This window comes from Paramormyrops kingsleyae, chromosome 11 (assembly GCF_048594095.1).
Source record: "Paramormyrops kingsleyae isolate MSU_618 chromosome 11, PKINGS_0.4, whole genome shotgun sequence".
NCBI classification, from domain to species: domain Eukaryota; kingdom Metazoa; phylum Chordata; class Actinopteri; order Osteoglossiformes; family Mormyridae; genus Paramormyrops; species Paramormyrops kingsleyae.
The window spans coordinates 4112144-4256322 of record NC_132807.1 but is presented as its reverse complement, the minus strand read 5'-3'; the positions used below and the strand labels follow the sequence as shown (position 1 = coordinate 4256322).

At 43.6% G+C, this 144179-nt stretch overlaps 1 protein-coding gene and 2 long non-coding RNA genes across 4 annotated transcripts; 2 read left to right on the top strand and 1 right to left on the bottom strand.

The window, feature by feature from the left end:
- Nucleotides 1-73458: 73458 nt before the first annotated feature.
- Nucleotides 73459-79283, bottom strand: LOC111844988 (COUP transcription factor 2). The gene is made up of 3 exons (XM_023813995.2): nucleotides 78290-79283; nucleotides 76761-77288; nucleotides 73459-74952 (listed from the first exon to the last, which is right to left on the bottom strand). Exons 1-3 carry the CDS (start codon nucleotides 78753-78755, stop codon nucleotides 74678-74680), a joined length of 1269 nt encoding a protein of 422 aa, XP_023669763.1. The 5' UTR covers nucleotides 78756-79283; the 3' UTR covers nucleotides 73459-74677.
- LOC111844990 (uncharacterized) lies at nucleotides 77282-79848 on the top strand. Its single transcript, XR_002838519.2, has 2 exons — nucleotides 77282-78269; nucleotides 79283-79848. It is a non-coding gene; the product is annotated as an uncharacterized lncRNA (long non-coding RNA).
- Nucleotides 79849-81291: 1443 nt separating this feature from the next.
- Nucleotides 81292-112169, top strand: LOC111844991 (uncharacterized). Of its 2 annotated transcripts, XR_011993743.1 has the most exons (4): nucleotides 81292-88442; nucleotides 95183-95321; nucleotides 97167-97304; nucleotides 111704-112169. It is a non-coding gene; the product is annotated as an uncharacterized lncRNA (long non-coding RNA). The 2 variants fall into 2 exon arrangements; XR_011993744.1 differs by lacking the exon at nucleotides 95183-95321.
- The last annotated feature ends 32010 nt before the right edge of the window (nucleotides 112170-144179 follow it).

Genomic DNA, 144179 nt, shown 5'->3' with positions numbered 1-144179 from the left:
CCCACGCGACCGGCGCCGCGCTGTGATCAAAGATATCATCGGTGCACATTACTCCCTCCTCTGCCCTCCCCCAGCGGGCCTGTGAGCATGTGGATTTCAGGTGTCACAGACATTATGGTATGTGTCTCAGAGTGGGCATGCAGGCCTGGAGCTCGTATCTTGCATTTCGCCTGGATAATGTCAGATGCGGCCATGTCACACCCTAAGAACACCTCAATCCTCAAGAAGACGAAGCCGACATTTCAGAAGAGACCGGCAAAGCGGCATCGCTAAGGAGAAGCCCGGACCCACCTCGCATCACATGACCACACAAGGCCACCCAGTGTCCCTTACAAAGGCTTCCTAGCTGTGCTCGATATTCCTGTCATGCAAAGGTGTGTGGCGCAAACTGGGTTGTGACCATCCAGGACACCATAGAGTGACTGTGATTTTCAGGGTTTTACCCTTTGACCTTTTTTGGTAAGTACTTGTAACCATGTGTTAGATATTTGGACGTTTGTGAAAAGTAAATAAGAAACGGTCACGAGTTCGTTTAAGGATATTTCCCTGAGCAAACTTTGTTAAGATCTTCCATCCAGACTTAAGGAAATATAAAGTCACAAGATAAGAGAACAAAAACATTATAATTATTAAAAACACCAGAAATACTTTTTAAATGAGGAAAACACAACTGCAGACCATTCGCATCCAGGCGAGCCAATCAGATTTCGCTCGTTGTTTGCACAGCTGCATAGATGGAACAATTGGATGGAGAGCGTCTCACTGTCCGCCGGGGGGCCCGTCTACGGATGGGTCCTGTTCAAGGCCCATTCACTGTCAATGGTTCTGGTTAATTTATACTTTAATTATGATGATCCTCTGGCAATGTGAATCCTAGAGTGACCCCATGGCTGGTTTGAAAAGGGACTAACAGCTACACATACATACGACGCTGCTTTCGGTATTAGCATCGTCATTATTATCGCTATTGCGGTGGGGGCGGGGCTCCCTGACATGCTGCCTAGCTCCCTGGCTGTCTGGCGGGTCCAGCTTGAATCCGTTTGGCAGGCGCGCCCTTCATCTGGTCAGCATGTTAACCGAAGGCATTCTCGAGCCAGTCCGTGCATCCTGCAGCGACTCGGAGACCACGTTCCCCTTCCCATCGCGCCGCGCTCCAGAGCGAATGGCTCCTCCGCATTGTTGCCGCTCACAGAACCCTCTGCTCATACTTGTGTCCATAGTTTTCTCCGGTTTCTCAGGAAGTGAACATGACGGGCAAGCGTTTCGTATTCCACCCTGGCGACACCAATGGGGACTAGCAATCTGCCGCACTTGTCATCTGACTTGGTGCTGATCTACCGAGGGTAAGTTCAACTCAGGATGCGCTCCTTGGTCTGTCTGACATGCCACAAGCCACACCCCCCCGCCCCCCGGCATGGAATTGGAGCAAGATGAATGGTAACTGTTTCAGTTCAGAGAATTGCTGAAAGCCCCATCCCACTTAAATAATGTCAAACTTGTGCTTTATTTGCGGTCTTCTTTAGGAGTGACAGATTAAGGTTTATAGATTAAAATACGAGCTGTTCACAAGCTCACTTTCGGGGCAATAACACAATTTTCTCCATTTCAGTTCAGAAAACCCCCTTTATATTAAACTGTTAGAGTTGAGTGTGGTTCCGCCTGATGTTAACCGCCAGATTGTGTCCATGCTGGATTCCTGCCATGGATAAGAACTCTGCAGGGCGCAGTGTGCGACGCAGCCTCTAGGGGTGCCGAGCCAGGGATGAAGCATTAACTCAGAATCCCTGTTTTGATTTGGCGCTTTTTGTTCACTATCTGTTCTGAAACACATTTACCGGGGTACACAAAAAATTATATTAAGCACCAATTAAAAAAAAATAAAGATTCTGCCATTTATAAAAAATATTGGAATGTCTCACTTGAGAGTGACAGATAGGTGGCGCTCTTATGTTTAGCTTACATAATAAAGCACTCAGGAGAATGACACATTCATAAAAGAGGGAGCGCCCTGGTTTGGTAGACAAAGTTTCAAAAAGGCAGAATGTGTACCTTGTAACTGCAAAACGAGAGACCACGCTGTATTTCTGTGGTGCTGTATTGCCGTTCTGGACGAGCCTCACTACGACACGTACGTCAGCAGTCACTCATTCTCCACTGGCAGCGTAGTTAATATTAACGTCCCTGGCAGTAGTGAGACTGGGGAGGTGGTGCAATTCTGCACCCGGCTGGACGTGTTAATCGAAGGGCCCGGTCAGGCTGAAAGGCTGAGGTCACATCCACATGGACGCCGGCAGCCCGAGGTCAAAGTCACCCCCAGGCCACACAGTAATGGCTGATCACTGGGAGCAACTTGACGTGTTGCGGCTCCCAAGGGTCTCGCAGGGGTCTCGGGGTCTGGGCTACAACCTCTCTGACCTTGACCCGATACAACATCTCCCAGTAAAAACACTGACACCACTTATTAACTTATCCTCTGTGTAATGGGCGATAATTTAGCTTTCTAACACAGTTGACCATGAAATAAGGGTGTAGCTTTCGGCTAGGCTATTGCCACCAGTCTGATTTCTCTAGCAAAAGTACCCTTGGTGACCTCAGATATAGAGTCTAAATTTAGAGTTCATGTTCCTCTGTAAACAATGCCATGTACAGTATGTCAAACACAAGCACTAATATGTCGCACACGACCACTGATCAGAACCGCAGCTCTGCTGTCACCTTCTGTGTCTGTCACCATGCACTGGGAACTTTCATGAAGTAACTGACCAGCCCCTGAAAACTCGGGGCTCAAATTAACTGCTTGAACCAGCTTCATGTATCAGCCACTAGGAGCTGCTGTAACACAGCGGGCCTTAAACCCCACAGAGATGCACCTGAGAGGCTCCTGCTAGATTATTTACCTCTGGCGGATCATTTAGAGACGGTGGACAATGATGTTCAGGGAGCCTTTCAGCCCTGAGTCTCTGTTTATCTGCTATAACTGCCTTTCCCTTACTGACCTAACCAGGCAAAAATGAGTTTGTACTGCACAGGGACTATTTACGAATAACTGTGGATCAACCATCCCCTCCCCATTACACAGTAATAAAACTGAAAGAACTGAAATCACAGGAAAAATGAGATACTGAGCAGTGTGTTGGGCCCAGTTACTCTGCGTTTTAGCGAACCGCTAAGCGGTGAAACAGGAGCTTGGTGTTACGTTAAAAAACTCGCGGTAAAATGGGAACGGCGTCTAAGCCGGTCCAGACACTGGAGAATAATGTCCGCCTGGACGTTTGCTCCAAGATTAGAAAGCTCTGAAGGTTCGAGGGGGACGGGGACAGGGTCAGCCTGTTTGCGGGAGGCTAATGATATGCGATCCCCTTAAGTCTGGAGTAGTCAGACCCCAAGGTCGTCCATTAGCGCCCGTGCCCAGCGTTTCGGAGAGGCTTGCCGTAAATTTACCGCTCACCTCTGACCCGTATTAATACGCGCTGACCCGACTAAACAGCGGGGAAGCTTACGACCATTATTAACAAGGCGCAGGCAATAGGAGTCATCTATTTACATCAGTATCACCGCTGACACAGGAGAGGAGCTCCAGTCTCTGTGAGGCCGTGTATATATCTCAGCCTGGTTAATTGTATTACCATTGCGGTGACGAGGGCAGAGACGCTGTTTTGGGGAATTTCATACGCATGCATTAAGATTTTATTACAAGATCGTCAGATGCAGCTGAACGATAAAGTGCCATTTGCGTCTATTAGATTTAAATTTCTAAATTGCATTTTATGTTTTTTTCAAAAGAGGTTTGAAATAAAAAAAAACATTTTTGGAAAATATCTATTTAATATTAATAGAAGGATCGCTAGTAAATACACCTTTGAAAAAGAGTACAAATTAACACAAATGTGTGTTTAACAGGCATGGATTGTGAACATTAATCAGGCACTTTATTATTTGCCGTTTGGAGATGTATGACTTTAAGGGGTTCTTTAAGCAAAGGGAGGGTGCAAGGCTGTACAGGACTAAATGTCATGTAATCTCAGGTGCCTGTTAAACAAGGCTTTCCCATAATCCCTCAGTCACCCTTTCCCTGGTGGCAGTGCTGTGTGTCATAAGTAGGAATGACGATGACAGCGTGTTGACAGCAGTGAAGGCATTCCCGATGACATCATGTCCTATGAAAGTGACACTCTAATGAATCTCGTAACACCTGAACTTTTCTGGGAGGTGGACCTTTGACTGGGCCCGGCTTCTGCGTGTCACTAATGACGGACCCTGGAGACTCGATGGTGGCCTCACCTCTGCCGGGCCTAACGACCTGCTGCTGGTGGGCTTTACGTTCCCGCTCCCGATTAGGCGTCAGGCCCCTGAAAAAACCCCATTTATCTGTCATCTCCCTCTTTTGTTTGAAGCCCGGTGATATCATACAGGCCCGAAACCGCTCAGTGTGCCGTAAACGGGGGAGCGGGCCTTGTTTTGTTCGTACGTTTGTGAGCACACGCCAGGGCTGTTTCACAGACAAAGAACATTCTTTCTGCACTACAGAAGTAATTAGTTCAGGTTAGACTGACCTACATGCAGATACCAGCTCATTCACGGTGGCTACTTTTAAGCAAGGTAATACGTTCTGAGCTGAGCCAGAACTGATCACTAAAAGGGTGCGTGCATCTTTTACTAGATTCAGGTCTTTTTTTTTTTAGAAATTTGTGAAGCTTATCAAACTCCCGGGCTTTGTAAAAGATAGTCTTGCATTGAGGTCCCTTCTGTATTTTTTGCCGAATCTGGACTGTACTACCCGCCCGGCGAATCACGAAGGCTGCAGGTGGAAGGATACCGGTCTGCACGGCCGTGCCACGGCCCCGAGATCGTGGCCCCAATGAGGCCCGGCCGGCCCCGCCTTTGTGAGGCCTGATCCCAGCTGGCTCAGCCTATTCTGATCCCTGCACAATCAGGCTGCCTTTCACAAAAGCGATTCAACAAAAATAATCAAAGTTCGCACCTCTAGGTAGACCCCTCCCCTCCCTCCACTCCTCCTGGAATTAGAAGAAAAGGTGGGGAGTTAAAATGCCTTCACAAGTAAAAATATAAGGAAGAAAGCCAGGTAATTACAACTTAAAAAAAGAATATCTTATAGAGGGCTGTAATCTTTCAACATACAGAAATAGGTGTGCTTCTGATGCAGTTTCTGTTTTCCTAATTAAGCTAATGGGAGCATAATTTGTGAATTACATTTCATGTGATGAAGAAGGCTTCACCTACTTTGGAATTTGCGCGTTTTGTTTTTCCTCGGGAAGCCTGATGACCTGGGGGGGGGGGGGTCGCGGCATCCTGACGGCTGTGTCCCGCCGCGAGAGAGTAGCAGCGGACCCTGGACTGCGGGTCAGGGGAGACTCAGAGGCGGGTGTCAGAGTCGGCGCTCTAGGGACATGCAGACAGATCCGCGGGCGATCTCCCAAGGCCTGGCGGACAGAGGAACCCGACGACTCACAGCAATGAACACAGAGACAGAGAGAGCGCTTTTATCCCCGGAGAGTTCCGGAAAGAGAGAAGTCTGGAAGGAAGCCAAGATGCCTAGAGGGAAAAAAAAACAAATTGAGTCTGAAGCTTACAGTGCCACTGGCCACTTTAATCTATTGTGCTGAAGACAATGCTGGACAGACACTGGGGTCTGTGACGCAGAAAATAATCGCTTTATTTTTCCTGGCAATGGGGGTTTAAATGAAGTTTTATTTAAAGATGGACAAAACATACAAGCACTTGTACCGAGGTGTAATAGGGATGGTAATACGCTGTGTTGTGCCAGGTTCCCGCCACGGCGCCTCAGCCAGCCCACAGGGGGTGCTATGTCCTCCAGCTGACCAGCACACTCCATTATGGCCGTGGGCTCCACCAATCAGGTGCCTCAGTTTGTGCTGAAAGCCTCTGCTCTTGCGTGGGGTCTCACTGAGCCAGAGGCCGCTGCCCATCTGAAAGGTTAGCGTTAGCGCTAAAGGCGCGCTCGGTGTCACATGTATCCATTTACCCCGACTGCGGGTGATCTGGTGTAACGTGCTTTTACAAAGTTAGCCATCCGATTGGATGACGTATGGCGGCAGACAAAGGCGACCTTTCGTCTTCTCCGTGCACATCCACGTGAGCAGAGGGACCTTCTTAAGGCATTGTACCAGCAAGCGAATTGGGGGGGCAACGATTCTAAAACACAAAATATCTAATATTTTAATATTACTATTAAAAATATACATCATTATTAATTAAGAAAATATATAGAAATATATGTAAAAAATAAATATATAAATTATATTAAAAAGTAAAACCCTAATGATATATATCATTTTAATAGATCCCCGCAAACCCTTTTTTGTGGTGCGTGATAAAGAGGCTGCCTGCCACACCACAGAATTGTTAATACAGCATTAATACTCTGGAGAGTATTGTACGCTGCGAGCAGGTGCCACCGCGCTCCTTAAAGGTACAGTATTATTAAGGGACACAAAGCCAGCGTCTCAGGGAGATTTTATCTTCTCCCTGCTTTTCAGACAGTGCCCCCCCTTCCCCCCCCCCCCCAGTGTAATTTTGTCAGAAGTTGAAAATGTCTTGATTGAGTTGCGGAGCTGCCGAGAGCGGCTCCTCCCCGCTGCGCTAATGTGAACGGGGCCCCCCACTGGGCCGGCGGAGAATAGCACCTCGCAATGGCCGTGATGCGGCTGCCTTTTATTTACGGCGTTGCCCGCGTGAATGGGCATTAGTGTCCAAACATCTCAGCGCTCCGCTGGGGCCGCACACAGAAGACAGCTGAGATTCTGAGAAGGAGGACACTGCTGAGATGCCTCTTATCTGTGCAGGAGGAGCAGCGGTGTCTAACAGAGAGGGATACGGGGGGGGGGGGGGGGTGGCACCCTGAAACAGTCACGTATGTTCAGACTGCAGTATATTCCCAGTCTTTACTGATTCTGAGTTACTCGCAATTTCAAAAAGATACCGAAGGAGAGAAAGATGGTGGCTGGTCTTCCCAGCTCGTATCAGGCTGCCCCCCCCCCCCTGCAGAACCCTCAGTCCGGCGTGGACACCCCCTCACTGACGCCCCAAATGCTTTGAGATCTCCCTCCTTCGAGTAAAACCTCCACATACATTCTGACCCTTCGCTATAGTTAGCAAGCATTCTCGGACCCATTTTCTGCAAGCAGCGGGACTCTCTGTGATCCACCTGGGAGCCTCTGTGAACCCCCCTCCCCCCCCCCCACGGACGGGCTGTGGGAGGGTCGAGCAACTCGACTTAATGGGTCAGCCGGCTGTTCCATCCCTGCTCTGGAGGGGTGGCATAGAGCCTGTGGACCCCTCCATTACAGCCTGACCTCTGCTCTGCGTCGGTCAGCTCCAGTGCCAGCCCCATCTCTGCATCACCATTACCCAGGATTACTGATCTATTGTGTCCACTCTGGGAATGGACACCGTGGAGAAAGGAGCACGTTTAAGTGCTAAAGACCCCCATCCTGCCAAAGATACTCTATATAAATGCATGAAAGCCACTCCTGGCCACCAGTACTGCATGTGACATGAAAGCTTTGGGTCTTTTTGGTACTTGAAGGGATTCCTTCAGTCCTAAAAGCCAAAGAGGGAATTTAAAGCAACCCTCTGTTTCGTCACTACAAGCCAAACGTGTGCTGGGGCCGGTCGCCGACACGCTGATGGTCTACCGCCTGCCACCCGGAACTAGCGGTGCTGAAGTATACGGGCTGTCGGGAACTTTGAGAGCGTGGCAGGAAGAGGCCATTAGCTTAGCCCTGCAAGTGGAATTAATTGGCTACACAGACCTTTCCCATATAATGGCTCTGGTCATCGTTCAGGGTATGTGGCACCAGTGGGATATTATACATATTTTATGAACACTATTCTCCTTCACTTGGTGGAGGATAGCGGTTGCTGTATGGTCTCCCGGGATTATAAATTCCATCTTGGTAACCTACTGGCCATTACTCTTCATCTGGACCTTGTCTTGGGATTGATGCTTACCATTACTGCAGTTTACATAGAGTCTATGTTCGATTACTCCTGGTAGAGGAGTAGTGTTAACATTGTGTTGTCCTCTTACAGCCTGGCACAAATACATCCTCCTGTTAAGCTGTGACTACCAGAACGATCTCAGGCCTATAGAAGTGGCAGCCTTCTGATTTCAATCCATCCATGCAGTTGTGATCGATAAACTCTGAAGTAGCACATGAGCTAAAAGTGAGAGAGAGTGTACTGAACGTCAGCTTGTGATGACCATGCTTTCCATCGACGTTTGGAGATGTCCTTCAGATGGGAGATCCAGGGCTTCCGGCAACAACAGCTAAACTAGTGTTACTGTACTGGCATAGAGAGAACCGGAATATCTCATCAATGAAACTATAGTTGTAATTGCCTTTTTTGAACAATTCAGCAGCCGCCTGGGACCGTGTCATGTATATGGTCATATTAAACTCACATCACGGCTGAATTTGTTAGCCGAGTTCCAGCATTAGACTCATTGGACCCCAGCGACCAGAGTTGCACCCGCCGTCGTTCCCAGCACGGCGACGTGGGTGAGCGGGCGAGGGGTCACCCCACGGGAGTGGGACTCCAGCCAGCGGAGAAGAGGCACGATCCCTCACGTGTGACACCCATTCTGCACATCTATCATATAAAATAATAACACTATAGTGTTATCAAGATCTGGAGCGATGTTACATGTGTAACTACAAGCGAGAGTGACACATGTCGACACGCGTGTAATAAGCGCCATATTCACACTGGTGACGCCCCTCTGGCGCTGTAATTGGCGGGTGTCACGGCATCCGCCCGCGCTTTCCGCTGCGTGCCTTTTGTCTGCGCTTCTTAGTCTGCGGATATCGCTGTGGCATCCGCCAGCAACAGGCCATCTTCTCTTCTCATTTATATCAATTAGCAGGGGACGATAATGCAGGCCGGGAGGCTCGCCGTGGCACGGCGTTATGGCGACGGCGCGGCCCGCCGTCCAAAAGCCACCGTGCTTTTTTCTAGCCGAGGACGGGACAGAGCCAGCCAGCGCTCTGATAATTAGTTATTGATTGAGAACAATGAGGCGACGTGGATGGCTGTATTAGCTCGACGCCGGCGGGTCGCGTCTCCAGGGACCCCCCCTGTGAGCTGTTGGGCCGCATCCCGGCCTCCCGCACATTCCCCCCTCCCCCATCCCCCCCAGTTCCACTTCCATTGGTTTCTCCACCTTCAGGAATTTAACAACGAGGAAAGACTGAGTCTCTGCATCCATCTTACAGTCGCTAACAACATCTAGCTGGAAGAAAGACTTGCCAGAGATTTAACCCTTTGCTAAGCTCACCAGAGTCACCCGGCTGTAAAAACATCCACCCTTCCAGAACCATTTATCCAGGCCAGGATCCATGACAGGCTGAAGCCTATCCCAGGAAGCACTGGGCATCAGAGGGGGGCGCCCTGGACAGGATGGCAGTCCATCACAGGGCACACACACACACGCATGCACAAACACGCACACACGCATGCACAAACACGCACACACAATTGTAGAAATTCAGACACCAATTCACCCAACTCCATGCGACATGCTAACTTGCTGAGCCGGGGGTGGAAACTGAGCTCTGGAGATGTGAGGCCACAGTGTGACCCCCTCAGATACCACACTTCCCGTGTCAGAAATATGTATTTCTTCCTCGTACCTACAAACATACAAAGCTGAGAGGTTTAGGGTGAGAGGCAAAAGCAGTTTGTCCATAAAGTGAGTGGGAGATGCTCACACACACATATATAAGGAGAGAGATCACTGGAGTTATGTGAAGTGAAGGAGACGCCTGTCTTCTCTCTGATCACGACGCATCATGGCAGATGAACCTGCAAATGGTTAATAGCCCAGTGAGGGACGAGCAGTGAATACCAATTAGTCCGTGTGGGTTTGGAGGGAAGACAGAACAGCAGGTGCATGTGTGTTTTTTTGTGTTTTTTCTTGCTTTAGGCAGGTGAGCGCACGGTAGAGTGACAGCTCAGGTGACGTGGCGTCCTGCCGTAACTGAGACAGTGCCCCCCCCCCCCCCCCACGCACCTGGATAACCATCTTGGAACAATCAAGCTCCGCAGAAGCTGGGTTTGAAAGTACAGAACTGGGATTGCGATAGACCTGCCACTAGCCATCTGAAACAAGCTGATGGTCCCTGCTTACAGAATATTACGAACTTGGGGTTTGTAAATGTACATGTATGTCACATGTGCGTGTTTCACAGCTAAGGTGGAAGACAGGGGCCTCGTGAACTACGTCCTTGCAGAAATCCCCCAGAATTCATTGATTCGCTCCGACGTTCCATTTGCTCAAGTCCGCAATGCAGTTTTGTTATTTGATTGTTAAACCTGTTTGTTCTGTGGGTGTACTATCCACACTGCCAGTCTCATTCCAGCAGGTTTCCCTCTCCGCCCTCCACGGCCTGGCGTGATCCATGCAGTACCGCGCTGCCTCCTGTCCTGGTACCCAGAGCAGGACTTGGGCTTGCCAACACAGCCAAAACACCTGGAGCAGCCCAGTGATCGTAACCGACTCGTTTGATCCTACGGGGCTTGGCTCCATCTGTGTTACAGTCATGAGTTTCCAGCAGAGCAGTCAGCCTGTGACGGTGACCTCAACACAGCTGCAGCTGCTGTCTCCAGGAGCAACAGGGGAGACCAGGATGTCCAGCATCTCTCTCCTCATTTCGATGGGAAGCCAGTGGCCTTCTGGACTTCTACTTTAGGTCTGATGTTTCAAACCGCCAGAAAGGGTATCATTGTCATACCCTTGAGCAAGAGAGCTCAACCGGATCTGCTCCATTGAAGCTGCTGGCTGGAAATCTCCAACCTACTTTAGAAGAACTATCAACAACACCACCACCATCATCACCATCACTACCATCATCATCACCATCATCATCATCATGGCAAGTGTCCTGCTACATGCCACATGTCAGATCAAGCTCAACCCATCTCATCCTGACATTTGTGGCTTATAGTCATTAAGTGATCAATTGATCGCATCTTGAACACCAGCACAAAATTAGATCAAGGACTTCGCATTCGTATGGAAATAACACCTGAGAAAAGTAGAGTTAAATGTGTTTCGCGTGACAATTACTGGTTTCTCAGCGATTCTCAGAGGCACCTAATGTTCAATATACTCATTTACTATATGTGTGCCCATGAATCCCAATTACCGTGTGTTCAGGCTATTCTTGGCTGAGGGCCATTATGTGCCTGTCAATGCTGTCCCACCAAAGCAGATGAAGCTGTCAAACTATTCATATATGTACTCTGCCCCCCCCACACGCACACACCGACCAACCACCCGCACAAATGCCTACGTTCAGCATCCCATGGAAAATACGTCCAGCTTCAAAGCAGTGGGGTAAAAGGTTGGACGGCAGGTCAAGGGTCATGCAAATTTTGAAAGGGAGTTCCGTCGTCTTGAAACCCGTTTCCATTGGTCCCCCCCGGCCCCCCTCAGGCCCCCCTGGGCTTCCATTCAGCAGAGACTTAGGCTGAATTGGCAGAACCTTTCAGAAAGCCTGGCAGGCCAGCTATCCCGGGTAGCCATCTGCTGACATCTCTCTCAGCCTCGCTCCACAAGGGTCATGGTGGGACCCCGGATCCCAGGCCAGGCACGGCCACACGGACCGGCGGGACGGCCAACACCACAATTCCATGCTGAAGATGTTTTCTTCTGCTGACAATTCATAGCGGGCCGTTCGCCCCCCTTTTGTTTGGCAGGAGATTACCTTCCAGTGATCGGGACTGGGCGACAGAGAGGGGGGGGGGCCCAAGCAGCAGCGAGAGAGAGCTGCCTGTCAGCTGCGGCCTGAAATCAATTTGCCGCTGCCTCTCTGGGCGTCCGTGCTCCGCCGCCTCGCCCCCCCCCCCCCTTTATGGATCACTTATTTACTCCTGCGTTATAAGCACTTCCCATGTAATTCATTCCGATTTCAAATTACGCCCTCGGCTGGGACTGGTGACATGAGACGATCACACATTTTTACATAACGTTCAAATCAGAAAAAGATGGCTTTTTAAAAGCCATCACAATTTGGTTTACAATCCAAGTACAAAATTTACAACATCTAACAATCTTTTGTTGATGATTAGATATTTTTAAATATGTATAGGCACATATTTCATTGATTGTAGCGTTTTTAGAACTGAATTATCAGATATGGCTCCCAACAGTAACCGCCTTTGCTTGTTATGAAAAGCTATGCGGCAAATTTATCACGCCATCCCATATTAACCTCTATTTACATCTCATAAGCCACTTTGACGTCAGACAGGACTTTACCGGCCACATTAATTACTTGTGACAGGGATTTCCCTATAAATAAATCACATGGGCAATGAGATGGAGATGTGAGGACTTGATGTGAAGTGTGATATCAAGAGTAAAATCTCAGATATCCCGGCTAAATATTAACAGTCCTTAACTGTGCCACAACTTTGGGCTTTGGGTCAAATGTCAGTCCTACTCAGTAAGCTTAATTTTTTTTATTCAGGAATTTCTTCCTTCTCAAATGTGTTTCATCTCTTTAAATTTGTCAGATTTTGAGAACAGAACAAGAATGAGTCGATTTAATTTTAAGTGAGAGAAACTTTGCCATAAGCAGGAGCTGGTCTGAAGTACCCCCCCAAACACCAAACCCACACCGTACTGGATCTTCAAATCTTCAGACACACAAAACATGAAATAACATCAATAAGCAGCAGGCAAACTGACAGGCCGGTGGACAAGCTGAAATAGCAAAGGTTAGGGTTAGGGGGAGGTGCAGGTGTCGAAAAGCGTCTTCGGACTTAATAAACCTGGGGAAGATGGGACAAAGCCTGAGGGTATCTCTCCCGGCTCCTCCACAGCCCAGGGCCAGGGCAGGCAGCCAGAATACGTGACCGCAAACATAAACATGTGTACAGGGCATGGCCGTCACCATGGAATGAGAAGCCTGACAGATTTAACGGTTTTTTATTACATCGTGACGAAGCAGGAAGACTCCATGAATTACGATTTTTAAAAGATGTTAACACCTGAAACTCAGCATGTAAAGAAAAAAACGAGTGACGAAATGTGCCCCCTGTCTGTCTCCCATCATCATCATCATCATCATCATGACCACCATCACCATCTTCCTCATAATCATCATTATCATCATCATCTCCAGTTGAAGGCTTTGGTGCTGTGTCCTTCAGTAGGCAGCATACACCTTGTGGGCGCCTTTAATGTCTTATGCAAATGAAGGCTACCAAAGTAGTCCACGTCTCCCCAAAGCAGGTGACCCAGTCACCCTGCAGTGTGATTCAGGGAGCCGCGCCCACAGGGGCGGCAGGCAGCTGCCTGAGCGACAGCGTGCCCACAGACAAGCCACGTCTAGATCCTTTCATTAAAGGCAGAATGACAGCTAACATCCTCATGTTAAGATCTGCGGAGAAAGGCGACGGCACTCAGTCTAAATAGCAAGGTGTGAAAAATAAGTGTTATTTTTTTCTCTAGATCTTTATTTGGAGTCAGATATGAATTATGTTGCTAATAATGTCTGTCCCTCATGTCCTTCATATTGATAAATCGAGTCACTTCACAGTGTGAATTTCTCATCTTTCACTTCGTCTGTATCACTGCTGTTCTGTTCGGCATCCCAGTTACAATCATTCCCCTTTTCCTCCCTCCTCACAGCTGCTGGGTTCGGTTCCTCCCCAAAAGGGCAGACTGGTCACCACCGGAGTGGGGCCACCACTAGGGGGCAGAGGAGACGCCGACAAGAGGCTAACGAGGTACCCGCAGACAAAAGCGGGTCGCGGTGCCCAAGACAAGCAGCAAACCTTCGATGGCACGTCATCCGAAAAGGTGTCACCGCCAACCCCCATGCATCACGTGACATTTTCCGGAAGCATTCGGGGGCCGAGCGTGCGGCAGGCCCCAGCATTCGCCGTCGTCTCTCTCCTGTGTCCACCGTCCCGTCTTAGTTCAGCTCAGTCCATTATTTTCTCCATATTTCATCGTTTCAAATTTCAAGCCCCTTTCGTTTATGGTTACCATGTCATTATTATCTTGCCCGTTTTTTCCCACAGATATGCGATGGGTTCTCAGCTCCAATTATGGAATTAGGTTTCTGTCTCCCTACTTCCATAATGCTGAGGAGAGCCATATGACGTGAGGAGAGGCAGATTAGCCGTTAAAAGTTTCTCCGAGTTACCAACTTGGGATAAGGAATGGAGCTGTTCATCACATAACAGCGCTACAATCTTCACACGGTACCTACTCCGTGTTAATTGCATAAGAATCCGTATTCCCACAGACTGTGGCTATCAATTAAGGCAGCGTCTGAAAGTGTGCGACCAGAGAGGGACCCGCAGCCTCGCACACGCACTGCCCGTTAATGGGAGTCGGTGAGCGACGCCCACGAGCCTTCGCTTTCACACCTTGAGTCAACTCGTTATCGGTGTTAATTAGGCGAGCCGCGCAGCTACGCGGAGTGCTGAGTAGCCCAGATTCCAGCCGTAATGATGGCTGCTGTCTGATGGACAGAAGATGAGTAGTACAATGGAGTATAAAATGATTATCCAGAATCCCCGAGGTGACCCTGAGGGTAAATGTAATAAGACGAGGCCGGCAGCCAATCAGGTCGACTTGGGCGTGCATGGCCCGCCTCCTCCCATGATGCCCCCACCGCATATTACATTGGCTTATTTAATAATGCATTGGGTTCATTTATTAATTTAGTCTGAAATTGCAGAGCATCTACCCTCATAGTGCATCATCCTCGCAAAACCAACAGGAACAAGCAAAAAAACTATGAAATATAATTGAAAGATCAGTTACGAATAAACTTTGGAGGCATTTACAAGGAAAAGGTACACATGTACTGTGCAGAGAAATGTTCTACAAGCCTGTTTGTGTAATTATTGATGATAACTGTGACTGCCATCGACAGCATAATAACGATTACGGTGCTGCTGATTTTTCAGGTTATTCCCACCATATGCTTTTCTAAATTATTGGTTTTGCCAGATAATACCAGATAAATGTGGCCTTTGCTGTTTCAACTCCACCCTATGCTGATATTATTTTCAAATAAGGTTCTTTCTCAATGATTCCATGACAACTACTTGGGTGCGGCCAAGTCCGTATCCATCTTTACAACCCAAATTTTGTCCAGTACCGAACTATTGCATATTGGTAATCGGGAGTGAATTAGTTATGAAAGGCATCTTATTTACGAAAATCCCACATTTTTCAGTGTCTGTAATTGATCAATCATTTTACACTAGCTGGATATGTAAATATTGACAAACACACACAGACTTCAGAGTTTTTGAACATGCGTTTAATAAGTTTAAACATATTTTGTGAACTTCACTATATACATTCTGAAGTTCTTCTGTGTGAGCTTGAATTAACTGAAGCTTCACATTGACAACTCAGCGACATAAAAGGGCTGTTAAATGTCATATGTACCTGTGGAGATATTTACTCCTACAGGGTTTAAAACACAGTCAGATGAAACTATTTCTTTCCTGAATACCATAAATGCTTCCTGCATGAGATCAGAGTTGACTTTGACAGGATGAGCGCTCTGATACTTACACATAGCAATTATGACATTCTTTCGAGACAACCTAAGCCCTGGATAATTTATATAAATGCTTAATATCATTTTAAAAATATATTATTATTTTGTCATTAATTTTACTTAATGTAAGTAAAATTAATTCACTTAATGACCTCAGGTTCCCTGAATAAATGAAATAAAAGCCCTTTGTTGCCTTTGCGACTGGTTAATATAACTCAGAGAGTTCACAGAAGTTTGCCGTTTAATCCGTTACCATGATAACCAGAACCATGAGGCCTATCTGAGAAATGACTGTGGGAAATTACAGGAAATAAAAAACTTAGAAAGATGTGATATGAACACGGCAGACATGCACCCCTGGTATTAGGGGAGGCAGCTCCGTTAGCGATCAGGGATGAGGAGACTCTGCTGGCTGGCTGGGAGCTCCTGGAAGCTTCCGGAAGGCTCCTCCTGATCGGAGCCGCGCCTCTGTGCCCACTTCCTGTCACATGACTCCTCCCCTTCTTCATCTGGTCGTCGGTGTGGCCCGTTACCCCGTTTAACAAAATACGCTAATTAAGACAGCTTCCAAACCTTATTAAAAGAAAGCGTTTGACTCAGTACTAAATGTATTCATCTACACTTGAGTCCCAAGACAGGCGTGCATATTATCTCTGGCCTTAATATCTAAATAAATAAATAATCCTCCTGAGAGCAATTCTGAAAACAGTCAATTAAAACTCTTTTATAAGTTCTGTGAATAGCCAAAACCTGAGCGTGTTTATGTCTGGTGCTTAAGCAGCGATAAACTGACAGCCCAATGAACCAAAAAGTCCTTCAGACTGCATTTCATAAATCCTAATATGGATGTTTTTAGTACTTAAACCATGAATGGAAATTTCTTCAAACTGCTTACGGCTGCAGAACATCTCCAGCGTAACTGCCCAGATTATCTCAAAGCTGAACCGTGCGAGTCTTGGAGCAGCCTGATAAATGATTCTCCTTGTAGCATATTCACATACTTACTGGTCAATAGCATGACAACAAGCACATATTAGACCTGATTACTCTGTGCAGCCTTTTCCACCCTCATGAGTGTTTATGAAGGGTCCAATGGCTAATAGGAACTCAAAACCCATTTTCTAATCCAAAACTTGCTTCTCAGGGCAGAAATGGCTATTTTCTAACACTGGGAGGGTCGCTTATTGTTCAGCTACGAAGAATAGAGCATTTTACCCTCAGTGATGGATTTTTAAATCACATAACGTAGCAGGTTATTAAAATGAGTTTGAGCTGCTTTGGTCTTGTGTGCTGTGAGTGACGTTTTGGCCTGGCTGGAGAGCCAGCAGCCCCACTCAGTGTCACCCGGGCGTGCGGGCATGTCCAGCTGGGCACGTCCTCTCTCCACGGCCCCAGAGGCACAGCGGCGTCCTAATGAGGAGCCTCTCTAACTGCCCATCAGGAGTGGCAGGGCCAGCACTGGAATTTTGGGAATATGACCCCTACTCCATGACCCTCCCCGGCTGTCAAAACGGAGCCGTCATTCAGGCGAACCGTCATCCTCATTCACATTCTTGGCCTCTGTGGCACTTCTCTGGCCTCGTGTCTGTCCCAGCATTCCTCGGTTTAAAGGGGACATTTCGTTAAGTCAGAGAGTGGCTTTGTATAATTTGTAATGTTAGTTGTTTAATATATTTCTGATAAATTATGCTATCAAATTGTTTGTGTTTTTATTTAGTACAATATATAATGTATTTGTGTGTTCTGTATTGGTTTCTGGACCAAATGTTATTTTGAGGGGATTGAATGAGAGAGAGAGAAAGAGAGAGAGAGAGAGAGAGAGAGAGAGAGGTGAGTGGGGAGTTCGAGTGAAAGCCAGCAGGGTACAGCTAAGTGTCCGTAGCCAGGTTTTGGTTGAAACCTACACAAAGGGTAACGTTGTTTGCTACAACTGTAGCACAGCATCTTTATTCACGTCCTAGAGCCCTGGGGGAGGGGGGGGGGGGGCATTATTTGATAACAAAACGTAGGGTTACAGAACGTATGCCTCATAGGGAGTCTCAGCATTTTTACTGCAGACTGAAGTACCTGTCTCCTAAGGAGTCACAGTATTTCACTACAGATTGAATTACTCATGTCTCCTAAGGAGTCACAGTATTTTTACTGCAGTCTGTGGCACCCATGACTCAGAAAGATTCACAGTATTTTCACTGTGGACTGAACCAGTCTTATTGGGAGTCACAGCATTTTTTTTTATTGCGGATTGAAGTTCCCGTGCCTTAAACAGAGTCATGGCACTTTTACTGCGTCAGTAGAACCAGCTGACCAAGCCTGAGGTCAGTCGGTGGTGTGGGTCAGAGCTGCTGATCGGATGTCAGGTCCATCGCAGATACTTGCCCAGAGAGACTGGACAGGCCTAAGTGAGACATTCATCCACTCTAATTTGTATTTACTCAGCTGATGACTACCTCTTCCCACCGTGCGAATGGCTAGAATTACGGTGTCCGTATCTCAGGACTTGCGGAATCAGAAATGAATGCTCCCATACAGACAAGGACCGCTGAGATGTCACAGCACGATGTTTCGCAAACCTTCAGAAACTTCCAGCATAGATGGCGATAACGAAAAACCAGTGTTAGAAAACGTGTCATTTAGAAATACATAACATCTTATATTGCTAACTTAAATGCTATACATTTTCCATAAAAATAAAATTTGTAAAATTATTAAAAACAAACACTAAATTAATATTAATGATACATTGTAAAGTTAAATATTATATTTCATTATAGGGTCTAATTATGAAATGAAAAACTACGCACATTCAGTCATAATTTTCATGAATGAAAACACTAACAGAACAACAGCTTATACAAACATATAAATGACATTATAAAAGAGATCAAACAAAAACCAGAAGATCGGATCGCTTCAGTAAAGCGTCCCTCTGGGCAGCCATTACTACACCACTTCTCATGATTACCACCCAGAGACCCCCTCAAATACAGAAACTGTCCTGCAATGCATTCTGGGTCATCTAATGGTGGCTAGTATCATTTTGATTGTCTGCGGCGCCACCGATGCGCCGTCCCAAGCGTGCTGTAGCTCTCCATGCGGATGTGACGGCTCTCAGAGCGCCCGGGGCTGACCTGAGAGAGGCCTGTCACACACACTGCAATGGGTCAGAACCAGAGCGTGAGAAAAAGTGACACGAAACAACACATTAATAACATTACACATTTTCAGTTAATACTCACTAAGATAATAATAATGATTAATAGCCATGTCTTATAATACTGTTTGTTGTCTTATTAGTGCACTATACTAGTACAGATATATACAGGCATTGTTTTTTGTTTTAAAAAAAATAAATAAATAAAAATATTATCCCAGCTTGTTCGACTTTATTTTGTAATAACCTACATTACAATAACCTCCCAGATTCTGAGAGTTAATATTGTTATTTTGCGAGTTGTGTGTGAGTGTGTTATAGTAAGTGAATTACCTCTTCAAACAGCAAAAAGTCAGTCACCTGACGCTGATGCTTGCTGCTGGGTCTCTCTATATTAGCCCAATGAACCCAAGAAGACAGAAAATAAAACAAACGAAACGAAAAGACGATGAGCTCCTGGTCCAGATCCCCTGGATCGTACGGCATCCGGAGCCCCAGAACCCAGCTCACTGCTCTCTCGCACACACACACACACACACACACACACACACACAGCTCAGACGCCTGGTGAGGGTTTACCTCCCAAACTGCCGGCTACGTTACGGCACAAAAAGCCAGTGCCGTACATCGACCATTAGTAGAAGCAGGAATAGCTGCCTATTTTGTTATTAATAAAAAAGGTAACCTTTCAAGAAATATGAAACATAAATAACTAAATCTTCACATGCATAGATAAATAAATTAATAAAATAAAGACTAATTAACTTTTTGGAAAGTTGCTAAATATTTAGCTAGACACTGAAAACTTATTTACCAGTTTCAACAATTTACAACTTATACTAATTTTACATACAGGTTGAAACGTTTCTTATATTATTATGAAGTTTTATTATATTATTTTAAAGCAGTGACTGTACCTTCAAAGGCAGCTGAAAGTTTTGCGTCTGTGGTTACAGCCGCAGATCTCCTAGCCGCGTCTCCTAGCCGCAGATCTCCTAGCCGCAGATCTCCTAGCCGCGTCTCCTAGCCGCAGATCTCCTAGCCGCGTCTCCTAGCCGCAGATCTCCTAGCCGCGTCTCCACCCAGCCTGTGTATGAGATCCGGGGGCTTTTCTCCTCTTATTCCCCAAGGTTTCGCTCAGACCCTTTAAGGCTGTTTGGGATTCTGCCCCAAACAGACTCTCACAAGCCTGTCCGCAGGTGCCCTGCGCTCAGAGCATTAACAATGATCTGTACATTATTACAGTTGCTTTAGGGTTATACTATTTATTTGCTAAGCAGAATAATTGTTCTTCTAATCCTAGCAGGTAGATTATCTGACGAACCTTCAGATCTTAAAGCCTGGGATCCACATTTGGTCTCCTGACTTCGAGAAGTTTGTCTTTAACCTTTAACAGAAGGTATGTTTGAAACAGAGAGTGCTTTAATCACACTAATTTCAGAGACTGTTCCCCGCTGTCCACTCCAGGACTGGGTCCCTGTGTCTGCTGTGCTTTGACGTTTTTTGCTCATCCATACGAATTGCGGAGATGGATTACAGGTCTGGGATCTGTCCGTCACCTGAGACAGGTGCCTTTCAGTGGTGCCTTAATGAATTCTGAGCTTTAGGTGGCCCAAACGTCCTTGGTCTTGGACACCCTGTGTGTGTGTGTGTGTGTGTGTGTGTGTGTGTCGGGGGTGGGGGGGGGGGTTCTTAGACAAGAACAGGAAGCAAATTCTGGAAGCGCCTCTCGCTGGCTGAGCACAGGGCCGGTCACGCTCAGGCTCACCCTGGGCGTATGACAGCGCCAACATCCAGGCAGACCAGCTACGTCCTTCAGAAGCAGTCTGCTTTCCTTTGGCAGGCTCCGCCTTCCTTCCGGCACTCTCCTCAGCCATCGGGACTCTTATCTTGCCGAGTGGCGGGGGGACTCCATTAGAATGTGCCCACCGCGGTGATCCCACCTCCCCCACACACCCCCGCCCCGCCAAGTATTATGAAGCAAGTGACAACAACCGGAGTGACAGACTGCCCCCAGGGATGACACCTGTCACCGATGGGAGTTTGCTAATCTACAGACCTCATCTTGTTTGAACGTCTCGTCACCTCGCTGTCAAATCCTCATCTTGCCGCTCTCCACCGTTCTGGCGGTCCCTCTCGCCCCCCCCCCCCCCCCCCCACTTCACAGAAGCACTACCCCCGGCCCCCTCACCCTCTCACCCTACGTCAGCTTCAGCTCCATCGTCTTTTCATTCGTGTTTTTTTTCTGTTTGCGTTTTCTCCCTCCTTACCCTGAGAGCAAATGGAAGTGTGGGGACCGGCAGCATCTCCGTGCGCAGATCGTCACGGGCGACGGCTGGAAATTAATGCGCGGGATAACGAGGCTCAGACAAGGACTGGAGATGACGAGCTCGTTAGCGTTATCATTTTATTATCAGCTACAGTCGTCCTCTAGCTACGCATCAGGGAGAGCGTGCCGGGTGCGTGATTATTGAAGGTAGCGGCTTCCATTAAAATGCACAAAAATGCAAACACAAACACAGACTTGGTGCTCTGTTTGCCGACAGTGTCTGCTGACTTGGCCGCGATGACCTCAGCAAAAACGCCGTTAAGTCATCCCCTGGAGGTCCGGCTGTCATGGCTCTCCAGGACACCATTCCTCCCCCCCCCCAACGTCCCCCCCCCCAGAAATATCTGTTCCATGTCTGTGTGCCAAACCTGTATTGTAATTATAATGTAATTCATTATGTGTAGCCTGCACATGTCACAGTGGATGTGTCTATCCAGGCGTGGCCTGGCGAGTCCCCCCCCCCACATCCCGTGGCGTCCTGCTGCTCCCATTCACACACAAACCTCAACTTTGACACCGATTCTGTTTCCTTTACATTAGCTGATGAAGATATTACTGACGGCTTGACAGCCCCAACCTGCTATCCGTCTCCCGAGCTGCTGCCTCGACCGTTCAGGATTAACGTTGGAAAAAAAAAAACACTAATGCCGGCAAACAGCCACCAAAGCTGTAAAATAGCACAAATAATCACATTATGTTCCATATAACAGTTTAAATTGAGAGTTTAAGGAGAGTTTCTCATTATAACGACTAGGACTGGAAATTAAGCTCACCATTAGAATGTGCCCAGTTGCCTGAGGTAAGTAATTTAGATGCAGAGTGAGTACAAAAAAAGCAGAATAGTAGCCTGCTGGTCAGAAAAACAAACTGCATTAGGCTACATTTTTTACTGAACGAGCCCAGTTGGCTAGTGACAGAAAGTCTTTACTTCCACCTCTGCTAAGGACATTACTTGTACCGATATATTAATTTAAATTGCACAACTGGTAACAGACTAACATTCTCTTACATTTCTTCATGGACTTTTCTGTGCGTCGTTTATCATTAATAGATAATTAGCAATTAACAAAATGACAGTTTTACCTGTGACAGATCTTACAACACAGTTGGAGTCATTTCCCTACTCGTCTACTGGAAAAATAATCTTATACCAGTTGGAGTGGAAACAGCTTGTCAGGATGTAAAGAGCATCCGTGTTACAACTGATCGGTCTCATCTAAAAATCAGTTCTGTCAGGCTCAAAAGGTTTGCCATGATGCTAAAAACAGGTGTAGCACCCCGTAAAGCACACTGAATGTGCACATACACTTTACAAATGGGTCTCATTCAGTGACCCTGGTCCTTTGTAAGGTTTTTCGTGAGACGTGCAGGCTGATCTTGACCGAAAATGGCGCAGTCGCCTTGCTCGTTGGGATGCTCAACGCTGAAGAACTGCCAATTAGCATCTCCAAATTAATGGCTGCAATGTAGCTCCTCCTGGAGCGGTCACGCGGACCAGCGTACCCGTCTCTCCCCGAAGCACCTTGAGTGCAGAATTAAGGAGCGAGTTACACCTGCTGGTGCCGCCACGCAGAAAGCGGCGGCTGACGAGAGTTCAGGGTTAGTGTTTCAGGTACACGGGCCTCTGAAGTAACATCTGCTTTATATGCTCCTGTTCCACCACCTCATACACTTATCACTGAGCCATACAAAGACAGGGTATGTGTCCACCTCTGATGGTTCATCTCACTCCGAGAGATGACACCCATTTGCCTGCGGAGGTGTCCTCTTCTTCACTGGCTCACAGATCTGTTTTATAGCTTTTGCATTACGCTGTGATTATTGAGAGCTTGCTAAAACATTACAGCAATACACCTTTATCTGTTGATTATTATTCATGGTTTCATATAGGCTTGCAAAAAACGGTGTTTTTTGGCAAGATTATGGATTCTAACAATGCACACGCAGCTGATGGTTTCAGATATCCGCACAGGGCTCTGCTCTCCCCATCCACCTCTGGCCAGCAGGGGGTGCTCCACCTGATGCCTGAGCACTCGTTCAGAAAGGAAGCTCTTCACGTGAACACTGAGCAATGAGAGTGGGCCAGTCGTGTATCGAGTGCCATCGTAAAGGTCCATTAAAAAACGACAAGGGACCAGGTGCATAAGCCCTGAAGAGACAAGAGCTCCAGGCCGCCAATACCACAGTAAGTGCGTCTCTGCACACCTGTGCTAGTCCCGTGAAATACGTATCAGGGATCATCACCATTAATGACAAATCAATATATATCATCCTGATATTTATCAGTGTGCCGATTCAGAATGAGAGGAAGCAGCTAAAAAAGAAATATACTCAAAGCCCTCAGTTCTCAAGGGAGTCGCTGGTCTTGTTGCCATGGGTTTGGGGATCTGAGGCACATTCGTAATCATACAGACAAACAAACAAACGAAAATGTTCCTTCAGGCAGCGCACCAAATGTCACAGCTCTGATATACTTAATAACAATATTCCAACTGATTTGTGTTTGGACAACAAATAAATCAAAAACAAGTGGTTGAAATCTCAGACACTGAAAAGCTGATTTACTAGCCGTCCCTTTTTCCATTCCCACCCAACCATCTCGTCTTCCATTCCTACCCAACCATCTCGTCTTCCATTCCCACCCAACCATCTCGTCTTCCATTCCCATCCAATCACCTCGTCTTCCATTCCCACCCAACCATCTCGTCTTCCATTCCCACCCAACCATCTCGTCTTCCATTCCCACCCAACCATCTCGTCTTCCAATCCCACCCAATCACCTCATTTTCCATTTCCCGCCAAATCACCCCGTCTTCCATTCCCATCCAACCATCTCGTCTTCCAGTCTCACTGGTCATCTTATCTTCCAACCCTACCCAACCGTCTCAGCTTCCATTCCCTTCCAATTGTCTTGTCTTCCATTCTCACTGGCCATATCATCATCCAATCCCACTCAACCATCTAATCTTTAATTCCCACCATCCCATCTTGTCTTCCATTTCCGCCACCATGTTATAACTTGACTGCTTACAGTGCAGTCATTCTGTCACCTCAGACTGTATCATGCAAAGCTTCTGCACTGTGAGAGCTTCATCTGAAAGGAGACCCCCCCCCCATCTCTACCCCCACCCCCCATGGGAGGCACCACACACACAGAGTGAAAATTTCACCAAACTAGTGTGTTGCCCCTTTAAAACAAATATCCAATTTACCAAGAAAGACCAACAAGACTGTCCTTGGTGTGTGTGGCAATTAAGCGTAAGACAATGGCACATTTGTCTCTTTTGAAACGCCGAGGTAAGAGACGCGTCTTTTGAAGTAAGGGTCACTCTATAAAACAAAGTCTTCCTTTGAAAGCTGGATAGCTGTGGCCTTGAGCTCTCTGCGCCACTCTGATGTTCAATAATGAAAAGAAATCGCACAAACTCAGCTAATGCTGACGCTAGAGCACTAATTCTGCTCCTTTGATATGAGACCCCATATCAATTAGAAATTAGCTATTAAAGGACTTTAAATGAATATTAATTTAGCCGCTGCTGGCCATCAAAAATACTCGAGTTTGTAAATGAAGCAGCAGACATTATTGCATTAACTCTTTGTGCAATGAGAAGTAAACAGAGATAGGAAAAACTTCACATATTTCATTAAAAAAAGTGTAGGTTAAAAGAGTGTTTGGTTTGCATTTTACACTCTGAGAAAGTTTATTTTTTCTGCCAAAAAGCAGCAGAGGCCTACTGGGACCACTTAAAGTTCCTGCCAAGTACTGGCCAAGAGGCACAAAAGCCTTGAAGCGCGCACACACACAGCGGTCTCTCTCAGAGCCACTCACTGCAGCCTGAGAGAGCTGTTGGTTTACAGGCCCGGCTTTCTGCAGAAGTGAAACGGGATTAGACTCTTTGTGAAGCCCACAATGCTGAGGGGAATTAGCGATGGTTGTAGGCACTTAGAGAGGCTCTCACGTTGAAGCTTATCCCAGATTTTGCACAATAATCATTTGAATATCAACAGTGTTTTGCAACTACAGCGCTAATGTATAAACTTCTTGCTTTTAAAAGGTTCAAAATCCCCACAAATGGTACCAGAGAGCCTCGGCACTCATTTGGAGCCTAAAGTGGGGAAAGATTCAAAATTCTGCTAGTCCTCTATTTTTCAGCTCCAGATATCAGTCGCAAAACAGGGAGACCTCTTAATAAAATATATCTGTCACTGGTAAAACACACAGAAGACCACTCATTCTGAGAGGCAGCAGAGTTAGCGAACTCATCTAGCTTAAGGTTTGCATAACACATTGCATTATTAAAAAGAGATAAATTAGCTTTCTGGTCAGTGTACATGGGTTCAATCCACAAGTGTGATTTTTTTTTTATGTAGTCAATGGTCAGCTACAGTTATCAGGCACACAGTGAATGTAAACAGCGATTCAGCGGGAGTCATTTACACAGCCTTTAGAAGCAAGTGCACCAAAATCTGGATAGTCTGAGCCTACCCCACACAAAAGTATTGTCCTTGGTTACAATACGTTCAGTGAGATCAGCGGATTCCTTAAAGGGTCTGGCCTGAATACGAATGACGAGAAAGGAGCCGGCCGCTTGGACAAGGCTGACGCTCCGGAATGGAGAGCGATGGCAAATTACGGAATCAGGGAGAAATTTACACGTGGGATCAGTGTAATAAAACACAACGATAAAACTGCGGAGATGACAGTGCAAGAGCAAATGCCATTCAAGAAAGGTTTATTTTTTGAAAGCTTTGCAGTGGAGATTTTACTGGGGGGGGGGGGGGGAGGGGAGGTTAGCTAAGGGAGTTGAACGGCACATTCGACATCGGGGGGCAAGATTTAAAAGGAGGTGAATTCAGAAAACCACCGCTTGCTGTTTAATTGAGACATTACGACATGACTGGGCCTGTCCCATCCACTCTAGGCTCACTACTCTCACTACAGTCTCCCATTGAAGCAGACACAATGAAGCACAAGGCGAATAAAGTTACCTCCACGCGTGAATGGGACGCTCTCGGGGGGTGGGGGTCCCACGGGTGTGAAGAGCAGGCCGCTTTGTAGGACACATCTCTAGGGTCAGGCCTCAGCTGCCTGGGCGGCTGAAAGGCACAGTGGCAAAACTCGACAGGCCCCAAGAATAACCAATTGAATCCCATCAAATTAAGACGTCCCGTGTAAGGCCCGCGGTAGGTCCGGTCCACCTTCGCCAATGCGGACATTCTACACACAGGAACTTTGCTCTTTGGATGGTTATTCTGCATCTGAGCCCTTCCGTCTGACTGCGTACACTAACGTTTTCATTTTTATTTTTGTTTTATGAGGTTATACTGCAAATACAACTAGTCTCCTAAGGTAGGACCCTTTTTTGGAGGGGGGTTGGGGGGTAGTATTGGGTAATCATTCCCACTGAAATAACGCCTTTGCACAATAATAATAATCACCATGTAAATTCTCTATACTGTTTCATCTTGGTCTAGGTAAAAAAATAAACATTTATTTACACCCAAATGCTTTTCCTGTTCATGTTTTTAAAAATAATAATAATAAAGATTGACTATATGTTGTAACAGTCTGGTTATTATGAAATGTAAAAAATGTGACATGTCTTTGTTGTTAACTAACTAGTGGTTTCTGGGAGAATTTATATCATGTTTGGCGGCATTACGCTGATCCTGTGAGCTGCTGCATTTCACCTAAAACACACTCTTGCTGAAAGTTTTTATTAATTATTACTTACACCTACAGCTAACTGACATGCATACATATACACATAACCTACATTTTACGGGGTAAAGGGATTTTCCTGCTTTGAACTGAAATATAATATGCTTGGATCTCAATGGGTAAGTTGGACGACACGCCAGCCACATTATGCAGGGATACCCCACTTTTCCTGTCGGCAGTCAGTGACACATCGACCCCTGCAGACAGACTCAGAACAAGCCCCCCCACCACTGTGCAAAGAAAGGCCCCACCAGCAGACATCTGGCCGTCGTGTGAACAGGTACGTCCAACCCGCTCTCCCCAAACATAGGCTATTGGACGGCATGCGATAAACGACAAGCGGCTAATGGTAGCTAAAGCAGGGTCATCGTCAGCGGGCGCTTTGCGCTCCTATGATGTGGCCATAAAAACGACCTGGGAACTTCTCATCACCCCTGACCGTATGACTGCATCCTGCTCAGAGCCAGAACTAGTATTTTTTCAGGCTCATTAGATCATTCTGTCGCATTTTAAAGTCCGTGTTTTAGATGGTGTGGAGTGCGTCTGAGAAGTGACGCTTTAACAGCAGCTAACAGTGGTTTTGTAAGTTAACAACGACATGCTGGGATATTCTGGAGCTTATGGCGATGGTTACTACATTAATACCCAAGATATATTACACGACCAAGGAAATACTGGAACGGTGCCTCTTGGGTGTTACTCAGAGAAGCAACGTGCTATTTTGGTCCATATGTAATTAACTTTTTTTTTCAATTTTCCAAGTGTGTTAAGACCCTAGCCACACTTTTCTAGAAAACACAAGAAACCAGACTGGTGGCATACAGATTTAACACTATATCTTATTATTATTTTATTTAGGTATTTAAAATTTTCACAGTACGAGCTGTTTGTGTTGATGCACCGGCTGCATAGTCCGTTTCACAAATAATACAGCTAAGTTTTAAAACTCAGCTAGAGTTTCTTAGCGCTTGTGTTCAGGCCACTAAACGCATGATGTTAGGGAGGAAGAAGCTGCTTTGATTGAAGCAGTTTGGTAAAAGGGAATAGAGCTTATTTTATCGCACCTTCTGAATTCGGAAAAGCCCCCCCATGCCCTGCACGAGTGCCCCCGTGGAAGACACGCCCATCACATTGACGGCGTCGAGCCGTCCCTGATCCCTTGCGATCTGTAACGGCACCTCGGGCTTCAAACGCCAGTCTGCCGACCTTTGGGGCTCAGGCTGTTTCTCAGTACCAGGCGGTAGATTGAGGCCGTCCACTGCCTTTAAAAGCAAGACTTGCCGTGCCCTCTGAGGTGACGATCTCACACCAGAGACATGCGCAGAAACACTGTTCCTGTCCCTCTTCAGTTCACGCTCCAGCAAGCACAGGAGAGTCTCATTTTAAATACAATTCAGTAAACATCCGACTTTAGAACTGAATGGTTTCACATTGTTAAAAGGTCACTTTCCAATGTTATTAAAAGTAAATCTAGGTTAAAATTTACTTCAGCAGATATTTTTATTATTTCCATTCTGATTAGGAGAATGGACCACAATTTTATCAAACAAGTTCGAAAAACTAGATGGAACAGGAATAAATTAAATTTATGAAAGTGCCTTTAAATAACTAAGTACAGTTCACCTGGCATGCAGAGAAGCATCCTGCAATACATACAAATCTAATCACGTGCTGCCAGAAATGACGAACCTCGCTTATCTTTGATCAAAAAGCTTCTTACACGTGTTAATCGCAAAAAGTCAAAATATGCTGTTTCATTATATATTTTTATACATTTTACTACAAAAAGATTATTTTTGTAAAAAAAAAAAAAAAAAGTATTCCGGCTGTGACATAATATTTAATGATTATGTAAGTATTACATGTAATTATTATATAATGAGAAAAATTTAAACATTCCAAGAATGAAATGTACAGTTAACAACTCAAGCTAAATGAGAAGCAATATGTGATGTTATTACCCTGTATTAATTTTATACGCAGTATACTACTGTTTCTACTGTACACATCGCCACCAAGACTATTGAAGAAACAATTATTGTCATTCTCTCTATACTTATTATTCTTATTAATAGCCGTGTAAATATTGGTTGGAAGCTGCTTGCTGTATTTTCATAAATTAAAAATTAACTCGAAGAATGAAAAAACGGCGGATCGGGAGAATGAAACCGGTAGAGTTGTGTTGAACCAAAAATCTATGCAGCCGTTACACGGTAAAACCCCGTATATAGTTTGAATCTATTTTTAATTACCTATCAGGTCAGTTCTTCTGTAAATATTTCAATAAATTAGATTTATAAATCTCCCATACACTTTTTAAATTCATTTTCTTTTTTGCTAAGTTGAAAAAAAAAACATGTTTCACGCATGGTCATTGTACTCTACAAGTATTCCTACGTACTTTATAGTGTTATTTGGGGTCACCCAGCAGCAGTGTCGGACCGTATAATAATAATAATAATAACAAATAATGAGAAGAAGAAGAAGAAGAAGAAGAAGAAGAAGAAGAAGAAGAAGAAGTTGTTGTTGTTTTGGAGTAATACTGGTCGAAGAAGAAACATCACTACATTGAGTAAGAACATGACATTCTTTTTTGTAGCAGAAATGTCCATTTTAGTGGAAATCTGGATATGGATACTATTTAGAGAAATAAAACTTCAACAAAGAACAATAATTGACATTTATTCGACATTATTATTATCTACACTTTTATACTAAATGTTACCAATACGACGAACGCTGCATATTTTTTAGTTACAGGGAAACAAAATCATTGAAACTTATTGTCAGGTTCAGGTTCAGGTTACTTTATCCGCATAGAAAGCAAACAAACACACGCGCACACAAACAAGTAAATAAATAAAAACACAAGACATAATGGAGTATTATAATTTAATAAGAAGTATCATTATGAATTATTACAGGCTGATCATAGCTTCCATCAGAGTGTTCAGTGATGAATTTTTATGAGCAAACTGGCTGCTGCTTAATGTCTTTTATGAGGTACTTTTTAACTGTGGAACATAAGTTTGGAAAAAAGAAAAAATAAATCTCTACTTCATGTATGCACCTCTGATATTACACGTAAGAGTCCTAATTAAAATGATTTTGTCACAATACAATTATTTGAGTAGGACGCGGCCAATAAGCGACATTTCCAGCACGGCTCTCGGGTCTCCGCCGCCGTGCAAAGAGCAGGGGACACATAAACTCCATGCTGACTTCCGCCAAAACTGACAGGGGGACACACCAGGGTAATGGATCGCTATTTGGGAAGAATAACTTAAAATATAAAAACCTACATATTTATGAGTAAAAACTTTTACAGCGAGTCCTCAAATTATTTTACACAAATGTTTTAATTGCGAACTTATTAGTCGGTATGTATAAAATGTAATAGGCAACAATTTAAAGACTTAAATACCGAAAGGAACCGAGCCCACAGTTTCTGCCTCAGGGAAGCGGCTAGCGGTAATTTCTGCTGCTTTCCTATAATCTTTAAGTATATAAAACAATTTGCGCTGACTAAACACAAAGAATCTGTCCATAAACGACAAAAAAATAAAAGTAAAAAGCACACGTCTACATAACTAATCAATGTCTGTTTGTCTGCATGAAAGCTGTCAGCTTTCTAATTGATCTGCCGGACTAACACTTCACGTTATTCTGGGTCGCTGACCTCGTCCAACCCAAATTATTTTTAACTGCAAATGTAAATTTTATTTTACGCGTTTTACAATCAAAATTCACTAATCAATTCATGGACCTGATTTATCTGATTTAAAAACATTTAATTGGATGTCGGTTATTTCTTTTGCTCAGTACTGTGACTCCATGATTTAAATATTACATGTAAAATAAAATACACGGGAACTACCATTTGGATGGTAAATAATATATATGAAAGTAATATGAAATAAATGAATGTATATCACAAAAACTAAAAGACAAACAGTGTAATAATTAAAAAAAAAACAATTCGTTGTACGGGAGATGAGCAATAAAATTATATACTGTTATAAACAACAGCAGGAACAACAACAACAACAACAACAACAATAATAATAATAATAATAATAATAATAATAACAATTTCAGGTGATTGGAATGATTATTGGTTCCTGTTATTTTACATGTGTTCTTCAGTGTTAGGTTTTCGTGTGTTTGACCTAACAGGATACCTAAGCATTTCTGCGGGTTCCCTTGGAAACAGGAGAAAGGAGATTAACGTGTAATTTGGGACTCCTTGAAAATTAGAGAGAGCATCAATCTGAGTTTTGTCTGTTCTCAATAGTTTGAGACTTTCATAATATATCTGTTATATTATCAAAAGACCCATTTACTTCTGAAATATCTACAACTTTGTTAGTATGGTATTCGGGGGTGTTTCTCTAATCGTGGTCCGCAGTTTTTTTTTTTTTGGACAGTTAAAGTAAAATGTCACGTAACTTATGGAAACGCTATTAAGCCATTAAATAGATGAGAGTTTGCACCTGCTTGTACGTCGGGGTGACTGAGAAGCTCTTATGAACGGGCGATTAAAATGTAAGGGGCGAGCTGCCTTTGCGCATTATGCTGGAGTGAGTGGTGCTCACTCGGCCCGCTCCCGCCGCCGCTCCGGCTATGCGGCACAAGTGCCCTTCACTCCTAGCAGAGAGATCACAGCCCATAGGATTACATTTTATATTTAATATCCCAGTCATTTTGGCACATTTCTATTCCTTCGTTTAAATAACAGATGTGGATACACTATGCTTATATGTATATATTATTTTTTTCCTGGTAAAATTGCGCTCAGAGGAATGTTGTAATGTCAGTAAGAGGGAAAATACCGTTTACGGTACGCTTACCGGCCCGTTCACCTTACACTTTCAAAACGTTTTAGTCTGCGAGCTCTGCAGCTCTTGTAGACATGTTCACATTTCTAAAGATTGGTGCGTTTAGATAAAAAAAAGTCCATTGTGGCACAAGCATTGTGAATACTGCTGTGGTGATCCAAGTGTGAACTGGGAGGCTGCTATAGTAATTTTAGGGAAGAAGGTGGTTTAGCAAAGGTGTGAAATGACCACGTTTTCCTCCCTCAATAAACACCTGGTGCCGGTGAAAGCTGACACACCCCAGACGTGTCTCTTCTGCTCACACGCCTTCACCATAAATCGCCGGTCCGAGCAGCCCTCCGGCTCAGCATCCCCTGAGAGTTCCCCCCTTCCTGACGGAGAAGTTGTCTCCTGGCTTTATCCGCACGTTATAAAAATGTACCACGTTAATTGCTTTTATGTCTGTCTGTGATGTTGCCGTTTCCCCTCTATACTCGTTCGGCTGTAAGATCCTGTGTTCAGCCCCCTGGGAGGAAGCGCACTATTTAGAAATTAGCCGCAGTCAATGGATCTGAACACTGTGAGCGCGCAGACTTGTATTCTATGTTAAAGGTAATGTTATCCCCACGCACTGCCTTAGCACCACACCCCTGAAAATAGATACAGGAGTGCGCTACACTTCCAGCAGTAGATTTATTGACTTCGGATCATATTAGGTTATCTGCTTGAGGAAAACCAGAATATTTATTTATTTGTTTGTTTATTTCAAAAGTGCTTGCGAGTTCCACCAGCGACGACACAAAGGGTGCGCAGTCATGTACAGAACGTTGCAGACATGAGGCTCAAACTTCAGCACTTATAAAAGACGGCAAAGTAAAACACTCAACTGAAGAACTTTCAGGACGTTATCAATGGTAGCAGCTCAAAAGCAGCTTCAAGGGGCTTCAGTGAGAATTAGCATAAATTTGCCATCGGAGGCACACACGGCGTATGCTAAAGATAGATAAGAGCGGCTCCTTCGCAGATTTGCAGGACGCGGCTGACCGAAAGGGACGTGGATTTCGCCGGATTTGATGAGTTGCTCTAAGAGGAAAGTAGGGGCCCTAATTGTGCCATGGGCTCCCTACGATCTGTGTGTAAAGGGAACAGGAGATGGTCTGAGAGAGGATCCACAGCACAGCTTCCAGAACCAACCGCGATGTCTTTCATGGTTTAAAATAAATAACACACTCCAAAAAAGTTTAAACAGAAATTTCAGGTGGCTGACAAACAGCAGCAGACACTGCCGCCCCCCCGTAGACAAAAAGCGTGTTTTTCCACACTTTCTCAGACATCGTGGCAGTTTGCGCTCAGCTCTTTGTATTCCAAACTCTTCTGTCTTTGTTCTAAAATAATTTTCTTTCCTCTTTGCATGCATGTTGCAAAAGAAGACAAGTTTTTGATTTATAACATGACAGTAAAGAAATGTGAATTCGAATGGGAGTTTCTAACTTAATCAGAGATGAAAGCAAACATGGTCTCAATCAAATGTATTTTTTCTATCAGTTCATCTGTTCTTTCACTTTCCATTATGCTTATGCAGTTGAGGGCTGTAGTTGTAGATCACATTTCATTATGTTTACAGACAATATTAATGATAAACACAGAACAAGGCTACAATAAACCATGTTTCTACTGAATAGTCCTTCAGCTGCTTTTCAAGACAAATGTCCATTTGGGAGCTGGGGAATCTTCTCATGGTGTCGGACAGAGTTCCTTGTTTATTTCTGTATGACAGTGCACCACAGAGGTGGTCATTAGGAGAACGAATCGTCCTTAAGGCGTCCCACGTGTCTTAGAGGTTGTGGCTGTTTTTGTGTGACTTGGTGCACGAGTATGGAGGAAGTCATTACTGACTAACGATATTGATTCTTTTCCTTTCGAAAGCATGACCCTCTGAACTTATAGGCATTGTGTGTGTGTGTGTGTGTGTGTGTGCACTCGCACGTGTGAAAGGGAAAAGTCACAGTGGTGCATTTGATCCATCTCCAGACGGAGCCTCCAGACTAAACACAGGTGTCTGCGTGGTCCTGGTAGGAGTTTGCACACATACCTTGTGAACCATGTTCTCTGACCTTTTCTTGCTCATACCCTCCAGCAACATCCTTTTTTTCTCTCAATGCTTCATACTGCTTGTTCTCACAGCCTCCCTGACAGGACAGGATCAGGTTTTGATACATGAAAAGAAAAACAGATCCCTCTCAAGAGATTGAGTACAAATCAGCTCAGATAGTGGAATCTCATAAACCTCATTTGTGATCTTTGACAACATGGGTCTCTTTCACAAAGGATGCTTCACTCCCAAAAGCTCAGTCGCCGCCCCATTTCATGCTCCCAATAAACCCAAGAAAGCCTTTTGTCCCTGGGTTATGGGAACGTTGTTCTGATGGTTTATTTGTTTGAGGCTATTTAACATAACTATTTTTGTAGATCTCTGGTAGGTGATAAGAACCTGAAATGGTCACTGCTTTTGCAAACTGGCAGAAAATCAGTATATCAGTATGAGAAAAACAGTAAATGACTTTCTGTGACACCCAGGACGATCCTCTTTATGGGATAATGTGGTTGATTCTTCAAACTCACGGCTACCTACTGGATGTGAGTATTAAACAGCAAATGGTTCGGCAAAATACACTAAAAATGTTCACTTCTAATGGACAACTTCAACATGCTTTAATGAGTGTGATGACATTTAGCATTCTGCATGAATGGTTGCAGTTTGAAAGGCATCTCCTCATTCCTATTGGTTTATATTTTATAAATGAACATACAGGAGCTCACCCCCCCCCCCCTTACCATTTGTTCTCGTCATTGGCTGTCACTGGCCGCCCCTTCAGCAGCTTCCTCTTCTTCTGTAATATTAAGCACCTCTCCTGCCTGTGCAGAGTGAGTCAGCCGGTTGATATTTTTATTTGGCGCTGGCAGGGTAGGGTTGACCTTTGGTCCCACACGTAACGTTAAGCGCTGCGTTCATGAAAAGCCTTAACGAAGCTGAGCCGGGGGGGGAGGGGGGAGCTGGGGGGGGGGGGGGGTTGGGATGTTGTCATCAAAGATGCGGAGGCCGAAGGGCGGAGCTGTGCCCCCTCCGCCACTCCTCTTGGCCTCTCCATCTCCCAGGGCAATGATTGGCAGATGAGGGGGGGGGGGGCTTTACATCTTGTAGCTTTGTGAGCTACATTTTTCACCGGGGTGGGGGTTGCTGCTTAAAGAGTATGTAATTGTCGAGGAAGAAAGCTTTGGAATGTTCTAGATATAGCCTTCGGTGGTTGCTTCAGATTTTCTGCTCCTTATGGCTGCAACACTGTTGCCCCTTTAAAGACCAATTAAATTTCAGATGTCAAATGCAGGTATTAGGGCACATTTGCCTGACGCGGGATGGCATTAGCTTGAGGCTTCTGTCCTACTCAGGAGGAGCTCAGTGCCGAGGCTGTGCTCATCAGCACCCAGACCCTCTAGTAGATCTTCTGTACTACTGTACTTCCATGCAAGTGTCCTCCTCCTCTGACAGAATGCCATGGAGGAGGCACATATAACAGTGGGAGTGTCACAGGGATCAAAGGAATCTGGCCTGTTGATGTGAGGCTGTGCCACAGAATTGCAGTCTTGGTCTGTGAAATAAAAGCAGGCTGTGCTGTCCCATTGAATTAGGCCTTAAAGTCTTAAGTCTTTGCTCAATTGTGACACATTCTAATAATAAAAGGACAGTATTGCTTATACAAACTTCTGGAACATGGAATTTGGAGTTTTTAAGTATTTTAATGAAGGCCTTTCTAGCCTGTTTTGGAGGCATTGAGTTACAATTTTTAGCCTCCTCAAAACTAGCATTGTGTGTTTTTATTATTGAAATTCCTGTGGTAGGTAACAGCAAAAACAGAAAAACACAGTTTGTGGCGAACTCCCTTGAAAAAAGTTTGATTCAATGGTTGATAGCTCAGAATGTTTTGATGATTCGATACTCCGAAACTTTCGCGGGATTCAATGTTTTGCTTCCAGTTTGTCCATTCTCAGAGCTACAGAAGTATGTCACAAGACTTTGGCAAATAAAAAACACCACTTTCTAATGACACTGTGAACGATGCTAATATATGTTAATTTCATTAATTACAGACACCTATCTTTCATCCGGACAATTTTGCCGAGAAGCAATTAAATAGCAACAGGCCAGCAGTGAGGGGCTCGTTGAAAGGCAAACGTGATCAAAGGCAGTGAGGGGAGGCCCTAATTGTGAACTAGGCATCGCCTACAGCCTGGAGCTCTCATTAAAGTCACAAACACTCCATTGATCACCAATTAACCTGATTAGTTACAACTCGGAGGAAAAGCCTTGCATGGTCATGTTGCCATCTAGCCTTGAATAGTGCGGTTTACTGACAACGGGGGCCTCTGTGTTTGAAAGCCTCGCCAAGGGGCCAATGCTGAGACTCACTTATGGCCTAACTCACTCATTTATTTGACCAAAATGATCCCACTTTTCAAGCCCAGTTCACGCACTACTGAGAATGCATTTGTACCCAATAAACACTTCTTTGTACAAGAGAGCTTTGAACCACAAAGCCCAAACATTTAAACAGGAATCGATGCCCTCCTGTGGTACTTAAATCCGGTGGGTGTTAAGTTTAGCCTTCTGCTGAGATTATTTGGACACGCACACAAAAAAAAAATAAAGAGATCTAGGAGGAATTTGGGTTACAATATGCAAATCAGTTGGATTAATCCTCATAGTAACACTATCAATGGCACAAAACCATTACCTATTACTATAAATTCATATAAAACAATTCCCTTTAATCTTTACTTCATGTTCTTTATTGAACACAGACTCGTATGTGATTTTCACATTGCTAGAGGTTTAACTTGCATGCTTTCTTGTTGTTGTTTTCAGGTGGGAAACACCCACAAGGTAAAGGGTCTATCAGCAGCATCATGTGGGCACTGACCTAAAAATCACCTTTCAGTAGCTAATTTTCAAGCTTGAATCTAGGTCAGACCCCAAACATAATTAAAGCATGCATCTACTCTAACGGAGCTGGCAACGCTATTTTTCACCTTAGAATATGAGTAGCATTTAAGCAGAGTGGAGATTAATTCAATTAGTGATTTATTAATGATTTAATCCCACAAGGTCCAGTTCCTTAATATTAGTGCATTATTTATTCAGAATTTATTTAGTCTAAATTTAAATGAAGTCGCGGAACTGTTAAAAGATACCTTTTTTAATTTGGCTAAAGGAAACCTTTGGATATTGAATCATTACCATCATTTACTAATTTAACTGCAGTGCAGTACTCTGATGCAAACCGAAGTCAGTGTAGTTTACAAATAATATTGTTTCTTCCTATTACTATTTCAAATTTAAAATCCTACTCATGAAAATCAGTTGCCCAACCCCGACCTTCAACAGCTAAAAAGTGATTTGCTTTTCACCCGGCATCAGCTGTTAATTATTTTATAGAAGCAGTTAATTGGCAGTATGTCCTCCGGTATAGTGGTTCGGCTGTCAGTCATCAGCTAATTAATCTGCGCTGGGCCAGGAAACCATGATCTAAATCAGTCTTGGTCTCTGAATTCTTTTCTGCCATTTCCCTCATATATATACAGGGTTAAGCTGGTATGCAAGTGTTCATTCGAACGGCACATGTGATCCACATACTGTTTTGTTAAATCCTTGCACGCCAATGTACCCAAAGCAAATGCTGAAAATCGGAAATCAAAAAACTGCAAAATGATCCTGGATGGGTGAATTGTCATTCAGCAAACTGATTTAAAACACATGCCGTATCCCATAGAGTAGCAGGTGCATTAATTAGATGGCCTGGAGATAATTACATTAGTTTTAAAAAGGCAATTTTCAGTGCAAAAATAATGAAAATGTAGCAGCTATTATAAATGTTTAAGGTGGTGGCTGGGAAAAAGTTAAAATAATATATTATTGACACTTATGTTTGCAGGTACCTGGAGGACTTTGGCAGAAAACTCTCATAGATCAGACTTCCTCCATCTGTCTGCGTTCACTAGAGGCAGAAAATTTTGTGTATAAAAAAGGACAGAGCTGAACATATGACAACATCACACATTAATGCGCGACAGGGAAAGATTAGGCTTCCAACAGGTACAAATCTGTGGACACGACCTGAGGTATAATTCTGTATGATGAATCACACGGCAGGTGTCGTGGTGACACAAACTGTTAGCTGTTAGCGGCTAATGCTTAGCCTGGGCTGATCAGTTCACTGAACCATATTGACGATAATTCAGGACTGCAGGGATTGTCCTCACATTCGTTTGTGACATGAGGCTGATGCTCACTTTTGGAGCCAAAACCTTATTTCAAGTTTGTTCTATAGGACTTCTTACCCTGCCTCTTTTTTCATATTAAAAGGAGGGATTTCACCCAAAAGTCTTCATGCATTTTCCTAATATAGCAAGGAATTTTACTTATTCTTTTTTTCCCACTGTTTTCATGTAGCAGACTAACAGAGCAGGACGTCAATCCCAAAATGCACCATTTGCTTCTTGCAGCAGTGACTACAGAAAGCCTGTTTGTAATGGTCTCAGTGGTAGCTAGTTATATGCACATTTTAAATGCACATTATATTTACAAATAACACATTTAATGTGCTAACCCCAGCTGCTTTCCAAGCATCTGCTCATAAGATCACAGTCATTTTCTGTCATTAGAATGACCTGTCTGTAATATAAATTCCACTACACAGAAATCAAGGCTCTAATTACCCCCTGCTTCAAACGACCCTATATATGAACATATTAAAATATGGAAGAACATTCATAATCAGCATTTTAGCGTGGGAATTAAACAGCTGACCTACATTTTTGAACTACTTCTATTTCTTAGAAACTGCATTATGGGATGGAACCATTATACCAAGACCTTATGTATGAATGAAAGGTTGTTTGGGATCTCTTCAGGTTTGTTCCCTTTAAATTAATTTATAGAATAAATGATTAATTCTTTGCTTCATTCACATAAAATTATTCAGTAAATAACAAAATTCTATGTTTTCAAATGCCTGTCAGTCATTTATGTAGAAGTTAACCTTGGGCTGAAGTTAGGTTTTGCACGATGCCCTTGTGAATTACATGCCCACCGCACAAGTGGCGCTAGATGAATTCATTAGGTAAGTAAAGAAACAGAAATCCAACCTGGAGACCGGATTAGAGCAACAGGTGCTGTTTCATGTCCGGGTACGAGGCCTCCAGGGTGTACATCACTCGCTGGAGTCTGGCCGTCCACACGGATAATGTTCTTTTCAATTCCTCCACTTTGTGAAGTCTGAACCACAGCTTGAAAAGAGACACGCAAGTTCAGCCAGCTCTCTGAGTCTCTGGTTTTGTAGTCCTGACTCTTTGCGATGTACAGGTGTCCCGTTTCATATGGAAGTAACACTTTCAATCACGAATGTCGAAAGAACTTGGCCCAGGCAGAATGAAAGATTACTGTCACAAAAGAAAGAGCCGGGGCATACAAGCGTACCTTATTACTACAGTGTGGTGTTTTCAGGCCCAATCAGCCTGACACACTTGTTCTGCAATGGCTCTGGTTACTGACACGTCTCATGAAAGATGCTTTATGTCATTTCTCTTCCTCTGTTTTCAGCTAAATTCAATAGACGGTCACAATTAAGTCTTTGCAAAATTCTGAGGAATAGAGAGAAGCAGAACAAAATATGGAACACAGACAAATGGTACTTTTCAGAACCCATTCAGCTTCTTTTCGTCTATGGTTGACAAATCTTGGATCGTTCACAAGGGCAGCAGAGGATTAGCGCACAACAGATGCGCCAGAAGCCAGCTCTGTCAGCAGTTACGGCTTCAGGCGAAATGTTCCACTGGTATCTTCTGCAAGACAGGCTACTGCTTCCTGGACAGGATGGAAAACAGATCTGTGTGGCTGGAATGATGGAATGGGACTTTATTCAAGTTTTGAGGTTTAAAAAACAGGGAAATGGGAACTCAGTGGTTAGAACTGCTGTTTCTAACCTCCAGGTGGAGGAGATTGATACCAACTGCACATGGTGCCTGTGTTCTCCTGAGTCACATGGGTCTCCTCCAGGTCTCCAGCATCCTCCGACAGCCCAAAAGCATGCAGTTATGTTGATCGACATCTCTTAATATTGACATGATTAGGTACATGTAGCTAGTACTGGGTAGGACCCACTTTATTAAGAATGCCAAGTTAGTACTGGGTAGGACCCACTTTATTAGGAATGCCTAGTTAGTACTGGGTAGGACCCACTTTATTAGGAATGCCTAGTTAGTACTGGGTAGGACCCACTTTATTAGGAATGCCTAGCTAGTACTGGGTAGGACCCACTTTATTAGGAATGCCTAGCTAGTACTGGGTAGGACCCACTTTATTAGGAATGCCTGGCTAGTACTGGGTAGGACCCACTTTATTAGGAATGCCTGGCTAGTACTGGGTAGGACCCACTTTATTAGGAATGCCTAGTTAGTACTGGGTAGGACCCACTTTATTAGGAATGCCTGGCTAGTACTGGGTAGGACCCACTTTATTAAGAATGCCTAGTTAGTACTGGGTAGGACCCACTTTATTAGGAATGCCTAGTTAGTACTGGGTAGGACCCACTTTATTAGGAATGCCTAGCTAGTACTGGGTAGGACCCACTTTATTAAGAATGCCTAGTTAGTACTGGGTAGGACCCACTTTATTAGGAATGCCTAGTTAGTACTGGGTAGGACCCACTTTATTAGGAATGCCTGGCTAGTACTGGGTAGGACCCACTTTATTAGGAATGCCTAGCTAGTACTGGGTAGGACCCACTTTATTAGGAATGCCTGGCTAGTACTGGGTAGGACCCACTTTATTAAGAATGCCTAGTTAGTACTGGGTAGGACCCACTTTATTAGGAATGCCTAGCTAGTACTGGGTAGGACCCACTTTATTAGGAATGCCTGGCTAGTACTGGGTAGGACCCACTTTATTAGGAATGCCTAGTTAGTACTGGGTAGGACCCACTTTATTAGGAATGCCTGGCTAGTACTGGGTAGGACCCACTTTATTAGGAATGCCTAGTTAGTACTGGGTAGGACCCACTTTATTAGGAATGCCTAGCTAGTACTGGGTAGGACCCACTTTATTAAGAATGCCTAGTTAGTACTGGGTAGGACCCACTTTATTAGGAATGCCTGGCTAGTACTGGGTAGGACCCACTTTATTAGGAATGCCTGGCTAGTACTGGGTAGGACCCACTTTATTAGGAATGCCTAGTTAGTACTGGGTAGGACCCACTTTATTAGGAATGCCTGGCTAGTACTGGGTAGGACCCACTTTATTAGGAATGCCTAGTTAGTACTGGGTAGGACCCACTTTATTAGGAATGCCTGGCTAGTACTGGGTAGGACCCACTTTATTAAGAATGCCTAGTTAGTACTGGGTAGGACCCACTTTATTAGGAATGCCTGGCTAGTACTGGGTAGGACCCACTTAATTAAGAATGCCTAGTTAGTACTGGGTAGGACCCACTTTATTAGGAATGCCTAGTTAGTACTGGGTAGGACCCACTTTATTAGGAATGCCTAGTTAGTACTGGGTAGGACCCACTTTATTAGGAATGCCTGGCTAGTACTGGGTAGGACCCGCTTTATGACACTTAGCTACTGATGAAAAAGATTTTGGAAACACGTTTTCCCTTGCCCGGACGCGGGTCACCGGGGCCCCCCCCTGGAGCCAGGCCTGGGGTTGGGGCTCGATGGCGAGCGCCTGGTGGCCAGGCCTATACCCATGGGGCCTGGTCGGGCACAGCCCGAACAAGGCACGTGGGTCCCCCTTCCAATGGGCTCACCACCCGTAGGAGGGGCCATAGGGGTCGGGTGCATTGTGAGCTGGGCAGTGGCCAAAGGCGGGGACCTTGGCGGTCCGATCCTCGGCTGCAGAAGCTAGCTCTTGGGACATGGAATGTCACCTCTCTGATGGGGAAGGAGCCTGAGCTGGTGCGCGAGGTTGTGAAATTCCGGCTAGATATAGTCGGGCTCACCTCGACGCACGGCTTGGGCTCTGGAACCAGTCTCCTTGAAGGGGGTTGGACCCTTTTCCACTCTGGAGTTGCCTGCGGGGAGAGGCGCCGAGCGGGGGTGGGAATACTTATTGCCCCCTGGCTGGGCGCCTGTACATTGGGGTTTACCGCGGTGGACAAGAGGGTAGCCTCCCTTCGCCTTCGGGTGGGGGGACGGGTTCTGACTGTTGTTTGCGCTTATGCGCCGAGCGGCAGTTCAGAGTACCCACCCTTTTTAGAGTCTCTGGAAGGGGTGTTGGAGAGCATTCCTTCTGGGGACTCTCTTGTTCTGCTAGGGGACTTCAATGCTCACGTGGGCAATGACAGTGAGACCTGGAGTGGCGTGATTGGGAGGAACGGCCCCCCCGATCTGAACCCGAGTGGTGTTCTGTTGTTGGACTTCTGTGCTCGCCACAGATTGTCCATAATGAACACCATGTTCAGGCATAAGGGTGTTCATATGTGCACTTGGCACCAGGACACCCTAGGCCGCAGTTCGATGATCGACTTTGTAGTCGTGTCGTCGGACTTGCGGCCGCATGTCTTGGACACTCGGGTGAAGAGAGGGGCGGAGCTGTCAACTGATCACTACCTGGTGGTGGGTTGGCTCCGCTGGTGGGGGAGGAAGCCGGCCAGGCCTGGCAGGCCCAAGCGTATAGTGAGGGTCTGCTGGGAACGTCTGGCGGAATCCCCTGTCAGGAGGAGTTTCAACTCCTACCTCCGGCAGAACTTTTCCCATGTCCCGGGGGAGGCGGGGGACATTGAGTCCGAATGGGCCATGTTCCGTGCCTCCATTGTGGAGGCGGCTGACCGGAGCTGTGGCCGTAAGGTAGTCGGTGCCTGTCGCGGCGGCAATCCGCGAACCCGCTGGTGGACACCAGTGGTGAGGGATGCCGTCAAGCTGAAGAAGGAGTCCTATCGGGCCTATTTAGCCTGTGGGACTCCAGAGGCAGCTGACGGGTACCGGCAGGCCAAGCGGGATGCGGCTTCGGCGGTCGCTGAGGCAAAAACTCGGGTTTGGGAGGAGTTTGGTGAGGCCATGGAAAACGACTTCCGGACGGCTTCGAGGCGATTCTGGTCCACCATCCGGCGGCTCCGGGTGGGAAAGCGGTGCAACATCAACACTGTTTATGGTGGGGATGGGGTGCTGCTGACCTCAACTCGGGACGTTTTGGGTCGGTGGAAGGAGTACTTCGAAGACCTCCTCAATCCCACCGACACGCCTTCCGATGTGGAAGCAGAGTATGGGGACTTGGGTGTGGACTCCCCTATCTCGGGGGCGGAGGTCGCTGAGGTGGTTAAAAAGCTCCTCGGTGGCCGGGCCCCGGGGGTGGATGAGATCCGCCCAGAGTTCCTGAAGGCTCTGGATGCTGTAGGGCAGTCTTGGTTGACACGCATCTGCAGCATCGCGTGGACATCGGGGGCAGTGCCTCTGGACTGGCAGACCGGGGTGGTGGTCTCCCTCTTCAAGAAAGGGGACCAGAGGGTGTGCTCCAACTATAGGGGGATCACACTCCTCAGCCTCCCTGGTAAGGTCTATTCGGGGGTTCTGGAGAGGAGGGTCCGCCGGATTGTCGAACCTCGGATTCAGGAGGAGCAGTGTGGTTTTCGCCCCGGCCGTGGAACAGTGGACCAGCTCTATACTCTCCGCAGGGTTCTGGAGGGTTCATGGGAGTTTGCCCAACCAGTCTACATGTGTTTTGTGGACTTGGAGAAGGCATTCGACCGTGTCCCTCGGGCAGTCCTGTGGGGGGTGCTCCGGGAGTATGGGGTGCCGGGCTTCCTTTTAAGGGCTGTTCGGTCCCTGTATGACCGGTGCCAGAGTCTGGTCCGCATGAGCGGCAATAAGTCGGACTTGTTTCCGGTGAGGGTTGGACTCCGTCAGGGCTGTCCTTTGTCACCGATTCTGTTCATAACTTTTATGGACAGAATTTCTAGGCGCAGCCAGGGCGTTGAGGGTGTCCGGTTTGGTGACCTCAGGATTAGGTCTCTGCTTTTTGCAGATGATGTGGTCCTGTTGGCCTCATCAGACCGTGACCTTCGGCTCTCGCTGGGACAGTTCGCAGCCGAGTGTGAAGCGGCTGGGATGAGAATCAGCACCTCCAAATCCGAGACCATGGTCCTCAGCCGGAAAAGGGTAGAATGCTCTCTCCGGGTCGGGGATGGGATCCTTCCCCAAGTGGAGGAGTTTAAGTATCTCGGGGTCTTGTTCACGAGTGGGGGGACGATGGAGCGGGAGGTCGACAGGCGGATCGGTGCGGCGTCCGCAGTGATGCGGGCGCTGCATCGGTCTGTCATGGTGAAGAAGGAGCTGAGCCAAAAGGCGAAGCTCTCGATTTACCAGTCGATCTACGTTCCTACCCTCACCTATGGTCACGAGCTGTGGGTAGTGACCGAAAGAACGAGATCGCGAGTGCAAGCGGCCGAAATGAGTTTCCTCCGCAGGGTGGCTGGGCTCTCCCTTAGAGATAGGGTGAGGAGCTCGGTCATTCGGGAGGGACTCAGAGTAGAGCCGCTGCTCCTCCGCATTGAGAGGAGTCAGATGAGGTGGCTCGGGCATCTGATTAGGATGCCTCCTGGGCGCCTCCCTGGTGAGGTGTTCCGGGCATGTCCCACTGGGAGGAGGCCCCGGGGAAGACCCAGGACACGCTGGAGGGACTATGTCTCTCGGCTGGCCTGGGAACGCCTCGGGATTCCCCCAGAGGAGCTGGAGGAAGTGGCCGGGGAGAGGGAAGTCTGGGTTTCCCTGCTGAGACTGCTGCCCCCGCGACCCGACCTCGGATAAGCGGGAGAAAATGGATGGATGGATGGATGACATCCGACACCAACAATCATACCACATTCATGATTGAGTCCCGAATCTTAGCCGTTCTCATGCTTATCTAAACAGTAACTGAGCACAATCTGTATGTTGTATGTATTCAGTTGCAGCCACATAATTGGCTGTTTGGAGGAGCAAGTTTCTAATAAACTGCCCTTTCAGTGCATGTTCTCTTAATTATTTCCCTTAAGTCTCACTTACTTTACTCAAACGTTATTAGTATCTATTTCCTTCATCACTCTCATGGTCACTTTTTATAATAAAACATTCTTTCCACATTTCAAAATTAATTTTCCTGTCTACTACCATAATTGCAAATAGGTAGTACACCTCTCTTGCAATGGAATGTAATTGTTTAGTTATGACTCATGAACATAACTCACAGTCATTGCTGTTTGTTTTTCAGGTCTTTATTGACCTATCGTCTTCAGTTTTTGCCTCGAGTTGCATCTTCAGTTATACTCCTGCTCTACATTACAGGGCTATTGTTTGTGTATCTTTACTTGGTTCATTTTTATTTAATGCAATTCAATGCACACAAGTAACATTTTACATTATCTCTACATCTATTGCTCCGTGATAATCGCTGCTTACTCCACTTTGACAGCACACAAAATCATTAAAATAAAATCTGTCATGAAGGACCTGAAGGATTTAAATAGTTAAGTGGCAAAGTAATTATTTTTATGAAGTCTTTTTAATGAATTTAGAAAATTTAATTACTAGTGACCAGTAGGCATCTGGCAATCAACAGTATTGAAGACTTTTTTTTTTTTATCATTTTAGTCTGTTAGAAAATATAGTTAATGAAGTGGACTAAAATGTGTATATGAAGACACACAAAGACATAATTTTTTATTTTTACCATTAAAGAAATGGTAGGCTGTTTAACTTGATAAATAGTAATACCCACTAATGTTCATTTATACTTATTAAAATGTTTCATTTCATTTTCTTATATAGTGCCTTTTTCTAATTAGGTGTCAAATCACAAGTTTAGAAGTAAACGTGATCAATTAAAATGAGTAACAACATCGAAGACTGATAAATGCAATTAATGTATACTTGATTCAGTCTTACAAATTAGGGTGGGTTCCATGTGTGTGGAGTTTGCATGTTCTCCCCATGTCGTCGTGGGGATTCCTCTGGGTTCTCCGGTTTCCCCCCACAGTCTAAACACATGCTGAGGTTAACTGGAGTTACCAGATTGTCCATAGGTGTGATGGGTTGGCGCCCCATCCTGGGTTGTTCTCTGCCTTGTGCCCGTAGCCTCTAGGATAGGCTCCGGACCCCCTGTGATCCTGAATAGGACGAGTGGCTTCAGAAAATAGATGGAGGGATGGAGTGGGAAAAGCTGGCATGTTATAAAGAGAAGACAAATGTGATTAAAAAGCTCAGTTGCTGATATAGGGGACATCCATTAGATCTCCTATTCAGGCACCACTGGATTTGCCAGGCAGGTTCCAGGGGCATTTGGGTCTAACCACAATGTTTAACCTGGAGCCTTTGAATAACAGAAACAAATGCAGTGGCTGACAGCCTGCTCTGTAATTTCCAGGTGCTATAACTCACACAGCAGCACTCAGAGAGCACTCAACTGGTTGGTTGAAACAGGATCTTGGTCTGGATTTTTCTTTCTGTACCTGAACTACCCACCTGTGGTAGAGATCACTTGGTTTAGTCAGGGTTGATTCTCTTAGTAAGTTTTACATTTTTCACAATTTTCTCAAACCCTGCTTGCAAGAGCCGCTGAAATGTGTATTCATTGCACAGAGGTGAATCTGAATCCATTATACTAGTTATTTTTCTACTGTTATATATATATATATATATATATATATATATATACACACACTAATGAACAAAGTTATTTTACTACTAAATGAGTAAACAAATATTATACAGATACTGCTTTTAGTGACTATTTGCATAATATTGTACGACTTGCTCTTCTCTTTGAATGACTTGAACATTTGTTACATAGTTTATCTCTTTTTCTATCTTTTCAGTGGATTATTAGCAGTGATGATACACAAAGATTCATACTGTCCTTTCCTTCGATTGCGTTGAAGCTCTTCACACCAAACTATAGCAGTAACTGTACAACTCTCATGTGGTATATCCTAATTTCTTGTCTCCAAATTTTATTCATATGTTTTATGTGAACATATGTTATACAGTGGTACCTCAGAACTCGAACTTAATCCGTTCAGAACTCCGGATCGAATCCTAAAAAATTCGGGTTCTGATCGAATTTTCCCCATAAGAAATCCAATTAATTTGTTCCCGGCCCCCAAAAATTACACCGAAATATGGTTTTTTAGCATTTAAACACAAAATGAACCAGATAAAACAATGAAGAGCATATACTGTACTAAGCACATCTAATCACATTTATCAAAACAGTAATTTGAAAAGTAAGAAAAAAAATTTATCCAATGTGTAAAGTTAAAAAAAATAAATGTGTCCTGCTCCGATCGTCCGCTCCTTCCGTGTGCCACGCCCCCTTGTTAACCTCATGTGGAATCCCCATGTGATCAGCTGTTTCTGGTTGTTGTCATGAGTCCTCTGTATTTCGTCCGTGTTTCAGTTTGTTCCCCCAGTCCGGTCATCGTATTGTCCGTCTGCGTTTTGCCTCCCTTGCCTGTAATTAAACCGCGTATTCCCCGATACCCTGAAGTCTGCGCCTTTGTCTCCATTCCGTCCCCGCTCGGCACGACAATATTATTATAATTTAATGTATTAATGGTTTATTATCAATATTAAATTTTAAATATGATAAGTTATATTATAACTATTAAAATTATTAATAAGAAATCTTTATTTAAAAATGTATTTTATTATATAATAATTACTGTTACTGTCTATCATTGTCTAAATATATATTTTACTGTCTAAATATATGTATTCAGCTAATGTAAACATGCACTATCACAGCCAATGCCAGGCTGATTCTATCGTTACCCTTTGTTTCCGCTGAGAGACGTGCCGCGTGACTCATTTACTATCTTAGGTCAGCGTTCACGGTTTGACTTCTGAGTTTCTGATCGAGCTCTAGGTAATTTTTTTCCGAACTGGTTGGTTCAACTTTTAAGAAATTTGACTTCTAATGAGTTCGAGAACTGAGGTACCACTGTATAAATATTTTTTTCATCTAAATTCTAAAATGTAATACAATGTGTGTTACTTTGTCAATATTATCAAATTTGTATATATCTATTCATGCTCTGACTTCCCACCTTCTGTAGTTCCTTATTCTTTTTATATGATGGTAGAGGCAATGAGATTCTTTATTCAGTTCTCTTTTATCTTAAATTTTTTTAAGTGAGTTTCTTTTGAAATGACCTCTGAAAATATGTAGCTAATATAAGTATTCAAAAATACTCATAATATGAAAATATTTCCTCACAGAGTACATCTGCTGTCTGAAGCAGCACCAAGCTCCAATATTTTCCTGTAGAATTTCATTTGTTTTTTCCAGGAAAAAAAAAATCAGCCATTATTTGTTTCGGGGGTATGAACGGTCAAAACGACTTCATTATGAAACAAAATGTCACCTTGGCAACTTTCATAGATGCACAATTCTCCTCTGCCACAAAGTCCATCTTTGTCACCCCAATGCCACCATTGGTTTGGTGTGCCACCGTCTGCCATATCTCCTGCAGTAGTGAGTCCAGACCAGGGTGGTAGGTCTTCGGGGACTTGCAACATACTGCTCAGATCTGGTTCCCATCCAGGCAAGTGAACAACCACATTAGCAAAGCACATCCTTTATTTGTTTGATTAACTTACCACAGAGCATGACAGCAGACGTGTTATTGTGATACTCTTTAAGCTGGCAGCGTGCAAAGCACATTCCAGAAGACTGGAAAAGCACCACAGCACTTTTTACCAGTGAATACCGCTCAGAAAACTCCTGAGAATGGAGCCAATCAGCAGAGATGTGCGGCAGCATGTGGTTCCACAGTGCCTTGGGCCACTGGCTCACAAGGTGACATCATTTCCATGGCTGGTACAGTAAGGGTACTGAGGCATCCTGTCTGCTGTGAGCACAGTGATCTCTCCATCTCTCTCTCTCTATCTCTCCGTCTCACTCCCTGCGTTTTCCGACATGACAGCTGTGTACATCTCCACTGTGAAAGAGGTGAGGAAATAGCTGTCAGTACACTCCATGTTTCCTTTGGAAGTCGTAATTCTTAGAAAACTGTTTAACAAAAACCCGAGAAAAGTAACCGGTGACTCACTGCTGAAAATTCAAATTTGGGACTCAGCAGAAAGTTGTTAAGATACATAAAATTAGGCCTGCTGTGGATTCAGCATCTACCCACCACTGAGTCTCTCTCTGCTCCCTGCCTGTGACAGCTGGATGGCTGGGCTGTGATCACACGATAACCAGCACAAAGGCATTTCCTAATGCCGTTTTCCTTACACACTGTTTTCCAGAACTCACTCGCCTTCTTTGATGGGCTGTAAGTCTTGGGTTATTTTTTTATTGCCGCTGGGAAAAATCACTGTAAATCATTGTAAAGCCTCTGACTCAAACTTGCTTGTAAAATTGTGCTATGCTAATTAAAATTTGATTAATTCCTTGATTTATTAGCTGAGTTATTTGTAGTCGATACAGAATTACTGACATTTAAATAATCATAACCAGACTTTCATGGTTTTTTTTTTCCTGTTCTACAAAATATGACACACCATTTCTGTTTGTAATTGCTGTAGGAAGTAGAAACCGTCCCGGTCGGTGTGGCTCCATGTGCAGGTCTCTCCCCCCCCACCCCCCCCCCCCCCCACACACACACACACATACACCATTCTGATCTGTCGTGAAGCCTTCCGATACAAACCCTTTGCTGAGATCTTCTGCTTCTCGCTCCAAGGCTCTTTGGCATAGGTAGAGGTGACTGAGAAATGCATCAGCCTCTGGGCACATGAAAGCACAGGATGAAGAGCAACAGCTGTCTTTGTTAGGTTTGAAATCGGTGCATCATCTCCTGTCAATGAACTGAATGTGTGACCAAAGTGTATGGAGTCAAATATTGTAATAATACCAGACCACGCTTCTGTAGCTAATGATGACTTTCACAATGCAAAGTGTCTGAAATTATGCTACCATACTTTCTATCTTTGACACCTGTAACCTACAGGAATCTCCAGTAGGTGTGTTGATCTGTGTCCTCCTATAAAGGTGATCAAAGAAAATGCCACAGGTTAATTGGCCAGCCATCTATTACTGACCCACTCTCTCTGGCTAACGATCTAATGTCTTGAGAAAAAAAGACTTCATCAGTCACTAACTTTCAAGTCCTTGGACCTTGTGGTCATTGCCTTTCAGTCAGAATAGCTCTCCTGCTCTCTCTCCGCTCCCGAGCTCATCTGTATACATATCAAAATGTGATCTTTTTTCAGGGGTCTTCAGACAATTCAGAGACGTGGAACATCGCTGCCTGTAGTGATGCACCTGCTCTCGGCTGATGAAACGGGAGTGAAGGTTATTAAGATGAAAAATGTTCATAAAGAATCCCTTACCTCAGACACCAGAAGTTTCATTAATGTGATGGATTCATTGCTTCTTTGTAATATTATATTTATATGAAATGCCATTTCCAGAACAATCACAGTTATCTGAATATGTAACACTAATACACATATACAGTGTAGTTTTGATGTAAATATACACTTTAACTGTCACTTTATTACTTCATTAATGAAATACTTAGTAATTCAGTGACGTCCAAAGTGAATTATTAATGGAAGGATAATAATTTAATAGCTTCCCCAGATTTTTACTTTCACATACTCCGGAAAACTTCAAATAATATACAGTTGACATACTAGCCTCATTAGAACCACAACAGTCCATATAAATGCGGATCATGCTACATTCTGAAATTTATTTATGATGAATTTATAATGAATAACAGACTGATCACATTTGTTCTGCCTAACGATTCCAAACTATCTGTCAGTTCCAAGGGGTTTTTTTTTTAGATTTGGTGAGATATTTGTACTCTTCTTTAGTTCATTGTGCAGTAATTAAAGGATTAAATAGTCTTCATTATTACATGGACCTCTGACCCAAGCAAACAACTGATTTCTCAGTCACGTTAATATTCCTGAATATAAATTTCAACCTTTCAAATTTAGAGACGGTTGATTTATATTATATACTTTTCTGTTTTATTTACTGGGGTTTTATTACAGGCAAGGTTTTTATCATTTCATACAGGCTGATTTATATCCGCTTCCTTCTTTGTCTCTTTTACATTTAAATGGATTGAATAAGATGGTTTTATTCCAGGTATGAGTGAATCGCTAAGTGGAATTTGCAGCTTTCCCCAGAACAGCCAGGAGACTCCATTTGCATAAGGTCAGAGCCCAGTGCCTGATGGAAGTTCTACAACATCCCTGTCTCCTAGCAACGCTCCAACGCTCCCGGTCCTTCTGCGAAATTGATTGGTTGCTTCCATTCTTCCTTTTCACTCAGGAGCTGACAATAAAATGTCACCCATCAGCCTGTGCCTGTCACCCAGAAGGTCATCACTGTTCCCCTATGTCTATCAAGTCCAATTAAAAGATGAGTTTTTTATTTACTTTGGAAAGGTGGGTGGGAGCGACAAAATGAACCTTTTTAATCAATGAATTAATATTAATAAGAGGAAGAGAGATTGCACAAATGTTAGAAAGATAGAAGGTCATTTATTAATACAAAACAATAGGGTTATTAGCAGACTAATGTAGCAAAAACAGACATATAGAGTAACCTTATCTGCTGATTTTAATAAGCTGGAGACTTTGATTTCTATAAAATGAAGGATCTTCCGAGTGTTGTGAAAATGAGCCATTGTCCATGTGTCCAGAGCAGGAGTTTGTGGCAGGATCCAGACGCTGGAAACAGGAGTTAATAGTGGGTCAGCTGTGGACAATGGGATTCATCACATGCTCCGTGGCTCTCGGCTTGACTGGGCGGATCCTGTCTGCCGCATGCTTTCATTATCGTCCCCGGCCTGACAGCTATACACAACCATTCGAAGGCTTCACAGTCTATTCACCGCCCTCACTGAATCTCATACAGCCCGAAACCTTTAACTGAAGCCTTAAACAAGGTTATTAAAAATGGGTTTGATTTTGAATAATTCACAATAACTTAAGTTTGTTTATAACACTCTGCTAACGATAAACACTGTTTCAAAATTGGTGATTGGAGAATGGATTATAATACAAACTGTGAGATACAGTGCAAATGCTGCTTTCTTCTTTCCTTGTAGACGAGTGTGTGAGAGCACATGCATTTTTAAAGAATTCACACACAGGTATCATTATTTATTTATTTCATATATTTTTGGTTATATGTAGCAATGATATAGTGATTTGTTTGTTCACTTATACATTTCAGGAAATTTAAGTTTTTTTTTTTTTTTTTTAGAAAAATTTAAGTCAAAAGAAATACATACCAAAACATTTGAACATTTGTACAAAAAAACACCACAATGAAACAAGTTTTACAATTACTTTGTTAGATTGTAATGGCACACATAGAGTCTGTTACAGTATTGATTTTAAATACTTGCATGTTTAAAATCTAGATAAAGTGTATCTTGGTTTTATGATCCACTGTTTGCATGTAAATAACAGAGACAGCTCTGTTCTGGTGTCCCTCAAACCCATTAAATATTCTAGCTAAAATCCTACTTGAATATTCTAGAGAGATAGAATATTCTAGTAGACTTGTTGTCTTGCAGTCTGTGGGCTGCATGATTTCGTTTCATTTCAAAACCCACTGGATAAAAAATATTCAAAATCTATAACAACCTCAGCTGACACGTAAATAAATGAATGTTTGAATTAATTAAATGAAAAGTTTAACTGTTGCAAATCAGTTTTCATGGGGGAATCCGGATTGAGTGAATGTTAGCTGCTCATGACTATTTCTCGTATCTGTCTCAGGCTTGCGACAGCGTTTTAAGGTTTAAGGTTCTGTGGGCTGGTTCGCCTCCAGCTGGCACACGGAGAGATGGATAACCCTCATTCACGCCCTCTAGTAAAATGTGCTTCGTAGCTAAATTCACGCAGGCAGGATGCATTAGCCCACTTTTGCTCAGTACAGCCTTAGCCAGGACAGGTTCCTAGCTAACGACTCTGATTAATGCACAAGACTGTCTATGTGACATTTATATTTCAGAACATTTACATTTACTAGTATTTAAAGAAATTTTCTTTTTCGTTTAAAAAGGTCACCTTTGAAATGTGCAATTTGTCATGTAATGATCCATTAATAAATGTTAAAGCCGGAACTCAAATTTTACCGTTGCTTTTAATGTTTTGTTTTTTTTGTTGTCCATGCCTGGACAGACACACACACACACACACACACACACAGGGTAGCCTTTCTTTAAGCCTTCCCAAGAATGCCGAGGTGAAATGCGGACTGAGCTGGACCACTAATTACAGGGAGGAATTCCTGTTTGTATCAGCCGTTGGCGATAATCGTAGGCGCTGGTTTGCCTAATCTGCTCAGCGTCTGAAGCGGCCTCCCTTCCGTCTGCCTCTCCCGTGCCGGCGTCTCTCAGCAGCTCCCCATAACCAGCCAGAAAGCGGCCTGTTTTTCAGAAGTCGGGGTCCAGAGGGCATCAGATCGACTTTCGGCTGACAGGAGACGACAAAGGGGGACGGCCTTCTGGAGCCGCTGTGTTCTCTGTTTACCCACGTTGACAGTTTCGGCGTGGAGATTCTGCCACGCCAACGCGTGACGCCTGGCGGACCTCACATGTACCGGGAACTGGGGGGTGGGGACTAATCTCCGAGAAGCTGCACATGTATCTGCCGTGTGTGCAAAATGAACGCGTCCGGTGCTTAGCCATTCACTGTGATGCACTCAGGAGATCGGTAATATGCTCGATTGTGCATGTCTGATTGCCTTCGGGTTCCTGGCAAGGCGCGACCCCATCCAGCAGAGATTTGAAGAGGTTGAGAAGCTTCCGGGCCAGTCCCCTGAAGCCACTGTCACTGCATGCCGCCGTGTCTCTGCTGGGTGCGTGCTATCTGCACCGCTCATTACAGAGAGTAGGGGTTTTTGCTGGCCCCCCTCTAACCCATCCACTGATACTGTCGTAATGCTTGTCCTCCAACTGGAAGGCTGTCACTCATCATTAAGACGCAAGGAAAGCCCAAGCATTTCCTCCGACTGTTTTCTATATATTGCTTTGGCAGATTTGTCTCAGTGGACAGGTTTACTTGTGCTCCCTTTTACCTTTAATTATGCATGATCTCGAACCTGAGCATGTCCAGATTCTCTGTCTGCTGATATGTGCCCCAGCTGAGTGAACACGGTGATACCGCAGTGCCGCGTTACTGAATGTACTGCGTTATCGATTTGAGCGTTATGCTGTCAGCACCGAGTTCTTGATATCAGTGATGCTGTCAATATCAGCGCCGTGTAATTCTTAACATACTGTGGTTAATATGTATTGCAACATATTGTAATTAAATTATTAATTGGCAGGTGTGTTTCAGAAATCCATCCCTGTATGTTATTGTGAATGGGTAATGTAAACATGAACAGCAGTTTTTTTTTTTTTTTTTTTTGATAAAAGGGAGGGGGAATGAAAAGATAAGGGTAAGGCTCTTGTATCCCGTATAAACTCAGAGTGTGACTCCCCTCACTGAATTTCCTCACTCGTGGGGATCTGAGGCACACGACTGTTCACAGACTCCTTCCTGAGTCCGGAGGGCCACAAGTAAACCGTGAGCCTCATTCAGAAGATGCGTGCCTGCCGTGGGATCAGGCCTTGTGTTTTCCTAATGCTGGGGAAGTTATGTCTGTTTCTGCTTTTTTCCCTCTTCATTTTGGCTCTCACTGGCTCCTGCTTCCAACAGCGATATCAAAAGGTCTTCTGGTCAAGCCAAAGGAACGAAGAAACGTCATCGTGGCCCGTCCCTGAGGTCGGCCGTGGAAGCCAGAGAGTCTCCAAGTCATTTTTCATTTGCTGCTTGAGTTAATGACAGTTTCAAAGGGATAGTATGCTGGAACTTGCAGACATGCGATGTCACTAACACATGCCAGGGGATTATAAGGGCAGGGAAAGGACAAGAGCTCAGATTAAACACAGAAATCTGAACCTCCTAATGTATGAAAATATACCAAAAAGACACACAAGCCCAAAACAGGTCGGTATGAAACTGGGTTGTGAAACCACACAGATCACATGACCTATGCTATCACATGATCTGACTTTTTAACATCATTTTACCTTGTTCTCCAGTCGAAGGTTATTCATTATTCAAATCTACTCACTATAACTCTTTAGAATCTGCAGAGTAAAACGCTTTCCAGTATTTACGCGTCTTGAAAAAACTCAATTCCTCCTGTTGATAAATATAATAAATAATTCTAATATTGCCAAATGTTGCCACACAATTTTAATAAAAGCCTTGTGATCTAATTAGGGATAACAATGACGAAAGCTGGCGTTATTATATTGATATCTGTGCATTAATTATAATTGGTACATAATAACCTTTAAACTCTGCATACGTTAGATCTTGGAGACGATAAAGCATGATCCGGCTGGATAATTAATAAATAAACAAACAAATAAATAAATAAACAAACAAACAAACAGGTCCTTCATTAACAGGTGTGTGCTTTAATACATGGCTGCTTTTATATGTGCACTGAGGAGCCCATCCTCATGTTCCGCAGTCAAGTGAAAAATTGGGCCTGTCTCCTCTTGCCGAGAGCCGGCCCTGCGTGGCTGCCATCCAACGCTCTTGGGTTCTTGCCATAGCCGTGTTCCACTGACATCCTTCATCTCAGGCCAAACAAGTCAGCCCAGCCAAACCTCTCTTAGATAATCAGCTGCGGCTTACAGGCTGCATGGCCCTCTCTCCTTATTTATATTTTAAATCATCTGTCTGATTTAAGGTCTGAGGCTTTTTTAGGATTGTCAGGAACATCCTCCTGCATCGACAGGATCCTGAAATCCATCCAGAATCCTAAAGTGGCAAGTTCACTTCAAGCTTCAACGTCGTTGAAAGCTATGTTCCCGTCCTCGGTGGACACTTAAGAGGCCCCGGATATCTTCACCATGCAGCAGAACCTACCGCATCTATAGGCGTGCCTGGATCATGGACTCCACAGAAACACCAGCTTCATCTCTGAGGTTCTTCATATCTCCGCTGGTTCACGGGGTCACGTCAGACTCCGTCGTGGCCACGGTGACCCGGCTCCCGATGGGCATCACCAACAGCCTGCGTCGGCTCGTACCGCTCATTAAGCCCGCGTCTGGCACACAGCAGTGCCACCAGAGAACGCGAGAACCATCCAAGGATCTCTTTGGTAGCTTGTCTTGAGAGTTCCTCTCTGAGAACAGGGTCAAAGATTATAAATATAAATTGCCTTTTTCATTACTTCCAGATGAGAGAAGCTGTCAGGCCAATAATGTGAGCTTTCAGTCCTGCTTTCTGCCACTTCCCTCCCATTTTTGCGGGGGTGGGGGGAGGGGACTCACGTGCAAATTGAAAGTGACAGTTTAGCCAGGTTAAGCAGCAGACCGATAGCGTCAGAGTGCTCTGTCATGACACGGATAAGTGATCCACAGCAACGGCGACTGCCTGGGGAGCCCTCTGCACTGGCTGTACGAACCAGACACTCAGAACAACAAGCGACAGCACTGCCAGAACCTCTTTCAACATTTTCAAGTCAAGTGAATGTTAAGATTCGCTTGTGGGAGTTTTACTTACAGAAAAATGTTCTGAGGGCAGACTGAAAAATGATTGGGTCAGAAAGATAGCCAGTCAGATTGTAAAGGAGGTGGGTCCAAGGAATTAGAGGAGGCAGGACCAAGACATCTGATTGGTTGGTCCTGCTCCCTCTAGTTGCTTGAACCCATCTCCTCTACAATCTGATTGGTTATCTCTCTGAACCAATCATTTTTCAATCTGCCCTCAGAACATTTTTTCTGTAAGTAAAACTCCCACAAGCTTCAAATTCATGCACAATTGATGCACCCATTCTAACTAACAGCTTCTCCAGAAAAGCCCCATTCCATCCAAACTACACACATCCAGACATATCTGCTATAGAATGTACACAGACACACCTATCTAAGGTTCTTCGCAGGCATGTGATTTAAAGGTGTTGGCTCTCCGAGCGCAGGGAGAACACGCAGATTCTACACTGACAGAGTGGCGTCCAGACTCCATGCCACGATGCTGGAAGCGTGGGCTGCTGCCGGTGCCCGCTGCGCCAGCTTCTGGGTGGCACCTGTCCGGTGAATGTCTTGCGGAGCAGATTGCCAATTTACACATGACAGAAAAAGGTGGCTTGGATAGGAGGGGTAGCACCGTGTATTACAGTATCACAGTATTACTCACTGCTGACAACTGGCAGCGTGTCGCTGTGTGACAGGTCTGTGGGAGGGGCTTGTGCCGCGTTCGATCCGGATGTGCCGCGTGGCTCATCCTCAAAACGTCGGGCAGAACGGCTGCCAACAAAACACACACTTCCCCACACTTCAGAAGCAGGGTAGTAGGTAGAAGACACAACTGTAGAATTATGAAAATGTAGGCTGCTATGGATTCGCATAATGACTACATGGGAATGTTTTCTGGGGGCATTCCTATTCCAGTCCTTTATTTATAAACCATAAGCCTGCATTTCTGAATACTTAGCATGGATCTACTGTTTACCCTGCAAAATATCAGCAAAATTGCTGTATGTCTTACCTAGCTAACTGATTATTTTGGTATACTTTTTTTATTACCAGTACTGTATATGGAAGTTAACAGACAACACCTCATAGTTATGTGTTGAAATAACTTTGTTTTAATTTCTATTCTTACCAAATCATTCAAAATAATGTATGGAAAGTTATATGCGTTTAACCTTAATTATGCATGCATTCGTAATGTATAAAAGATCTTGTAAGTGGAGGATGTGGTAATATACTCATAATACAAGGATAATTATAAAAAAAAAAACTGTAGACATTATTGGCTGTGAAATTGTCACGTCCAGTATTGGGGCCTGTGATATTTATCTATTTAACAACAGCTAAAGACACTAAATTCACTGTCTCGCAGACAGCCTGAATACTGATATCACACCAATGTGCCCTCAAGCCTTTTCGTACTTTGGACAAAAAGAAGTGAAGAACTTCTTAACTTTTAGCCCACATAGCATCATCTGGGACAAGGGTGATCATACTAGGCTGAAGATCTTTTTCGTTCACAAAATTGAACATTTTCATGAGGATTTCATTTGTTTCTAAGTTAATGCAAATAAGGAAAAAAAAAGCCTGTTGTTTACAACGGCACTGACAATACTCTGTAATCCAACGTTGCTTATAGAGATTTTCATGCAGATTATGTAATTGTATCAAACTTCTAAACATTTCAGCTGTGGATGAGTGTAGGGGTTGCATCCTTTTAAGCAATGTAGATTCCATATAATGCTGTAGTTGTAACTGAATGAGAAGACAGATTCCTGACAGAATAAACAATTTACTGCCTTTTAATCCATTTCTCTGTTGTTCACACTAGATTTCAAGATAAACAACTGAGAAAAATCTGGGAGTTATCCATTGGATTATTGATTTAAACTCATGCACAGAACTTAAAGAAGGTTATAACTGGAGAACTTGGGCAAAACAGTAATTATTTGAAGTGTGTAATAATTCTTTGTTTTATACTGAGTTCTGCTATGGCACTGCAGCTCCCATACTGACATCAGACATACTTGAATAGGTCTCTTGCTCCAGATCCTTAGTGCCAAAGTGTCCATATCCTGAAGGTGCCCAACTGCAGTAATGCTTTCTGATGTCATTGCCATCAAGCCATTAGTGGTTACTGACATACTTTGTAGGACTGACAGTTTATCTGGAGCTAATGACTCGAACTAAAACCTAAGGAGAAACATTCAAGGTCTGGAAATCAACAGATGCGTTGAAGGTTGCTTCCAGACATCTGAAGAGGACAGAAAAAGACTTTGTCAAATCATTAGGCTGTGCTTGTGAACTGATCTTTAAATGGTCAGCTCATGGTCCTAGTCACTGAGTGACCGTAATGTCACCAGATATTTACTGTAGAATGATTCATTGTTATTTTATGTCACTGGCACTGGATAGCAGAACCACTGTATAGCAACCAGCTAACTTGTTTTTTCCTGGTCAAATATAAGGAATTAAATTACGGGGATGTAATCTTGTAATCCTCTCGTAATTAGTATTGTTTTCTAGGTATGGAATATATCGAAGCAGATACACAAATGACAGCAGGCACATCTGCTTATCGTAGTTTTAGTACATCTGTCCATCACATATAACACAGTCTGGCCATAGCAATCACACAGAAAGCAGAGAATAACCACGACTCCAGCGGTGACATTTTAGCTAATCACCTCGACTTACTCGCTTTCCTCTTAATTTTGGCTCTCGCCCATTCATGAGCATGAAACAGTCTCAGTGTATATACATGTATCCTGTTCATTTAAGTAGCCATAATACAAAATACATAGAGACATAAACAAGGTGAAAAACGTCGATAAACACTGACATGCTGTCCTGTGTCTAGCAGAAACACTCGCTTTTATTGAACCAATCAATTTTACGACATTCTTACGACTGCTGTCAGTGTTAATAATGCTGACCTGTTTATTCCTACGTACGTCATTCTGTTATCTGGTCATTTTCACCATTTCTGTAATATATTCCAGTCTTTATTAAGTCTCACAAGCTTCCGGGCACACAGATGTAATGAAGGTGAGTTTGGCTGTGACACCCCCTCGTCTGCGTCGTCTCACAGACTCCCCGGAAATAAACGGTTTATATCGACGCTCCAAAAATCATTTGCCTCTTATGTCACGGAAATCTTAGGACTGTCCCCCCAGGAAAACTCAGTACTTTTTGCTCTCAGGTTGGAATGCAAGGATAGCAAAGCGGTAAGTCGCTTTTTAGGGGCGATTTCCACCCAGCTGACCCCGGACAGCATCCCTCGCTTTGCCTCCCAGTTGGCACTCCGCTGAGGAGATTCGCACTTCTGTGCAACGGTATAAGAGTTCTTTACGCCGAGCAAAGAGAAACAGCCCACAGTCACTAAGCATAGATCGACGTACTTTATCCATCCCCACGAACCGGGGCGCATTTGCTGGTGGGGGGGTGGTCTACTCTACCTTAGAAAAATCTGCCACACACACATATATATATATATATATATATATATATATATATATATATATATATATATATATATATATATATATATATATATATATATATATATATATATATATAATCTGCCATATATATATAAACTTATTCTCTAAATTGTCGAGGCCTGCTCACCCCACAATACACTTTGCCTCGCGATGCATTATTTCGCTACTGTTGCGGTGACGTAACACTACATATATGGTCTAAAAATTGCTTACAGTTGATTGACAGATATCAAATCGCAACACTCTGCGAGTAATCAATATCGTTTGCCTCGCTTAAAAAACATCTTTGTTTAAAACACGGATATTAACCAGACTTTAAAAAAGACATATAGTTTTATGGGTTTGTATTATATCATTTGTAGGTATTTTTTTCCGTGATTGGTCACCATTGCGTTATCCGGGCACAGGGCTGCGGGTTCCGCGGTCCTCGCCTAAGCCCCATCTTTTTGGGTAGCGTCTCCCCTTTTCTTCGTTTTAAAGTTCAGATCAGAGCATCTGACTCATTTTACTTGAGTCAAGTACAAATTGTTTTAATGGCCCGTGTGGACTCTTGTCCTTGGAATATTAAAGGTAACTATGAAAGTTCTCTGCGTACCATTAAGACCATCAAGCATTACGCTAACACAGCTAAGGGCGTGCTTCTGCCAACAATCGTGTATTCAAATTATTCATTTGCACATTTGTATTATTATATCAATACCATTGGAACATCTGCCTATGTAAACACTACACTTTTTAACTATTTGCTTATTTGTAGAAATGAGGAGCTTGACTGCAAAATGTTTGTCTGTCGAAGAAATCAACACAGTTCATCTGGCATTCAGGCCGTTAGTTTCAGTTTAATGTAGTTAGAAAATGTGTTTCTAGTTTATATGAAGGGTGCACAAGTGCCTTGCAGATTTACAATAAACGTCCGAATCCAAAGAAACCATGAAAAAGTGAAACGATCTTGGCTAAATCTCCTGGAAACCGTGACAATACATGAAATATAGCCCGGAGCCGCGGGGAGAGAGCTAGTGTCGTGGCAGAAATTAAGTTGCCTATTATCAGAGCATTAACCATTTCCATGACAAAATCCAGTTTGAAAATGTGATTCATCATCATTTCACTGGGAGACAGAAATTAGAGCCAAGCCGCAGTCTGAAGGCAGGTCATTCGTACAGCATATTGCTTTATAGACATGTTTCACTTTAAGCTGATCGCTTAGTCCTTGTACTTCTTCTGTGCTGCAGTGTTTGGTACTTGATTTAATGTTTGTTACCTCAGCGTGAAAAAGCACTGGGGGCAGGGAATTAACTTGAAAAAAGAAAAACCCACTGACCAAACACTTATTATGTATAATATATATCAAACTTCCAACGGGAATGCAAAAATAATACACGAGTTCGGCTCTGCATGTAGCTCAGTTTTCCTCGCACTTACTTGCGTAGAAACTAGAGAAAAAGAGACTGTTTATTTTTAGCAGGCCTTAAATTTATGTGAATGTTACTCTTCCCTCCCACTTTTTAAGATGGTATATGAAGAAAGTCCCGCCTTCTTTTGAAATTAGACTACAGGCCCTATCATTAGATCGGATAGCAAGTCTTTATCTAGTGTTTTGCATAATTGCATACCAAAGCCAGAATAGCCACCCTCAAATTTTATGGGTCACCAAGCATCGACAATTGCTATATTATTGTCCACCAAACTCTAGCCACACAAATGACAAGAAATGATTTTTTAAATCTTGTTTTCAGAAATTTTATTTCAGGAGAATCATACATTGATACATTTCAAAATGACAACTTATTTCTATGCCCAGGTATTAAGGTCTGACTCTAAATCCTGATGCTGAAATGTTTCGTTGGGATCCTTCTCGTTCAGCCTGACTCTATGAGATGACCCAGCAAAAAGTATCCCCGAGTTTTGCGTTTACTTAATTGAGACCTTATTAATTCCCAACAGATTTTTTTTATCTGCTGACTGAACGATTTCATAGTCCATTATTTGACTTTAAGCAGATCATCTAAATCATTGTGGAACCGACGTTGAGGCTAGGTCAGTAGGAAAATGAGGCAGACATAGATTACGTGCAATTCACTTATTATCAAAGTACTACTTCGTCGTCAGCTGTTTCCTCTTACGCAAAATGTGCATTGACTTGATGCTCGATTGGTTATTGTTGTTGTTATTATTATTAATATGAATATTGTTTATATTATTATTATTATCATCATTATTGTTATTATTTTATTATTATTATTATTATTATTAGTAGTAGTAGTAGTAGTATTATTATAATACATCAAAACTAAAAAATAATTGCTTCACAATGCCGACTTCATTTTTTTCCTTAAACGGAGTTTACCGTCCATTCGTGTCGTATGCTTTTGTCTGTTGGATCACATATATCTGCACTGAAAAGGTGACACTGAGCATTACCTACTCAGTCCAGCAGTCTTCCCTTGTAGTGTACAATAACAAAATACGTAGGTTAAATTAAGGTTTGAAAAGGCATTTTGAAAATTCTTTCAGTCATTTGACCAAAACTTTCTCAGCTTCGCTTATTTTCCTTTCGACTTTGAAAAATCGTTTTCACGCGGAAAACGCAGCTTGCAAAAAGAAAATGATCTTCGTAGCATACGGAAATCAAGTATTAAATATGTCATTTTCTTTATTCGTAGGGCGCGTTCATCGTTAATGTGTATTCGGTTTACTAAAGGAAGTTGATCAATATACGAAACGTAATTTTACCTGATAATACTATCAGCGAGTAATGTTTTCCAGGGATAAATATATCTGTTTAATTTAAATTAAAATATAAATCATGTTTTGTAAGGCGGAGTTAAATACTGCAGATTTCGTTTTACTTAAGTTGTTTATGTTGTTTTTGATGCCGATTCTGATGTTGACCGCTTCATATAGGAGACTCCCTGTGAAACATAATCTAAGATGAAAACAAATCTAAAACCTATAAGAGCTAAAACAGTTTTCGCACCAGGCTGTATTAATCTAGCGGGAGCTAGGTTTTAACTCAGTTTTTGTAAGGTGTTGTTCATGTCCGGAATGTTTTGCGGGAAAACCGCGGTTTTATGTTTAGCATCAAATTTAAAACTTTCGTTTTGGCATCTTCTGGATGAATTTTGCCTGTAGGAACTTGTTTCAGTGGTACTGCATATATCGATGATATAAAAGAGACCATTTAAATCTAGCCTATAATTATTTTTAAATAATCAACCTTTCAAATATCCCTTTAAAATTGTTAAATATATTCTTACAAACTTACACCAGGCTGTATGAACTGCAACTGTAATGGAGACCTCTGTTGCAATATCTGCAGTAAGTAAGAGTGTTTGTGCCTTATTTGTTAATTTTGTCATTATATTGACAAAAATGTCATTCTAATGGCAAAATAATCATTTTGCTAATATGCGTGGCATATTGCTTGCACATACAATTGTTTAATGTTTCTTAAATTACAGCGGAGATTCATTTTAAATCGAGTGTTGGTCGAAATTCTTTAAGGAGAATATCAGATATATAGGCTTATCTTAATATTAGCTATTATAAGCAAAAGCTTTTCTTGGTGGGATTAACATTTCACATAGCCTAAATTTCTATTACGGGGGTCGTAAGTGTAAAACATTTTTTTTCCACAGACTACCTTAATCCATTGCGTACCTCAGTCTACATTATTCAGCAAGAAACTGACTACGTATCGTTTGTATAATTGCAATAAATAACTGTAATTATTAAGTATGTGCGCCTAAAATCGCACGAATAATGGCTTTTCTACTCGTTGTTTATTTTATGTTGCTAAATTACTATTATTAGCCAGAGCAGCGCTCTGATTCTATCCTGGTAAAAGTGTGTTATTTCGTTATTTTTAAAGTTTGTTTTTGACAGGAACTCATGCGTATATGTGTAACTACAAAACCTATAATCCAACTGCAGAAGATATTTGGGTTTAAAACAACTATACAAATTAAACAAATAATACAAAAGCGGACCGCTATTCGCTTTATTAAAATCACACATTCCAGAACAGGACAGCCGTGATGCTTTTTACATCACTTGGGTTTAGAAAAAATTGGATGATTATCAGTAAAAAGAATATTGTTAAGTAACTGAAGATTACTCAATGTAATTATAATGTATGCGAAGGTCTGTATAAGAGTTGACTTGAACTCTTAGGAAGTGTTCCGGTGAAAGTGCCACAGTGAACGATTCCTTTCAGTTGAGACATTTATTGGTATTCTGCAAATGTACTTTATAAAAGCAAAATTCTCACTGAGACATTAAGAAACAGGATCTCCTACTTCAGCTCATAAGCGTTGTGCGCTCTATGGAAATAGAGCCCGGTTTCTGAATGCAGCACAGCGCCATCTCGCAATTAAAATGAGCAAGTTCAGTTTAAAGGTGCTGCTTTTCTGAAGTGAATGAATGAAAGACGAAGACGCTTCCGATGCATAATTAATAATGTGCATCATTCATTGGGAGGTTATTCAATGATATTGGTGTTCAGAATCAGTAACTAACACAGACAAATGCATTAGAATTGACAATGATTAAAGTATGGGAGTGCTTAAACAGAGTCAAATAAACCATGTAAAAGCACAGACTGAGGTATTAAAAGGCATTTTAAAGTTATCTTTTGCAGTAAAATAACTCGGATAATGTGGGCTTCTGCCTGCTATTGCGATAGATTAGGCCTACACTGCAATTGTTAAATTAAATTTAGCAAACCTAAAACGTACTGTAATATTTTCTTTTTAAGTCATTAAATTGGCAATCTCCATTAATATCAGGTTTGTAACACTGCTATGCTCAACCTACAGAACGTGTCGCTTATTATTCGTATGAACTACGGCACCAGAGACTTAACACCTGCCCACGCCGCAGCTCGAAACACACGCATGCTCAGGTTCAGGCACTGCTGCCAGCCTGAGCGGGTGTCCGTCCTGTAACATTACCTGGCCCGATGTGCGGAGGAGAGGCTAAGTTCGTAATACAGCCGTGTCGTAACTTTACTCTGACACAAACCGCGCTCCCCAGCTGGAGGGCCCTGATAATGATTTCTAGATAAGAAGGGACTAACACGCAGGTAGCCCAGAGTGGACCATTCGGGCCTTTCGCAGAATGCGCCGGCAGAATTAACGGTCAGCCTTGAGTGAAATTAAAAGCATGAAGGTGGTTTCTTTGTACGCAGGCTACTCCAATTTGTAACAACCGATACTTTTCTTGGAAAACTCATCCACCATTCGCGCGACTTATTTATTGTAAATAACAAGCATGTATCCCGCCTTTTGTAGCCTATTTAGTTGGCTGTTGTTGTTATTGTTCAATCCGTAATTAATGATGGAATAATCATGAGTGAGAATATTTAGGCTTATTTAAAGATGAAATAAATGTTGCGAGTGTCGATTAAATTAATGTTCATTCTTTTAATGTAAGCGACTTAGGTTGCTACTAATATTTTATTTTTGTGCTAAGTGTCAGTACCATAAATACATTTTTACATATATTGTTCAATACACTACGTCCCATACAAGACCTTATAAACCGCACACTGTACAACGTAAATTACCCAGGAAATATGCATTACTCAAAATTATGATGATTAAGATGAGTTCCGAAAGTTACTGATGTTACAAAGAGTGGGGAAACGCCCTCGACTCGACTCGTCGTTAATTGTGCGTGTAAGTCTAAAGTATGTATTTAACTACCAACAAAGAAAGCTTGTAGCTGTGTTTCCCTTGTACAAAAATATGTTAAATGCCAGCGATATTCCTGTATAGAGATGAACTTTTCGGCTGTGCCCAATTTGTAGCATTGAGCAGGCCCGCTCAACATTCAAGTTATAATAGTTGGCTTTGTTTTAAAATTAAAATCTGCTAGGAATCTCGGTGGAAAATGCATTGTTTGTATTTATTTAATTTAGAGTGTGTGGATGAATTAAAATGAGGAAAAACACGCTCATCTGTGGTTTATTTTAATGCCCTTTACGGCCTCCCCTGGTTCTGATGCTCAAGCCGGCGATTAACGTCGTATGGCAACAAGCACCGAGCTTCTCTCCTCTTTTCGGCTTTGTGCGTATCCTGCAGTCGCAGGGGATGGCCGTCGGCAGCGGGGCACCTAAGTTTTCGGGAACAGCTGAAGGGCTTTTAATATAGGTCAGCTCAAGAAGTGAAGTACATTGTGCGCGCGCGTGTGTGTGTGTGTGTGTGAGAGAGAGAGAGAGAGGAGGGGGGTGGCACCCGAGAACTATGAAGCTCGGATTCGCCTGTCACAGAAGGTCACCAATGCAAATTTTAGAGGTGAAAAAAAATGCATTTTCCAGACAGGTAGAAGGTATGCATTTCCCTACTTTGCTATTATAAAGCCGTCACGAGCCCCCTGCCTTCTGCAAGCCTATTCCTTTTCATCAAATATGAAATTCTGCATATCTGTTTAATTCCAGTTAGTGGTTTCGGAATTAAATATGTTTTTTAAATAAATGCATTCTTTTGCAAACAACAGTCAGTATGAAACAATGTAGCATTCTTCTAACGAAATATATTATTAAAATGGCAAGAATATTTGCAGAATCCACCATTTTCCAAACGAATAAGCATGAAGCTGATTAATTTCGCTCGGCATTTTCAAAGAAACGCTTGCTCCGTCAAACATTTCCCAGAAATGGCTTCGACCCTAAACCGTTAGGTCTGTAATCAAAGGCCAATGTAGATTTGATCAAATATAAAAATTCCATTTATTTATTTATTTATTTTAGGAAACTACAGAATTTGGACGTTTACATTCGTTAAAGCGCTTTAAAACAACTTTGAACTTTTAGCTATGACTCCTATTTTACATTTTCTGGAGATTAAACGGTAATCATGTAGGCCTACTAATAATTTTGCATAATACATATAATGTATAACAAGACAGCTGGCAGTCCACACACATGCACAATTTATTAACTTAATTACAACGTTTAAAATGCTGTTGAACAACAGGTCGAATGTGTGTGTGTGTCCTTGTGTGTGTGTGTGTGTGTGTGCGCGCGCGCAAACTACCAACATATAAATCTATAAAGCTTTTTTCTCTTTTTTCCCAGTTATCTAGACGGGAGTCTCAGAACATGGGATATTTGAGCCGCCCTGTATCAGATTCTGCAGAGCTGAGACGTGTTCAGATGCAACTGCTTTTCTGTAATACTGTCTGTTGCGGAAAGTGACGGCGCGCACCACGTGGCGCGGGCTTGCCTGGGCACCTCGCCTTTAAACAGTTGCCCGCCTGCGTCTTTTACGCCGCATCTTCATCTCAGTGTAGTACCAGACGAAATGCAGGCGTTACAGTGCTATACTGCAGCTTCCCGTATTGCTGTAGTTTATTTATGAAGCATACCGAGGATTCGTGACTTGTATGACATAGCATTTATTTGTGTTTGAATGTTGACTACAGGTGATATTTTAATTGGTAGCGCTCTTGTGATGTAATACTCTTTTAAAATCGTTTATTTGCAACGACGTCTTGAATTTGTTAAAGAATAATAGAAGTAGCATTTAAACGGGAAGTGCACTGAAAGTCATCTCCAACAAGCTTTCATCCCGTAATCTGTAACGATGTGGCCTCTTACTGGAAAAATATGGAGGGTATGTCCTGCTTAAGGATATGTATTTCGCACAGTGTTGCTCGTAGTTACTAAGCACAGACAACAAACCGCGGCGATAAGTTGAGCTTCATCGGGTCAATGTTAAATAAGTTAATATTCGATAAACAGGTAAAGCTGGTCTGTCATCTCGTGAAATATGGGGATAAATTGATTAATGAGGATTTCTTGTATTTAAACGTAATGAAATATACAAATAGGCCTTCATCGCACACTCGCCTATAACGCACTTTCCTTTTCAATTCAGCTACAGAGCCTTGTGCCCCTCTGTGAGTTTACGCAGCTTTTTTCTTTCTTTTTTTTTTTAAATGAACTTTGCCATTTCGGTGTCAACCAGCCTCTTTCTTTTGCATTTGTACAGAGAATACGGGGCTGCTACGGGAGGAGGCAGGGGGCTTCAAGCAGAGTAGACAGGATTTTTTTTAATAACGCCTTTATTGACCTATAACAGAAACACAACACATCAAAAAAGACTTGTTAAAGAATGTAACATTGTCTTCGAGGACCCTCTAATTATTGGTTATATCGATATCAAAAATTCAGCAAAGATAGTGAATTAAGACGGCAAATACTTGATACTAACATCCTTTAAGGGAAAAAAACAGCGTGATGTGGAGAGATGTGAAACTGGAAAGGCCTGTGTAACTCAGCTTGGCCAAAGGAATTCAAATTAGAGAAAATGTACACGTCCGGTTATGGGACGGCAGGAAACCCACAGCTTGCTTTGAGTTACGAACGCGCGTGAGTCTGCGTATAGGGCTGCAAAAAGGACTTCAGAAAGTGAGACCGTGCTACCGTCTTCTTTAATGCAACTTTAGCAATAGTTTCCCGGAAAAAATTTGACCACGTCACCAAGATACTTGTCTTTTAATGGTAAAATGAGAGTAAATTCGTTTTACTCACACTTCGTTCTTGCGTTTTCCGAAAACGGTTTGCAGAAGCATGACACAGTTCGGACCATAATATGTTCATTTGTAAGCATAAAATGTCTGAAAAAGGAAATAAAATTTAAATATAAAATATGTTACTGAAAGTTCATTGGCCGGCCTAGGTCAAAATTAAACCATTAAATACATCGGTACGATTCATTTATATGATTTATTTATTTACTATAACAGTAACATAACAGTAATTACAGTTTTTAACATTAGACTACTAGCCTACGTAGCGGAAAAAATAGGCTTAACTGAAAAGAGCTCCAGATTTAAATTGTTTCAAGGCGCTGTTCCCTCATTTGCGCGAACTAATATTTGGATATTTTTCCACGGTTTCAGTTCGGTTAGAGTTCAGGGTTTTCTTTGATAGTAAAGGATAAGATACACCGTTTTACGTAGCATATTAGAAATGACATATTAACATCAAGGAACTCGTTAATTAGACCGCCGTCTTAATGGTTTAGGATGATTGCATCCAATTTCAGTCAGTATTTAACAATGCTGCAACAATGTTGACAATTTGAGAGGCAGCAGAACATATATGTATCACATTTTCCATCTACAGAATTGCAGTAAAAATTGGCTAATAATTATGTGGTGTGTGACTGTGTGTGTGTGTGTGTGTGTGTGTGGGGTGGGGGGGGGGTCTGTGCAAAGTCTTTCTCCCAACCCCTGCAGACTATCCTTTTGTGTTTAAGTTAGCTTGAGGTCTTGGGAGGTCCCGCAGGTGACAGTTCAATGAATAGCGGGTAGATGGCACAATTTTCTAACATTTAGTGTGTCGAACGCACCGTGCTGGGAGCACCGAGTCAATTTAAAATCACTTTATTCAAAGTAACAAAGATAACAGACAGCCGGTTTACACACATACACACACATATATATACATCTCAATAAAATATCACAGACGAAATTAGATGTTCAAAATTACTTTTATACGAGGGGTGATATTCGGATTTATAAGGGCGAAAAGGCAATTAGCCACCAACCCCCTTAATGTTCTGGCAATATATATATATATATATATATATATATATATATATATATATATATATATATATATATATATATATATATACATACATACACACACACACACCTTAATCGGTGCACCAGCAACGCAAATAAAAGAAGTTGATATTACCACTGCTAGTAATGTTGCCCTTTAAATGTCTGATTTTTTATTATAAACTTCTCCAGATATATTATTATTATTATTATTATTATTATTATTCCCACGGCCCATGAACAAGCGGCTTTAAAAATCAATGTAGCCCATTGAAAGGAACAATACTACTACTACTACTACTACTACTACTACTACTAATAATAATAATAATAATAATAATAATAATAATAAATAGTTCACATTTCTCGATTTCACGACATAGGATGGCTTACACTTGGAATCGCTCTTCAGATCTCCACAGCCGCTGATCTGCGGCTGACAAATGAAGATTTTAAACCTGGGTGGACTAGCCTTTAGGAGGCTGTTCAGAGCGCCGAGACCCGCTATTACCCACCCCGTGAAACTAACAAAGCGTGAACATTCGTGGGTTTCGAATAACACGAATAAAAACATTGACTTTGGACTCAAGCTCCTCTCCCTGTAGGGGTCGCCGCGGAGAAGGATAAAATGCCCATTGAATACGGGGCGTTTGGAAGCGGTATTTTTATAAACACATCATACCAGATGCGGAAAAACGCGATAACGCAATTTTGTTAGTGCAACCGAAATGTAGATATAAATGGGCTTACGCATTATTGAAAATTCCTGTAAGGATATTTATTAACTGCTACTAGATAAATCGATATTAACTCAAACTGAAGACTTCGTTTTAGACCAATAAACCAAATTACAAGCAATTACAAAAAAGACTAATTCAATAGTTTCCCAACAAAAAAAACGCTCAAATTCTTACTTAAGTGTGTATAATAAAAAAACTACAGTAATAAAACATTATAATAGGACATTGCACCTATTATGTTGATCTTAATTACATTATTAACAAAATATGTATCGATTCGTTTAATAAAATATTCCAAATACAGCGTATATAATACATATAATTTGCGACCCAAACGCACAAAGGACTTGACCCACTACGCCTTTTCCTAAGACGGTTTTTTGAACACCTTTGTGCACGCAGGCTTCTCACGCAAAGGTATTATGATTATTCAATGCATTTATTGTTATGATCTTCCATTAATTTGCGGTGAGCGATTTCCCAGCAGTATTAGCAGAAACGTATCGATTCTCAGGCGTGTTTTCCAACGTGTATTTTTTCCAGGTGGAGATAAAAAGGTGACATTGTATGGAGGGAGAGCTCATTAGTTCGTTGTCCAACGGCAATCAAAGCACAGACGCGCAAATTATAGAGTTCAGCCTCAACACACGCTCTGTCAACTAAAATCAGCCCTGTGAAGCTATGATCCAAATGACTGCGAAGCTACTCCGCAGCAAGGTTTATTTCAGAACAAGGGAAACACAAATCGTTAATAACCCACCTTATAGTTATATAAGTGATATTGCGACGCACATTATTGATAATTAATCGTTTAGACTAATGATAAGTGATTGAAAGCTGAACTATTGATACCCCTCCAATTCTTGTCACCGCGAGGATAAATTGTTACTATAGATGATGAAGAGTCGTGTTGAGTACAGAAACTAAACATATTTATCCTCCACAAGACTTCCAACAGTTTACTAAAGTACAGTAACAGTACTGGAAACGAAGTCGTATATTCAAAACAATTATGTCCACAGTTTACTGCCGCACATCATTTGCCTTTGTCGTCCGGCTGTACCGACGCCCAATGTTAACTGCTCTGAAATTACTGCGTAATTGGATTTAGTTGACTTTCACCATTAATTAGACAAAATAGCAGAACATCACTGGAATCTGATAAATGGCAGGGGGTATCTGAAGGCAGCATTTAATGCGGCAAATGATAAGACCGCTCACCCTCGGTACCAAGGCACGACAGTTCGAATGACAAGAAAAAATAACCACAAATGACGAATTGCATGCATGCCACTGAAATGTTTATGGTACTTTTATGCTGTTTATGGTATGTATAACGGCAAAGGATTAGTGTCCAACGTGTCCCAGTTATTGATAATTAATGTCAACTTTTTAAATGCAAATTCCGATGTCGACTTCGTGATATTTTGGAATGTTATCAATCGTTATTCAGACAGAAATCACATAAAATGAAAAAACAGACCTTTTGCACTGCTTACTGACGACAGAAAATTGAAATTATGCAGAAGTACCACTTTGCAACATTATGAGTGGCCATAACATGGTGTGAGATGTTTACCACACTTGTTTCTCTGTTTTTATGGTAAATGTCCTCGCAGGTACGCATAACAACAATATACTGTTCCAGGACATCATTAACACTGAGATTCCCTAATATGTTGAAAAACAAGATTATCCAGGGAACACGACTTTTTTTGTCGCAAGCACTTTTACTGGGGCTCCGCGTCTAGATGGAGGGGTGATCTTTATTGCAATGTGGTTTCTATTACAAAGCACGGCTTTGCTCCGGGGTGCCGTAACTTGCATCGCATTGCAAGACGCCATATTGACTCAGCTAATAGGACACCAAGTAAAATTCCAGCTCAAAGGCATACCTTCACACGCTTGATCTCCCATTACAAACAATCCGAAATACTCATAGATTTGAATGGGGGAATTTAACCGAGGGAGGTAAAGCCGTAGAAAGACTAAAGTAGTAGCGCGGCTTGTTTTCTAGACGGCACTTGTTCACGCTTAAGAGTCCACTGCGTCGTTTCGCTTAAATGCGCACGTAGCTGGAAGTTGGAATAAAGACTCAGAGAGAGGGAGTTTTAAGTCAGGCCTGGGAATGTGCTTTCCGCTTCGAGGTTTTGCATCTGAACACTGGTGTCACTAAACATAAAATGAAGCATGGGGTGCAGTCACTTTTATATTTCACCAACGGGGTCTTAAACTTTAACATTCATACGCGCCAGTCTCACCGCCTTGGCCTGCCGTCATCTTATACATTTTATTAAAAGAATGCACACAGATCTGAGCGCAGCGGTCCCAGGGGAAAGCGTGACACACATTGGCGATAAACCTAACACCGTCTTCACGTAAACACCATGCTTCAAGGAAACACGAATAATAAAAGAGCGAATGCTTTTTCATTTCAAATTCATAAATTATAATTTAATATCAAGAACAAATTTACAGCATTTCTGTTGACAATAAGCTAGCACAAACAAGAATTGTTTTAACTATAAACCTCCACGCACACTCACGTACATTACTTGCAATTAATAATAATCATAATAAAAAAAGTATCTATACGTTATCAATACCCTGCAGTAATATATTTTATATATTTATATATAAAAACGTGGGTCAGTCGTTTAAACTGTTCGTTATTACAATCAAGTTGCATCATTCTCTGGTCCATATGTTGCTTCAGAACATGGAAAGATGACTATTAATCAAATATACAATGTGATCCCTTTTTATCCAATCACAAAATAGGGTCTGGTGTGTCGAAGGGAAGCCTCAGAACAAGTACAAAATTGCAAGCTTTCAACACGCACAAGGCATCTGTTACAGACCAAAAAAAAAAGGAAAACAAAAACTCAAACCAAGTAACTACCCTTTCCAAACCAAGTAACTACCCTTTCCAAACCAGCTCACCCTGTTAAGTCTTATTATTGAAAGCTTTGTTTCATTTTAAATACAAGGGCTAATGTACTGAATGCGCAGATTATATCTATACAGTGCAAAAAAGACATGAATTTACATTTATATATATACCAAATGTAAAATAGGCTAGTGACCTGTGGCCATGCATTCACAGTCTAAATACATTTGAAGGAAAAAAATAGTATGTTTATACATTAAAAACTGAACTTTCGTTGCTACTAGCTAAGTCTGTTACTCAATTTGAAGACATTTCAATTTACCAAAACATGGCAAACACAGATTTCCTTAATCACATATACTTTGTATAAAAGAAACTCGTTAAAAGGAACTGACCTATATTTACAACAATACTGCTTCTAACTGTTCTTTTGTACGTGAAATACGCGATGATAAGACTGGTGTTTTAAACCTTATAGTATTCCTAAGGTTTTAACACTTAAATAACAAATTAAATAAATTAAGAATGACCCCCCCACCCACCCACCCGACACACTCTTCACAGGCACTTTATGTTGGACATGGATTGGGCGTTAAGAAATGTATTACATTTCAACGTTTTAGGTGAGATAATACACGTTCTAAAAATATTTTGCTCTGACACGAAAAGTAAATTGACCCTTGAACCCCATTTTTCGTCGATGAAATAACTTAATATTTTCACTAATGACTGGCATCCGTGAAGCCCGCAAAAAACAGACAGGCAAATAAAATTGCATAACGAACCGTTTTCTTACTCCAATTCATATTTAAACCCGCAAACTTTGACTTCGTTTTGATATAATTAAAAAAAACCCAAATACGTGTTTCTTGGTGAAATGTTTGCTTCATGCGTAATAGTAAATCGGGTTAACAGTGTTAAACCAACAGAAATCTACTGAGCCAGAATATCCGTAATTAGCTAAATGGAGATGCTACGCTATGCTAATGCTCGACAAAGTACTCCTGATTCCTAAAAAGGTGAGAGCGCTGTTCTAAAGTAAAGTTTGGTGAACAATGATGCCAGGGTTCCTGCTCTTTAACTAGTGATATCGACCAGCAATTCATTTTTTTTGTCTTCACATACCTATTTTAGCGGGCTTATTTCTATTTGATTTCCTAAATAAAAATTAAAACCATTTCTCATCATTTCTCCCCACCTAAGTAAATCATACTTTGCCAGTACGGTAAGTGCACCTGCAGTATTTCTCATTGTGGAAACGCTTCCCCTATATTGCCATGTTTTCAGTTTTAATTCTAGAAGAACATTTTTTTTTCTTTACATCACTTACTGTTTCATAAAATACCATGGTAATATCAAAACTGTATACTACAGAATCACATACGCTGGTTTGGAACCAGACAGGAGAATAAATACAAAAACAGCCAAATGTACACGGACACGGGGAATAGGGCATTAGGAAAAGGTAACCATTTTAACACTTTTCTCCTACATGTCACCAAATTCTTCTTAATGCACTTTAGAGTTTAATTTCCCTCAAAAGGTCGATACCCCAAAAGTATTTTAACAGAAAGATTAAGTAGCGAATTATTCAGAACAAGATAGCCTTCAACAGGATTTTAAAAGTTCACATACTGTATCATTTTTAAAATTCACAGTCATTTCAGAAAATGTCTTTCTGGTGTAAATAAATTTGTGTAACAGCCGTTTTCTTTTTAAAAGAAGCGGTAACTACAGTAGTCTCTGTATCGTTGTTTTTCTCCTTCTGTTTATTGAATCGGCATGTAAGGCCAGTTAAAACTGCTTCCGGAAAGCAACATATCCCTGATAAGCGTTTCAATTGGCGTTTTACCTACCAAACGGACGAAAAATAATTGTTCTATGACCGAGGAGGAGACCGTGCGAAGAGACGGCAGGCGAAGTAAAAGTTTCCCAAATCGCGTCGGCTGGTTCGGGTACTGGCTTCTAACGTATTCCTCCAGAGCGCACTGAGACTTCTCTTGCAAACTCTCAACATGGGCCACATCTGAGAGACCACAAGCGTCTAGAGATGGGAGAAGACAAAATGAATTATTAAATCAGTCTCATGATTTATTTCCCCAGTAGTAATTCACAAACATGAAGAACATAATACAAAATAGGTAGAGCAAGCGAATTTTCCTTTTATATATAAGCATATCTCTGTCTGTGTATATACTCAATCTATCATTACTACCATAATTTTCTTTCTTAAATTGGCATTATCCAGTTATTTTATTGTGTCTGCAATAACAATAGGGATACGTAGGCCTGATATTTTGAGGTAACTGAACACCAGCTTATCTCAAATTACTTCAAAGCCTGACTCACATCGAACTTTTAGATCAGCCGCGGATTTTTATTCGGAAAATATCTGCAAAGTGTTTTCGTTATATATACTCGGACACGTCTTTACATTTGTCTTATTACAATTGAAAACTATGGAAAAACGAAAGCAACACGTTCACAGTGCAGCGATAGCGTTCAGAAAAATGGCTCTATAATCACCAATAAATATGGCCGTCACAGATTTGTTAAAAAAAAGCCATCTTACTTTTTGTTTACTTGCTTTCAAATTGTTAACCAAACGGAATGACTTAAAAGCAGAAAAACTATATATATATATATATATATATATATATATATATATATATATATATATATATATATATATATATATATATGTGTGTGTGTGTGTGTGTGTGTGTGTGTGTATCACGAGTCTATTTATACCGTTATTCTTGATCGATTCCAGCCTTGATCGATGTAGGCAACCATATTTAAAAGCGCCCGTATTCGAAAAGCTGCATACAATGCAGAAAGACAAAAGAGATAACTGCGAAAAAAAACTAGTTACACCCAAATCCTCCCTATTGATTGATTATGCTTATGTACCACTACGCCTATTCCAGGCCATTTGAAGCCAGTACAAAGATAGTGCTTGTGTGAATGCATTTATATTATATCCACGTTATTGTACATTAAATATCCTTATTGTCTCAGCGTCGACGTACCTTATATTTCTACCCATTTAATTCAGTAAAGTAATGAACTGGGAAGTTCATGACCCCTTTCTGGAAAAGGTCCAAAGAATGTTTTCAATCACCATTCCATCTTAGCATAACACAGGGAACATTTTCAGTTTTTCCTCAGATGGAGCATTTTTGATGTACTGATTTCAAGACCTAAAACTACGGCGAATAATTACAATTCTTAAGTGAAAATAGATGAGAGCTTTTACAGACAAACGGAGGTCGCCCACGGGTGACACGCCGAGGCGTTGCGTAATTAGGCATCACTTTAATAAGGAGGAACCGCTCCGGGCTTGGAGCTTCCTTACCCTTGTCTGCTCCAAACACGACATAACTCATATATGACATCCACATAATCACAAATAAAAGGCTAAAGGACTTAAAGAAGGGTCACTTACAGGAACAGTGTATCAATTTCAGTTAGTGTTACTGATGTTGCCTCTTATAAGAAACTAATAACAGATTACGGAATTAGGCATACCTCGCTGAAATTTTACGTGTTTTTAAACGGGATTTTTGAAAAAGCGTTTCATACAGTTAGAGTGAACTACTACCAATAGAAGATGTCTATTATTTCATATAGTTTGTTTATTTAAATCTTCATGGGTGCCATACTTCTTTAGTTTCAAAGGCAATTTTATACCGACTTGCCCGAGAATGATTCACTTTATAACTGCCGTCAAAGTGCTAACAAGGCCTTTCTGTCTTTAACAGACGCAGATCTGCTGTGCAGGTACACACAAAGCAAACCCAACCAGCCGTGAGTGAGGCGACCCAGCGACTCAAGTTCAATTCGACTTACCAGAGGTGAAAAGCACTACGGCCTTTAAGCAGCTGTACTCGGCTGAGTCGACGTGCAAAGCTTTCAGCTTCTCCACTTGCTCCTGGAAGATCCTAATGTGGTCCATGAAGGCCACCACTCTGTCCGCGGACATGGGGGAGGCGTGAAGGCCAGCGGCTGCCAGCAGAGGAGCCACATGGAGAGGCATGGAGCACTGCGCTGCATTAAGCACAAACAACTCGCTCCAGGTCAACCTCAGGAGGGCCACCTGGTCCGTAATCTGCAAGTCTGGGAAGAAGGGGATATTCCTGGCCCACTCCACGGCAGAGAAAAGCATCCTGGCCGCCAGTTCACATATGTTTTCGATGCCCATAATGTTGTTGGGCTGCATACACTGGCTGCCGTATCGGGACGTTGGGTAGGGCTCCGCTCGCAGAAGGAGAGAGATATATCCGGATAAGTATGAATGGCAGTGCAGAGGGTCTCCATTTGTCAAGGCGAACTGGCCGTGGTGTGGCTGTGTGGGTGGCATCCGTCCCCTTTGCACCGCTGCAGTAAAAAGAGAAACCTTAGATATTGATGCCTGAATTCCACTCATTAAAAAGTCGTAATTTTACCACACATACACAAATAGGACCTCAGAGAAAGTAGCTATAGAAACAGACACACGCACGCTTACAAACAAGGGTTTCGTTATTGCCTTTCACTCCTCCTCCGTTATTATCAACGTGAACATTAATGGATGAGGCAAAACTAGTTTTAACGATGCAGGAGGAGACACAAGCAGACACAGTCTAGCCGCACGTTATAAGTACGCCTGCCATTTGCTGCAATCGGCGAGCTGATCGCTTTCACATTAATGCTTCACTTTTGAGGCTGATAAAGTAGACCGTTTGGTAGGCATTTTAATCAGATTCATGGCATGCACAAAGCACGCTAAGCGGACCTTGCCTACTAACCCTTAACCTACTTAGCTGCCTATTCATGCAGTTCTGTGTCCTGCAAAACCGAGGCTGGGATACAATGTAAAACTGCGCTCAGTCCAACGACATAAGCGTTTCTTTATAGCTCCGCATTAAAAAAATATTGTCATATTTATCAACACGATTACTGCAGGCTGTATGTCCCCAACACTATTTAAAGTCACAATTTGTGTTGTTTCGAACGTGGTCTCTCCCCAGTCTTTCGTTATAAAAGAGCGACTGCTCGACTTAATGCAATGTACAAGCGCACATAATTTCCACGTAAAATGTATAACTAAACGCACAAACGTGATTTGGGCCTACAATTTTAACCCCCCCCCCCCCCCCCCAAAAAAAAAGATACTAAAAATATACAATTTAGGGCAAAACGATTAATACACACACACACACGCACGTTGAAGTACATATAAAGTCGCAAATGTAGGCGGTGTTTTTGCGTGCTCCGACGGACATCCCGGAGAAAAGCCTTAAGCAGGAGGAACCCGGAATAATAATCGCAGCACCACGGAGAAGCGATCTTGCTAGAAACACAACACACGCGCAATCGGTAAGGAAAGATCCCAATACCTTCCCGCCTCATGCCAACCTTGAGGCATTTTTTAAGGCGGCAGTACTGGCACTGATTGCGGTGGTGCTGGTCAATGGGACAGTTCCTGTTGGCTCTGCATGTGTAGGTCAGGTTCCTGCGTACGCTCCGTTTGAAGAAGCTCTTGCAGCCCTCGCATGTGAACTGGCCATAGTGTTTGCCACTCGACTTGTCCCCGCAAACAACGCATTCGATGTGCTGGGGTTGCTGTTTGTCCGGCGCCTGGCCGGTGTGGTTGGGCGGCGTAGACTGCGTTGTGCTTCCCGGTGGTCCGCCGCCTTGGACGGGCGTTTGCGGGTTCGGTGGAGCGACCTGAGAGGCGGCCAGGTTCAGATGCCCTGATTGAGGGGTTGGTAGAGACAGCGGTCCTTGAGGGGTCTGCGAAGAGAGGGTCCCCGGGGTCTCGGCCACATCGTCCTGGGAGCCTCTCCACACTGCCATTGCCATATCTATCAGCCAACGTTAAGTAACTTTTATTGTCTTCCGTTTTTGGTATTGCGGGGCTTCAGCTATGAGCTCGGAGACAGAAAAAGGCGTATATATCTTTTTTTTATTTCGTTGAATTTCTCCGGCGAATCCCGCACAAAATAAAATTTGTAAAATTGCTTAAGCAGAACAGGCTTGGATGTTAAAGGCTGTGAGAAGATGAGCCGAATAGCAGCCGTGCGCTAAGAGGCCAAGTCCAGAGGTGCTTGCAGTCGGCCATTCAGCAAACCCATTGATGAAAAAAATATAATTATAACTGTAATAAAAGGAGACGGACGCAACTGAAACTGACAGCGCCCGACGGACAGTTTAGCGATGACATGCGCACAAAAAGAAAAGGGAAAAATCAGGTCTTGGATACCGGCAAAGGACGATTTAAGTTCCAGAAGAGCTGTTGGGAATAGACGAACAGTAGTAATAACAACAATAATAATTAGTAAAAAAAAAATATATATATATATATTGTTGGTTCTTCCTTTCTTGTTTAGGAGCACCACACGGTCGACGCTGGAGTCAAGTATGAAGTCAACTCTCTGGGAAGCGAGGAGCAGTGCTTAAACAAAAAAGAAAAAAAAAACGAAAAGAAAAAAGATCACAACGTACGGAACATCCTTATCCTTCGTGCTCGAAAAAAAGAAAAAGCAAAGAGGACGGAATCAAAGTGATGGAATATAATTTTGAAAAGGTGGGGAGGTTAGAAACTGATTGCGATTTGCCGGAGCCGGGCTGGCAGCACGCTGTCTCTCTGATCGGCTCGCCCGGCTCTCTATATAGTGAACTTTGACACGACTGCCGCAACTTAGCGCACGTTACCATGGAGATCGCCTTCCATATAAGGCAAACCAACCGTGTTTTGACTGGTCAGCGTACACGGACCGCCCCCTATCACCGGACCCCATTGGCTGTCTGGGCGCTGGAAGCTCCTCGATGCTCTGGGGGGGAAAGCGAGCAGGACGCTTCGCGCTGTCTTAAAGACGGTAGTTTTAGCGCTGTCAGGCAATGACAGCTCCCTATTCAGCATTCACGCAGACACAAATAAAATTTTAAACTCTCATTCTCTGTCCGCATTTTGTTGTTGTATCATATTGTAGCGAAATTAAAATGTAAGACAAAAATGCAACACAATAGAAAGTAAAAGTAGGCGTAACGTTAAAGAATATGACATAGAAATAACTTTGGCAATGCACTTTGTTTTTTTTTTTTTTTACAGACAACATTTAAATAATTGTTGCTGATAACAAAGCTTCCATTGTTTATTCAAAGTTCAAGTGGCACTTTCAATCTTGATAAAAAATCTTGTCCTCAGCAAAATATAATTTATGGGCATGTAGCAAGTTCTTGAAATTCATAATAATATGTAGTTAGACCTGAAAAAGCCAATGGTTCCAGAACAATTAAAATATGAGAAATAATTTGTAATTTTCTCTGTATCACGTGCAATTTATTTATTACATTAATAAAAAAAAAACAATACTTTTGCTCAAGATCAGTCATGAATCGTATCATTTAAAGCAGGTTATGTTATTTAAAAAAATATTTATGCCTTACTTTATAGTAAATTCTTTTAAATAATATAGGCCTAAATTAGTCTGTTTTATGACTGCGCGAACTGTATTGCATTTTAGTAATACGCTTGGATGCACACATCTTAATATGTGGGCCTGTATCGTACTAATTCGGAATCGTTATCCAAAATTTTCAGGAGTTTTTTAAGTGTATGGTACTTAATATTTTTAAAATTCAATTTAAACAAAAATTTGGAACTTTAAAACTAATTCCTGGTTGTTGGATATTTTCATTAATAAATCCAAGTATGGTTACGCGTGTGTCAAAGTGATGTAATCAAACGAAATTAAAACAAAGCCGCAGAATGTATGCATATTTCTCAACAAAGAATACGTTATACTCGGTCCGTCCGAGGCTGAGGATTTTTTAAAGATGTGTAATCATTTAAAAGCAAGTTAATGGAGAAAAACTATTTTAAAATAGAGCACTACATTTATATATTTATAAAGAACCAGCTACTCGTTGCAAGTCAAAGGCACGATTTCACTTTTTTTTGCTACAAATGCCACTGAAAAAGCAAAAACAATATCGCTAATTAAAATTCACATTCTTGTTTTAATCAAAAGGACAATAGCAGGAATGCTTCTTGGTGTCTTAAGTCTGCCATAGACTGTCGGGAGAGTGCAAGTAAAACGTCTTTCACCCAGTTATATATTTTTTAGCCTCAGTGGTTGCATGTGGAAATAGTGGGACTTGGGAAGTAGGTCCCACTGAGCTCCTGCGGTTTTTCAGACTGTGCAGCCTCTTTCCGTCGGCTTACCGTACTTTGAAAATCACTCGGGGCTGTCACTCCTGGTACACAGCACAAAAATCAGGGGATCTGCTGTGCAAAAGGGGGGCAAAACCTACACAGTTATATTATAGTGAGCGATAGTATACTGGTGCCCCCTAGCGTACGGTTACATTTCATCAGCTCGCTTAAATAGACGGCAGTCCTGCAAAGCAATCCGGCTCGATCTCCTCCGGCCGCCAGCGAGTCATTTGCGCCGCTTTCATCTGATTGACGCTTCAGGGCTTTTTTTTTCCTAATTGAGTTAGACGTTTCTGAATTACGCATTTGGGTCCACGCATCATCCTTCCTTCAAGTTGGATATTCTGTGTTTCATGTATTTCCGCTTGTGCTTAGCCCGAGGGCAATACTTTTCTCGAGTGCTGTTATTTTAGGTTTTACTTTGGAAAACGGACAATGCAGGTACTGTAGGTGTCACTTTGGATTTTTACTATTTTGTGGTAAGTATGGAGTCGCCATTTATTTTCTAAAAAAAACCTTCCATTTTATGACGGTAGGAAATTATCTGACGGGCAGCGTGATGATGATAATTTTAGGTGTGTGTGTGTGCGCGCGCGCGCGAGCGTGTGTGTGTGTGCACGCCTCGCAAAAATCAGACATGCACAAATATAAATGTTCACATTAATACTGTTGCCTCAAGTCTTCGGCCGGGATTGAACAACTCACAAGAAGTATCGCAGTGAATTGAACGGTTTTAGTTGTAGTTTCCGCATTTCGCATTTGCGGGGTTTTCAGTAAACATAACAGTTCTATAGAACCAAGCGGAGACATGAGGGTTGGCTTCACATCTGCTGGTCGGGGGCTAGTGTCTCGGGATGGACACCTGTCCGTTTGTAAGAACCTGCTTTAAACGGTCCTACAAGGGGAGTCCTTACGCTCAACTAAAGAAGATCTTTAAAATTAACCGAGATAGATCGAAAAGCACATTCATTATCTCATCATTGTTGATTGGGATGACGATTCAAAAACTCTTATATATAACGCATATTTCAGAGACGGCAGTTTGTGTTGACGGTTTTTAAAATGACATATATTTTTTTATTTTTACATTTTTTTACGGATTACCATTTATGTAAAATAAGACTTTTTCTGGCTGTTAACACTAAAATTTATGTGACCTTAAGGAAATGAAACGTTTTAATCTATTAGTCATAGTGGGGTTTACCCAAAATAATGCAGATTTCTAAGTGTATATGTACATATAGGTATTTCAGCACTGGGCATGTATGAAGGTATTTTTGCTCCAGCTGTATATAATGGTATTTGGATGCTTGTTGATGTCATTCAGGCGTGGGACTGCCTATTTCAGGTCCTGGTGTATGTGGAGATATTCTTTTCAGTGTAGATGTGTTTGGAGGTATTTATGGTGTAGATGTGTATGGAGGTATATCATTTGTGTATTATTACTGAGATATTTTGGGTTTGATGCATATAGGGATATTATAAGGGTATGCGTGTATGGGAATTTTTCAGGTGTACATATTACTGGAGATCTTTGAGCTTGATATCAATTTTTTTTCAGGTCAGTGAATATTATGTTTTAGTCAGTCATAAGGTGTTAGGAAGGGTGATTTTGTGTTTTTAGCAAAAGACAACGTTTCCCATGAATTCAAGTATGAAGAGCCCATTCCATGGATACACAAGAAAATGTCATGGACTATATCGTAATAACTAATTTGCTTTTAGTAATTTATTTTTTGCTAAAAAGATGAAAGCAAATACAGCACTGAAACCAAAAGGTGATATAGGGATATATATACATTCTAGTAGCCATTGTTGTGTAACTGATTCAAAAACAGACAGTTTTTTGACAGTGCATAAACTTCAAATGTTCTTTGTTGTCCCTTATTAGATGCACCACTATTCATATTATTTAGAATTCAGTTTTCATTTAATAATTGTGCTCCTGTATATATAATTACATTTATTTTATTCAGTAGACACTTGTTTAATGTGTTGTACAAGTGAGGAATATAATATATTTTGGTAATAGTTTAATGTATTGGAGTCAGTTTCTGCTCGAGTACCCAATGCATAAAAATGGACACATATACAGATATTGTTTTAATGTTATGCTAAAGACACACTATAATATGATCTATACATTTTGAAGGATGGTGTATCCTGCTTGTGTGACAGGATTCCCCAGGGCACTTGTGCACCTGCACACATACACACAGTCACAAACCAGGACCAGGAGGAAACCCACCCAACAGTGGGGAAGATATATAAACCTCCACACGCAGCTGAGGCCAAATTCAGCCGCCGGCTGCTCTGGACGTGACAGGCAGTCCAGTGAAGCCACAGCATCACCTTATAGTCAGATATCTATAAACAGAATTTGGCCAGCCGGCACATACAGATCTCACGCTCCTTATCAATACGGATCACTGCGCCACACATAATATATTATTCATGCTAAATCTCACCAGCAAAACACACAGATGATGTAAACGATGTGCCCGTAGTTAGTATGTTTTTCATGGAAGACATACTATGGACAGGACTCTGGTGTGCTTGTGTGTGCGCACGCGTGTGTGTATGTGTGTGTCTCTGCGTGTCAACAGGAGAGACAAATAGGTCTTAAGAAGCTCCATTACAATCAACCTTAGCCTGAACTTTAGCACAGTGACTCTCAGCTGACTTATAATTCACCCTTTATTTTGCAGAGCGAACCCCTGTATGGGAAGCAGGAAATTCAGCAGGACCTTATCACCGCCTTCTGCTTGCCCTCGGAGCTAGAGGCCCAGTGCACCAGGGTCGCCAACACCCTGCGCTGAGTAACCCCCCCCCCCCATATTCGTAAGGAATTAAAGACTTAACTTTCTAAATCAATTTCAAGAAACACAAACGAGAAGAGATGCCTAACAAAATTAATTGTGCCTTCATACACCTAAAACACAAAATTAAATATGTTAAATCATGAAAAGGTATTATAAACAAATGTTAAAAACTAATAGTGGAAGCCTGGGATATTTAAAACTATTTCAAATTGAGTTTTATGTTTAATTTTTTTATTTTTATAATGATGATGTAGTTTTACCTGTTTTTTTTTTTACTGGAACTGCTGGGGTTTGTGGAAATAACATGGGATGGTGTGTTATTTCATTCTGATATAATGAGTGAACTTCCCAAAAAGACTATTTACTGTTCTTCGCCCATTCAGCATTCATTGATATCGCTTACAATCAAAGCAAACAGGATTCTGGTTTCGGTCCACAAAGACCCCTGGCTTTCTGCCCAAATACGGTATCATTTGTTCAAAGTTACTTTAAGTTTCAGAGTAGCATCATGACCCCGGGACGCCTATGGGCGCGAAGCTTGCGACTGTAGGATGCAGCTGTGCTTCATTCATGTCATCATTCTGCCGGCAGAGCAGAGCTTCATCGGAGTGCTGCTCTCCCTGCATGATGTGCTCTTTCTGGTGGCACCCCCCCCCCCCCCAAAAAAAAAAAGAGTCTGAGTTATTGTCTCCCAGCACCACACCTGTGCAGCAATGTGATACGATCACACCTGTCATCTCCAGCACTGATGCTGCCTGTGATACATTTTGCATAGAAGTTTGCTTTAGTGCCGTCACCGTACGCAGAGAGGGTACCAGGAAGGCTGGAATTAGTGATGGGGAAAAAAGAATCCATAAGCAATAGATTCCATCTCCATCCTGCATGGAATCACTCCACGCCAGTAATCCATCGCCTGTTGCTTTATAGTGAAGGTGAAGGACAATGGAGGAGGCTACACCTCCCCACCCCACGATCGCTTTCCAGGGAACTTGCAAATAATACAACATCGATGTTAGTGCATCATTTACGTGACACGAGCAAAGGCCGTCACCCTCCCCCGCATGTTCACTGTTGAGCAACCTCCATTCTTAGCGGTCTCCTGCCACTTAGTGCACGTGATCATTGTTCACTTATCGTAAATGCTTTAACGTTATAACGTGACATAAGGGTGCCTGTGATTTGTGACATTTATTAATTTTTATGTTGTAGGGGTTGGGTGATTTTATTCATTTATATTATTATTATTATTATCTTCATTTGCAATATTATTTTATTTTCGTTTGGTAAGACCAAAACAGAACTGACAAAAGTGTTGAGTCTGTGCCGTTTGTCGTGCTCGTTATGCTCTGAGCTTGAAGAGTTTCTAGAAGAACACGGAAACCAATGATGCCTGACCGCTACAGAGCTGCATGCTTTCCTAAGGCTTTTCTGTGGTATGCGTGGTGTCTAAAGCAGGATTCATATTTCCTATAACTGTTGTTTCGAGGTACGTTGTTATGCTACAAACTGTAATGAAACAGAAATGAGCCGTGGGCTCCTAGATCAGTATGCTGGGCCATTGGCTGCCACTCTTGCCTTGCCTTTGTCTTCGCTGCATTTCCACCCAGGTGTTGTGCCATCCTCACCGTGCTGGGCACTGCCCATACCCCCCAGCAGGGCGGAGCCGTCCAGCTGTTCCGCCCTCTCTGGCTGCCCCAGTCATCATAAACGTTTGTTGAAGGTGGAGTGCTTTTCACACTGCGGGCAAACAGGTACCCCTACCTTATTCATTACTCATTATTATACACCCAGTACTTGCTTCTTAGAAATTGATCGTCATTCCAACATATAATGTTCAAAAGTATGTTTTTTTAATGTTAAATAAATCCATATATGCAAAGTAAACCTAGTCACATGGGGTTTCATATGAAATCAGATTAAATTTCTGTGTGAAATGTACCCAAAAATCAACTTGGTGCTTGACAGATAACCCTCATACTTGTAAAACAACATACAGTGGTACCTCGGTTCTCGAACTCACTAGAACTCGAATTTTTTGAAAGTCCAACAAACCAGTTTGACCTAGAACTCGATCTGAATATTAGAAGTCGAACCGTGAACGCTGACCTAATATAAATTGTACGCGCCAGGAAATGAGTCATACTACAATGCAATTCTTACTTGAATGCCTTCTTCACAGACTGGACGATTAACCAAATAAAGCAGCGCAACATTACAGTAACTAACAATAAATAAACCACTAACTTACGTGTACTATTAGAGCATTTATGTCATTTATTTAAACTTTATTTTACCAGGTAAATTAACTGAAAACCAGTTCTCACTGTTTTACGTGATATTCGGGAGAAATAGCAGATTACGCATGGGAACTGCCTGGGATACAAACGTCATGCGTGTATCTAAACTCTTCAGCCAATAAGGGCAAAGGTGTGTCGTCACGGAGGCGGTTCCAGTTTGTGCAGCCGGGTGAGAGGTCGCAATGCATCTAACCGTAATGCATTGCGTCAGGATCAGAATGCGTTGCTTTAAGCCAGCGCTGTAAGCAAGTCGAACGCACCCAATGACCAGACTGGAGAAACAAACTGAAAGGCGGACTTAATACAGAGGACTAATGACAACAACCAGAAACAGATGATCACATGGGGATCCCACACGAGGTTAACGAGGGGGCGTGGCACACAGAAGGAGCGGATGATCGGGGCAGGACAGGGGTAATGTTTCTTTATCGTTTTGGAAGCCATTAAGAAAAAAATGCTCTTCTTGTTTTATCTTGTTCATTTTGTATTTAAATGCTAAAAAGAACCCCACACATATTTAGGTGTAATTTTGGGGGGCCGGGAACCAATTTATTGGTTTTCCATTATTTCTTATGGGAAAAATTTTATCAGAACACGAACTTTTTAGAATTCGATCCGGAGTCCGGAACGGATTAAGTTCGAGAACCGAGGTACCACTGTATTCCTATGTTATAGATCTGTTAGTTAAAGTCTGAATGGCTATAATTACGGTTCGGGTTAGGTTACTAAATCATCCAGAGTGAAAACAACTACAGCACATATGTCCTACTGGTCATGCTATGAACCTTCTGATCACTTAAACAGACCAGCTATCCGCTGGTAACCAGGCAGGCTCTGTCTAACCAGGGTATATCCAGGACTTCTATTCTATATGATTTCTCTACTGACTAGCGAAATGGATGCTCTCCATCAGGATAGGCCGATAAATAACGTCAACACACACACACTTACCCACACATGTACACACACACACACACACACACACACACACACACACACAAATGCAGCTTCTTCAGAGAAACGTCATAGATCCCTAGAACACGAAGGAATGTAAGATGGAACCGGATGGTCACAAGCCAACAGAGCCAGATGGAGGCCGATTCTGAAAAAAAATAATTACTGAAAAAGTTTGTAAACACCCACCTACATTTGCCTACATTCCCCAGTAAACCTCCTGACTGCCTTCCAGAAAGAACAAAGTATGGCTGGTACCACATCCTCAGAAACGGAAAGCCGCGCTGACGGCAACGTCTTCTGATGGAAAGTGTTACCTGGTCGCGTGTGAGACACTGCAGCAGAACTGGCAGTTTCCTCGAGGTTTCTCCCTAAGGTGAAGTCATGCCAGACGCATCGAAAGCTTCAGGGAGGCCTTTGATGGAACACAAGGCCTTCAAGGCTTTTCCATTTTTGCGTGAAAGACTTTTCACACAGAAACATCCACCTAATCGATAATTAGAAATACCGGCAAATCAGCAGGAAGATGTTTCACATGAATGTTCCAAAACCAGCAAGCAATATTAATGGATTATTAACATCCACAATGCTGGTTTTATCTGTTTATCTATGTATTTGTTCATTACATTTTGGTAGAAATGCTGATACAGGATTTGATTTGTCTTTTATTAATGGTGATACATTGGCAGGCACAGTGACGTCAGTGAGTTACTTAACCATTTGGCTTGGTTGCCATGCGTGATATAAGATTTTCGCTCTTTCTCTTATCAGCCCATTTGTTAATGATTAATTTATTTGCCGAGAGAATATATTAGGAATGTGTTTTTTTTTCTTAAAAACACAAATGTTATATTTTGGTACAGATATACAAAAAGACAAAGAGCAGATTGTCTCTACAAATGTTATGTAATTACATGAATGCGAGAATACATTTATTCATGAACCAGACAATTTTTAACGTCTCAACATAATTGTTGGTTTTCGTTAGATCTGTCGCATTGTTGTACGCAGATATGCAGGAGCTATAGGCAGCTCCAGATTTCACATCTTTGTCGAAACATGATCTTCCATGTTTGCCTTATGTTCAAGCCCCATATCTGGTCACAGAATCTGCAGAATGTTCGCTAACGTTAACTAACACCGGCCTGCTTTCTGTGGTCTAGACGGTCCATTGTGAAAGACACACTGTAAACGGAGAGGCGCTGAAAGTGCACACAGCTTCAGAGGATCCTGGGGAGGAGGAAGAGGAGTTTGAAAGGCAAGAGGCTCACGCTTATTTGTATACGTGGGTTTCAGGACGTATAGCTAGGCCTTGATTAGCGTAAGCGAAGTCCCCGACTCAAAAACAATCTGCACGCCTGAAACAATCTGTTCAGTTCGAAGACATGCCAGATATGTCTGACTGAAAATCAAGACACATTTGCGAGTTTTAATGACTCCCTTCGCCTAACCCGTCAGCATCTCCATAATGTGCAGCTAGTGGACACTAGGTGAGTGATGAATGAAAGACAGACACCATTTCATCAGTCACTGGTTGTAACTTAATTGTTCCCATATTAGAAAACATTTTCCTCTTTAAAAAGTCTCTGTGTTTTGACGTTTAAAAGACTATTGCCAGATGTAGTCAATTTTGTAATTTCATTGTAGTTGGACAAAGCCTTCTTTGAACAAAAAAAAAAAAACAACCAAAAAAAAAACCTCTCATCTGTTGTTAGAACTAAGTTCACAGTCATCAGTTACTTGAGTTCTGAAACTAATTGTTATAATCATTAACAAGGGATATTATTTTTAGTGGAAAAAAAATATCAAGGCATTTTAGCTGAAATGAGTTTGCTCTTTTGAGAAATTGGCTGTAGGTCACATGGTGTGACAGTCAGGCTTCAGCTGACAGCTTATTCGCTAAACCGGACTGCCAGGTACGCTGTCCTCCGCCATTCCAGAGAATGTGTGCTTTGACTACGGAGCTGATGAGGATCTGTAAACTGAGACGGGAATCGCACACTTAAAAGCGCGCCCTGACAAATCTCCTCAACATACATACCAGAAAATAACATAAATGCAGTTGTTAAAAATGCATGCAACATTTCCGCTGTTGTGTAAGCATGAATCACAGATGTTAAAATAGCGATCATTATAATAAATAATACTAACTTATGAAGGATAATATTTCTAAAGCCAAAATTGTTTGTAGATGTGTACTGCAGGCTCTGCTTTGAATCAGTTCTGCTCCTGTTATCAAATTTAAAGTCATCTCTCATAACTGTCAGTCAGAAGTTCAGCCTGTGCCTCTCAGACTCCACACTTGCTGGAGGATGAGGTGTTCTTGAGTTCCCTCACCCATCCCTTTGTCAAGCCGGCATTGTCTTCATCTTTTTCAGACCCAGCGTCATCATGAAATAGGTCTGCCTCTTTTTTTTGGTATTTGTTACCCTTTTCTGTCTCTTTGTGAACTGAAGCCAGACAGTGAGCTGGTGTTAGATGACATTAAGGCAGGGGACACAGAATGCAGGGCATCTTCCTGTGGAGCTCAGGGTGATTGCAGTGGCAGCTGCCAGAAAATGCATCCCTCAAATATTAATTTACCTGCTTACAAAATAGAAATAGGGCCCATTTCATCAGTATAATTGACTGGGGGAGACCAAAGCCAGACTTCTGCAGATAGACCGGTGTTTCCCAATCCGGTCCTCAGGAACTCGCAGACAGTCCACGTTTTTTCTCCCTCCCAGCTTCTTGCCAGTCCAGAGGGAGCAAAAATGTGAATGTCGGGCAGGGAGCTGGGAGGGAAAAAAAACGTGGACAGTCCGTGGGTCCCCGAGGACTGGATTGGGAAGCACTGCATTAGACTCATTTCCTTGATTACAAAAAGCATCCTAACCTCACTACAAAATGAGAAAACTATCTAATTATTAGTCAATTAATCAGTCAATACTTATTTATAAAGAGCTAGAGTGCTGTACCGGATACATGTATAACATTTCACTTATCAAACATTTTGAGGCACACTGTCTATGGTGGGAAGCTGTCCTGGTAGATATATATATATATATATATATATATATATATATATATATATATATATATATATATATTCAGCAAGAAATACATAGAATAATACTTTACTTTAGGGGGCACAAGTAACTTAGTAACTCAGTCACTACTCAAGTACAGTTCAATAAAAATATGGACTGTTATGATTGATTAATGATGAATGAATTTATATATTAACAGTGCACTACTACATTATTTGTGTCCCCTAGAGTAAAGTGTTACCACATTTTTAAATAAATGAAAACAAGTATGAGTTAAATGTGTAATAAGCACGGGGATAAGCAGTCTGCAGTGACGCGGTGTGACTGTCCATCACAGCGTGGCTTCAAAGCCCTGGGCTCACGCTCCTCAGCGTTGTGCCAGCCCCGCCTCCGTGTCACTGCCGAGTTAATGATAATAACAGAAAAAACTTGGAGTTATTGGTGACGATAAGGCAGAGAAAGAAGCCCATTGTGCATGCGATGAAAGGCTCATTGCTTGCTGCAAAGATGCCAGGGTCAACCACGTCAAGAATGTGTGCACCTAATCTTCTGCTGATCTTTATCTGACTGACCCAGGCCAAAGTGGAGGTCTGATGGATGGACAATGAGCCCTTGCGTTGTCCGGCATGCCATAGGATGGCCTTCCATAGCTACACGTCTAACTAAAACGTAGCTAAATCTGTATCTTGCTTTTTAATATTTTTCTTTTACTTCTGGCAGTTTCTGGAGTGACACAATACAACGTTAAACGTGGGTGTGTTAAAGAGTGAATAACTGAAGAAACACAATAAAATATGGACTAACAAATCACGGCGCGGAATGTGGAAAGTAAACGATTCACATTTTTGCAGCTGTTCAGAATGTACATTATTTACATTACAGGCACTCAGGTTTGGAAATAGATAAAGCTGTGCAATACTATAAATGTATGGCAGTGTGTCACTTTTGGGAATCGGGCAGAAGCCTGGAATGTCCGAAAGCGGCTGCGGCCCGAGCACTCCTGGCCTCAGTACCGTCGCTGGCGTGTCCTGCCCACAGATCGGGTTCCAGCGGTCACGGTCAGAACCCTCCCGCCTCTGAAAATGATAATCTCCAGTGGCTATCGGTGGCATTTAAAAGGTTAAGCAGATAAACGGCTGTTGTCAGAGCCGTCATAAAACAAGACAAATTGTAATTTAACAGTGGGGAAACCTGAGCCGGCCCACTTTCTTCCCGGGGGTCCTTACGACACAGATACACAGATGTTCCCAGGTGTGCGCCCCCCCCCCCCCCAGTACATGGTGACTCACGCAAAGAGCACCGGGGTAGCGCCGCTCCTCCAGGTCCCCCTTATCTGAAATCAAACGCTGCGGCCCTCCCTCTCCCAGTCCTCCACGGCGAACAAACGCCGATGTGTGGCTGCTTACGTCCCCGACAAAGGCCTGATATTTTATACCCAACGGACCTGAATAAAACCTGATATCGTGACATTTGTGTTTGGCACGTCCCCGGGTACTCCACACTGCGATGCTGTGCCACCTGCCACATTATTGGGCTCTTCTTTTAAGCACTAGTGCAAAAGAAAAATAAAGAACAGCCCAAAAAAATCAAATGGATAGATAACTTATTTAACGGGACACCCGCTTTCATAAAAGTGTGCACTTTTCAGCATGACAGCAATGAGTAACTTAATAAAAATAAATTTGCTTCTGGGGTCATTAGTTGCCCATATTTGACAATCAGTAATTAAAGGCAGATGGAAATTACTTTATCAAAACCATTGAATCTCTCATCGCTTAAAAAATGAATAGAGAACAGAAACTCTGAAATATTATGAAGTACATCAAATAGCTTGGCGTCCCATGACCTTGCAGACATATTAGAAACATTAGTTTATGAAATTGAGCAGAATTTTAGCCTCAGTTTAATTTCACCAACAGTATTAATATACTGATGTTCAGCTGTCATACTCAGGTATATATCAAATTGTCATCATTGAGTTTAAATGTCTGTTTATTGTGAATTCTGCAGCCTCAACTCATAACAAAATCATTCCACAAACTGAGCGATTCTTTGTTCTGTAGTATGAAAATACTGATTTTACAAATATTTAAGAGCTGAATTAAAAAAGTTATTGAAAGTCTGTAGGATGTGTTTGCGTCATTCTGGACAAACATGAAGCAGAGTGTAAATGGAGGGAGAAGGTGCGAGATTTTAATGTGATTATTGCGTATTCCTCGGAAAATCCAGCGCGTATTGAACTCGGGCCTCATTTTGAAGCACATACTCATACGCACGCACTCATTTAACTCCAGTCAGGCGTGAAGGCAACCAACGAACTGAGGCTGTTACATTAAAAGCAAGAAAGGACTGTCAGCGAGGAAGGGGGTGAGCTATGTGCTGCTGGCGATGGTGCTGCGTGACCCCCGAGCCCTCCGCGCTGACCTCTGCAATAAAGCCCGGCGCGGTAATTCAAGTCAAATGTTGGCAAGGGCTTTGGCAGTTTGGGAGCAGACGTGGGGAATTTCAGAGTCCGGCGAGCGTAGACCCCGAACCAGATGTGCAGCATTCACTGCAGAGCAGGAGCGGGCAGCTGCAGGTGTGGGAGTGAGCCGGAGGGGACGCCTCGCCAGTCACACCCAGGGTATCTATTGCCTTTGTTTAACCAGAGCCAGTCAGATGGGACGGATTCATTACTGAAGGTGGAGAACAGCACTATGAAGACGGACAGTCACTCTGCTGCCTAAGTGCAACCATCACTTAGTCTCAATTCCCACAGAAAAACTCCCATTAATGGCTCGACAAGGCTGTTACAGGCATTTTTCGTTAATGAAATTATTCACACATAGGTTTGAGGAAAAGTGCTCCCCGCATCGTCATAAGAAGGCGATCTTGGTCACACTTGAATTTGAAGGGATGTGGAAGTGTGATTAAATGAAAGGCACAGTGGTCAGTACCACAGCTTCCACGAGAGGATTCTGGGATACGTTTTCAAAATTCAGCTGCACCGCGATGGATCACCTGTGTCACTTCCTGCAGACACATCATTAGCAAATTTAAAGCATGGACTGTGAGTAACACTCTCAGTGCATGTTAGTCACTGTCGTTTAAAGTTGTTGCCACATCTGAAAAGCATATTTCTTTGTGACCAAATGCATGTCCATAATTTATATTGATTTTTACGATGATTAAACTCTTTGTGTTGTACTGTATATTATTAGAAATTCGACATCATTAAAGCATTTGTATTTAACTTTCTTATTGAAAATATACAAACACTCTTACATAAATGTATAGAAAAGTCTATTAAGCAGCAATAGAAATGAAGACAAATGGATCCAGTGCATTAATTTCCACATAACTTGGACATATAATGAAAGTGGGTCTTGCAGTATGGATCACTGTGACAGGGCTCTTTGTACTAAGCTTGTACATGATTGGGCGATTTCTCCAAGATGTTAATCCAAGGTTAATGTAGAGTACATGCATCCCCTCACCTCGCAGACCACTGATCTTGGCAGCGAACGTTCTCCAATGAGAAAGGTAAACATGAAAGATATTCATTATTTAAACTGTAAGCCTCCAATGTCACGCCAGTCCCCTGGAGCCCTCACGTCACTCACACGCGTGCTGTATAAACACACTAATAGCTGATACACCGATTCGTTCTTATAATGTACAGGTGTGGCGGGAAGCCTTGGGTGACTCATTTGTGTATTTATAATACTTCTGAAAACTTGGTAACCTAATTGTTTTCAAAGAATCATTCAGCTCATTTGCTTGCAAAAGAAAATAAAATACATTCAAGGTAATAGATATTAAAAGTAAAAGAGTAAATGTTACATTTCAAAAGTTGCATATGTTTTAATCCTGTAAGGATTATTGGGAACAGAAAAGCCTGAGACTCCGATTAAGTAAAAGATATCACACTACAGCTCGCAGCCAGCCAAATGAAACCAGTTTCAGGTCCAAGCTTGTCTCAGCGAGGAGAACTTTTCATGTTTGTTTTGCAATTTTTTTTTGTTGCTAACTAATACAACTTGAAAGGCTTCAGTAAAATATTTCCGGGGAGTCTGGCGCAAAGAGCCGGGGGGGGGGGGGGGGGGGGGCTTTGAGGTGGGTGTATTCCTCTGCACCTCTGGCCTGTCCAACATGGTAGTCTGCTGCTGTGTTCAGTGTTATCTTCAGCTCTGGACCTCTGACATTGACCAAAGCAGGCCAAGTGTCAGCAGTACTCCGGTATCTCAGGAAATTAGCTTTTGATTAAGAGAGCAGCTTTAGCGCTGCCTGGTCGCTGAGGTCTCTCAGACACCATCCAGAAACAGAGGGAGTGAAGCCTTGTAAGGACCTACAGTTTCTTTACATTAGTGGTGTAGTGCCTGGATAGAATATATTTCCTTAATTCCTCCGACAGCCAGATACGACACACACTGTGGACAAGGAGGGATAGTCCAAAGGTGAAGGAGGCCCTACTTATCATTGAGTCTGTGTGGAAACATCTAGAGAGGTTTATAATACTTTAACAAGGTTTTTCAGCCAAAGCGTATTTTTCTGCTAAATGTATAAAAACCTGATTTATCTTAAAACCTGAGATTTATTTAACCAGATGTGAAAATCCCCTCTTTAGGAAAAGAGAAAAGAACCATGTTACACTGGGATTTGGAAAGTTTCCTAGGAGATGCAACAGGGTGGGGGTGCATCTCAGGCTGGGGTGGGGGGGGGGAGGTGTTAGGGACCACATTCTGCATAGCACAGCGGTGACAGCGAGTGATGGGAGTGACGTTCAGCTTGTCATCGAACCCGGATCACCTGCCATCTCTCTCATAGCGGCCACATCTTCTATCCTTCCTACATTAGCTTCATAATTATAATGGCGAGGGGAATTTCTGGAAGACCAAGTAAAAAAAAGCGTACTTGCTATATTCAAGTGTGATGTCAATGTAAACTTTAAATTATTTGAAATACTAAGAATTGCTTTTATTTGCCCTAGAGAATTGTGAGTCTCCAGCCTTGAGCTGTATTTCATCACGGTTTGCTTCGCTTGTTGATGGTGCCTTTTGGAATTCAGAAGAACATCACTAATCATCCATTTAAAACACAGTTTCTCCAAATGGAGAGTCTTCGTAGAGGTAATATTTTTCCTATGAAATGAATAACCATCCAAAGTGCAAATATTCAACAATGAGAACAGAAAGAAATGGATTGTGCGCGACCCAAATGGTGCTATTTCCACTTTAACATTAGAAATATAAATATAATAGATGCTGTGTTTGGATTTTCCACGTGCTTCTGAGCCGCCGGCATGTCAGCCTGCAAATCCCCTGTTGTAGGAAAGCAGAGCAAACAGCGTTACAGAGAATCAACAACAGATCTCCATGGAAGCAAATGCACCACATTCCTCCAGTGCTGACACAGCCCTTATATAACTGCACGACTATTAAGACGTGTAGCAAAGACATACATTATTTATAACGCGAGTTTATAGCCCTGAAGTGTAATTTACATTGCATTAACCACATGATTCAAAGGTATATAATAAGATTTCCGTCAGTGAACAAAAATATCTAACTATATTATCCAAGCCAGCCCCAGTTTTTTTTCAGAAAATATCAGGCTTTTGTTTATTGTATTTAATTTGATTTAATTCTGTTTTTAATATATAACACACTATCGAGTATTCCCCAAAGCAATTAACAAACGAACTAACAGCAAAATTATACAAAACAGATTAAATAAACCCACAGTGTTAACTTTAGACAATTTTAATTATGCATTTAAAAAGCACTAGCAGACAATAGAGAAATGACAATGGCAAAATTATTATTATTATTATTATTAATACTACTACTACTACTACTACTACTACTACTAATAATAATAATAATAATAATAATAATTTCAAATCCTAATAAAAACAATTTTGGTCCATAGCACTATGTGCTTTGATCGTCTAATAATAATAATAATAATAATAATAATAATGTACAGTGTTTTTGTGGCTTAGAGATTCATGGGGAACACCCTCTCCCAAGCCCCAAGGAGGATAAACAGAACAGGCCCTCCCCTCTCCATGCCACAGAAGATAAGATCGATGGTTTTTTCTTTGCAAAATCTGCTATGCCGCACACATCGTTTTAACACTACCCCATCTTTCTTGCGTCTGCCATTCCCAGCTAAGCACTCCGGCGCGCCGTGACTCTGATGAGTCTCAGCTTGTAACGTCACACCTATTTAAGTTCATCGCCACGTCAGGAGGGACCCCTTGAACTTCACATGCGTGCCTCTGCCCCCCCAGCCCCTGTTGCTGCCTGGCCAGCCTCCCGTGCTACCGGCATAGCTGATCTAATACCTGTCATCAGGTGTGCTTTATTGCCGTCGTCGCCGTCAGACGCCCACGTAGCTTGGGCTTCCCCACACATGCACGCGGCCTTTTGCAGCTATTAGCTTCACACTTTGGAAGTCAAGGGTCACTTTGCCAACACAATCACTCCTGCTCTTTTGCACCAGAACAAACCTGCTTTCTCCAACAACCTGGACCCTGCCCACGGTAGCTTAATCATTACTGTGACCTGTTTATCTAGCGTCCATCCAGCCAATCATTAATCGGTGTTTATTTTCTTATGACCTCTGCAAATGCTTACCAGGTTTTTGCTCTATAAATGTCAACAGTGTGCTGAGGGGTTTGCTGACCTCCTGTAAGCTATGGGCCGTGGTCATGACCTATGAAATCTGTATTTGTTCTGATTAAATCGCAGCTTTGTCCTGGGCTCAGCAGAAGCCGTAGAACCACAACACATGGAAGAACCTCTTTTTGTGTTTTTGTTGTGTGATATCTTGGCAATCAGGACGTACAATGTTTTATACCAGCCTAATCCTACAGTCTCTGCTCCTGTTGTTTATAAAGTAAGCCAATTATACTGCTCTTAATTTCTCCCACATTTATGCACCTATGGATACGTCTTTCTCTCATCCAGCATCACCTGGCTCCCAGATGATGGTGAAGCACCCAGACAGAACACAGAACCTTAACAGGGAAGCTCCCTATCAAGAGCTGAGAGGGAGCAAAATGTGGACTGGCTGTGGTTCCCTGAGGACCGGATTGGGAAACACTGGTATGACCTTCTCTCTGTGTGTCGCTTGCAGAGTATTGAAAATGAGAGGTTGTATTGCTAACAGGTGCACAATACAGTAGCAGGTCTTTTACTGCATTACAAATGTGTAACATCAAATGTAACTACAAGCGTAATTATAGGTTGTCCATATGATCGCCTTTCAGGAGCCTCCCCCCCCCCCCGCAGTGGTGTCAGCCCAGGTCCTATTGGCTGCCTCTCCAAGGCGACTTTCCTTCCAAGATATCTGTAATAAATTAGCTCTGATTATGTTGATTAAAAAAAAAAAAACGCAATCAAAAGTCATTCCTGTCACCAGTTACAAGGCAGGCTCATTTTTAGGGAACTGGGGCATTATGGGTGCATTTGAAACAGTGAACTGCCTAAGCCGGTTTATTCATGAAAAATGTAATGAAAAAAATCATTGTACGCATTTTCAGTATTTTAGATATTATTCAGTGTGATTAATAAAATTTAAAAACTATCTGCAGAGCAAACTGAGTACGCCGGCAGGCAGACGTGTGAGGATCACTGGTTTAAGGAAACAGATCGGTGGCCCAATGACTGCTGTGTTCGTGAGTCGATTTGCAGGGCGCCGCTGCTACCTTAGCATGAATCACGCTGCCAGAAAGTCAACGTCAGAATGAGGCTGCTCTCCTGCAGCCAACGGCTCCCTCTTCTGTGCTAGACTACTGATAGAGAAGTATTGGCTCAAGCTGATATTCTGGATTTGTGTTTCTTTCTTACCACTGCCGCAAAAAAATCTACTAAAAGCATAGTATCTCTCTTTATTTCTGTTTGAAGAACACAACTTGTCTTTGATGGGCCACTGAAGCACATTTTTCCTCCAGCTTCCTAGTTGTTGATGTTGGGGGATGGGGGCATCCTTGGGATGGAGAGTCAGCTGACCATTGCTAGTGAGCTGATTACTTCCACCTGTCCTTCTGATCTGCATTAATTGCCGAGTCCTGCTTTCTTCCTGGGAAAATCCACAGCCCTGGCCGCCCCACCAGCCTGCCCCACATTGCCAGGAAAGCCCTGCCTTGCTGAGGGGATTCTTTCAGTTTTCTTTCAGTGTTTACATCACCCATGCCATCCATCTTGTCCCAACATAGCGTCGCTTCCCCCGACCTCATTTCCTGCCCAGCTCTGTGTCACATGGCTCCGGTTCTCCAAGACTGTAAGGTGCGGTCATGTAACACAATCCAGGTGTCACCATGCCTGGTTCTGGCAGTGCCCTCGACCGGACACAGTGCTGTGTGACGCCGCTAGTGTGCAATAGGAATCTAGGCCATGTCCTTTTACCGCATTTTAGCCGGAACGTTCCCTCGCTTGTTGATGGCTTAGCGCAGGCCCTGTGGTGGCACGTTTGAGTAATGGCTTCCTTCTTGCTACCAGACCGTGTAGGTTAGGTTTGCAAAGTGTTCCGGACAGCGGTGACCGATGGGATTTTAAAAAAAATAATGTTTGGCAGATGGAACTCATTCATTTGATGCGAAATGATCCGTGTTCATATGCAGATAACAATTTACCATGAGTATGACGCTCTCTGCTTTGTTCGTAGGTTTTTGTGTTGCTGCGTTATGGTATTTTGTTCTCCACCTGTTTATTTCTGTCCTTGAGAGAGAGAGAGAGAGAGAGAGAGAGAGAGAGAGAGAACAAGGGTCTGTTTTCAAGGACAATTTTCCCATCCCTTCGGTTCCCACCACAGTTTACACGCAAGGATAACTCCAATGCCATTGATTTCCTAATGATTTCACAATGGGAAGTTATCATTCCCCCACAAGCATATCTGCCCAGGTTGCGGTAATTCCATGTTATCAGCGGTGTGCCTTGTTAATGCAAACACCGAGGTCTGTTTGAGTGGAAAAGACCCAGAAACAATGGCACTTTTGTTCACCTGTCCCGCCACTTTAGTGACCCGGGACGCAGAGGGGACCTGAGACGGACCGCGTTTTCGACAGCTCTTCATGTATAGGGCAGGCTTCTGATTGGACGGGAGGACGGGGTCTTCCTCTGGTATTCCACTGCTTGCTAGCTGAAACAGCAGCTTTGTGTGACGAACAATAGCTTCTGGTCTGACGTCACATTCTTCAGATTTTTCTAATTGTGTCAGTATCCGCTTCTGTATGGCAAACGTTGCGCTTTAGGCAGAGCTGAAGTGTTATCTGGGACTCCATCAATCCGCCAATCCTACGATTACCTTTTCTTAAATTTCCCCTTTGACTGGCAGCAAACATTATCTAGTGATGAGGGTCTCGACACGGACCTGCTGAAAATCAGACATCAGGAGACGCAAACCGCTGTCAGAGGGAAACATATCACAGGAAATTAAAGAAATATATTTTTCATATTTTAAAAGCTATTTTGTTACACCGAGGTCCTGCATGGAGGCTAAGCTATGGCTTTTAACTGTAATCCAAATTTCATGTGGATTTCTTCCCATGAAGCCTGAGCTGACCAGTAAAATAATCTACACAGGAATTTCATGGGAAGGAAATAATGAGAATCACACATGTTGAGACTGAGGTTGAGACCGATGCTCATTTTTGGTAGTGATTGGATTGACATGATGTAGCAAAAGTAAATAAACAAGACAAAATGGATGATGATGAGGATTGTTAAAGCTGAAAATTATGCAGGAGGCCTGTGAGAGTATCAGAATGGCATGGTGGCTAACCTTACAGTGACACTGGATCTCAGAGCTCGTTTCCATGATGCTAAGGGATCAACACAGATTAGCGGCAGATTAGGAATAGCTGCTACAGTTAAAGCCTGCATTGAAACAAACTGTGTTTCACGGCTTTTACCATCGAGGTTTCTGGGCTACTGTGCCATGAGCGAGATGTGGTCAGATAACGGCTGTTTCTCCAAACAGAGGTCAGACTGCTTCTGTGGTCTCCTTCTTGCTCGCCGATGCCAGCCATCTCGTAACAAGCTTCTCTGCAGATAGCTGTGTGATGTGATATCATACCGAACGGAGATTCCAGTTCCTGTGGGGAACGTTGGATGTCCATGATGTCACTTGCAGAAATAATGATTATTTTTGATATATGTATTTCACGTATATCAGTTCATGTTTTTCCCACATGTCATCTAATACTGTCTCCTACAACTGTAGGCATTATGTGTATGTGCACATAAGAGCACAGGACACAAACACACGCACCCACACACACATACACAGACACACTGTGTTTCTATATTTTTAAGCCCAAATCACGAAAATGAAAAAAAAAAAACAAATGAAAAATGATGGCATCTGTGCTCACAACACTCGCAGAGACACGACTTATGCGCTTGTCACCCTCGCTCTGCTCTGGGTGGAGACCAGCCTTCAGGGAAAGGAAGATCAGCGAGTTTGACTTTCCTGATAGTCTGTAGAGGCTGCGTGCACAGACGAGCAGGAACAGTGACGGTATTAAGCTAATCCTGTCACCGCTTCATTAATGTCACACATTTTCGGGGTTGTCGAGACATCTTGATACTTTCCTCACTGAGCTTGTGCCTCAAAACACAAGTGGGGAAAGGAAACGTGTAGAATGTCTAGAGAAGTGTTGACAGAAAATGCTGAAAGCTTTTGAAAAAGGGGCGGAGCTAGGAAGGTTTGGGAACAAAGCCTGGAGCTTTACCCGGGAATGTGAACTCTGACCCCCCTGGGGGGTGGTGGGGGGGGGGGGGGGCAAATGGCCAAAGACGGAAATTCATTCCATACCTCAAAATAAATCTAGTCCAAAACCACCAAGCTGCTGTATGCTGAACCCTGGTTTGCTAATTACAAGTAAAACAATCATAATCGAGGTAAGCTTTGTAACCTGGAGGACAAAGGCTCTGATTCTGTTGTAATTACAGAATCAATTTTCTGTATTTCTGATAATGATGTAACTTGAGAACTATGTTGTTGTAACGTTTTTCTTTTTTTTTTTTCCCTGCAAAGAGTTCATAGTTATTAGACACATAAAAAACTTAATGGCTTTTTAATGTTGCTCCTCGTGGTAAACAGAAGGGTAGACTGACCACACAAAGCTTCTCCTGCGTATTTTCTTGCTTAACATTAAACTTATGTGACTTGATGCATTTCGCTCCGTCCTTTACGAGCCTCGGAAACACTTCACCACCTTTCATTTGCAGAGGACATACTTTGTGTTATTACACAGACACGTCGGTTGGTTGTCTGGTCTTTTGTACAGACAGTCGGCCTTTATTTGCCGCAGTATTTAAATAGGGGACCTTTTCCATGATTTTCTCTCCCGTCCACCCCCCCCTATCCCTTGTGAGAGCTACAAAGGGCGGTTCTGTGTCTGTTCTCAGCCTGCTGGGAGAGTGAAGGCCTGCCCTGCCCATTAACACCCAGCTCAGCGTGCTCCGTTCCAGCGCTGAGAGCTAATTACCAACATGGGGCTGGCCAGCACCCCTCCGCAGAAAACACAGGCACAGGGCGAGAGGGGCCCCGAGAGGGATTAGGGCTGGACCCAAGGCGCCGGATGAATACATGGGCACGGTAAACGGCTGACATGCTAAACCATTTCAAACGGCCCCTCTTTGTCCTTATTATGAGTGTCGAAGGAAGATGTGAAGAGTTTGTGTGTGAGTGTGTGCGTGTGAGTGTATGTGCATGTGTGTGTGTGCATGCGTGTGTTCATCTGTGTGTGCGCTTTCTCCTAGCATTGTTTCATAAAAGGCTTTTGCACGTTGAGGAAAATGATTATACAAATCAGTCATTAGCCTATATGTCAAAAAATCCATTTAGCAAGAACTGAATTGCTTGTTAATATATTTGATGTAGTAATTTATGTAAACAGCACTGAAATAATAAATATATAAATTAAATAATTTTTAAATATAAAACAATTATGCAAACTGTAACATATTCAGTTACCACAGAGGTAAAAATATTTCTACATAAATAATAATTCAAGTTAATCAAGATTAAATGAAGTATGTAAACTCAGGGCTGCTCTAAGCTACTCTCCTGTGCAGCCATGTTTGAAACATGAACACACGCATGATTTGAGCATAAATGTGACATCGCCAGATCCTGGGGCCCTGGACCTGCCCCTCCCTCATCTTACTGCAAAGACCCCACAGTTTGAACCATGGTGGGACCCCATCGGTGACACAATCTGCAGTTAAAGATCTACACCAGAGCTCTGAGGGACAAGTGTGAACGCTTCCAAAGAACTGGACTTAAAGAGTTCCTTTGTTAAAAATACAAGCGCCCTGCATTTGGGTTCCCAGTGCAGATCTGCTGGAAGCCCCTTGAAAACCGGTTCAAAGAGTGCAAAATCCCAAGGCTGACATTCACAGCACCAGGATGCATTTTATTTCGTCAAGCAGCGTAAAATGCGATAAAAGGCCATTTTAAAATCCCATTGACACATTTTAAACACGTTAACTTTTATGTCATAAACTTCAAACCGTCTGATTTCAAGAGTGCGAACAAACACAAATATCGCGTTTTGTTGCGATCAACCGTCAAAATGCTGCCGATACAGTAATTAGAGTGATCCACAGCAGGCCAGCAAGCCTCATATCAAAACCCTCATCTCTATATTAAGAGCAATTCTCCTGCCTTCATCGCATTGAAATGCAATAAGTCGCCGTCTGTCCGTAGCGATTTAGGTTCATGCGGGTCTGAAAACAGGGCTGCAGAGGTTTGCTGCAGAGGTTTGCTGCAGAGGTTTGCTGCAGAGTTGTGCCATAATGACGGCTCTCAGGCATAATTTAGCAAATCAAGGAGAGGGGTTAGGAAAATACGGCCGCAGCTCGGAGACCAAACGGACCTCAACACGCCTCATCAGCCACGAATTAGAGCCTTTGATTGTAGGTTAACTGCATGCTATTGCTGCAAGAAAAACAGTGACATGTGCAGCCGGGTAACTCTTGGTGAACCTGCGGTGGAATTTAAGAGCGGCAGGAAGACGTGAAAGCGTTACCCAGGGATCCACGGGACGGGCTTGGAAAATACAGGAAGATGCATCTCTGTTTAAGCCGTTTCTTTGAGTTTTTTAATAATACTAATTCATGCAGCAGTCATAGTTATTAAACTGTTCCCAGAAATGACTGTGTAACCGTCATATATCTGGATCGAATTTGCATGTTTTTGGCAAGTGACTGGTTACATCTTTCAGCCAATGGGGCGGCTGATCTGAACTGGCACGCCGGCATACCAACTTTGCCTTTAGAGGGGCTACATTTCACATTCCTGTTATATGGCCCTGAGCCTGGCTAACAGTTGAGTTGGCCGCCTAAATATATCTTCCCAGAATGCTTAGCTTTTGTGAGGTCATGAGGAAGGGGGTGGTCCTAGCATTTGATGGCCTCTAACATGAGGTTATTTTTGCTATTCCTAAAATGACCTGTTGCTGCCTTTGAGCAGGATATTTGCGCTATTCCTGCATGGCCTCCGCCCAGGACAGAGCTGACTGTGCGCCACTCCACCATCTAATGACGTCTGATTTATGGATTCACTGTATAGTCCTGTGTAAACAAGATTTAAGTGTGTGTGACTCAAAGCTCTTTTCACACCAGAGCAAAATTTCCAGCAGAATATGGCAACTAGGTTAACTGGATACAAGTGGAACAAAGTACAGTAATTCAGGGGCTCTTTTTGTGCACCATACCCACTGGGTCCGGGGTGATGTCATCAGATTCAGCAGTTGTGTGATTGCCCACCATGAACACGTCGTCACAGACATGGGACTGAAGACTGTGCTCATTCGTCTGGTATCTACAGTGAGCTATATTTGGGGGGAATCATATATTTATCTATCTATCTATTTTTAAAATATAAATAAAAACAGACAGGACATTATTAAATAGGCACTTGCAGTGTCCATGTGCTGATCTTCTGATGGTTTCAGCACTTTGTGGCTCTCAGAAAGCAAAGTCCTCCTGGTGTCCGTTTCAACAGGTGGACTACGCTAATTGAGTCCTATGACAGTGGGGGGCGGGGGGATGGTGTGAGCAGCCAGCACTCGTCTTTACTGAGGGGCCGAGGGGGCATGGGAGGAGGGGGTCTGAGTAATGAGTGAAGATTCTCGCCACTTCTTTGTAGGTCTCTTTCACACTCTCAGATTAAAGTGGACTCTAATGACTTGCACAGAACTTGCTCTGCCTTTTGTATGGGACTTTCCTCCTAGATAGTGACAGAACACACTTATGTACATGCATATATATATATATATATATATATATATATATATACACACACACACACACACCACACACAACACATGATTACCTTAACCAATACCCAACTCCAACTTTAACCATAAGTAACCAAACAAAATATGAGACTTTTGTCATTTTTAGGTTTTTGATTGCATTCACAGATCTTTGTGAGGACCTGAGAAATGGTCAAACACAGGTTTTGATAGCATTGTGGTGGACATTTGGTCCCCACAATGTAATATAAACATAATCCACACCAACGCACACACACGCACACACACACACACACACACACACAATGGAAAAGGTCCCCTATTTAAATGCTGCAGCAACCATGGTACCTTGTGGCACAAAGAATGCTTATCTTGGGTATAGACAGAGAGATGTTTTGGATAACATTGTCTGAATAATAATAATAATAATAATAATAATAATAATAATAATTATTATTATTATTATTATTAGTAGTAGTAGTAGTAGTAGTAGTACAGAGTACACTTAAGTAGGGGCCCTCGTGCGACGGGTACTAATGGTGGGAGTATGCGTCAGCAATGCGAGTCCTCCAGGGATAGCGGTGCTGTGTGCTGTGCCGTCCCTGCCCACGGTCACCCCCACATGATGACAGGCCACTGGGGGCCAGGTGCCAAGCTTTCAGACACTGCTGCAAGTGATCCAGGCCAGAGGGGTTGGGGGGGAGGGGGCGTCCTGGGGAGAGAAAGCTTCAGCACCATTAATATAACATTTATCGCTAATTCAGCGGGTAAACAACAATAAGCGGCACATTGTCATATTTATTTCAGTTTAACAGCAGATCCCTGTGCTGCAGTTAATGCGATAGTCTCGCAGGGGTCAGCAGGCACAATACATGCGACACCGAGCGCTGTGAGAGCTGTGTTTTTTTTCTAAACTTTCATCCCCTGGGGTGCCTCTCTAGTCCAGCTAATCAATGAAATTACTGTGACTAATTAGATAAATGGAAACTCATTTTGAGAAGCAATTCAGCTGAAAGACATAAAAGGGATGCAGACGTAAATATGTGGGTGCAGGGAAAATGAGCCCCATGGTGACGATTCTACCTGACGCAACAGTTTCGAGGGAAAACGATTCTGAGCGTAACAGAAACAAACGACGTGTGATAACAGACAGTAGCATTAACAAAGTGGGATCAAAATTAAAACTGGCTAAAAAGTCTTTGTATAGAAATGAGAGTTTTTTTTGTATTTAAAGCAGTCTGCAGTTAACAGGGGTCCCCCGGGGATGTTTAGGTTCTCGATTCGCTTACGGGCAGAAAATGGACGAAAACAGCAAGGGGGGCTGTGCTGGCACATCGATTGTAAAACCCACATAGAGGTGCTGATTTATGTCCTGGAAATAACCGTTTCTACGCTGGGTAACAGGGAACAGGTGTGTATTTACAAACACATTGGGAATCTGAAGAAGTGATTCCGGGTGTTTATGATGTTGACTGTCCCCTTTGATGACTGCAACATTTTTATTGAGTAGGACTTTGAAAAGCACTTTATTCGTGGCAAGATGACACGGTGAGAACACAGTGGGTTATGAGTTCCTAGCCTGTGCAGTGGAGCAGCATGGCAGCACAGGGGTTAATATTCTGCACACATGCTGCTTTTAGAACAGGTGGTGCAAAGCACAGAGTCGCCGCCCGCATTCCTGTTTTTCTATACTGAGGTATTGCAGTGTGTAGGTTTGTAGCCCGCCTACCATGATGACTGACAGATCGACAGACCAATGGCGGTGCTGCACATGAAGACCGCTGTTAGGCCATGGCTTTCAGACAGCAAAACCACGAGGTAATGCTCAGGTGGCTGATGGGAAGGCGCTACCTCGGAAAGCCTCCTCCTTACTGATCCTGAGCTGGATGGTCAGCATGGACACCGATTAAGAGGACACAGGGCTGCTCTGATCCTTCGAAAGTCGGGCCACATTGTGTTTAGCCACCTGGGGGGTTTCTGCACTCTCTATCACAGGGATCTGAATGGGAAGAACTATGCCCCCCCAATTCAGTCAGATGGGGTTGATTCAGATAAAAATGTCCTGAGCACGAATTAAATATTATAATTGCTGGGAAACACTTCTAATTGAAAGTAAAATATATTTTACTCTAACATGCTTTGAAGTTCGAGGCACTCCTGGTTTGTATTTTAAGATATATCCTATATAATATATGTAGGATATATATATATATACTCACCTAAAGAATTATTAGGAACACCTGTTCAATTTCTCATTAATGCAATTATCTAATCAACAAATCACATGGCAGTTGCTTCAATGCATTTAGGGGTGTGGTCCTGGTCAAGACAATCTCCTGAACTCCAAACTGAATGTCAGAATGGGAAAGAAAGGTGATTTAAGCAATTCTGAGTGTGGCATGGTTGTTGGTGCCAGACGGGCCGGTCTGAGTATTTCACAGTCTGCTCAGTTACTGGGATTTTCACGCACAACCATTTCTAGGGTTTACAAAGAATGGTGTGCAAAGGGAAAAACATCCAGTATGCGGCAGTCCTGTGGGCGAAAATGCCTTGTTGATGCTAGAGGTCAGAGGAGAATGGGCCGACTGATTCAAGCTGATAGAAGAGCAACTTTGACTGAAATAACCACTCGTTACAACCGAGGTATGCAGCAAAGCATTTGTGAAGCCACAACACGCACAACCTTGAGGCGGATGGGCTACAACAGCAGAAGACCCCACCGGGTACCACTCATCTCCACTACAAATAGGAAAAATAGGCTACAATTTGCACGAGCTCACCAAAATTGGACAGTTGAAGACTGGAAAAATGTTGCCTGGTCTGATGAGTCTCGATTTCTGTTGAGACATTCAAATGGTAGAGTCAGAATTTGGCGTAAACAGAATGAGAACATGGATCCATCATGCCTTGTTACCACTGTGCAGGCTGGTGGTGGTGGTGTAATGGTGTGGGGGATGTTTTCTTGACACACTTTAGGCCCCTTAGTGCCAATCGGGCATCGTTTAAATGCCACGGCCTACCTGAGCATTGTTTCTGACCATGTCCATCCCTTTATGACCACCATGTACCCATCCTCTGATGGCTACTTCCAGCAGGATAATGCACCATGTCACAAAGCTCAAATCATTTCAAATTGGTTTCTTGAACATGACAATTAGTTCACTGTACTAAAATGGCCCCCACAGTCACCAGATCTCAACCCAATAGAGCATCTTTGGGATGTGGTGGAACGGGAGTACCAGTGCCATATATTCTAATAAGGCTAATTGCTATTTTCTTATCTATTGACTGACTATACTGATAGCAGTGACAATTCACCACCAAGCAACGTCATTTTCTCTATTTCTAATAAACCACAATAATATGAGAGAACATTGTTAATTTTTTGATATGAGTGGCCACCCTCGAGAATGTCAGACACCATTACGTCTGCGGCTGAGATCCTGACGTGTGACTAATTAATTTAACCAATGGCAGCGCACCGGGGCAGGGCCGCGTGATGCTGTTTGGGTTTGGTGGTGGGGGAAAGAGCCCTCCTGAGTGGCTGTGGAGATGAGACACCCCCGTGGTGAGCTTCACATGGGGGCATGGGGCGGCACTCGTACTGATTTAGGACAAGCATGGTTGTCTGGGGGTAGCTGGCGTTCCAGTCCCAAAATGTCATCAGGAATGCGGATTTCAATTAGTTAATTTAAAAGTGGAAATAGGTGCAGTACAGGCTTTGATCTCTTCATCTGGGCCAAAATAGACAGCAGATGGATTGTGTAAGAACAATGCGCTCTGTAAATGGGATGAATGCAGTCATATTTGCAACAGGACACCCCATACAGTCCAGCAACAGAAACATTTGGCAGCCATGCCTGGTTAAAAATAGGGGAGTCAGGACAAATGTCAAAGGTGGCTCTTGCGGCAGACGCCCAACAGAAGCCGGGTATGAATAGTTTTGACAGGCTATAAACGTGCGAGTCCCGAGAAGCTGGCCTCCCTCTGCCACTCGCGGACACTCGGAGGAACTTTCCACGGGAGAAAACAGATGACCTTTCCGTCCCGGCAAGTGCAACTTACACGGCCGCCTTTGTTATTGGGCATTAATGGATTCATAGTTTTTAAATGTCAAAAAGTGGAAATTTAATTAATTTCCGTTTCAGTCGCCGGCAATCGTCGCATTAAATAGTTTATCAGACCTCCAACCATCACCGAAAAAATTCAAGAAATGTCAATGAAGAAGCGGAATTAAAAAAAAAAAAAGAAACATAATTTGTTTGGAATTTCATTTAGTTGGTAGAATTACCCAGAGCCCAGAGTGGCTCTATAGCAGAGGGGCTCATCGCAGCCCTATAGCCCAGGGCGTGATTTGATTATGTCATTAGCTGACCGTGTCTGCAAGTTCCACTGTGGCCAAACATAATTGGCATCATTCTGCTGGGGGGCGGGGCCGTCCGGGGGCCTCAGTCTGCCAGCCGTTCTTGGCTTGATGTGATGAACAGGAACTAAAGGAATCTCTAAGTGTGGTAGCTTGGGCAAATAAATCTAATTATCCTTGGTTAAAGGCTTTGGACGACACTTAAGTTTACAGGGTTGTTTCATTGTCTCCCTTCCCTCCCTACTGAACGCCACCATGAATTAATTAACTTCCTTCCCGGGTCCTGATAACGACCCCCCAACCTAAACATGCGGTTACTTTCGGATATTGGAAATGGGCATGTAGAAAAACAAGCAGTTTTAGCCCAACCGGATAGATAGAATTTCAAATGTGCATTTTTTTTTCTTTATTCGATCATAAGGTCCCTCTTATTTATACATTATTTTATTTATTTCCCTGATGTGCAGATGTCAGCCCTGAACACGCCGACATTAACCCATCATGGCCGGGATTATTACCCTGACAGTGAGTGGCCAGGGGCGACCGAACACCAGCCACGGTTCGCTAGAAATCTCTGCGGTCCTTAGCGCGGCTGGCAAACACAGGCACACGATTCAATCAATAAAGTCAAGTGTAGCCTTGGAGTGCTACTGCAAGCTGCCCAGAAGCGAGCGGTTAAGAGAGGGGGGGCTGGAGGCTTTTACTCCATTCTGACTTTTAATATCAAGCCATTTGTGGTGGCTGGTCGGGGTGAGCCTTGGGCTGGCTGCCAGCGCTATCCAAACGGAGCTCGTTTGCGTGTCAGAGTGCAGTGAATAACCACACTGGTAATGAGAAAGTCCGTCTGGGGCTGAGGACGGACAGGAATCCTGAGTGATGTCACACGGTCCAGGTTTACACTCGGTAAACGTTGGTCCAGCGTACTTCGGTACTGGTATCAGTATTAGTGCGGCTGCCAATCATTTATCATCCCGTGTCCCTCACATGGCGTCTGCGTGGACCGCGGCTTACGGTTTATGGGAAAGCAGCGCCGTTTTTCTAAACGATTAACTTGATCCCATTTTTTATTAAACCAAGCATAAAATAAAGGATATCGATGCCAGCCATTCTTTAATATATTCTTGGGAGTGACAGGTCAGTGAAGCTAGTCTTTTCTGCCCCTCGTACATAAAAGGGTCTCGTAATGGTCGTTTGAATTCCGTCTGCTTTATACAATGTGTCAGTCTCCCTGTCTGTCTGCAGAGAAAATTCACCTAAGTAAAATGCATTTAAGTATCAGATACATTTAACCGGCCAAAAGAAACAGTAACACTACAGGTCGTACAGCTTAACTGAGTGATAGTTACAGCGTAACTATTTTTAAAGCCAAATAACACGACTGATGTGTTTTAATACCAAATAAAATCGGAAAACCAGAAAACATTACCACAGAGATACATATTTTTCTGCTCCAGGTCTCAGTGCATGTGATTGGCCAGACAGCTCAGTCTCTCATCTACACGCCTGTTTCCTGTCCGCTGCCTTTGAGCAGCCTTCGAGGCTACATGCAGATCCCCTTAGAGTCTCTGCTGCACCAGCACCCCCGACATCTCCGCACACAAGGTCGGCCGCGCTGAACTGCAGCTCCGCTCGCGTTTGAAGCATCGATCCCTCATTAGGGCATAAATGAGACGTCCAACGTGCACACAACACGACAATAAAGAGCGAGGGCTGACTCGCGGCATTCATTTCCTGTGGGGATCCTGCTTTTACGGTCATCCCCAGTCCTGCACCATTTTTAAAGGGCCCTTTAAGACCATGAGGCTGCTCAGACCTGCTCTTTGGTGTGCCCCTTTAAAAGCCCCCCCCCCCCCTCGTTTCATTTTACCTTACACCTTCTAGGGTATGAGTGAATCAGCGAGTCACTTAACTCTCATCTTGGTTTATTTTCCCGCAGATGTGATTTTTTGCCTCGGGCTGCAGACGGTTAATTATTTTGAGCTTTTACTGGCCATCCAGTATGACCATATGTGCTACCCCCCCCTCCCAAACTCAACCCAAACGTACACATGCACCCCATGCGCCGGACCGTAAAGGTAACGGCGACTCCCAGATTTACGAGGCCGGAATACAGGCCTGAGCCATTTGGGTTTTATTATTTTATTTACTTTTTCCCGGCCCACAAAGTGGTTCTGAGTGCCTGTTTTATGTATTCAGCTGCCTGCACCCCTACTAGCATGTGGAGGCGCTTAAATGAAGCATCCAGCCGGAGCACAGCTGCCACAGCACCGGATCGATGGCGGGCAGGTCGGCGTCCGTGCGCGGGGGCCGTGGGCCTCGGCAGGTGGGGCGGCGCTGGCGGCTCTGAGCTCCTCCATCTCCGGAGAGCCGCTTCCCCTCCGACGGCCTGCCGAGGAACCTGGCGGAGTGGCTCTGTTCGGGAGAAGATCGCTGCTGTGTAAACAATCGACTCCCTGGCTCCCAGCACATCTGGGAGCTCTTACAGCGAAACAGCAGCTGGGGCCCAGAGTGGACGGTGATTAGCCGCTAAAGAAAACAGTGCGGCAGCAGTGAACAGGCCAGTGTCACCGCATAGTGTCTCCGCCAGTGAATAAGACGGCATGATCTGCCAAATAGGAAACAACCCCGGCTTCTGCGAGTGCATGTGAGCAGGACGAAGGGCCGCTTAGCGTGTGCCGCTAACGACAACTGGGGGGAATCGATCACCAGTCAAGCGGCATCCTACAGCGCAAAACTCAACAAAACATGAATCCTCAATTGCCGACAAACTTTGAAAATGGGAAAAATTATCGCTTTGGACGAGCTAAATTCATGTATTTGTCACTGGTTCTTTGGGAGGTAGCGGCTAATCATTTGTTTTCATTTTTTCCCAGATGCCTTTAATGTTTCGTTAAAGGGATGCTGAGGCTTCATCAGGTCTAGTGCTCCGGTTCCTCCTCTCCGATCGAAACGCTGTTTGAGGGACACCAAGCAGCGGGGCTCAGTTACTCCGCAGCTGCTGACGTTACTGAAATGCTACCGTGAAAAACAGCGGCGGCTATTTCTGTCTGTTATCGTGCTTTTCAGGAAGCCGTGATCTTCCATCGCATCTTTTGCGTTGACTTCTCTTGAAAAGGAGTCCAAGCTATCAGCATTTTTTGCGACATGTAATGTTTGGATGATGGAAATAAATGGCAGCTTGCAAAGCGGCCTGGTCCAGTTTTACACCCCCGCCTCGCCCCGCCCCCTCCACACACCTAATTTGGATCCATTTAACTTTTAAGAGAAGAAATGCAATCATGTTTGCCAAGCTTCCCTAGTTTGGCTGAACTGCTCCTCACCATCCTTTGCTGTCTTCATGTAGGCGTCCAATGGGCTTTATGATCTGAGCTCAAAACATGAACGGTAATAGCAGTAAACTATCCACCATACCTTTAAGATCCTACATACGTGTTTAATATTGATCCTATTCTGGGTGTCCTCACCTTTTACCCTGTTTCCTGATACAGGCTGAGCCCGTACTGGCTAAGTGGTTAAGGAAGATGGATGGATGGATGGCTGCACCAGATGCAGGTGCAGGATTTCCAGGAATTTGGGGATTTATTCGGTTTCAGGTCCCCTGATTTGTGGTCGCAGGTGAAATGCTCAGCTGCACAGTAAGGAGGAAGATCCCATTTCAGAGTCTGTCTTATCAGATCGAAGTTTTTTTATTTTTTTTTTCTTAAATAAATAAAGGTTTTATTTTAAACATCCAATCCTGCTGGGGGACCAGCTGCCTGCCCCGGTATTGGAACTGACTCACAAAAGCCCCAAGACGTAAAATGCAAACGGTGGATTTTACCAGATTCAGGTCTGTCAACATTTAGGAAACTATTTTTCATGCAGAGAGAAGCATTAACAGTTGTAACAGTGATGAATTACCTATTCCATGCTATTCGAGCAGCTAATTACGTGTGTTCAGAAAAGCAGAATTTTCTTTAGTGCAGCCCTGTTCATTTAGAGGACAGAATTAGACCTGCAGAAAGGCAGAGTCCCCCTCACAGGCCAGGAAGATCTCTGGCTTTTGCTTATATCTTTGTGGGGACTCTCCATTAATTTCTATGGGAATAACACTAATCCCAGCATGGTAAGCCATACCCAGCCCTAACCTTAACCATAAGTGACCAAACAAAACACAATACTTTTGGCATTTTTAGTTTTTTGGTTTCAGTCACCGATTTTTATAAAATTGAGATTATTCTTGTGGGGACCGAAATAAAAATGCCCACCACAATGTCAGAGTAACAGGCCTTTATCTCATTGTTATAATAACAAAAACGCAAATGCAAACGCACGCACACATATATACACACACGTCGGGTAAACATATCTTTATGGGGACCGCTCATTCATTTCTATGGCAAAAAATGCTAACGCTAACTATGACAACATTTATCCTTACTCAGCCCAGACCATAACCATAAGTAACCAAGCAAAATACAAGAGTTTTTGCATTTTTAGTTTTTTTCATTGCAGTCACAGATTTTTATTAAATCGAGTTTTCCCATTATGGTGACCCATAAGGGAAAAGAATGGTTATTCATCACGTTGTGGGGACATTGTGTCCCCATAAGGTAAGGCATACCTGCTGACACACACACAGACACACACCCTGGCCTGTTCTTTGGGCAGCAGCTACAAATTGCTGACAGGCAGTTGGGCAGCGAGCCAAAGGCCGTCCTACAGGAAATTGGCATAAGCGACCAGCTGCCCATCTCATATGCTGGACTTCCTCCTGCTCTGACTGTCGCCTTTGTCCCCTGAAGCTGGAAGCCCCTCCTTGCCTCATCCTGCCCCACCCCCCAGGACTCTCCCAGTCTACCTGGCATTCCCCTGCATCAGTGCTGCTGACATCTCAGCCTCTCCACAAGTCTTGCACGGCCCTCACCTATGCTGAGAAACCACCGACTGGCTGATGACCAATAACAATAAAACAGACATCATTACAGGGGATTTCACCATGATCAGTACTCTAGAACCGGCCAAATTAAAAATAAACTTGACAAACAGAATTAAGTCAGCATGCAAAAGATTACATTTACCCAGACAACCGAATCAGGCTCCTAATGTTACACACCAGACGTGCTGATGAGGCATCCCATAATTACGGTGAGGCACCGGCCACCCCTCGGCAGAGCATGACTTACGCTGGATGTGCTTCCAGGCTCAACGCTCTGAGCTGAGCATGCCGGGATACAGTGGGTGTAGGACCTGGCACTGGTAACAGAGCCAGTGACCGATGTTTGCGGGGCTCCTAATCATGACTGGGGCTGCAGGAAAACAGTGACACATTTACGAAGTGAAAACAGTAAGGGACAGTAAGGCCCATTATCCTTTAACACACATTGACACATTTTACTTGACGGGGCACAAATAATATAGTATTATACTATTACTTATGTATTAATGAACTACAAAATAAATCTTATGTACATGCCGATCTCATGTTAATTTATCATTAATGAAGTTTGACGCATGTTTTTTTCTCAAGCAGAATCCTTATTTGTTACTATATCTGTTAATTCTGTAAACCTTTGTAAACTACTGAAGGAACAAGTAATGAACAAAACATGTGAATCTCTGATCTCATGTTTGTTCATCATTAATGAATCGCGATGCATGTTACATCTCAAGTAGACTATATTTGTTCATAATTTGTAGTTATTACTAAGTATTTGTGCCACGTCAAGTAAAGTGTTGCGTATTTATATTTGATTATCCTGTCCGGTGGGCTGAAGGGCACCCCCCAGGTGGGTGAGTGAGTTTCTTTTTGTTGTAGCTGCTCCCAATCGTGGGTGTAGCTGAGTCTCCAGCACGTGTAAGTATCTCTTCAGTGCCTTTTCTTAGCCATGTGTTCTCTGAAGTGTCATTGTCATGGGGGAACCAAAGATCGCCTGGGGCCATTTGGATTTGAAGCAGCACCTGAACCCATTCGGAGCCGTCAAAAGCTGCTTCAAAACCAGAAGATAATCTGGTCATTCAAAAGCAGCTTGGAAAACAAAGAGGGTGAGAGTGAGGCTGTCGCACTGACTCAGATGCACTGCTGTCCTTCCCAGGATCCACTCAGCACCAGCTGGGGGAGGAGGGGTGCAGAGAAAGAACAGGCAGGGAGGGAGAAAACAGGGAGCGAGTGCTGATTTGGGGGAGAGAACCATTTTCTGTTCAAAACATCCCGTTATCTCCAGAGTCTACAAATGCTACAGAGCAGGGATGCTGCTGCAACAGGGGTGGGAAACCCGTTCCATGGAGGGCCAGTGCGGGTGCAGGTTTTTTGGATGGCCTCTCAATCAGCCAATAGTAGTGGGTCCCCAGGACTGGAGTTCAGAATCGCTGTTTTATTATTGGCTGATTGAGAGGTCATCCCAAAAACCTGCACCCGCACTGGCCCTCCATGGATCAGGTTTCCCACCCAAATGCTACAGGCTCCATTTAATATACTGCTTGTCTACATAATAAATTGATCATAAATCAGCATAAACAGATGTTAAAAAAACAACCATTATCCCAGTGAATGTGTAGAAGCCTTAAAGCTGACTGAAGTTCTCTTCTGCCCGTATCCCTGATCGCTCTGTGCAGGTCAGCTTACTGTCAGGATTATTTTCCTAAACGGTTATATTGGCAACTGCGGAGTTTCATCTGAAGAATCTTGTTGTTAAGTGGTAGGTGGAGTTGTCACGCTCTCCCTCGCTCTTTGAGGGGGGGGCTGGAAGGTTACGGCCACATCCTCGGCAGCACATCTGTGCCGAGACGTACGTGATGATGTGTCCCAAAGCCAGGAAGGGCGATTCGAGTGGAATGAGGTGACGTAGGTCTCTGAGGAAGGATGGTGATGAAGACGCTCACAGTGGCTTGCTTCCTCTGAAGGCTCTAGGCACAGTGTCAGTCAGACAGTTTAACGATCTGCAGGACAAAACAGGGGCACCGGAAAACCACGGCACTGAAACTATCAGCTTTTCATTTTATGTCAGTCAGGGACATGTTTAACTTAACAGATTATTATTTTACATGATTAAATTAGTTAAACTCTGGCCCTTCTGGCTAAAGGGTTAAGAGGAACTTGGGAAAGGTCTCATTCAATGAGAGCAGAGCTTCATTCATATTTTTACATTCAGCTTTTTACTGTACATAATAATAATAATAATAATAACAAGCAGGTCACTGAACTTGGAAAAAAAATCACTATTCACAATGCACTCTGTACATAATGCAATGTACAACAGAATGAATAAAAGTTTATTAATTCAATGCAGACCTCTGTCCCAGCCAGTAAACAAAAGGAGACGAGGTCGGACTCTCTGTCCAGCATAGGAGGTCCGGCTCTCCATCCCGAAGACGAGGTCAGGCTCTTTGTTCTGCAGAGGATGTCAGGCTCTCCGTCCAGCAGAGGAGGTCGGGCTCTCCGTCCAGCAGAGGAGGTCGGGCTCTACGTCCAGCAGGGGAGGTCGGGCTCTCCATCCAGCAGAGGAGGTCGGGCTCTCCATCCAGCAGAGGAGGTAAGGCTCTCCGTCAAGCAGAGGAGGTCAGGCTCGGGCTCTTCGTCCAGCAGAGGAGGTAAGGCTCTCCATCCTGCAGAGGAGGTAAGGCTCTCCGTCCAGCAGAGGAGGTCGGGCTCTCCGTCAAGCACAGGAGGACAGGCTCGGGCTCTCCGTCCAGCAGAGGAGGTCGGGCTCTCCGTCCAACAGAGGAGGTTGGGCTCTCCATCCAGCCCTTCTTCATCAAACAGTTTCAGCTCATAGCTCTTTAAGTTCTTCCATACTGATGATGAGTACAACTTCACATTATCTTCATATTAACATCTACAGGTACATTGAGTGAAATTACCTTTTTATTATGGCCAAAGGTTATTCAGGAGAAAACAAAGGCTGGCATTTTTAAAATGAATTCACATATTTTTACAGTGTTTTGTTTAAGTGATTTTGTCTGGATGTTGATGTGCTGGATATGGAAATGCACAGTTTTTCTGACTGAAATAAAAATGAACAGTTTGGTGTTTAAACAAACTGAAAAATCCTCTGTAAAAACTCAGCATTCCAGACACATTAAAACTGAAGAGGCTCTTTCAGCAGGTTCAGTCAGGGACATGTTTAGCTTAACAGATTATTATTTTACATGATTAAATTAGTTAAACTCTGGCCCTTCTGGCTAAAGGGTTAAGAGGAACTTGGGAAAGGTCTCGTTCAATGAGAGCAGAGCTTCATTCATAAGATGCTGTATGTACAATATGCTTAGAAACTAAATATATTTATATTGAAACCATATATTTATATTATTTTAGTTCCTGAAAATAAAGGGCAGCCTTTAGGACCTAGGGGAGTCATGTCAGTCACTGGAATGCAGAGCAGAGCCAGTAAATTAGGGGCACTAATGAAAAATCTCTGGTGTCCAAAGTGGAGCAATCATCTGGTTAAAATCAACCAATAATTCTGCTAATTTCGGCGGTCCTCAACGCCTCATTTAGGACAGACGTATATACTCTGGCCGGCACACCTGCACGGGACACCTGCGCCAGACCTTTTTACAGAGGCTGTAACTGCTTTGAAAGACAACACAGCGTTTCCTTAAAAACACACTGCCGTGCCGGGAGTCCAAAATGGCATGATGATTGTGGTAATTAAAAAAAAAAGACGATGGTTCTGTTAAAAGGATCAGCATGAGTATGAGGTCAATCTGAGGGGATCAGTCGCCTTTATATAAACACCATTATAGTCCTTGGATTGTGAGCAGCTCCTGACAAAGCATTATTTCTCGTATTGGTTCCCCTGAATCAGTCAAGGGACCATTTCAGTTTAAGGAATAAGCCATCCCATAATAGAAGGCCAATGACTGATAGCCGGCAGTCAGATGAGCACTGAGATGTGATTAGTCAGACTGGTATCGCATAAACGGTTCTGTTTCAGAAATGCATGCATGAATCTGCAAGTGCGCATGTGGAAATGAAAAGGCCGACCTCCGAACCTGTTAACCAGCCCATTTCAAAGTGGCTCGTACCCTTCTGCTAGTTATTCAACCTTTCGCCCACGAGGCCCCCCGCCCACGGCGACCTTTGACCTGTCTCCATTTGCCAGAAACGTGGTGGCCGATTTGATCTCAGGAATCTGCAAAACATTAGAGAGCAAACGAGGGACCAGGAGTGGGGGGGGGAGGGTGGGTTTTACAATGGGGACTAAATCATCTATTAATTCCCTGACACAGTTTAACAAAGATCAAATGTATCCGCAAGGAAAACAAGCAGCAGAGGACAGCACATGTTTAAAGGAGCCAAGAAAACGATGCCCTTGATTACGTGCTGATGAATAACCTTCTGTTCCTCGGACGGGAACAGCCGGGGACAGCGAGCCCTGCAACCAGGAGCTCATTCCCAGGCTCTGGCCGTATGGACAGACATACCATGATACTTTTCCAAGCCACTCTCTTCCTGTCCACGCAAACCGCACGCGGCCGGACTTGATAGGCCTAAGGAGGGCCCCATACGTGTCTGACGGTGTTTCCCTAAGAAACTGCAGCCCAATGCCCCTGAGACTTTTGTCCTTTTGGATATTAATGCTGGTAAGCCACGCTAACAAAGCCCCCGTTATCTTTGTCTTGCACTCCCATTAAAGATGTCCCCTTGTCATCTGATGGGAACAGTCTGAGAGGCTCCATGTCGCAGGGCTGAAATCGGAAGAAGACACAGTGATGTATCTGGTGTGACCTGTAATATTAGTGCAGTCTGGCATTTATTCACCTGAACAGCAAATTGACCTGTTTTCTGCAGAAGTTCCCCTCTGAAACCCTAAGAGATTGGCGGTAACTATCACTGAAAATGAATTCAACACACATATCCAAACATTACAGCCTGGAACGCAGGTGAAGCTTTTTATGCCGTCACCAATCAGGTTGAGCTCATCTTAGATTGATTGATAGTCTCGGTTTATTTAGAATCTAGGGCACAACATTTTGCCAGACACGCAAGAACAAGCCTATATCAGACACGCGTGTTTAACTAATAAAAAAAATTCTAAAACAGGTAAATCCTGCATAAACAAGCAGCTCGTGGCGACAGCTGAAAGGAGAGCATTTATGAAAAAATGTGTGGTTTATTTTAAAAACCAGGCCTGGGTCTGACCCCTGTATTTGGCTTAGGCACCAAGCAGCCAGCCCACGTAATTCGAAAATGAGCAGCTAACCAGCAAAGTGATTGAATTTGTTAGTCATGAACCAACGAGTTATAGTTCCCGGGCAACAAATCACAAAGATTAAATAAAGATGAAACAGGCTACAGCTCGTTAAAAACCCGATTATTATGACGTGCAATTATTCTGTTAACAGTTAACTGGTAGGCCCCGCTGTTTTGTCAGATCTCATGCAGTAAGCGGGAGAGAATTTTGCGTGTTAATTTGTGTGACAGACGAATGACTGCTCAGTTCAAACAGCCAGATCTTGGCCAGTAAGATGGAGCAATTCCTCACAGACCCGATCTTCTCTGCCACCGGGGGATGTTTGGGATGGTGTTTCGTCTGCGGCCCCCTGTTAGGGAGCGGGTTTTGGTGCCGCGGGGAGATGCTAACACGCAGAGTGCGGCCGCTCGTCTCCACAGAGCACTGTTTTGTTTCCCGGGCTGCCATCCATCACAAAGCCCTTTGGAGGGAAATAAGAAAAGACGGCGATCTGGGCCGAGGCCTCTGACCCCCGCAGAGCCAAGGGTCAGACATTTGGCAACTGTGCAGGCCCTGTGCTTCGACCAGAGGTCCCATCGACAAAACATCCCGGGGCACAAGCGGTGAATGGGACAGGACGGTGGGAAAACGGCGCAGCCATGTCAGGTGTCCGTTCCAGAGGACGAGAGGCCATATCAGCTGACAGCTGGGGTCAGAGGTCACGTTTCCAGTCTGAGGCTCTGGCATAGATACAGTAACATCTGTGCTGTCAAAGGCTGTTGGGAACAGCAGAGTTAATATCCCAGCGGAGGACAGCAGATTTTTATACCAGGATGAGTCTTTGTAGTCGTATATCGTGTATAATGTTAGGGTTAGCGTTTTAAAAGAAAAGAGCCAAAAGAAATGACAGTTAGCAACATTAAAAGTGGACTTTTAAGGTTTGTGTTAGGAGGTGCATACCCCCCCTTTTTTGGGGTGTTGAACAAAATGGTTCGAACGGTGCCATCTTCAGTGCATCCTCTGTCTTCCATGTTTTTCTCACGAGAAGCTGCATTAGGTGCTTCCGGTCCCAAACCTCCCAGCAGACCCCATCTGATAGGCCTCAGTGGGGCAGTTAACCGCTGCTGTAAGATGGTCCGTGGGCACTGAGCAGCTGTTCCGTGTGGCCTGAACACAGTCCCTGGGAAGGGCTGCCTAATTATGCTCCCACACCCATTAATGGCTCTCCTCATTTTGACACTTAACCCTCATTGATTGATCTGATGTTATTCTTGTGAGACTGAGGTCTCTCATCAATAAAACTGATGCTGTCTGTTTTCAAACCGTACTGTGTACTGGGGACCCTGAGATCAGGCACCTGCACTGCCTTCCCTTACTTATCTATTCTTATTCATGATAAATTAGGACATGTTAGGAACAGACGCGAGGGAAGAATGTGGCAGACTCATGCTGTGTGTGTGATTTTTGTTCTGCTTTTATTCCTGACATATAATCGATGCTTATGACTGAAATCAGCATTTCCTTCATTAACTCGTGCTTTACAGATCAAGCGACAGGCCGAAGGCGTGTTCTGTCGGGCCGCGGCATAACTGCAGTTTGTATGAGCCGGGAGGCCTCTGGGAGGGACCCCTGAGCCCTGCGGCCGGCGCCCCCTTTCGGCTTTTCTGGAATCTTCCTTTATTCAGCTTACCCAAACAACAAACACGCAGGCCAATTTTCCAGTACATTAACCTGGGAGATCTTCACTACTGGAGAGTCTGGAGGAGAAGGACAGCGAGGCCTAGTGTAAGATGGATGGGGGGGTCACCCCAGGTTCCACCTCCTCCCAGTGCCCCGATTGTGCCTGGAACAAAGGCCTCATTGAGTGCGGCGCTTCACATCGGCATCATAAACCAGTAGCACTTTCAGAGGCTGTGACATTTCAGAGGGCCAATTCTTGTCTTTTACTTCCTGGTGGAAGTTTCTAAGCTTTGGGCCCATAGGGAGCAGCCAGCGCCTGTCACTAGGACACCAGGCGTGATGGAACAGCGAGTCTCTGATACTTCATGGCATTAATGGAGCGCGAGGCTCAGCGTCCAAAGGGATCACTCAGATGGCCCAAAGACACGGCAAAAGCACCTGTCCCCATTTCACCGTATCAAACCAGCACGACCCAAACATGTCAGTCGTGACTGCAGACTTCAAAGCCACCTTTCTCTTCCCTTACAGCTGATGTCTTTCTGCTGATCACTCTACATTTGTAACTCGACTCTCTTCTGAGAAACCAACATCTGCCCAAAATTTTTCAAGAGCTCATGTAATTTCTGGAAATAGTTAATGGTATAAGAATGAAATACTCATTTCATTAATTTCATTCCAGCTGGGTACAGGGTGTAGTTATACATTCTGTATAACTAACTACATCCTGCTTGATGCCAAATTAAACACGGTGTAGCAGCCAGATAGGTCACACCAGATGACTGCTTTTTTATCTTCTTTATTGATCTTTGGTGGGTTTCAGATAATGAAAGCAGCTGCATACTGCCACCTACTGCAGTGGAGTGTCTCTACACTAGACCCATTAAGGACAACCATGCTCAGGTACAGACAGCGAAAGCTGGATGCCAGAAGATGCAGGTGTTGTGTCTGATCACAGAACCTGAACATTGAGAGGTGTTATACCTGATCACTGTGTGGTACATAACCATTGTACCTGAACAATTTACCTGATCATTGTTTCTGACCACTGTACCTGAACTCCAACATGCGCTGTGCCTGAACACTGACAGGTGCTGTACCTGAATATATACATGACCAATTTACCTGAACACTGAAGGGTATTGTACGTAAACACTACCTGAACGCTAGCAGATATTATGCCTAAACAGTGCACATGAACACTAGCAGATGCAGTACCTTAACACTATACCCAAACACTGGCTGATGCTGTACATAAACAATGCCTGAACACTGGGAGATGCTGCACCTGACGACTAGCAGGTGCTGGATCTGATAAATATACCAGAATATGGGCAGGGTTGAGGTTTGATCGCTATCCCTGAACACTGGCAGCTTCAGGGTCTGACCACTATACCTGAACACTGACAGGTTCTAGGTTTGATCGCTACTTGAACATTGGCAGGCTCCTCAGGGATCAGTACCTTTTTCCAGCCAGTAAGCCACACACAGCCTTCCCTCATTACACACGGCCGTGAGCTGCAGGAACATCAGTGCTCTGTCTAAATGATGTCACCATAAATGAACCTGGCTTCTCCTTTCAGCCAGGATGCTTGGTAAACGGACCACTGTGGAAGGTGAAGCATCCCAGGAAATCTTTATGGATGACAGTAAAATGTAGTGGATGTAATGTAGACGGTCTCGTTGGATGCCATGCTGTTTAAATATTTCCTGTCAGCAGTATTTACAGCCTTCGCTCGATTTATTTAAGTAACAAATTACACAAACAGCAATAAAGTCAAAATAAATAGAATATCTGTGCACTTTGAACTTTCAAGTGGACTTTGTCACAATTAAGACCTAAATGCTAACAAATAAAGTTTATTTTCACTTTTTTCCTTTATTGATATTGTAAAGCTTGATTTGTTTTACTGTTATTCTGGTTTACTCTCTGGCTAATGTATATTTCATTAACTAAATTATCTGAGCAATATCACCTGTTATAGAGGAAACAAATTTTGTCTCTTCACGCCATTATTCGGAAGGGTTTGTGGTGAAGCTTTAAGCAGGAAGCTTTGCAGAGCTCCATTCTGTCTCTCAAGATATATATGCATTTAACTTTGAGAGATAACATCTGCATCCAGGCCTTCTGCCATTTTGCTGTATTTCAAATACACACAGTCACAAATCCAATCAGCACTGCTACTGTGAGTTACTGCGTGACAGACTGTTTACCTTGGGTGACACAGCGGTTTGTTGGGTCACCTCGCAATTGCCTCACCTCCAGGGTTAGGGGTTAAAATACCGCTGCTGCCCTGTGTGGGTGTCTGTGTGGATGTCTGCACATTCTCCCTGTGATGTGTGTCCCTCCTCTGGGTGCTCTGGCTTTCTCCTGCTGTCCAAACACTTATGTGGGTGTATATGTGTGTGTGTGCTTGGGTTATGTATATATTGCATTTTGGGGATCAAGTGTCCCTACAATGTGATAAAAACCTGTTATTTTGACATTGTGGGGACCCTATTTTTGGTCCCCAGATGGGGAAACTAAATTTCATAAAAATCTGTGACAGCAAAAAAGAAAAAAAAAACTAAAAGTGCCAAAAGGTTTGGTTACTTATGGCTGAGGTTAGGGTTGGGTAGGGTTAGGGTGTCATAGGCGGGATTAGGGTTTTGTCCCATAGAAATGAATGGACGGTCCTCACAAATATATGAATAGAAATGTGTGTGTGTGTGTGTGTGTCTTTGGGGGGTATATGTATGTATTACATCATGGGGACGAAATGCCACCTTGCATGTGACAAATAAAAATCCATGAATCCCTGAATCCTTGGATTCTAATTCATAAGAACTTGGTGAACTTGGCAGCTGGTGAACTTCACAGCTTATCTTTCAGTGAAGAAACATCTTAGTGGGTTGTGTTTGGGTCACTCTTGGACAAGCTGTTAGTGATGACTTGTTGCACCTGGAAATATACCCTAAGAGTGAGATTTTTCATTTCCCCACTGTTAATTTTTGTTGCTCACTACTTCTTGTAGTACTCAGCACAGTTAATAGATGACAAGAGACTGACTTTAAGATTGCATTGTTCTGCGTGAATGTCTAGAAGCTAACACTGTTGCACATTTAACAATGGGCTGCACTCATAGCCAACCTGGTGGCTTCTGAGATGTTTTAAAGCTATTTTGAGGCTTTATTCTTTGCTACTTTCTTGCTCTCATTCGCTGTGAGTTCACTGGCGCAGTGGCTTATGTTAATGCGATGCTCCATTTACTGCCGGTGACCCCTGTGCTCCAGCCAATCAGCCGCATCGGCTTCCCTCTACTTCCTGTTGTGGGCAGATGATGCAATGAAAGCTAGACAGTGTAAGTCATCGTTGCAGCTGTCCTTCACTCTGTACGTGGGTAGAGCTGCACAGCAAGGAGGTACTGACTGCTACTTTTTATGCCTACCTGCTGTCGAAGTTTGAATTTCAAATTATTCTGCTATTTTGTTTCTAATTCCTCTTAAAAGAACCACATGACTTCATAAAGGTGAGACTGGCAACTCAGACAGGAGATGTTCTGCCTCATAGCCACTGTACTCCACTGGAGGAACAGCCATATGAATGTTAGCTGTATTCTCTGATGATCAGTCAAAGCCACGGTCTGGTGGAGAGAACACAGCACTAGTGCTGCTACACGCACACTGAGTGTCGTACAGCATCTGGAAAGGCTTTTGCTTTTGTTCGGATTTTCATTTCAACATTTTTTGATGAAAGACAACCGCTTTCGCGTAAACAGCAAAGACGCTGTTACTGCAAGGGAGGGAAGTTCTAAAAAAGCAAGAAGACTGACAGTTTGTCTTAAACGCTGAGGGGGAGGTGGGCTTCTTCTCACAGCAGGTTTAGGTACTGAATGAACTCTTCTCCCAGAAAGGGTCACTTGACCTCCCACAGAAGCTGATACTTAAGGAAGTGCAAATGCACGGCTGTCCATTCACCACTTACGGGCTCGCCGGCAATTCCCGGCTCTTCCTCCTGTCGATTTCTGGTTTCAATTTAAAATCCCCGGGAAAACCAGCGTCTGTGCAATTTCAGTCTTCTGAGTGGTCACTTGACCTGATTGCATGAGGTGAAATGCTCTAATTTCGCTGGATCCTGTGGATGAGAACATCCCCTAAAATCTGACGATGGAATTTACAAAGAGAAGCAGAGATGGGAGCTAAGGTGCTACACATCCAGAGGACGTACACAATGGACAAAGTGGAGAGATGTAACCTAATCATGCTTCCACAGCAATACATCACACTGACCTTAAGTTGACTTGACTACCGTGTGGTACCCATTGTTCTTGGCATTACGACAAGTGAGCATGTTCCTGAATTGTAGCCCGTAACATGATCCCCCCCTGTTTTTTTCACAAAGGCAACTCCCCCAAAGGCAACACACTTTTAATAATAATGGATTATAAGCCAAAGATCCATGCCCTACCTTGGGAATCTTACTTAATGTCTCCCCTTCATCATCTCTGAACACTTACCAGTCATTCAAGGCTAGAGCTGTGTTTGAAATCCAATACATGAGAGGCTTGATGTGCAGCGGATGTATCATCATGAAGGCAGACACCTCGGCGATACCTGTTCATACAAGAGCCCATTGAGTGATTAACACACACTCGTTTGTCAGCTCATTTCGGGCACTGATCACAATTAGCTCTGGGTGTGTCAAACCCCAAGTACTTGAAAGGCTTCTTGACGCTCCATTTAAATAGAGGAAGGCTCACGGGAGTTTTACTTACACAAAAGAGTTCTGAGGGCAAAATGAAAAATTATTGATTCAAAGACCAATCAGATTGTAGAGGTGGTGGGTCCCAGCAACCAACCAATCTAATGTCTTGGTCCCTCCTCCTCTAGTTGCCTGGAACCACCTCCTCTACAATCGGATTGGTTATCTCTCTGAACCAATCATTTTTTGTTCTGCCCTCAGGACATTTTTGTGTACCTAAAACGCCCATGAGCATGTAGAAGAGTCTGTATTGTTTAAAAAAAATGACAGATTTATTCATGGATAACATATATTTCTGCTTGATTTTTTTAAGCATCGTGTACTTTAAGAAGAGACGTGTGCTGGTGTTTATTGCAGGTTTGAACACACGGCGTCTTCTTTCTGTGGAGAGACGCATTGTTCAGATCTTTTTATCATACCTGCAGTTTGTTAAGCAGTAAGAAGCATAAGCTTTGCACTTAAACAGATTGCTGTTGTCTTGGAGAAAAGGTGCCCTCTGGCTATTTTGTCTTACTGTGCGACTGTTTTGCATGACATGTCAGGTGCCTCTGTGGGTACGATGGATGTGGGTGGTCCGGAGAATGGGAATGAGCAGCTCTGCCAGTTACGGACCACAGGCTTGCCAACTCTCACGCATCTGGCATGACACTCACGCTTTCAGACTCACACTCACATAATAAATCTTATGGCAAATCTATATTATTCCATTGTAAGCCTAAAACTAGCTACATCAGTTACATATGTTGGGGCAGTTTGCAAACCCTATGATCTATTTAAAAGGTAATAAAACTGTTACATACATGTAAATCCATGTGCATGTTGGTGCAGTCCTGGGTAGGATTGAAAATCTCACGCCAAGCAGCTGACCAAAGTTGGCAACCCTGGGACCAGACAGTCAGACATGGGGGATGGTGATGAGGTTAAGAAGAAGGTGGTTTCATTTTGATTTTAGTTGTAAAAGAATCTGCCCATTAGTGCTAGTGCCACAGTAAGTAAGAATAAATCAGGCCGGGGCCCAGACCTGGAGGCAGCGCGGCTCACTGGGGGGGGGCGCACAGGAGCTCGGCGAAGCCTCGCCACCCCCCCTCCCCCCCCACCTCTACATTGTTCCCCAAGCCTGCGATAAGACCAGCAGCGTCTGCACTTTCGGTCTCCCTCAATAGCTGGCACAAGTCTGTTAAAAGTTAGTTATCTGTCTTTAAGTCCTTGACCCTAAATTGTAAACATGTATTTTTTTTCAACACTCAGCACTCTGGCTGGGGAACAGTTTTGTCAACAACACTGCCCCCCCCCCCCAGATAAACAGTGGTGTTTGAAGCTGCAGCTGACCTTGGAGTCCTCCGCAGACCTCCTCTCTCTCCTCCTGACCGCCGAGGTTAAGCTTCTCTGACCTCCTTGCCCCGCAGGATGTGTCCCGGCTCCTTCTCCCGTGCCTCTGCCCCCCTCCCGCACCCGCGGAGCGTGCACTCTGATCATCAGCCTCCCGAAGCGTCCGCTGCTCAGTCCGGCGGACGAAAGATAACGGCGAATAATGTCAGGAAGTCAGACACCAGCCCGAACCCCACAAACAAACAGGAGCAGATGTTTGCCAGCCGGCCGCTTTAGTGCTCAGTTCCTTTAAAGTGACCACATCCTCTTTCCCTGCCCTGCGGTGGAATCCAAAGCTCCTTCTTCAGAACAATCAGACAATAGAATTAGTTTAGTCATAAATAAAGCCACGACCACAGTAAATAAACAGCTTCAGACTGACTATCTGCCTGTTCCCTTTGTAGTTTGGTATCTATGCGCTTTGTGCTGTGTTCGGCCACACCAGGCCCTTCCGTTTGAGCCCCCACTCGTCCGATATTTGTTAAGGATGCTCCCCACAGCTTATAAACACTCCCTGCTGATCCGGTACACGAAGAGGCTGCGGACGGTTCTGGCCCCGTGAGGAGAGCATCACAGCTCCATGTCTCATGAGAGTTTCGGGATCCAAGAGCTTTTACACGCCACTCCATGGCTGGTTTGGACAGAACATATCAACAGCCCCCCAGAGTCAGAAACCTGAGAAAATATTTTTTCATTACTTCATAACAAATTCTTGATTTAATATGCACAGTGCAGAGACAAAACTGACACGGGCAGATAATCAAACAGCTATATGGCGGGACGAAACTCCACCAGAACATCTCCTGCATACTTGGTGCAGGTTGTTGAGGCTGAGATGAAACAGCCTTGCAAGTCGTGGATGTGGATGCAGCCCGAGCCGTATGTGGCTGGATCTCTCGCTGCCTCCTTCATGCTGTGTACTGGGGCGAAGGTGTAATTGCTTTGAGCTATGCAGAGCTGACACACTGTGCTGTTACACATATATCTGAGCACCTAATGGAGATGAGAGTCCTTCAGCTCAAAAAGCAAAGCCTTCATATTCCTGCAGGGGGGGTGTATTCATATGACTGGAGGTCAGAAGCAGCCCTGTGAGGAGGACAGTGAACCTGAAGATACCATACGCAGTACATAAGGGCAATGATGATGGGTCCGCAGAAGGCTGAGTACTCAGCTTGAGAAACAGAACACCACAATGAGTACTCAAGGATTCATAAACAGCCCACCACAATGAGTACCACAATGAGTACTCAATGACTGAGAAACAGAACACCACAATGAGTACTCAATGATTCATAAACAGCCCACCACAATGAGTACCACAATGAGTACTCAATGACTGAGAAACAGAACACCACAATGAGTACTCAATGATTCATAAACAGCCCACCACAATGAGTACCACAATGGGTACTCAGGGACTCAGAGAGAGCCCATCTCCAGTAATACTTTAAGCCCTGTTAAGCCCCACATTTTCAGCACCCTGCATCCCTGACCCCCCAGCCCCCCCATGAGAAGACCTCATGGGCAGAGCATCGATGGACGAGTAATGGCCCGTTCCCTCATTCTTCTTGGAGCTGGCAGGGTGGGTGAGCAGCAGCGAGGGGTTATATCCTGTTCAGATGCGCTAAGACTCTCAGGCTGGAGTAGCGGATCCTGGCGAGACACCGGAGGGCGGCGATTGACGGCGGGGGAGCTGACAGCGAGCGAGTGGCGCTCGGCACAGCGAGGGGCAGGGCGGGGCGGGGCGGCACGCCGCACACAGACGGGGGTCTGGTTTCAACCTTACAGTCATCAATCATCCGGGCGGCTCTGCTCTGCGACGACTGACACCCTGCATCCCAGGGAGGCCAGCGGGGGGGGGGGGGGGGGGGGCGGGGGGCGGGGGGAACTCAGAAAGGCAAGATGCAGTAAAGCAGCACTATCAGCTGACAGGAAGCATGCAGAGACACAGAGCCACCGCCTGTACTGTGGAAAGGCACTTAGGAGTGATGCGTGTGCGGTACGATTGCCATCTCAGCCCTGGAAAATCCCGGACACCCAGTCATCGACCAAAAAGATTACATATAGCAACATCATTCCAAAGGTTTGTTTAAGTCTGTTTGACAGGGAAATTAACAGGGACATTGACAGGGACATTGACAGGGACATTCCATGTTTCAGAATGAACTTCTTATTTTTCCAGGACAGATGACCATCCGCCCTGGAAAATCCTGGATGGGTGACAGCCCTAATGTATGGTGGCACAGCTAATGAACCACTTATGGGAGTGTCCAGCCCTGTTTTCTCACATGGTTATAAGGAGACAGGATGTAATGTAGTGTAGTGTGATGTAATGGTTTATGATCAGTAATGTGATTCCCTGTGTTTACGTCGTTCTCACGGGATGAAATTGACCATTTTTAGGTCACTCAGTTGTTCAGACATTCGTATTTTATGAAAAAGGCTAGTTCCTAGTAAGGATGTCCAGTGCTTGAGGGAATTTGGATTTATGTGGGTGCGGCCTGCTTCAGATTGACTGTGACATGTTGATGTAAATTCGGAAATACTCTTTGAAATAATATTTTAAAAAAAGACAAAAAATATTAGATGACAGGAAGCAGGCATGCGGTGTGATGATGTAGCCAAAGTGCTGTATCACCATTCTGCCCAGATCCGATGTATCCAGTAATAAACCAGCTTGGGGTCATTTAACTCATCTTGTTGAACCGAATAATTCCAAGTCCTTGCTGTCGTCATTACTGCAGGGTTCCCTGGAGGCTAAATTCAAAGCAATTTCAGACAGCTGAGAGACACTCTCAGATCGCTACGTGTAGCTGTAGGAGGCTTTCTGACAGCCGAAACGTTTAGGCTCATTCACGTACTGTTAGAGAAGCAGAGAGAAGCAAATTTGGGGTGGGTGCGATTGTACAAATGCTCTTACTGATGCTTATACCAATGCTCCTACTGCAGTCTATACCGATGCTCGTACTGATGCTTGTACTAATACTCATACCGATATTCATACCGATGCTTGAATTGATGCATGTACAGATGCTCCTACTGATGCTCACATCAACGCTCGTCCTGCCAGCAATAACGGATGCATCCTGCAGCTCTTACCTGCTTGACTGTCTCCTCGTTAGCTCCCTACTTTCAGGCCCAGCGCGGTCCCTCACTATTCATCGTTATTAATTAGCTAATTAACAGAACATTGCTTAAGTTGCTGAGATCATGAATATGCTAAGTACGTCTCACAGGGTGCACGTAGGTTAATCATAAGAGCTGCATAAAACGCCTCTGCTCCTAGAATTCATTACATGTTGACCTTGGCGATACGGTCTCAAGCTGTAAATGTTTATGTCTTTATTTATGTTTGAAAATAATCCCTCCGTTTCCAGGCAAACAGAAAATAAGGTCAGTGGCTCGGTGAGTGTGCTCAGCACAGACAAACTGGACTATCTGAAATATTACCTCCACGAGGAGATTGTTTGGGAGCCCCGGCCCAGACACGGGAGTGTGCATCCCATAGTAATATCAGCGCGGCGCCCGCGAAATGGGCGATGGAGACACCGATGATTGATGGAGTGGCAGTCACGGCGTCCGGAGCAGCCGGAGACCCCAGCGTAATCAGAGAGAGGGTGTCTGCAGGCCCTCCGGGGAACGAAGGCACCGCCGCCCGCAAATTGTCAGACAGTGAGGAGCGACTCTGAAGGTCGCCGGTAACAGGAGTCACCTCGCAGGGGTCATGACCTCTTTCTGCCATTTTGTTTTGCCGCTGTGGCTCGACTCCCCCCCTCCATTCAGTGTTCATCAGCGGGGTGAGGGGGTTATATTAACCCCTGTTTATGTTTGCCTGACCCCCAGCCAGCGATTGTGCCCTCGATGAGACGGGGTTTGTCTGACGCCGCAATATTGGCCCCCTATCCCAGGAAAATTGATTAGCTGGCGAGCGAGCACCCGGGCTATAATAAACAGAGATGACAGGGGAAACGGGTCTATGTGCAACACCGCCTCTGTGATTACCTCCGGCCGGCCACCTTTAAACAGGACCCCCCCCCCCGCGTGCACAGGCCAGGCAGCCGGGTAACAACCCTGCTTACTCCTGATTTACTCCACAGTGTAGGATGATGCCACAGTGGGTCGCTCATGGAGGCTGGACATCAGGGTACCATCACTGGCATAAAATGATGTTGGGAGAAGTATGTTAGGTAGACCAGTTAGGGAACAGTCTCCTCTCTGTCCCCCCTCCCTTTAAATTATTGATAATTGTTCAGGAATTTTCTTTACATTATGTAAATTTGGCACTGTAATGTCTGTCCAGTCATGTATGTTGCGCTGTGGGTTTAGGAAGAGTGTTATTTTTGTCATGGTTTTGGGTGTGTCGCTAAGATGACAATAAAGCTTGACTCGATTTGAAGTCTCTTGCAGTGAGGTGAAACACCCAAGCTCTTCAAAATGGGCCCTTCTGTAGGGTGCTGCTTACAATACCATCCGGGCATCACTGGGATCAGATTACAGCAAGTACCCGTTAGATAATGGTGGCACGGCTGGTTATGGTAAAAGTGAGGCAGCAAATTAAACAAAAAAAATGAGCTCATAATCCCACAGTTTGCTGTTACACCCTGAATCCAGGTACTTAACCCAAATCCAGCTGTAAAATACGCAAGCAGTTTTGGACAAAGGCCCACTGCACATAGCCAGCTGGAAACATGACCGAGCAGTGGGGGGTTCATGCTCTTTATTTTGGAAACAGAGAAGTACAGAACTGTGTCACATGACCAGCCGGGCCTGCAGTGTGCTGCACAAAGCCCTGGGCTCCATATGAGAGGGTACGGCATTTCTTATTGCGCCGTAAACTACGTGGGCCTGGATGACATATCAGGCATAATAAAGGACGCCTAAGTAAGAGGTCCTGACCTCATAACCATACAGCAACCAGGCGGCCATATTTTAGTAACTGATGCCAATTGCTGTCTGAAACTTCATCCATAGGCAGCATTAAGGAGACTGAAGTCCCCATTATCATCCTAAAAAGGATTAAATGAGTTAAAAACAATATACAGTAAAACCTTGGATTGCGAGTAACTTGATTTGCGAGTGTTTGGCAAGACGAGCAAATGTTTTTTTTTTTACCAATTTTAACTTGAGAAATGAGCAATACGAGTATTATGTATGTTACAGATCTGTTCTATTGACAATCGATTGCTTTTCTCCACACACACGACCGCGAAGTCACGTGGTGTGTGCGTTCATTCTGAATACAGACTTTTATCGCATCACATGTGTCTGTCGTTTTTGATACAGTCGTACACCGTAACAATGTATCCGTCTTCCGAGAGTCACGTAATTGCAAATGAGCCGATGGTTCTTCTCTCTCTCTCTCTCTCGCTGTGGGATTGTGGGTAATCGTTTCCCATGCTCGGTCTCAGTTGGCGTGCCTCACTCAAAATTTAGTAGAAAAGCACCACGCAAATAAGGGCGTAGCAGTGCGAATGATGAATCTGTTTAACGACAATGCAATGTCCACAATTCCGCAAAATCGAAAAGGAGGCAAAAGCGGCTGGATAGGTTCCTTGTTAAAGTCGCACAAAAAGAAAAGGATTCCAGTGAGCCAACAGATAGCAGTGATTCCGTTAGTTATAGTGAAAGTCGTTCTACAAAATAACCCTCCTCTTCTCCTCTCTCGTCTCCCTCACACCATCCACGATTCTTTTCAAAGGTAAAATGCAGGATAATTTGTTTTATGTATTTTTACTTTATATTTTGTATTAATCATTTTTATATGAATATTTTTGGGTTGTGGAACAAATCATCTGAGTTTCCATTATTTCTAATTGGAAAATTGGCTTTGATATACAAGTGCTTTGGATTACAAGCACATTTCCGGAACGAATTATGCTCGCAATCCGAGGTTTTACTGTATAAAGATTACTGTAAAGAAATTATGCATTTAATGCTTTAATTGTCCGCAAGGTTGCTCAGCATGTAATAATTCCGCATGTGCCTCCAAGTATGTAATGCTAATGCTGCCTCCTGCTTTCAGATCCAGGTCACTGACGCCCACCTAAACTTCTCTGGGATCCTCTGTGACGGCTAAGGCGTTAGCATAGATGCAAAGCTCGTATGATTAGCGCCACGCTAAGGTTAGCAGGTCCTCCACAGTGAGCTAACGCGGCATGGCCCACTGCAGCTCGTACAATTAGTGCCTCGCTAATGTTAGCGGGACCTCTATCTCTAACCATCTTACTGCCCAGCCAGCTCCAGTTCAAACCACTGTGTAATACCAGTAATAAAAAACTACAGGTGAGCACATGACCAAGTGCTTACCGTCAGCCATTACACAGTCACACCTCTGGGAAGCTCATTGACAGTCTGATATGAGGCCAAAGGCGGTTTCGTGAGATTCTAAAGGCGGGGGCCTGTTATTCCTCACTTATCCATATTTCATTTGATGTCAGAGGGGGTTCAGTCCATGTCGAGCTGCTATCTGTGTGCGGTGGCAGCCGGGACCCGGTCAGTGAATTTAATAGGGGGCTGATGTCCCTGGACACTTTTACTGGGATGTTGTTATGACCCCAGATTGCCTGTCTGGCTCTTACAAGGTCACTGTGTTCCCCCTCTGCTCTGAATCCCACTGGGCTGAGCAGGACATGAGAATATAATGCACTGTGTACGATATCACTGCACCATACAAGTCAGGACAAGTCAAGTCAAGTGGGCTGTATTGTCATAGCATCCATATACAGGTATACAGTGGCATGAAGTAGCATTCCCCGCAGAACCACAGAGCAACATACTACAGCATTGATAGGGGGAGGGGTATTCACAGTGCTTAGAGTACAAAACAGGGAGGCTGAAGACAATGGTTTATATATGTAGTGCCATGTGTAAGTGTGCAGAAAGACAGCAGGGTGGATTAATATACTGCTTAAAAACTAACAATAAATAGAAAAATAATGATAGGGGGGTGTTCTCGGGAATGGGTTGGGGGTAAGATGGGCAGCAGGGAATTTAGGGTCCTGACAACCTGAGGATAGAAGCTATTGCTGAACCTGGCAGAACTGGGTCAGATTCTCCGATACCTTCTGCCAGACAGGAGCAGGACAAAGAGTACATGGGAAGGGTGTGGGAATACTGCACAATTCAGATGTGTGAGACGATACTGCACAATCCAGTTGTGTGTGCGGGGATACTGCACTATCCAGATGTGTGAGGGGCTACTGCATAATCCAGTTGCGTGTGCGAGGATACTGCACGATCCAGATTTGTGAGAGGATACTGCACAATCCAGACGTGCGCAGAGATACTATACAATCAAGCTGTGTGTGCGGGGATACTGTACAATCCAGCTGTGTATGCAGTGATATTGCACAATCCAGATGTGTGTGCGGGGATACTGTATAATCCAGGTGTGTGCAGGGATACTGTGCAATCCAGCTGTATGTGCAGGGATACTGTACAATTCAGCTGTGTGTGCAGGGATACTGTACAATTCAGCTGTGTGTGCAGGGATACTGTACAATTCAGCTGTGTGTGCAGGGATACTGTACAATTGAGGTGTATCTGGAGATACTCTACAATGTATAGGTGTGTGTATCCTACATGCTTACTGCATAGTGTTGATGTGTGAATGATTGTACAGTATTACACAAGCTTGTCCTATTGGTATGTATGAGAATTAGTGTTATTACTGCTAAATTACAGCAGTAACTGCAAACAACCTTTAAAGCATCTTATTCCCTTTATGACGGCGCCTTCGGTCGGGCCCCTGCCTCCTGCCATGTGCCTCCTGCCTACAGAATTGATGGAGATGTTTTTGAAAGTCTGACCGCAGTGTGCTGCATGCAAGCTGTGTAACAGGCTTCCTCACACACACCTTCTACCAGATTGGGGATGGGATTATTTTAATCTTAATTCAGACATGCCTACGTGTAACGACTTTGTTGTATGAATGGTGAGGTTTGGATTTGACACAACTCCGGTGTGATTTTGCAGGAGAGGCGAAATTGCCTTGCTAGGTAGACTGTTATGATGATTTCCCATATTTAAGAAAAAATAATAAAAGGCGTGGCGGTGAAGGGGATTCTCCTCCTGATGAAACACAACTGGCCATACTCTGGCATCACGGATTATCAACAATTCAATTACCGCTAATCGATACCCTTCTAACTGGGGTGAGAGGGGGGGGCTGGATGGGGAAATTAGGCCTGGGGTGTGGAAGAGACTACAAACTAACGGATTAAGCGGGATATGCATCTGTTAATTTATCCTGGGAAGAGGGCGACCCCCCCCCCCCCCTCCCGGCGCCCTGACATACATCTACATCAGCTCTAATTGAAACCCGACTCTTTGAGAAATTGCCTTTTTAAGTGCAGAGGAAGGTGAAAACGGCCAAGAAACGACAAGGGGGGTGACGGCCGCCCCACTAGGGGTACTGGTGTGTCTAGGTGTGGAAACCGAAATACTCTGTCCACTTAACATGCGCGTGAAGACGAGCTGCAAGCACTACCCCCCATCCCCCCCACCCCGTTAAGGACAGACCGCTAATGTTATTAAAATGTAGTGGGAATAATCGAGGGAAGGAAAGCAAGAACAAAACAATGATAATAAACCAACCAGGGCTGAGCTGAAGACAATCACGCTAATTAGCATTGTCTTCTATTGCACGTCTTAAAATTAGAATGAATAAACAAGGTAATCTTGCTGTTCAAGGTCTTTGTGCTCTGAAATAGATCTTTATTTATGCTGTAATTAATAATAAGCATTAATTCACACGCCTGGGGAGAGTGCTGTGTGATTTATTGGTGGGGCATTGTCAGCATTAATACCAGATGAATATCAGGAGAAAACCAAACGAAAACCATATGAATACTAGATAAATACCAAACATAAACCATATCAATGCTAGGTGAATACCACATAAATACCAGATTAACACCAGCTGGTGCAAAGGTACTGTATTTACGTTATATGACCATGTTGTGATTGTGTTATGCAATATGATTGACTTTACATAATGGCTGTCATAGCACATAAGAATTTCTAGAGTGTATGGAAACTCATCATCCTAGGTAATTGATTAGAAAATCTTTCTGCTTGCTTTAAAGAACAAATATGAACAAATATACAAATGAAGTGAATATAATCTTACAGACTAATAAAATGCAGTTTAACAAGAGAGGGATGTAAATAACTGTGATTTAAAGACACATAAACGGTAAAGAGCGGTGAAGAAGACCACATACCGACAGCAGACAAAACGGACAGCAGACGAAAGAGGCAACACATGTGGGAGAGGCGAGCAGGAGGAAAGATAAGGTGTCGGGGTCCCCCAGGGCGGTGGAGGGGGGGTCCCGGAGAGTCCCAGCCCCCCAGGTCATGTTCCTGAGCAGCCCTGCAAAGGCAGCCCAGAGTGAGGTGCCTCGCACCTGGGATCGATCCTCAAACCTCCCCGAACACCCAAGCATTTTCCCCACAGCCAGCTGATGCTTATCTTCTTTTTGTGCTTTTTTACTCTTATGGCCGTTTAATCCAGTGGTATCTGTGGATTCAAATGTTCAAACAGTATACAAACCGTGCAGAAGAATTTAAAACGAGCATCAGTGTGTGTGATCCATCCCACTTATAAAGATCCAGCTTCAAAATAATAACTGTCAGGGTTTCCTGGTGTGTTTGTAGAGCAGAATGATGCTTCAGTGATGAAGTAACAGACACCATTTTAACACAGAGCGTCAGAGTGCAGTCGGTTTATTGAAGAGAAAACAAAAGGGACTCGACACGGAGGTTCATTTGCACATGTCACTTTTTTAAAAGTTCATCATGAAAAGGAATGTTTAGTTAAGGGACAAAGTCAACTTCCTGTTTGCACAGGCATTCCAAGCAGGTACAGCAAACTCTGATATCGATTCATACCTCACAAGCATGCAGAGATACAATCGCTGAGCCCTTTCTTCTGCAAATGGACTTTTGTTCCAATACAGTGGGCAGAACTAACATTCTGGCATTAGATATTACATATTTCTTAACAGCACAATACATTTCTATGGAATGTAATAAAAATATAAATAGTTTGTATTTATACAAACTTTATATAAAATATGTGCAGATTTATAAATACATGCAGACCGTCTCCATATGGAATCAAGTACCTCTAGCTGAGCTTGTTAATCGTTTATTTGACAGCTGGAGGTCCAATATTTTCACAGTTTGTGGGTGATCGTTATTTGACCAAAGTACTGCTTTTGCATTTAAGTGTGAATTTCTATGTTATGCACATTAAATAACTAACCCTGGATTATTTCAACAGATGTGAGATTGCAAAAAAAATGCCACATATTTGTCTCATGGGGTTTCATTTCACCTAAAGACAGAAACTTGATTTTAATACTGTTGTAACACTGTTGTAGAAACTTGGTTTTAATGCTGTTGTAATATTAAACATGCATCTTATCTATAACCAAAGCAGACCCTTAAAAAGCATGTCAGCGGCCTGTCACCAGCAAGCCAAACGGTGTTGAGTCACATTTCGCAACTTTAAACTAAAGCAAGTGTTTTACATTGTGCTAATGGTGTGATTATCAAGTAACGTGCAATAAAAACTGACAGAGACAGGACCAAACAGAAACAAGCCTTTACAAATGCCACCTGTCTAGTTAATTGTCAGCTGCTCCTTCTGTAATTAGTTAGTTGGTCAGTCGGATACATATTATTCATGGCTACTGCACCACCATGCTACCCTGAATACAGCAAAGTGTTTACCAGGCTAAAGCCGTTTTTACACATGAACTCTGAAAGTTGCCCGGAGAGTCAGGTCTGCACATTTTCATACAACCAGAGCTTTATGATGTCAGATGCATTCACACCTACTAGAAATAATCTGGTTGTTTAAACAGACCCTTTGGGTAACACTGTCCCTTTAGGTAATGCTGCGGCTTTGGGTAATACTGCCCCTTTGGGGTAATACTGTCCCTTTGGGGTAATACTGCCCCTTTGGGGTAAGACTGCCCCTTTGGGGTAATACTGTCCCTTTGGGTATTACTGCCCCTTTGGGGTAATACTGCCCCTTTGGGGTAATACTGTCCCTTTGGGTATTACTGCCCCTTTGGGGTAATACTGCCCCTTTGGGTAACACTGTCCCTTTAGGTAATACTGCGGCTTTGGGTAATACTGCCCCTTTGGGTAATACTGCCCCTTTGGGTAATACTGCCCCTTTGGGGTAACACTGTCCCTTTAGGTAATACTGCGGCTTTGGGTAATACTGCCCCTTTGGGGTAATACTGCCCCTTTGGGGTAATACTGCCCCTTTAGTGTAATACTGTCCCTTAGGGTAATACTGCCCCTTTGGGGTAATACTGTCCCTTAGGGGTAATACTGCCCCTTTGGGGTAATACTGTCCCTTAGGGTAATACTGCCCCTTTGGGGTAATACTGTCCCTTAGGGTAATACTGCCCCTTTGGGGTAATACTGCCCCTTTGGGGTAATACGGCAACCTAACCCTACACCCCCACTGCCCCCCCCCACCCTCTGTCTCGCTCAGCATTCCTCCAAATCGTCCTCAGGTGAGAAAGCGTGGCTTTGCTGGGGGTTTCCCTGGAGGGTGTCATGTCAACACCCTTCTGAAGACCTAACGGCAGTCTGAGGTTTTTCTGAGAATCACTCCAACATTGTTAGCAACTTACACAGTTAGAAACCATGCAGCTGAATGGCTAACGGGAGCCTTTGGGAAACGGACGATGAACAAGGACATGTGACACGAGGATTTGCTGGGGAGTGACAGGTTGGTTGGGGTGGGAACACTAAGCATGTACAATAAAGGAGTCCTTTAAAAAAGAATAAACAGCAAGAGACATGCAGCTGTGAGACCAATGAAACCAAAACAGTCACAGGGCTGATATGAATCTCTGGACTGGTATCAAGAACATGGTGGTTTAGACATTTGGGCAGGAAGGATGGGCAGGTGGAATGAATGAACCCATCCCTCTGTCCTACCAAGACTAAGGTCATACGTCCTTGCTCTCCTTTGTCTGTGTTGGAGATCTCATCACCGTTTGCGATATGCAGTGTTAAGCAAACATCATTATGTGACCTTGCCTGTAACTGCGAGGTCAACCTACCTGCATTTCTCTCCATGTTTGCCTTCTAGGAACACTTTCATCCAAAGCCATTTTCGCCTTCGACCAAAATTTACGGCACAATATTTTTCGCATCTGCCCAAATTCAAGGTCACCAGTCTCTGTCAATCAGCCTGACGCCAATGCCTGTCCCCGCTAATATGAATGAAAATGAGGGGGTGGCCCTTTAAGATATATTGAACATATGTATAATAGCTTTTCGGTTCTGAAATATGCAAATAAAAAAAATTGATAAAACATGGCAAGAACCAGCCGATCGCCTTAATAAGATCATTGTGTTTTCCTTAACCTTGGAAACCTTGTTCGCTGTTTGAAATGTCCTGATATGGCCGATACGTGTCTCTCCGCATGTCCACCTTTTGAGTGAACACAAATAATATCACAACCTAAATGCTGACCTCTGACTTCTTCTTCGTCTAAAATCTCATTGTTTGCACATTATGATGTGCCACTGTATACAGATTGCAAGGTGTGCAACAGACTGAACCTTTTGATCTCTGTGAGATGTTGGGCTCCTCTTACAGCTAAAACAAACAGCCACGAGCCATGGTTAACTGCCGATGGGGTCACCAACCTCATTCCTGAGGGTATACAGGACACTCAGCATTTCATGTTCATGGAGAATATCACATGGCATCGTCAGTATTGACAATGCTACGTGATCATTTATCGTCGAGCTTTCTCTCTGGGAGGATTGTGCCTGTCTGCTGTTGGTTCACATCTGTCATTCTACACCAAACATAAATAAACCAGTTGAATTCCATATATATGTGCATGTCCAGATTTAGATTTTAGATTTTTTTTCAGGACATTTTACCAAATTCCAGAACAATCCTGGATAATCAAACCTGGTCAATCTCGAATGTCTGACGTGAATATTATTCCCGGATGTCACACAGTATATGTAAATATAAACAAAATAAGTACAATTTATAGAGCCTACTTTTTAATTTTAATTTAACAATTTTTTATATCTGCTTGCATTGAGTATCCAGTGTGGTTTCCAAATGTATATGTAAGAAACTGCAACAATAAAGCACAAAATAACAGGCAGTATAACGATCCGTGTAATGCTACTGATAAACAAAAGAAATCCGGAGTCTTCCGAGAAACGATCCTAACCTGGCTGTGTTTTCACTTGACCTACTTTGATTTCTACTTAAATGTGTTTTTAATAATCTCATCGTGATTGTGCTGGACCTGAGTGTGACCCCATATTTTTCATTACATGAAATGTATAATGTTTTGTATAATTTTATAATATCTCTTGCCTTTAATTAATGTCTGTGTTTTTGTTTTTGCTGAAATTAACATCAGGAATTGACTGTAATTTGCATGAATATACTACATGATAAAAAAAAAACACATTTACAAAATATGGCAAAAGCACTGTCATCCCTTTACAAAAAAAAATATTATAATGTTTTATTTCTTCCTTTGGCAGAAAGGCTTGGATGTTCTCCGTAAAATGTGTTTCTTTTCCAGTCAGCAGGATAATTATCTGGGAGAGATGGGAATTGCACAAAGAGCCGCCTCACTGCCGTGGATGCTGGAAATGTTGAAAGGGTAACAAAAGGTCAGCGTAGGACAGTGACTCACAAATTCACTGCCGATTACAATGCCTTATAAAACTCCCATGTGCGATTATGCTCATGATGGCTGTATTCTCTATCACAATCAGTGATCTGCAAGACAGGAAGCAAGAAGTCTTACGTGTTTTTATTTCATCACTTTCGGAATCATGGCCGTAATTTAATTGCTTATAATTTGAAGTGAGTATTCTTATAAGCACCAGGGAAGCCTGTCGTTCTGACCACCCACAGTTATGTCTGGGTGCGAATGCTGGGGGCAGCTCGGGGGGGCCGAAAGGAGAATCGGAAAGATTTAAATTTCAGTACCATTATTACTTTCATCAATCACAGCTTTGCTGTCATCCTTTCGCTGGTGAGAGAGATCTATTATACGCTCCATTTAGCACCGGCCATATTAGCCCATATGTTTTCCTGGCTGACCAAATAAGACTTAAGAGATAAAACAATTTACTGTTCATTATGAGCTATGTCACTGGAATCAACCCATTAGCCTGCGCTAACTGACCTAGGTGGCGAATCCATGCAGCAGAAGATTGGCCAGGGTAGATATTTATACAGTAATAAAGTGTAAGAGACATTTTAGTTGCTTTGTTTGCTGGTTTCTTTTCTGGCAGACGTGAACTTCCCTGCCATCTTGATCCGCATGACATCCTGAGAAATCGGCTTCTGTCGTGGCGGAGTCGTCCGTGATGAAATCACCAGTGACAGAATAATCACGATGGAATCACCGCAGTGGAATCATGGGAAACCATCAGCAAAGGGATGCCCCACCGCACCGAGGGCGTCACTGAAGGGAAAATGAGGAGCGATTTTTTTCCCTTTAATGCGTTTAGGAGCTGAGCCTCACTAAGAACAGCCTGGCCGGGGCACCCTCATTGCAGTGAGGTTGCTTTTGCAGTAGTGCCCCTATGCTTCTGAATTCCTCGTGTAGAAGAGCTACCACAGAGGGAACAGCAACACCTAATTCACATTTCGATCAGTGTTGAGTCAGATGGCCACAGATGGGCGATGAGTGGCTCAGTGGGCTAAGCCTCTGAGCATGTGATCAGAAGATCGCCAATTTGAGCCCAGCCTTGGCAGAACAGTCACACGTCCGTAGACCATTGTGCGAGGCCCTTAACCCCCAGGGGTGCCACACGTTAGCTCACCCTCGGCTGTGACCCCCAATCTATGGAGAGCGAGAAGGGATCAGCAACCAAAAGTGTTCTAACGTACCTATACTTGTGCAAATGGCAAATAAAGCATGTTTGTTTTGTTTGGATTTTGAAGCAGTAATTAGTGCCAGAATTAGCAATCTGGCAGCCGTTAGAAGCATTTTAAGGGAGAGAGAACAGGCTTTGACAGCAATTGGACGTCTGGCCATGTCGGGAGCTATCAGGTACAAATGAGAACTGCCATGGAAATCTGTACAAACTGTAAGTATTTGGGAATAATTCCAGAACAGGAATTGAGAGCTGGCACTGGCTTCCCAGGTATTCCAGTTTGATCCCTGACAAAAACGACCCCCCTGCAGCAGAGCAAACCTGTGCCAGGACAGACCCCCTGTCTATAGCCACACACTGCTCCCGGCACCTTCTCCAGCGTCTTACTCCACTAACCTGTGCCCCCGTGCCCTCCAGGTCCCCATGCCCCCCTGTACCCTGTGCCCCTTCGCACTCCATGGTTTGCATGCCCTTCAACTCCCCTGTCCCCTATGGCGCCCCCTGTGCCCACACAGGTGAAGTGCTCAAAGGCCCCAGTCCCAGTAAGTCCTGACATGAGCTACTGAACACACCGACTGATCGGAGAACTCATCTGCACTGCTCAGACGTTCCAGTCTCCCAGATACTGTATAGGGTAGATATTACGGGTATATACATATTTTTTTTAATGGTGTATGGATCGTGTTACTGGTTTAGCTGTTGAAAAATCCCTTTGCAAGCTTTAAATAGCATCTCCTCTTTGCAGAAAAGCCACAGCCAATCTCAGTCTGGGAATCAACCGTACGACCTATCAAGCATAATGATCAAGGGATTAAACTACTATGGGACCTCATTTAAGCACGTTACCATTTAAATGTGCACATTGCCAGTGGACTGAATCCCCCTTAATAGCCATGAATTGGAATAAAGAACACTCCATAAGAGTATTTTTATGGTATCCTTTTTTTTCTTCTTCTTTTTTTTTACTTCTCTGAGTGCAGAAAATTTTGCTGAGCTCACGTAATTGAAACCTCTCTTTGTGGGAGTACATCTTAGACTGGCAAGGATCATTTTTGCCAGACACACTTTGCAGAGCTGATATATAATGATACTGAAGACATATATCTGTATATATCACACACTGGGCTCACATGCAATATCCGACTGTCCGGCACTCAGGGAAGCGCTTGTGCGCAGCGAAGCCAGGAGCTGAGCTGGAGATGGCCGGGCCACTGGGCAACCTGGCCTTTGCGACTGTCAGCCTCTGCTTAATTGCCCATATTATTCCCAAAGTTAATTGGTTCTTTAACTCCAGGTAGTTACTAAATATTTAGCTGGATTAGAACCTCGGCTCCTCCTTAATGGCGCGTGAAATGAAAGGCGAATAGTGAAAATAAAACCGGTGATATTCAAGGACGATGTGGGAGGTGGGGCGTCCACACTGACGCTTAATGGATCTGGGAAGATGAGGGCGGTGACGGCCGGCCCGCTTCACACACGCTATTCACCACCGGCGAGGAGGCTAAGAACATACAGCCACGCGCTATTAACAATGCGGCCGGAGTGGTTAGCTTAGCCCTACATATTCCGGCTTAATGGCGTGACACGAGTCACAGGGGTCTCGCGTGTGCTGCTGTACGGGGCCCTGCCTGCAGAACGAGCCAGACCTTTGCTGGATTTGTCTCCACATTTTCCCTCCATATTATCCCGCCGTGGTAAATTTAACGTTAGGATTTCCGATGCCTTTACTGAAAAAGACAGGAGCGTTTACAGGACAGAAGCTAAACAGATTCCACACAAACTCTCATTTCACCAACATTCAGCTTTTGCTGTTCTTGTGAAGACAGAAGACTGGACACCCTGTGTGGAAGTGTAAAACTTTTATGTTTTACAGCATCCTTTGGCTGCGGTGCACTTGCAATGATCTGATCTAGGTATTAACAAATGTGGTATTTTAAGCAATTCTGTGTAGGTCATAAAAACCTTGTTTAACCTAAATTAACATTATTTTATATTGTGTGTGAATGTGAGCTCCAGTGTGCCATGTTAGGGTTGGAAATGCACTAGATGGTAGCAATGAGTGCTTCTCCGATACACACAAGGACACATATGACCGACATTAAATTAGACTCCTTTGACCCTGTGGAACTTGCTGGGTGAGACCCTGAAGACCCGGAGAGTGGAAAGCACAGATGACTAGCCAGGTCATGGAGATTCATCCTCCACTCAGTTGCCATCCTCTTTCCAGAGGAACCACTTAGCATGGAGGTGAACAGACACCCTGAAGGAGCTTCTCAGACCAGACTTATGACACGTAGTTCTAACGGGAAGCTGGTGTGACTTTGGGAAAGCGCACACACAGGAGCAGTCTAAATGAACTGCCTGCCTTCATTAGTAATATTTATTATGGACTATCTTCCAAGAGCAACCTTACCTTTACAGAGGTTTCCTAGCAACACGTCTGGACATTATAATCCTGATATTGTAATATCACACATGTTGCAGTCTGTAAGTGATTCATTATTT

Bases quoted from the DNA above. Each gene is read 5' to 3' on its own strand.
- LOC111844988 (XM_023813995.2), bottom strand. From the start codon at position 78,755: ATGGCAATGGCAGTGTGGAGAGGCTCCCAGGACGATGTGGCCGAGACC. The intron at 77,289-78,289 runs GTATTGGGATCT...TTTTTACTGCAG, and splicing joins GGTTGGCATGAGGCGGGAAG to CGGTGCAAAGGGGACGGATG. The intron at 74,953-76,760 runs GTAAGTCGAATT...TCCCATCTCTAG, and splicing joins CGTAGTGCTTTTCACCTCTG to ACGCTTGTGGTCTCTCAGAT.